Source organism: Microtus pennsylvanicus, chromosome 1 (assembly GCF_037038515.1).
Source record: "Microtus pennsylvanicus isolate mMicPen1 chromosome 1, mMicPen1.hap1, whole genome shotgun sequence".
Lineage (NCBI taxonomy): Eukaryota > Metazoa > Chordata > Mammalia > Rodentia > Cricetidae > Microtus > Microtus pennsylvanicus.
Window position 1 is genome coordinate 211,938,727 of NC_134579.1, and position 144,179 is coordinate 212,082,905.

The following is a 144,179-nucleotide window of genomic DNA, read 5'->3' on the forward strand; positions in this document are numbered from 1 at the left end:
CCGCAGGATGCAGGAGGCCCTGTTCAAGCTGCTGTCTGCCTGCTGACCTATTTCACCCCACAAATGCCCTATGTGGAAGATAGTCCTTTCCAAAGTGGGGAGCACAGGCAGCCAGAGGCCGGAAACTGGACTAGCAACAATGACTCAGGTGGCAGAGCTGGCTTGGCACAACCTGGGTGACAGCTCCTACTGTCTGGCTGCCTTTCTGGGCAGACACTGGCACAGTCCTCAGTGTGAGGGTCACATAAAACTCTGTTTTCAAAACATACAGCAATTCTGCACCACAAAAGATGCAGGGTAGTTGGACACTAATCACTCTTTACATTCATGCAGTGATCTTGCCTCTCAGAATGTGCTCACTGATCCATGCTACACCCTGAATGTTTATTGTGGGCCCAGCCCTATGCTAGACCTGGCAGTACCTTGATGTCCTGGCTAGTTTCATGTCAATTTGACACAAGTTAGAGTCATCTAAAAGGAGGGAGCCTCAAATGAAAAAAAATGCCTCCATAAGATCTGGCTGTAGAGCATTTTCTTAATCAGTGATTGATGGGGGCTCAGACCATTGTGGGTGAGGCCATCCCTGGGCTGGTGGCTCTGGGTTCTGTAAGAATGGGATAAGAAAGGGGATTGAACAAAGCAGGAAGCAGTTCCCCTCCATAACCTCTGCATCAGCTCCTGCCTCCAGGTTCCTGCTCTGTTTGAGTTTCTGTCCTGACTTCCTTCTGTGAGGAACAGTGATGTGGAAGTAAAAACCAAACATGCCCTTCCCTCCCCAAGCTTTGGTCGTGGTGTTTGATCACAGCAATGGTAACCCTGACTAAGACACTTGCTATTCATATAGTGATGTAGAATGTCCTTCTGTATATCTGATGCTCTTATTGGTTAATGAATAAAGCTGCTTTGGCCTATGGCAGGGCAGAATATAGCCAGGCTGGAAGAAATATAAAGAATAGACAGAGTCAAGGAGACACCATGTAACCGCCAAAGGAGAAAGATGCCAGCTGCCAGCCAGAATATTACCCATAGGCTTCACGGTCATACACAGATTAATAGAAATGGGTTAATTTAAGATGTACGAGTTATCTAGAAGTATGCCTGAGCTATTGACCAAACAGTGTTGTACTTAGTATGGTTTCTGTGTTATTATTTGGGTATGGGTGTCCGGGAAACAAACGAGCAGTCTCCTCCTACAAAATATGTAGAAATATGAAGCGGCGGGCTGCGTTCCCGCCACCCAGCTAGCTTTATACCTGAAATAATTACACGGAAACTGTATTCTTTTAAACACTGCTTGGCCCATTAGTTTCAGCCTCTTCTTGGCTAACTCCCACATCTTGATTAACCCATTTCTATTGATGAATGTAGCACCACGAGGTGGTGTTTTTCTGGGAAGATTCTAGCCTACATCCGTCTCGGAGAGGAGAGCCATGGCGTCTGCTTGAATCTGCGTCTTTCTCCCAGCATTCTGTTCTGTCTACTCCACCTATCTAAGCTGCTGTCCTATCAAAGGCCAAGCAGTTTCTTTATTAACCAATGAGAGTAACAAATAGACAGATGACCCTCCTCCATCAAATATAGGCACATGGATAATGCAGGGCTTACTCACAACAGACCACGTTCTCTGTCTCAGTACCAGGCACTTGGAAGCTGCTTTGGATAAAAAGCACGGAGTCCTCATTTGGACCCACAAGATCACTAGAAGCAGGATGCAAGCATGGCCTCACTGCCTGTATTATATGTGTGTCTGCTTTACCTGACTCCTGCTTGACTCTGCACAGGCATGCTGGTCACAAGACGGGTCTGTTTCCTTAACTAATGATCTTGTCCTCCTTGAAGGCTGAAGACACAGAGTTAAATTGTCTCCCTAAACCTGCAGTCACCCTGGGGTCCAGGAGCAGCAAGGCCTCACAGGCAGGCAGAAGGACAACTTATGATGGCTCTGGTGCAATCCCGAGCAAACATCTTGTAGGATCAGGTTGGTCTCTACTGCTATGGGCAATGGCTAATAGATCAGCGTTTTTGGAGGCAGCCCAGGCTGGCCTTGAACTCACTCTGAACTTGGGGACTTTGACTCCTGCTCCTAAGTTCTGAAATTGCAGGCATGTGCCAAGATGCTGGACTGGTCATCAGTTTCTTATCTAATCACTTTCCTGAGCTGGAGCTGAGGCAACCACGTGAGGTGCCATGCCTCCAGGAAGGCTTAATTGGACACACTTTTTGCTCCCGTCCTAATTCTTCTATTTAAACACATCCATGTGTACAGCACACACAGGAAAATGGAAAAAGGAAAGAAAAGAAAAAAAGAGGTCAAGAGTTTTGGGGCCTTACCAGAGTAGCTGTGACATAGAAGCTGCACTGTGGTCCCTCAGCCAAACTCCCCTAGGTCCCTTTCATTTGTGTCTAGCAGTCTTTTATTCTTGAGTCTCAATTAGCCCATACTGTGTTTCTGATATGTTCTTGATTTTAGGTCCAGAAACCATCCATCCATCATGCACCCATGCAGTCATGCATGCATGCATCCATCCATCCATCCATGCATCCGTCCATCCATCCATCCATGCATCCATCCATCCATCCATCCATGCATCCATCCATCCATCCATCCATCCATCCATCCATCCATGTATCCATCCATCCATGCATCCGTCCATCCATCCATCCATCCATCCATCCATGCATCCATGCATCCATCCATCCATCTATTCCATCCATCCATCCATCCATCCATCCATCCATCCATCCATCCATCCATGTATCCATCCATCCATCCATGCATGCATGCATGCATGCATGCATCCATCCATCCATGCATCCATGCATCCATCCATCCATGCATCCGTCCGTCCATCCATCCATCCATCCATCCATCCATCCATCCATCCATCCATCCCAGAGCATCTTCAGCCGCTCATTAAACAGCCTTCTGGTTGTTGAGTCCTCCATGGCAGTAGACACTGCACAGGCTACAGGGCACACAGAGGAAGCCAACACCTCCAGATATGGGCAGCTCCTGAAGCACCACATAAATTTGATGCTGTGTTCTTTACACGGGTTAAAGGTTGAAAATTGAACAAGTGTCACCTTTAGAGGGACCATCCTTGCAGAGTCCACTCTTATGTAGGGTAGCAGAATACTAGAATACTAGATCAGGAAGGGAACTTATGAGGTTGCCCAGAAGTTCCATGGGAGAAACCTGATGGTCTTCAGTGAGAACGTTCTCCTTAACTGTTTCAGATGCTGCACAGGGGCTGATGTATGGTCTTAATCTCGCTAGCACGGATAGCTTCTAAGCAGTTCTCCAGCCGACCCTACCACTTTAGATGTAGACAGAGTGATCAAAACTTCAGCTCTTAAAATTAAATTCTCCTCCTCCTCTTCCCCCTCTTCCTCTCTTCCTCCTCCTCCTTTTTCTCCTTCTTCTTCTACAGGGTCTCTCTATTATATAGCTCTTCCTATCCTGGAACTCTATGTAGGTCAGGATAGCCTGAAACTCACAGAAATCTACCTGCCTCTGCTGGGATTGAAGGTGTGTGCCACCACACTGGGCCTAAATTAAATTCTTGACCCAAAGAAACAGATAGGGGAGGAGCAGTTTGAAACCTTTTCTACTCTCCCCTTCTATTCTTTTGTCTCTTCCATTCCTTCTTTCTTTCCTCCTCCTCCTCATCCCTTCTTTCTCCCTCATCTCCATTTCTATTCTTGTCTAGAGAGCAGAGGCTTCTGTGGCTTTGCTCATTGAAGCCTTGTTAAGAAAGTCCATATTACTTACATCACAAGGTCCTGTGCTCAACTATGTTCATAACAGCATTATTTGTAATAACCAGAACCTGGAAGCCACCTAGATGTCCCTTAACTGAAGAACAGATAAAGAAAAGTGGTACATTTACACACTACTCAGTGGTAAAATCAATGACATCTTTAAATTTGCAGGTAAATGAACAGAACTAGAAAGGACCATCCTAAGTAAGGTAACCCAGACCCAGAAAGACAAATATAGTATGTACTTACTCATCAGTGGATACTAGACATAACGCAAAGGATAACCAGCTTACAGTCCACAACCCCAGAAAAGCTAGAACCTTATTCCTGAAACAGACAGAAGCAGATGCAGCGATCCACAACTAACCCCTGGGCCGAGCTCCCGCAGTACAAACAGAGTGGAGGAGGAGTGATAATACAAACAAAGGGTTCAAGACCATGATGGGGAAACCCACAGAATCACTGACCCGAGCTACTGGGACATCACTGACTCTGGCCTGACAAATGGGGAAACTGCATAGGACCAAACTGCATAGGACCTGAATACAGGCGACAGTGGTGTGGCTTGGGCAGTATATGGGGCCACTGGTGGTGGGGTCAGGATCTAACTCTAATGCATGAACTGTGGAGCCCGTTCTCTATGGAGACATACCTTGCTCAGCCTATGCACGGGAGGGAAGGCAGTGGTCCTGCCTCAACGAAGTGATGGGACAGACTTAGTAGATTTCCCAGGGGAGGCCTTACCTCTCTGAGGAGTGAATGGGGGGTGGGGAAGCTGGAGGAGAGGAGGGAGGGGAAATTGGGATTGATATGTAAAATATAAATAAATTAATTAATTAGAGAAAAAGAAAGTCCGTCTTAGATCAGAAGTAAATGGGGAATTTGCCGGCTTTTGCTTGAGGATCATGTAGGCGTGGCTGGCTCTGGCTGCTAGCATATGGAGCAGTCTTAGAGACAGAAATAGTTTCTGATGACTCCTTTATTATAGAAGACCATTCAGTTACCCATTGCTCTGTGGACTGCAGTACGGAGCCTGACCCTGGGCTAGTTATGCGGGCTGAGTGGTTAGTGCAGGACAATCATTCAAACTTGCCAAGGGCATTTTCATGTGAACTTTGTCAGCAATTTCTTGATAAGAATCTCATAAAGCAAGATCTTCCCACTGCCCCGCCCCATATGCATGTCCACGTAGACTTGGCCTTCCCTCCGTGTGGCTTCTCTGGTGGTAGATTCCACCAGGCAAGGAGAGAAACTGTTTTTAAGGCTTGCATCGGCACGGAACTTTCACAGCTTTTGTACTTTTCGTTATTCCCTAAACGGTGCGGTGGAACTGTTGATTTATTGTTTGTAAATAGTTTGGCGTTACAGGCTGTCTAGAGTTGACTTAGTGTAGATGGCAGGATGTGAGAAGGTCATACGAAAACACTAGACCGACCATGTTACTTAAGGATTTGAGTGTAATGGGGTTTTAATATTTTCATAGGGTCCTGGAACCAGTTCTTCATGGATACCAAGAGATGCTTGTGTAATCTCTATGTACATATGTATAAGAATGTATCTTTTATTTGAAGCAAGGCCTCTTATAGCTCATATGGTCCTCAAAGCTACTGTGTAGCCAAAGATGACCTTGAATTCCTGATCCTCTACCTATACCATCCAAGGACTGGGTTAGAGGCATGAGCACAATGCCCAGCTCTATGTGTCTGTCTGTCTGTCTGCCTGCCTGTCTCTGTATGTATGTATGTATGTATGTATGTATGTATGTATGTATCTATCTATCTGTCTATCTATCTATCATCTGTCTGTCTGTCTGTCTGTCTGTCTGTCTGTCTACCTACCTACCTTCCTATCTGTGCTGGCCAGTCTTATGTCAACTTGACACACAAGCTAGTTATCTGAAAGGAGGGACCCTCAATTGAGAAAATGCCTCCATAAGATCGAGCTGTAGGTAAGTCTATAGAGCATTTTCTTAATTAGTGTTTGATAGGAGGGGGCCCAGTCCATTATGGGTGGGGCCATCCCTGGGCTGGTGGCCCTTGGTTCTGTAAGAAAGCAAGCTGAGCAAGCCATGAGAGCAAACCAGTAAACAGCACCCTCCATGGCCTCTGCATCAGCTCCTGCCTCCAGGTTCCTGCCCTGTTTGAGTTCTCAATGCTGAGATGATGAACTGTTAAATGGAACTGTGAGTAAAATAAACCCTTTCCTTCCCAAATGCTTTGGTCATGGTGTTTCATCACACCAATAGAAACCCTATCTATTTGTCTTCCTGTCTTTCTTCTTTATTTCTTTCCTTTCTTCCTTTCTTTTTATCTATCTATCTATCTATCTATCTATCTATCTATCTATCTATCTATTATCTATCTATCTATCTATCTATCTATCTATCTATCTATCACCCATCGGCTATCACTTGCTTTCCCCTTTAGGAACTATAATGCTTTAAAAGAAACAATAATTCACAGGAATTCACACCATAGCTAGGTGAGGCTTTGTGATCCACAAGATGGTTGATTTCTTCCCAGGGACTTCTTACGGATGCGGGAGCCTCCTGCCAGTGTTCTGGTATGAAGCACTTCTAGGATTGCTGTGCCATCCTTGATGCCGGCCCAAGGTTCAGATGTGAGAGGAAATGAATCATCATCCCTGTTTTACTAACTTGATTAATAGGATTAAGAAGCTCATATATGTTTCTAGTAAGGACTGGGTCATAAGACCAGATGATCTTAGTCTGTTCAGGTAGCTATAGCAGCATCCTTAGACTGGATAGTGTATATGGGACAGGTATGAATTGCTCATATTTCTCGAGACTGAGGAATCCAAGGTGATTATGTTGTCTAGTTTTTGTTTGTTGGCTGGTAAGGGATTGCTTTTTGCTCAGCAAATGACAGCTTATTACTTCCCCCCAAACACGGCAGAAAGGGACAGGGAGCTTGTTTAAGACTTTTTATGAAGGTGAAGATCTCATTCATGAGTGCAGGAACTCTTGTGACAGTCGTTGTCCATAGAGTTCTCTTTCTTCATACTATCACACTGAGTACTAGGTTCCAAGTTTGCCTTTTGGGGGAACACAAAAGTTCAGGCTATAGCAATAGTGTCCCTCAGCTGCTGAGTCAAGTTCATCAGTGGAATGGAATTCTGTCTAGCAATGAGCAGAATGAGTTATTGTGCCTGGGAAAATGGGAGTGAAACTCTCACTTTTCTGAGTGGAAGAGGCCAGCTGAAAACTGTAATATGGCGTGATGGCTAATTTTTACCGTCAGCCTCATGAGGGTTAGGATAACCTGGAATGTAAACGTCTGGGCATGTCTGTGAGAGCATCTCCAGAGATGCTGAACTGAGGTGGGGAGACCCACACTGAATGTGGGGGGGCATCACATGATTTAGTCCCAGAAAGTGAGTGATCAACATTCGTCTCTTGCTGACTGCAGATGCTGCCACCATTTCCTTGCTGCGATGAACTCTACCTTCAGATTGGGAGGCAAGATAAACTGTTCCCTTTTTACATCTTCAGTGTTTTGTGGTGGGTAAAGAAGTAGAGCAACCATGTATGTGATCCAGCTATTCTGTTCCTGTGGACACACCCAAAGGACTTCGGGCCCTCTGTATCCCTAGGGATGCTTGGCCATTCATGTTTATCATTTCTTTGGTCATGGTAGTGAAGAAATGGAACCAGCCTAGATGTCCATCAGCAAATTAATTCAATTGTAGTCTACATGATCTATACAATGTGAAAACATTTGCCATAAAGAAAAATAAATTTATGAAATTATAAGAAAGTGGATGGATCTTGAAAATATTATTTTAAGTGAGGTGACTCAGATTTAAAAAGACAAGTCACATGTACTCTCCCAAATGCAAACCTTAGTTTTGAGAATGAGTGTGTGTGCGTGAGTGTGTGTGTATGTTTGTGTGCATGTAAGTATGTAGTGAGGAGCAGCGGGCCGCTTCCTGCCACCCAGCTCCTGGCTGCCTGGCTAGCTTATGCCCCGAAATAACAACACACAAACTGTATTCATTTAAACACTGCTTGGCCCATTAGCTCTAGTCTCTTACTGGCTAACTCTCATATCTTGCTTTAACCCATATCTAATAATCTGTGTAGCACCACAAGGTGGTGTCTTACCAGGAAGATTCTAGTGTACGTCCATCTTGTGCCGGAGCTTCATCGCATCTGCCTCAGAGAGGAGAGGCATGGCGATTGCCTCACTTCCTCCCAGCATTCTGTTCTGTCTACTCCACCCACCTAAGGGCTGGCCTATCAAATGGGCCAAAGAAGTTTATTAACCAATGAAAGTAACTCCTCCATCATAAGTGTGTATGTGTGCATGTGTGTATGAGTGTGTGTGTGTGTGATAGAATCAGAGAGTTGGGTAATAAAGCATCTGTGACATAAAAATGGATAAGAGGATGTGATGGGTGGAAGAACAAGGGGTGGCAGGAGGTTAAAGAAGAAAAGGCAGAAGGGTCAACAGAAAGAAATTATGTTTTAAAATTCCACCATGACACCTAATACTTTATATGCTAAATTAAAATAAAAAATGGCATTTACTTACAAATTTTTTAAAAGTTAATGATGTATCCTAACTTGAGTTCTGGAAATTGCACTTGGGTCCTCTGGAAGAGCAACAAATGCTCTTGACCATTGCACCATCCCTTCAGCCCACCTTCTTATGACGGAATAGATAGAGAGAGCTGGTACAAACCTGATTTAGTGGTGTAGAGAAATATTATAATCATTGGACCATAATTGTGAAAATCCAGGATTCTAAAAATCAACAGTTCGTTTTAAACAGATGTTTGCTATGTTGTCCAGGCTAGCCTTGAACTCATGGAGATCCTCCTGCCTCAACAACCCTTGTAATACTGAAATTAAGGTGTATTCCACCATGCCCAGCTAAAATCTATATATTTTAGATGGAATGTTCAAATCCACCATTTTAGCCGGTAAATATGAGCAAATTTGAATAGTGGGAAGTCATCTGCCCTTTGCCTGCAGTGGGAAAAGGACACAGCATCATGGTTTTGTGACCATCGGCACAGCACACCAAAGGACCAATCTTCCTATGTCTGTGTACGTGACTGCAGAAACCAGAGAATTATCACCATAGCTGAGGATGACCTTGAGCTCCCAGTCTCCCACACTGTACTTCCCAAGTGTTGGAATGCATGAACCACCGGGTTTGGTTTATGCATCACTGGGGATTGAACCCAGGCTTCACTCCTTCTAGACATGAACCTTCCCAACTGAGCTACATCTCCAGAATAGACACCTTACTAAGAAAGAATCCCTTTGACATACGGTCAGGCTGTGTTAGTACATAAGCCATGAAAGTACAACCAGCCCGAGAGAGTATATTTGAGCTAAGGATGGACTAGTCAGAGGGGATCACTAATCTTTCTGCCTGGGAAGACAGGGAGAAAGGACCACTAATCGGCTGTCAGCATCCAGTATGACATCACCCTCCCGGAAGATTTCTTCATTCCCTGCACTTCTTTCCCTCCCACATCCATTCTAGCTTTGGGGTGATCCACTGGTGATTTGCTAAGATGGTGTGGTTTCAAGTTCCAGAAACCAAATCTGCAAGTATTGTGAACGGAAAGGGGATTTACTGGAAGGAAGCCCCGTGGTTTCAGGGCGTGACTCTGAAAAGGGCGGGGCCATTGGCAATCGTAGACCCTTTCTTCAGCATGAAGTCCTTAGTGCCACTAGGGTGTTGCACAAGGCCAGCTTCCTGTGCAGCGTGCTTGGGTCACTCGTGTGCCTATGTGCTGGCGGTCAAGGCAGGGGGCACAGTGGTGGGGAGGATGAAGGAGACAGCGAGTACTAGGCTTTACTCTTTCTCCGGGACCCTTGGCGTGCTCTTGCTGACAGCTTGGCTCTCCTTTTATTTAGCCAACTTTCAAATCACCCTGCCTCTTCTGGCTTTGAATGCCCCACTCAGTATCCCTTGTCTTTGCCTGTGGACACCCAGTTCACAGGGATGTGCCCCCTTCCTCCTTGAGTACCTCCTGTCTATACCTGTGGACGCCCACTTCACAGGGATGAGCCCCTCCCGCCTTGAGTACCCTTGTCTATACCTGTGGACGCCCACTTCACAGGGATGTGCCCCCTTCCTCCTTGAGTACCCCTTGTCTATACCTGTGGACGCCCACTTCACAGGGATGTGCCCCCTTCCTCCTTGAGTACCCCTTGTCTATACCTGTGGACACCCACTTCACAAGGATGAGTCCCTCCCGCCTTGAGTACCCCTTGTCTATACCTGTGGACGCCCACTTCACAGGGATGTGCCCCCTTCCTCCTTGAGTACCCCATGTCTATACCTGTGGACACCCACTTCACAGGGTCAGCTTTTCCTTCATTGCTTCTGCTTTGGCCACAGAGTGCATCTCCTCCGGTGTGACTGAGGATATGAGGGAGGTCAAATGCCCCACTACTCAGGGAACTGCCAAGCTTGAGGGAACTGCCAAACTGGTTCTGGCTGGAACCTTTGTTTTGAACCTGAAGAAGGATAGGAGGAAAGGCCTCCTGGGTAGCTAAGCCTTCCAGAGGCGCAGGTCGGGCGCAGGCAGCTAGTAGGTCAAGACAGTGGAGTAACCAGAGATTGTTATGGGGGCTGAGCAGTTCTCCAGTCCCCAGGGGTTTCTCTGTCTTCCTGGGCAATGGGGCTCCCCTAAAATTGTCAGTGGGTGAGAAGTGGGCAGGACCATGTGGCCCAGCTGCAGGCAGATGTTGGTGTCTCTGTGGCTCCCCTTGCCCGATCTGTACTTGAAACAAACCCCAGCGTTTCCCAGCCATGCTGTCTGTCCTGAGGGGCTTCTTCTCATACCCTTCCTGACTCTGGCTCCTTGGAAAATATCCAGAATACTGTTATTGTTTATTTACTTACTTATTTATCCAAGATGGGCTTTCTTCTCTGTTGTCCAGGACTGGCCTTGACTCTCTCAGCTCAAGTGATCCTCCTGCCTCATCTTCCCAAGTAGCTGAAACTACAGACATAGAGATGCATTAGACCAAGTTGATTTTAGAGCGTTCTCTTCCCTCCCTCCCTTAACATAATTTGCAATCACTGTAGAAAGTCTGAGTACGAAGGAACCCCAGCTAAGTCGTTCAACGTCACACTTAGATACCACGGTCAGGTGCTGTTGTCTCTCACTACCTAATGATTCTGCAACCTCTTTCCAGCCACTGTGACTGCACCTAATGCATGACTTTGCGTCCCATCCCCTAAGGACTTGATCCCTGGATCACAATACATGTCCTTCTGCAGCCTTAGGACGGGTCCCACCATGGCATCTAGTTACCTCACTATTTTGTCCACCCGGAAGTCCTCTTTCCTACCACTGCCTTACTGCTACCCTTCCTGAACCACTGGGCTCCTCTCTCATGCTGGATCTGGCCTCACACCCAGCTCTGCTTACCTTATGGTTTTGCTTGTGCTCACTACGAGCAGAACTTCTTCTCAGAGGCTCTGGCCTGGTGTGGAGTGCATGCTGCTGTCTGCCCCGAGGCCCTCATGGGGCTCGCTGTCTGAGGCCCTTCTTGTGAACGCCCGTCTTCTCATGGATGTATTCACTGGTGGCAGAGTCTCTCACAGCCCCTCCGTTAGGTCACTTCCAGTGACTCTGCACAGGGCTGTCAGGCCTCCTCATGCCATGGTCAGCTGACTGCCCTTCTGAACCTTTCCCATCAGGCCCAGCTGCAGCCTGTCAGTCCATCTTATAGATTCTTATACCTGCAAGCGTGTACTCTAACCCTTTCTGGAACCAAAGCCCTGACGCTGGGTCCTCCCAGGGAACACAGGGTGGGATATCCCCATTGGCACAGGCCCTGGTAAGCCAGCCTCTGACCCCCACCCCGTACAGGTTCTGACTGTGCCCATACCCAATGGATTCTTTCTCTGCTGAGTTCTTCATTCCCAGGCCAGTTAGTGATGATCACCCTTGGGCTCAAAAGCTCATTCCTTCCCCTACTGTGAGGTCCATAGTGCATGTTACGTCAACTTTCCCACACAAGTTCTGCTCTGGTTCCCCATGTCCTCCCTGCCATCACTGTCAGGGTCTCACTCCAGCCTTGGCAGTCACCTCCCTGCCTCGCTGTGGGGACCTCACTTACTTCAGTACCCTGCACTTCCCTCCATACAGGTGGTTCCCTCAGCTTGAGGGTCCTCTCTCTCTTTGGTACTCCCATTTAGCATCCTGCCTACCAGGGTGAATTGTGGGTGTCACCCTGACATTAATTCTCCCCAGAAATGCCCTTCTAAGTCCTGTGCCTGTTTTCTGTGATGAAACAGGTCACTATATGTGATGATTTTGTTAACTCTTCTCCACAGAAGACAGCGAATTTAGTTGAATCAACTGTTATCCGTGCCTTTCCCAGAATCTCAGATGGGGAGGTCCAGGAGGCAGGAGTTTGAGACAGCTGGTCACATTGTGTCCCCAGTAGGGAAGCAGACGGAGATGAATACCAAGCTAGTGCCCAGCTAGCTTCCTCCGTTTTGTGTGGTACATGATGCCCACCCCTCGTCACGGATGAACTGTACCCATGAACTGCCAGCCAGAGCAAAGCCTGCATATTTTAAAGTCCCTTCTGTCAGAGACTTTTATCCCAGCAGGAAAACTCACTGAGGTAGCCACAAGTGAGACATGTCTGGCATTTGCCCCCAAAGGGCTTGGGCTCTCCCGTACTCGTAACTGAGATCCTTCTGCAGCAAACGACCGAGGAAGGGGTGGACAGCCAAGCCACGCCCCCGGAGGGCCCCGCATGATTACTTTATTAGCTCCCATCTCCGATCTTTGGCGGTTATAGAGCAGGCAGAGGTGGCTAGCGTCTGGTCACGTCACAACTCCTTAGTTCCACTTCCACTTTTCGCTAACATCTGAGAATTATACTCTAGGCACAGTGAAAACAAGAGGCTGGTGTTGAGAGAAGAGCCGTGTGCAGAGGTCTTTCTCTGTTGTCTGTGACTGCACAGCCCACTCAATGAAGAAGATTAAAAACCAATGTTCAGACCCTGCCCAGACTGGCTGAATTATAACTTGTATGATCACTGGGGAGAAAAAAGAACTGCTTTAAAAAGTCCTTTCAGTGGGGCTTGAGAGATGGCTCAGTGGTTGAGAGCACTGACTGCTCTTCAGAGGACTGGGGTTCAATTCCCAACACCCACATACTAGTTTATAAGCACCTGTAACTTCAGTCCTGGGGAATCTTCCAGCCTCCACAGGTACAGGCACATAAGCATGCACAGATATACACATAAAAGTAAATACAAGAAACTACTTTTGGGGTGGCCTTTTTTTAAAAAATGTGACCTTGGATGTGTTATCTTTAACACCCTAGTCAACCAACCAACCAACCATGAGCTCCTTTAGGAGCCTCTCACCTCAGTCATAATGAGGCTTAAGAAGTTTGCCTAGGGAGGGAGGCAGGACTGTTAACACTGCTCAGGAGCCGTAGCAAGGGTGGCAACCTCAGGTATCTGCTCACTGTTGTGTCCTAAGTCACCATGAAGGGTCCCGACACACAGCACACACTACACAAGTGTTTGTTGACTAAGTCAGTGGCAAAGTGTACAGATCTGCTGTGCTCTCTCCCATGATGCAGACACACTCCCTACACTCTTCCCTGTGTGTGCAGCTTCCCCCATTACACAGCGGGATAGCATCACAATTCCTAGGCTATGCTTTTGTATGGGTGTTTCTTCATTTTGAAAATGCTTCATTTTGATGATGTGTTATAGCTTTTTTAAACAATTGAAAACAATGATGTCTTAAAAAATATTTTTAATGAATAATCCACAATAGGTAAATAAAATAACCACAAAAGAAAAAAACAAACCCTTCACATTTTCATTTTTCCCTCGCCCTGCCATCAAAAATGAGCCAATGGTTCCTAAGGCTGCTGTGAAAGTTATCTTGATATCCAGGGTGAAGGTTGTTCTTGGAAAGATTCGTACCCCTGTAAGACACAGATACACAATATATGAATTAATGAAGAACAGTCATGTGTTGAAGAAAGCTAAGACAGGAGCCAGGTAATGTGATTTCCCATGAATCCCACTTCTCAGATACTGGCGTCCAGCCAAGAGTTCAATACAAGTAGACACGGGGATACACTCCAGCAGAAAGAAACACACAATGCTTCCTTTGTCTAAAGGTTGAAGGGATGTTAGCACAGCAGACTCAGCCTGCTGTGGTGACATACACCTGTAAAGCCAGGCTCTGAGAGACTGAGGCGTGAGGATGATGAGGTCTAGGCCAACTGGGCTATATAACAAGACCCCTCTTGAAAAGCCAAATCTGGAAACAAAAAGGTAACTTATATATTATGAATGACTAATATCGAAGCAGTTCTGATGAGGTAATGAGTGGACCTTCTAAAGTTATTGTACACTTTATGATATTTTGTATTAACATTCCATGCATTACGGCCTTGTTAGCGATAATATTACAGCAGGGACACACAAGAAGTGAAAAATGCTAGAAATAAGTTTACATATTGATGAGTCCTTTGCATGATGTATTAATCTATCATACTTAATTTGCAAATTCTACGTTTTTCTCCTTAGAGGAAATAAGGTTGGTTTGTCTGTCTGTCTGCCTGCCTGCCTTATTTATACAGTGACTGGAAGTAAGTGAGTCATTTCAGGTAAACTCGGTTGCCTTTATTGATTGAAAATTGGACAGCGAGACTCCAGGAGGTTTTAAGTGTAAAGGGGGGCAACTGGATGGAGAAAGAGACTATGTGCCAATGTGCGGACTTAGTCTGGATCTCTGGCTTTCACCTAGAAACCAAGTGAACCTTGCAACTTGCCTACAATTCCAGTGCTGAGGAGGCAGAGACCCGGGGCCTCAGGGTAAGTGATGAGCTAGAGTAGCTGCTATGTCTGGGTTCAGTGAGAGACCCTGCCTCAGTAAATGAAGTGGAGATCAATCAAGGAAAATTCTCAATGTCTACTTCTGGTCTCCACAGGCACACACATAGACGCACGCACACACATGCATATATGAACATCCACATGTTTAAAATGATAAATGTTCATTAGAGCCAGGGATATTTTATTTAAAAATACTACACAAACAAACAAGAGCCACATTTCTTTTCTTTTTCTTTTGAGACAGGTCTCACTATATAGCTCTGGCTGTCCTGGAACTCACCATGTAGACCAGGCTGCCCTCGAACTCTTGTCCCACCAATAGCCACACTTCGGGACAAGCTGCTCTCTTGACATCCTGGAAGTCTATGGGTGTAAGCTCCTGCTCCATTTCTTCACTAACATGGAGACAATAAGTCCCATGTGAAACACGAGAACATAGTCGCTTCTAAATGTCAAACGTGGTCCACCTGACATTCTGTTCTGTCTGCATATGGTCCACAAAGTAGCACTGTGGGGAATCTGGAAACCCATGGCTCAGATGTCACTTGTAATCATGAGCAAAACTAACATTAACATAATTTCTTTAGACAAATTTCCTGTCTCCCTAATTCACATAGATAGTTGCTGTGAGTTGATCACTGCTGCTCAGCTCTGTAGGGAAGGTGGGCACTCTGGCTTTACCTCCGAGTAGTTAGTTCTCTGAGCTTGGGCCAATGATAGCCTCAGTTTCCCTTGTGTATAGAGGGGGATGATGGGATATCCCTCTATCCTCATGAATGCACTATCCGTGGCACTCACCATGTATGGGCACTTGGAGGCCGCAGTGAGAACTGAGCAGACTTTCTGCCCACACTTGGCAGCCTTCCATATTTCTGTGCACACACAAATGCTTGATTGTTACTGCTGGTGGCCCACTGCCTTCGGATGCAGTGTGACCGGGGGGCTTCCTCTCCTGCCACCACGCCTTCCCCACTATAATGGAATGTATCTCTTAAACTGTAACCCAGATTAATCCCTTCCCTTTTAAAATTGCTTCTTTAGATATCCTGACATAGAAATGAGGAAAAGCCAACACGGAGTCTGTCTGGACAATCTAGGGTCCCCTTTCTGTTCCAAAGCTGTAACAATATCTCTTCACAAAGTCTCCTCTGCCATGAGCGCTCACAGTCACAGATTCCAGGGATCACAGTAGACAGCTTTGAGGGACAAAATAGAGGTAAAATAAAGTGCACAAAGATGGAAAATACACAGAGATGTATATTATGCTATTAAATAATGTATGCTATTATGCTCTGTTTGAATTGTTTGAATGCTGAGAAAAGAACAACAGCTGCTAAAAGATATTTGTTTATAAATGCTGCTGAACTAATCCAACATAGATATTTTGAAAATGCCTTGACTTTGAAATTTGGATCTAAGGACATGATGCTTTGGAAAGGAGTTTCTTATTTTGTTTTCACAGAGGGTGAGAGTCTGTGGATTGCTTCTGTCCCAATATGGTATGATGGACCACGCCCTCCTGAAGGGTTGCTGTGAACACCTTCAGAAAATTGCTTCACTCAACTGCCAACTGAGATGAAACTAGCACACAGGTTATACCATGAAAGACCTAATTAACGATGCTCCCATTCAGCAGGAAGCAGTTTGGAGAGAAAAAACTGCGCCCATGTTCCCAAATAAGGTTTATAAATGTTCTTTTACATTTAAAGGGGGATATGATATAGATATGAATAATTTGCATTAGTATAGATTTTGCTTTATTGATAGAGATTTAAGGTCAATTTTGTTATATGTATACATATTTCTGATATTTATTAAGGTATTGTGATTGTGTGGTTCACTTAAAAATGTAATATATATATAGGTTATCAATGGATAATCAATAATAGTCAAGCTTGTAGTCATGTTAGTTAAGATTTTCTAGATGTACATAGATATATTTTAGATAGGCATTCTTCATATTTTTCAAAGATTATATAATATGGCATTTTAAATGTTTTAATAACTTAGGGCTCTTCATGACAATGAGACACGTCTGCTCCTGGCAGCACCAATCTACTTCAGGAAGAAGATGGGCACCGAAGAGGATCCTTATGGAGTTTGATAGCCATTTGGGCAAGAAACTGCTCTTGCCTGGACTATTGCATAAACTGGACACAGAGAACCCGCAGAGAGAGGACTACTGAACTTGCCTAAAGGTGAGATGATCTTTCAGGGTTCCTGATCCATGAGAGTCTGCGAGACATTCTGCAGGACACAGCAGAAAGTGACTGAACTGTCTTTGAAATTTCCTGCTTCATGGAAATGTCTGCTGGATACTATGGGCCTGAAGGCTGAAGATGGATGCCCCAATGATACAGAGGAACTTTGGGTGACTGTCCAGGCAGTGAGATGTATCTGTCATTTCTAGAGTTTTGGATTTCTTGTTTGCTTAGGTAAAATTATATCCTTCTAGAGTCTTTGATGGAGTTGAAGAATGGTTAGTTATAGTTATAGTTTTCCTTAGTTATGATAAAAGATAAAATAGATATAAATATTGTAACTGTAATTCTTACTTGATAACTGTTTTGTTATATGTAATTTTACTATGTTAAAGTTAAAGCCTTTCTTTTTTGTTTAAACAGAAAAAGGGGAAATGGTGTGGGAGTGATTTCTTATTAATAAAGAAACTGCCTAGGCCCATTTGATAGGCCAACCCTTAGGTGGGTGGAGTAAACAGAACAGAATGCTCGGGGAAAGAAGCTGAGTCAGGAGTCGCCATGATTCTCCCTCCCGACACAGCCGCAGGTTAAGATCTTCCCTGGTAAGCCACCTCGTGGGCTACACAGATTATTAGAAATGGGTTAGGTCAATATGTAAGAGCTAGCCAATAAGAGGCTGGAACTAATGGGCCAAGCAGTGTTTAAAAGAATACAGCTTCCGTGTAATTATTTCAGGTATAAAGCTAGCCATGTGGGGGGCTGGGCGCCAGGAACATAGCCCGCTGCTCCAATTACAACACCATCATTTTACCAACTACAGGCATTTCTTCTTTGGGGGAGTTGTGGGCATAAAAACAAAGTGACAGCTCTACCCTAAATGACAAACTAAATAGAGTGTGTGCTAAATAAACCAAAACCCAGCCACTACGGACTTCTCGATGAAACTGACATGCATTCACGAAAACTATAACTCTCCTTCTATATATGTCAGAATATCATTTTGGATCTCAAAATGTGACATGATACAGATGATTTCTTCCATGAAATATTTATATGTATGGGACATATATGTCTATATAATTTTTCATATTTATAAATTTTGTTTTTATTCATAAACCACATGTCTCATGTGATTTCTAAACATAAATATTTATATAACTCCTTTATAAAATCTGACTTTTATGTGCTTGTTTTACAATTTATCATAAAACATGGCCTAAAAGAACTCTGACAGATTCCTTAAGAGCAATGTCCTACCTGCCAGTCCACCTCCTTGGTCCCTATTTGTTGTGGAATATTCCTTTACACTGTGTGAAGATATTTCACTGTGATTGGTTTAATAAAAAGCTAAATGACCAATAGCTAGGCAGGATTTGCAGTGCAGAGAGATGCTGGGAAGAAGGTGGAGTCACCAGTCAGATGCAGAGGAAGTAAGACATGTAGGAGATGAGGTAACAAGCCATGAGTCATGTGGTCACACATAAATTAATAGGAACGGGTCAATTTAAGTTGTAAGAGCTAGTTAGAAACAAGCCTAAGGTATCAGCTGAGCTTTCATAATTAATAAGTCTCCGTGTGGTGATTTGGGAACTGGCTGGTGGGACAGAGAAAGATCCGTCCGCTACACCCACTCCTCCTGTTCTTCTGATTAAGCCCTCTGTGGATTAGGTCATCCGCTCCTTCCCTGGCTCCTCTTCTCATCCTGCACGGCATCCTTTCACTGTCTTCTACGGCTGTCTCCTGCGGATGTCTCCACTCTTCCAGCCTCTGAGGCTTCATTTCCTTCCCTTCTCTCCTTCATGGCTCAATGTCCCTGAACCAATCCAGTATCTCTTGCCCAGACATTTGTCACTGAGTAGTTTACGTCCTCATCTATGGAGTGTTTCTGCAAAACTCTTTGGGAAGAGGAAAGCTTGATCCACAGTTATGACCCAGCCACAGAAGAAGTAAGATGTGACTGCCTCGCTGAATAAGGTTCTGAGCCATGTGGCTATCATAGACAAGAATAATGGGCTAATCTAAGTTATAAGAGTTGATAAGAAGCTTGAGCTAATGGGCCAATCAGTTTATAACTAATGAAGACCTCTGTGTGATTTCTTTGGGGCTAAATGGCCGTGGAAACCGGGCAGGACAGAAACCCCAACAACACAACTCAAACCCTCCTGACTCCAAGATGGCAGCTGCTGTCTTCCCTGCCCTGAAAGCTATTGCCGTTGTTACTGCCAGGAGTGCCCTATTCTTTAATCTTCTACTGTCTCTACTCACAGTAGGGGGTTCCCAATGGCTGGCCCAAGTGTCAGAGTCTAGGTATGCATACCACTGAGGGTGGAGATCAGGTCCATTTTGATTACACCATCATCTCTGAAACCAGAGGGGTAGTGCCCAGTTGAGACAAACACACAAAACCACATCTATGACACCAAGGACAGCCAGCTGCATTTGCACACAATGCGCCTTTGTTCTGGCACAGAGGTTTTTATGGGAAAAAATCTTTAAAGTAGAAAATAACCAGTGTTTGCTTTCTGTCCCTGGAACTGAAACATTTGAGTGGCACCTGTTTCACTGCCCAGGATGCCTAGTAAGTCAGAAGCCACACTGTCAAATGCCACTCCAGGAATGGCCTGGTAAGTCAGAAGCCACACTGTCAAATGCCACTCCAGGAATGGCCTGGTAAGTCAGAAGCCACACTGTCAAATGCCACTCCAGGAATGGCCTGGTAAGTCAGAAGCCACACTGTCAAATTCCACTCAGGAACATAAAATCAGACTGAGTTTGGAGCCCAGTTTCTTCACCAGAACTTAGCTTCTCCTCCCGGTCCTGTCTCACAGACAGACATCCCCATCCCTCCCAGCTGTGTCTCTGGCCCTGGCATTCAGTACCATCCTCGTAAAGCCTTCCTCCTTTGTCTTAACAATAGAATATTAGCACTTAACCTTCTTATTTCTATTCTTCTCCAAATTTTACAGATTTGCTAAAGTTATCTTTAAAAAATATAAGCATGACACCATTTCCTGGTGAAGGTCTGCCCTACTTGTCACCAGAAAATGTCAGTCTACACAAGACGGAACAAAACAATCTTTCCTACAGCTCAGGATGAGGGCTGAGGTAAAAGTAATTTTAGTCCGCATACATTTCTAATTAGTCTCCATGAAGTAGAAAATCCTTTGAAAGAACTGGTAGTTCTCCACCTAATCATTTGACAAGTGCAAGCCATCAAATGGACTCCTGTAGGTGTGTAGCAGACTAACCAAGCAATCCTTAAATTGCTTAGGCCTACTGGTAACTAGGCAGTAATTCCTATGATTAAAATCAGCATTTTTTTCTTTTTTGTTTTTTGAGACAGTGTTTCTCTATATAATAACCCTAGCTGTCTTGGAACTAGCTCTTGAAGATCCAGCTGACCTTGAACTCACAGAGACCCGCCTATTTCTGCCTCCTGAGTGTTGGGATTAAAGGCCTGGGGTGTGCCACCCAAAATTAGCATTTTCTAACCATACACAATGTACTAGAATGGTCTGAATAACCCATCAGAGACAATACTGGCGTATTCCTAGACCTTTTACAGACAGATAAAACCATAGTGTTTTATGACTTCATTGTCTGGATAATGCAGGCTGCGCTATGACCCTGGTGGATGCCATGTTTGCACACCGGTATTGGATTTTTATGATGTGACTGCCAATCGCAGCACGGTGGTTGCCTGTCCTGCATCTCTGGGCTCATGACTGTTTTAATATAATTCTCTTATGCTTAGCTGTCAGATCTTAAATCTTAAAGTATCATTTGTTCTTGGAGAGCCTCAGTTACCTTCATTTCTGGCTATGAAACCTCAGGCTATGAATGTTCCATACAATTTTCAAAAACAACATAACCAGATGTAGTTCTACAAAAACAAATAATACACTCTCACAGCTACCATAAGTGAACTCAGTTCAGCATTGTACAGGATGCTCCAAGTTCCTGTCCCACAGGGAAGTGTCTAAGCGTCTATGGAACCTTCCTAAAGGCGTCAGTGCAAAGGAGAAGAAGCCACACTTTGTTCCTCCCGTGGGTCACAATGGCTTCTGTTATAAATTTAAAGGACCTGTTGGGATGCTGTTGGATGCCAAGTGCTAAAATTGGCCGTGGTAAAGTGGCAGCTTGGTGGCCTTGTCTGTTTAAAAACTCAATGCTCTATGAGCATCTGTTTGCCCTCCCTTCATGTTATGTTTAGAGAAGATAAATGATTAGAAACAAAGAACCCAACAACAGATGGCAGTGCAAGAATTTGGCTTTGGTCGCTGGCTAACAGCACACTCAGCTCTACACATGCGGTCACTTTACCCGACAGGCTGGACTGGAGAAGGGGGCTGGCAGCAATGAAAAACCTGGAGAGCTGCTCCCTTTTTCCTCTTAGATGAAGTCCTGGGCAGAGCCCACAACTTTTCTGGGTGTTTAAAAATTACATAAAATAGCTGGGTGGTGGTGGCGCTCAGGAGGCAGAGGCAGGCGGATCATTGTGAGCTCAAGGCCAGCCTGGTCTACAGAGAGTTCCAGAAGAGGCTCCAAAGCTATAGAGAAACCCTGATTCAAAAAAACAAAAACAAAAACAAAAAACTATAATGTAAAATAAATAAATTGGACCCCCCACCTCTTCTGTGGCTGGAACCCCCCACTTCTCCATCAGCTAGCTGCAGGCAGGTGCTCGCTGCTTTTTCTCTTTCCACCTTATTGTAGATGCCTGTTGCTTCTGATGTCTCAGAAGCCAGAGGGCCAGAGTGGTGACCGCACAACCTTGCTGCTTCCTCTCAAAGGGAACTGTTGGAAGTTCCTGCCTTGTACTGCCCCCTCCTGTGGGGAGGCGCTGTCAGCCTGCAGCGGCAGAAGGCAGGGCAGGGTGAGGCTTGTTCGGCTCTTGCCAGTGTTCTGTGCAGTGTCCAAGCACAGCTCTGTGTCTTTTGGCATCCCGAGCCTTGGCTCCTGGTGGGGGCTGGCTGAGGTTCTTTCGATGCCATACACCAATGGGAAGAACACTGCTCTGTCCCTTTGGCTACCAGTGCTGCTGAACTAACTGGGTGCTGCAGCACGGCTGACCACTTGGCACAGCAGCCTGCTCCGCCGTAGTGCCCAAGCTGGTTTCTGAGAGGTGCCCAGGCCAGCAGGGACTGTGGGAAATAGGAGGTAGCTGTGCAGTGGCTGCTGGACCACGGCGGCTAGTACTCCTTACCTAGTATCTAAACACCTTGTTTACTATTGGCCAGCAAGCACTGTGTGCTTTGCAATAAACCTGCTCAAGGGCAATTAGCTCCAACTGTGGGAGCTTAGGTCGGACTCTGGAGCACTGCCCTCGCAGCCTCTGCTGCCTGAACATGGTGCAACACACAGCACCTCCCGTACAGGCTGCACCCTGCTCTTCCGTCTCCTCCCCTGCTGCCTCGGGAAGCCAATGCCTTCTTGTAGGTCAGGCAGCACGAAGCACATGGCCACATGCTGCTTGGCCTCTGGAACCCTGCTTCTTTCGAGAAGGAAGTCCCACCTAAACACCTGGAGCATACCGCACCGGACTGAGAACCCAGCAGCGGTACGCAGGCTCCTTTACAGCATGGAGCAACTTGGCTCATCCCAGCAAGGTGACTAAAAAGGAAGGCACATGATAACCGAAAATTATCTTTGAAGAATTTTAAGATGTGAGTAATCTCTAAAATAAATTGTTAGTAGTCATAGTTTTAGTATTGAGGTGAGGTCTCATATAGCTCATTAGAGGAGGATGACCTTGGACTTCTGATCCTCTACTCCGCCCATTTTATCCAGTGTGTGTGGGGGGTGGGGGGGATGAAACCCAGGGCTAAGGCCTGCTATGCAAGGACTCTGCTGACTGAGCCGCATCCCCAGTCCCTGAAATAATGTGTTAGTGACCCATCCCAGAAAGAAGCAGAAAACAGATTTGGGGAGAATCGGTCATTGGAAAGACTTGAAAACCAGGCTGACATGACAGAATTACGCATTCTATGAAACAGTAAGTGAACGGAAAGGTCATTTGAGCAGCTAAACATGAGACTTGTGAAATGAAGTAAGCCAGGCGCCCATGTGATCTGCAAATCAAGGGACTAGAAAAACACAGGAAACAAATGAACTGGGCTTGATAGGATTGAAGTCTGGCCACACTAAGGTCAGCATCACCTGGCTAACCCTCCTTTCATTTATTCAGTCAACAAATACTGTAGATCCCTGTGGATGCTGAGAATTCACACACAATGTACCTCAAGGGCCTCACAGATTAGTGAAACTGGTGAACACTGGCTGTAAATGTCCATATCATTGTGGAACATGACAGACTGTCTGCCTGCTGGGCGTGGACTGCAGGCCCTGAAACTGAGCAGGCCACACTCATCCTGTCAAGATGCTATCCAAGAATGCTCTGCGGCAGCCCATTCTCAGGGTCTCTGAGAAGCCAGCTGTGTTCAGCTTCAGTGACACGGTAGTGTCCACTAACGGGAGAATGGCTACCGACTGCTTCTTGTGATTATACATGGTCATTCCGCGGGCCCACTATGACCAAGCAACCTCCATTGTGATGACAGAATGTTCTGGTGGAATATAGAAGGCCCCTCCATTCTACAAGTGGTTTCATTCTTGGTTCTGTATAACTGAGTTGACCATAATGAAGCCATTCTCAGCTACGCTTAGCCAATGGTTTGTAAGACTCCCAAGTCACTGATGTCAAATGGACTGGACTAGCCGTGGCAGTTCTTGATGACAAGGCCACTTCACACGCAGGGCCAGTCATGGGTGTGTCTACCCTGCCATGTTGAATAGGATCAACATCAGTGATGAGGGGGAAAAAATCCAGGAACACGGAAGAAGGCTGGACAGGCCTGAATACACCATTTGAGGTGCTCTTTGCCAAATGAGAACAGAGCCCTTGCTTAAAGATGAAGAACTTTAAGACTATGACACAGAAAATCAAGTCTTGTTGGGAACCTTGTGAGTACTGGTTTCTGTGTGGCTCTGAAGGTCACATAACTTGAGGCTAGCTCTCTGAGCTGTGTGACAAAAAGTAAAGGAAGTGGCCACTGTGGGCGACCATCAATAGGAAAGCAAATGTGAAACAGGACACCCGCAAGTCACAGAGTTGGACCCACAGGTAACAATTAGAGTCAATTGATGGAACAGGCCCTGTGGCCCATGGTCTGCCTGGTGGTGCTGCTTTAGATCTATGAAGGCCTAGATGATGGGACGTCTAGGAATGAGGCACGCTTTGGATGTGGGACTGGACGTAGGTCAGAGTGGACTTATCCCGAACTTGTCTCCTGCAGATCGGCCTTCCAGAGATGGGGCTGGCCTCGTGGCCTGTGATCACAAGGGTCCAGCCTCTGTAGCCAAGGGCTTAAGACAGTGAAGCAAATCCTGGTAGAATTCGCTGGAAACCTTGACCCACCTATGTTATACAGCTATAGCAATAAGCTTCGTTGTCCCAAGACCTGACTATGCTAAAGAAGGCATGGTACTTCTATCTGCGGTAGGTCATGTCCACTGAAGGCTGCAGGACCAGTGTCCCTCTCCTGGAATCACTAAGGCCAGCTCTGCTCAGCCACAGTCAGTCACTGACTGTGCACAGAGGGGAACTGTCCTTGCATCTACTCTTTTCTTCATGAGTTTTCCTCCTTCCCGTGAGCAACGTGTGGGGTGCTGGATGCTGGAGCCCGGAGAAGGCTTCGCGGAGTAGCGACCCTTGAGCTCAGTTTGTTTAGCGCACAAATGTGTCTCAGCTCCAGAATACCCATTGGTAATTCAATGCTGAGATATTTTATTCTTGACTTCATTTTTGCTTTACTTCATCAGAGACATTTCACAGACATGTTTAAAAGCTGCCATTGCTAGTTCCAGGAGCTGGTACATCTTGGCCTAGGATGCAGTTTTCTCTTTAGAATATGTTCTCTTTTTTTCTATGACAGGTAAGTTGAGTTTTATTGACATATTTAATTACATATTTATGGGAGGTGGTGTGATAACTGATATATGTATGTGATCTGTAATGATCAAATTAATAATTAGCATTTCTATATCCTCACATTTGTCACACATTTCTGTTGGAAGCCTTTAACTTCCTTTCACTTATTTTTTTAAATAAATATTTTATTATTTGCATGCTCCTTTATTTACAAATGTCTAATGATCTGTTACAATCTATAATCTCCCAACTGTGCTCTGCTTGGAACACTAAATACAGCTGTAGCTTTGTGCTCAATAGCTAACTTTTTTCTTCTGCCCCTTTATCCTTCCCACCCTCCAGTAACCACTCTGAGGGTTTCTATATTTAGATTAAAAATTCAGCTTCTAGATGATGAAGACGTGTATGCATCTTTCTGTGCCTGGTTTCATGTAACGTGGTGTTTCCATACCACCCACGTTGCTACAAATGACAGAATCTGTTTGGCTGCATACTACAGCATTATATACATCTATATCCTATTTTAAAAGTCCATCCGTCCGTCAGTGGACCCCTAGGCTGGCTTGGCATCTTGTCTCCTGTGAGCAGCGCCATGAATACTGAGTGTCTGATTGCTGGCTTATCAGTAGTCCCATTTGTTCTAAGGATCCACATACTCTTTCCATGGTGTCTGCTGCAGTTTACCATCTCAGCAACAGTGCGCAAGGGCTCCCCTCCCTCCTTTGCCGGCATTTATCTTTGTCTTGCATCTTCAATACGGTCCGGGAAACGCTGCACATGCTCTGTGGTTGAGGGGTGTGCTCGATGATATCGAAGGTTAATAGTCCATAAAGGAGTTCACACCAGACACTTTCTTGATCTTCCGCTAAGTTATATTGTCCACTATTCAGAGTAGGGGTAAAAATAAACATCCGAAAATAGTGAAAGATTAAAAAAACTTCAATGACAAAAAGAAAGGTGTTTGACATTTCTCATTCTTGGATTTGAGAGTTTAATTCTCACACACTCATAGGTGCAAACACATTTTAAGTGTTGTGCTTTCCTCATGGAAGAATTAGCATCCTCAGATGGTTTCTTTCTCGTTACTCTTAGTCTTCAAGTCAATGCTGTGCCTGACCATTCAGTTCGGCACAGGCCATGCAGAAGGCCTGCTCTTCAGGAGCTGGAAGTGCTCTTTAAGGAGGTGCTAGAAACTTTCGGAGGGGCCCTTCATTGGAAGGAGTACATCACCGGGAAGGCATGCCTTGGAGGGCCGTGGTCTGGTTCTAAGATCCTTCCTCCTCTTCTCTCTGGTTTTCCTGGCAGCCATGAGGTGAGAAGCCTGTGTTCTCTGCTATTTACCACATCTCACTTCAGGTCCACACAATGGACTCACGTGACTGTAGACTAAAACCTCTAAAACTGTAACCCAAATAAGCATGTGCTCCAACTAACTGCCGCCCGTGCCTGTCCCAGCAGCGGGGTCCGAGTGTGGTCTATGTCTCGCCGGCAAGAGCCTCTCCAGCTCTGGTGTGGCCTCAGTTTTCGTCTTGATTTCCAGACTTTTACTTTCGGCTTATTTGTGTCGTTGAATCCCGGGCTTTCCTAGGCGCACCTTAAACAGAGACTCCCCAACTGTGTTAAGTTGTAGCTCTTGCAGACAGTAGACGGTTGGACCATTTTAGTTTATACTCTGCTAGCTGTTGCCTCCTGACCGCTGGGTGTTTAAACCATTTAATGTAATTGCTTATAAGACATCCTCTGCCTTTTTGTCCTTTTTCTCACAGGTCTTAAGTATTTTTGTGCTTCTATTCCTCCATTATTACCCCATTTTTTCTTTAAATGCATGTCTTCAACTACACAATATAATACTTTTGTTCCTTTTTATTATTCTCTTTAAAAGTTATTTTCTTAGTGGCTGCTTTGGGGATTACAGTTCACTTTTTAATTGAATGTAATCTACTTCAAATTAATACAGGCTTAATTTTAATAGTATAAGAACACTTCCCTCTAGTATCATCCCGTTTCTCTGCCTTTGTATCGCTAATCTGAAAATTACATCTTGATACAGTAGGAGCCGGCTGGTAGTTTTATAATGACCACTATGATGCAGTTTCTTCTCTCTCTCTCTTTTGTTTTTTGGAGACAGGGTTTCTTTGTCTAACAACTTTGAAGCCTGTCCTGGAACTAGCTATTGTAGACCAGGCTGGCCTCAAACTCACAGAGATCTTCCTGCCTCTACCTCCCGAGTGCTGGGATTAAAGGTGTGCGCCACCACTGCCTGACCTTTTTTTTTTCAATTTTTATAATATATATGTTTTTGTTGATGCTCTTTATTTGTGTGATCTGAGTTATCTTTCCCTTCAGCATTTAGTAGTTCCTGTATGATAGAGTTACTCGGCATAGCTCTTTTGTGTACAATGAGTCTATGAGGTGTGTTAAGACTGATTAGTTTTTTTACTCTCTGGCAATGTCTTAGTTTTTGATCATTTTGAAGTGTCTCACTGCCTTCTGACCCCCATAGTGTCCGTATGTTGTAAAGTTAGTTGCTAATCTGAGAACACATGCACATGATGGATCATGTTTGTCCTGCTACCGCCGTGAGTTCCTTCTTCTCTTGGAAGGCTTCGGCACATCCCGTGTAGATGTCTTTATTCTCTGGAGAGTTCACTGAGTCTCTTGGATGTGGAAACCCAGTATCTTCCATCATGTGTTATTTTTTAGTCATGCGTCTTCAAATCCTCTTCTGGACTCTTTCTCTTCTTTCCATCTGGTATTCCCTGTGCACATCCTGGTACACCTGACAGCTTTGCACAGGTCTCCAGGGCTCTGTGCACACCCTGGTACACCTGACAGCTCTGCACAGGTCTCCAGGGCTCTGTGCACACCCTGGTACACCTGACAGCTCTGCACAGGTCTCCAGGGCTCTGTGCACACCCTGCTATGCCTGACAGCTCTGCACAGGTCTTCAAGGCTTTGTGCACACTCTGGTATGCCTGAGATGGCTTTTCACAGGTTTCTGGGGCTCTGTGCACACCCTGGTATGTCTGACAACTTTGTACAAATCTTCAAAGCTCGTTTTGTTTTCCTTCACTCATCTTTGCCCCTGTTCCTCAGAGTGGATTTATTTTATGTGACTTAATTTCAGTTTCCGGGATTCTTTCTTCTGCAGAGTAAACCTGCTTTGGAAGTCCTGGAAAGAGGTTTTCATTTCAGTAACTGTACTGTACTTTTTGAACATCAGAATTCCCACTTGGTTCTTCTTGGTTTTGACTCCTATTTTTTTCTTAAGATTTCAGTTTTACTTTCTGCATATGGGTGTTTTGCTTAGATTTCTGTCTGTGCACCACATATGTGCCTGGTGTCTGAAGAGGCCAGAAGACAGTGTCAGATCCCCTGGGATTGATGCTGCAGACTACTGTGAGCCACCATGCGATGACTAGGTTCTGAACAGTGTTCCTCTAAAGAGCAGCAAGTGTTCTTACCTCTGAGCCATCTCTCCAGCACCACTGCTTCTGACTGCCCACTGATTTTGCTATTTGATAAGACCGCAGGCTCAAACTTCAGTTCTGGACATTTTTGTTTCAGCTCTTTGAACATGTAGATGACTCAAGTATTTTTTTTCTGGTAATCTGAAAATCTGGACTTTCTCACACAGCTTCTGCAGACTGCCCAATATACTTTCTGATTTTTGTATGTTTTGTGATTTTTTTGGGGGTAAGTACTGGACATTTTGAGTAAATAGAAGATAGATTCTTGTTCTACTTCTACTTTGAGTTTTTGTTGTGGTTTTTATATTATATTTTATTTATATTATAATAACCTTCCAGCAAAAATACTGTTAAATTCTCTTCTCTGTCATTTCCGACCACTAGTCTGTTGAGTAAAGTTAGTGGGTCAGCAATTAGAATACATATTAACAATGTTTCTTTAAGAAAACATTTTGTGTGGGGGCAGGGTACATGCTACTGTGCCTAAGGAAGGCCAGAAGACAACATTCTGGAGTCAGTATTCTCCCTCCTCTATGTGGGTCTTGGTGCAAGTGGCTTTGCCCACCACGCTGTCTGGCTGATCCTAGAGACTTGAGTGAATCACTGTCTTCCACCCTTTGCTGAGAGGCTCTGTATGGGTTGGGGTCTGCCTTCAATTCCTACTTGTATCAAGGTCAGTCAGAGATGAGTGATCCATGCCATCTCAAGTCTTCCCTGGACATGCACACTGTCACCCTACAAACAGATTACCAGGAATTTACGGGGTTTCAAAGCTCCCCATGGCCTTCACATCCACCTATTCTTTATCCTCCTCTTCCTCTCCTGCTGCTGTCTCCATCTTAGGTAAATGTCACACTCACTCCTGGTCTAAACTATTGAACAACAATGTCCCGGTGTTAGGACCTTTGTTAATAAGCAAACTCTGAGTCAAATCAAATAAAGTCAGGCCCTAACAATGGGCTCTTCCAAGGAGCTGACCCGAAGTCAAATAGTGACAAGTGTCTTTGGAATGTGGCTTTCAGGGACACTGAGTCTATTTTGCACCCTTCAGTGGCTGCTAGGCTACTTCTTGTGTTAGCGGCTATGGTATGTATGAGTCCACTGGTCTCCATGGCCATGGAGCTGAAACAAGACTGAGACAGGACAAACGCCATGGAGTTTGCTGTTCTGAGAGCTGCTGCTTCCAATAACAAGCAGGTTTTGTTGCTGCAAGTCTTTGTTTAAAGTCCAGACTTTCAAACATGCTGATCTGGGTAATTTTTGCCTGCTGCCCCTACTGCGTTTGTGGAGGAGCAGTTTTGAGAAGTCTTTATTTTACCATTTGAGGTGGTGGTGTGTTCCCTTCTATATAAGCTAATTCCTGCACTGTTCCCTTAATATAATGGTATGTTTAGGATGAACCGAAGAATGTTTTTTTTCTAGATTTATTTATTTATTATGTATACACTATTCTGCTTAGATGCTTACAGTCAGGAAGAGGGCACCAGATCTCATTACAGATGGTTGTGAGCCACCATGTGGTTGCTGGGAATTGAACTCAGGACCTCTGGAAGAGCAGCCAGTGCTCTTAACCTCTGAGCCATCTCCCCAGCCCCGGAAGAATGTTTTATTTTAGCCTAGACTGCTATACTTTAGGAGACATCTTTCTATGCCTTTTCTCTTATGACTATTAGCTCTATGGGTATTCTCATAGCAATAAGGTAACCTTATATGTCACCTTTGAGGAAGAGACCTGGTCAGTTTCTCTCATCAACTTAGACCATGAAACCTAACATAGACAAGTTCAACAGAACCACCATATATGGGTTGCCCATGCATGCTTAAGCATTGCCAAGGACATTAATTTTTTTCATTTTCATATGTCACCTTTAACTTGCTGTGGAGTTATTTACCAAAATTAAAATGGTTAGTATATGTTAAGAGTAGACATCAGGGTTCAAGGCACTCTGTGGTGTGTGGACTCTGTGGTGCTGCAGTTACTCAGAATCATTCGGACCATCTCCCTGTGCTCTAAAACAGTGCTCCCAGCCTTTCTAGTGCTGTGCCCCTTAATACAGTTCCTCATGTTGTGATGACCCCAGCCATAAAATTAGTTTTGTTGGTACTTCATAATTGCAATTTTGCTTCTGTTATCAATTGTAAAATAAATATCTGTGTTTTCCATTGGTCTTAGGAGATCCCCGTGAAAGGGCTGTTTGACCTCACAGGTTGAGAAGCACTGTTCTAGAAGATGTGTGTGTGTGTACTGGAGATAGACGGTGTTCACTGTTCTAGACGTGTGTGTATGTACTGGAGATAGACAGTATTCACTGTTCTAGAAGATGTGTTTGTATGTACTGGAGAAAGACAGTGTTCACTGTTCTAGAAGATGTGTGTTTGTATGTACTGGAGATAGACGGTGTTCACTGTTCTAGAAGATGTGTTTGTATGTACTGGAGATAGAGGATGTTCACTGTTCTAGAAGATGTGTTTGTATGTACTGGAGATAGACGGTGTTCACTGTTCTAGAAGATGTGTTTGTATGTACTGGAGATAGAGGGTGTTCACTGTTCTAGAAGATGTGTGTGTATGTACTGGAGGTAGACGGTGTTCACTGTTCTAGAAGATGTGTTTGTATGTACTGGAGGTAGACGGTGTTCACTGTTCTAGAAGATGTGTTTGTATGTACTGGAGATAGAGGGTGTTCACTGTTCTAGAAGATGTGTGTGTATGTACTGGAGATAGACGGTGTTCACTGTTCTAGAAGATGTGTTTGTATGTACTGGAGATAGATGGTGTTCACTGTTCTAGAAGACGTGTTTGTATGTACTGGAGATAGACGGTGTTCACTGTTCTAGAAGATGTGTTTGTATGTACTGGAGATAGATGGTGTTCACTGTTCTAGAAGATGTGTGTGTATGTACTGGAGATAGAGGATGTTCACTGTTCTAGAAGATGTGTTTGTATGTACTGGAGATAGACGGTGTTCACTGTTCTAGAAGATGTGTTTGTATGTACTGGAGATAGACGGTGTTCACTGTTCTAGAAGATGTGTGTGTATGTACTGGAGATAGACGGTGTTCACTGTTCTAGAAGATGTGTTTGTATGTACTGGAGATAGACGGTGTTCACTGTTCTAGAAGATGTGTTTGTATGTACTGGAGATAGACGGTGTTTACTGGTGCTATCTAAATCATGGGGTTAAGAGTCCTATGTGCTCCTTAGCATGTTCGGTCACAGCTGCAACAGCAGATGAGCAAGGACGCAGGAGGAACCTGAGTCAACGGAAGCTCACAGTAGCAGCTGCAGAGCAGGGGATGAGAGGTTGGAAAGCGGTGCCTATGAGGACAACCTAGAATGGCAGTTCACCCAGGGAATGCTTAGGGAAAAGAGAGACACTTCCTGGGGTGTACGACTGTGCTTGGTGATAAGAAAGTTCTGTCCCCTGCCCTAGTCATGCTCCGTGACAACCAAAGTTAGCAATGCAACAGAACCTATGTAGAGGTCAGGTGACAACTCCCGGGAGTCATCCCTGTGCTCCTACTCTGTGGGTCCCCAAGCTTGAACTTGAGTGTCAGGCTTGGTGGCAGTTGCCGTTACCTCGCTCTGGGATAGCTTTAGTTTTGGTAAACAAACAGTCCCAAAGACAAATGTCGAGAGCAAGTCATTGACAAGGCATTTACACTGCCTGGGCTGGGGAGACAGACTGTTCCTAGCTCATGGAGTAAAGCTCCCGCATATTTACAGTGGATAAAGCAAGGTTAGGGCCATGAGGTCACTTAGCATGTGACGGTGCTGACACTCTACATTCGATCCCTAGGATGCTCATGGTGAAAGGGGACAACTGACTCCTAGAGTGACCCTCTGACCTCACAGGCGGAGCTGGTAATTAAAAAGAGTAGCTAGCTGGATGTTGGTGGTGCACGCCTTGAATCCCAGCACTCGGGAGGCAGAGACAGGTGGATCTCTGTGAGTTTGAGGCCAGCCTGGTCTACAGAGCAAGTTCCAGGACAGGCTCCAAAACTACACAGAGAAACCCTGTTTTGGAGGGGGAAAAAAGTAGCAGATAAGACGTATCTCTTATGTATCCAGACTGAGGTGAAGACTGAAGGTAGTGAGTACAGACGCCCAATCTAAAATAACCATTTTAAGGGTCTGGCACCCCAACAAAGTAGGCAGACAATGTTGAAGCAAGATAACTACTCAGAGGGAGTCTGGACCTCCAAGGACTGCAATACATTTTTACATGCTTTCCCACAAGTTATTGAATCAGCACACAAAACATTGACATTTCTAACATCTATGTCATTATACATGGTTCTTACTCACACTCCCCTTCCCACACTCTCCTCCCAGTCCCTCTCTCCCCTTCTCTCTTCTCCTTTCACCTCACATCAATCGCTCTTTCTTCACCCCCACCTTCCTTACACCACGTCCCCACCCCTCAGTTCTTTCCTACCTTACACACACAGCCACACACACAGATACACACACAGATACACACACAGCCACACACACAGATACACACACAGCCACACACACAGATACACACACAGCCACACACACAGATACACACACAGATACACACACAGATACACACACAGCCACACACACAGATACATACACAGCCACACACAGATACACAGATACACACAGATACACACAGATACACACACAGATACACACAGCCACATACAGATACACACACAGCCACACACAGATACACACACAGCCACACACACAGATACACACACAGCCACACACAGATACACACACAGCCACACACACAGATACACACACAGATACACACACAGATACACACAGCCACATACAGATACACACACAGCCACACACACAGATACACACACAGCCACACACACAGATACACACACAGCCACACACACAGATACACACACAGATACACACACAGATACACACACAGCCACACACACAGATACATACACAGCCACACACAGATACACAGATACACACAGATACACACAGATACACACACAGATACACACAGCCACATACAGATACACACACAGCCACACACACAGATACACACACAGCCACACACAGATACACACACAGCCACACACACAGATACACACACAGCCACACACAGACACACACACAGCCACACACACAGATACACACACAGATACACACACAGATACACACAGCCACATACAGATACACACACAGCCACACACACAGATACACACACAGCCACACACACAGATACACACACAGCCACACACACAGATACACACAGCCACACACACAGATACACACACAGCCACACACACAGCCACACACACAGCCACACACACAGCCACACACACAGCCACACACACAGATACACACACAGCCACATACAGATACACACAGCCACACACACAGATACACACACAGCCACACACACAGATACACACACAGATACACACAGCCACACACACAGATACACACACAGCCACACACACAGATACACACACAGATACACACACAGCCACACACAGATACACACACAGATACACACACAGATACACACAGCCACATACAGATACACACACAGCCACACACACAGATACACACACAGCCACACACACAGATACACACACAGCCACACACACAGATACACACAGCCACACACACAGATACACACACAGCCACACACACAGATACACACACAGCCACACACACAGATACACACACAGCCACACACACAGCCACACACACAGCCACACACACAGATACACACACAGCCACACACACAGCCACACACACAGCCACACACACAGATACACACACAGCCACATACAGATACACACAGCCACACACACAGATACACACACAGCCACACACACAGATACACACACAGATACACACAGCCACACACACAGATACACACACAGCCACACACACAGATACACACACAGCCACACACACAGATACACACACAGCCACACACACAGATACACACACAGATACACACACAGCCACACACACAGATACACACACAGCCACACACATAGCCACACACAGAGATACACACACAGCCACACACAGATACACACACAGATACACACAGCCACACACACAGCCACACACACAGCCACACACACAGATACACACACAGCCACACACACAGCCACACACACAGATACACACACAGCCACACACACAGCCACACACACAGATACACACACAGATACACACACAGCCACACACACAGATACACACACAGATACACACACAGATACACACAGCCACACACACAGCCACACACACAGCCACACACACAGATACACACAGATACACACACAGATACACACACAGATACACTCACAGATACACACACAGCCACACACACAGATACACACACAGCCACACACACAGATACACACACAGCCACACACACAGATACACACATCCACACACACAGATACACACACAGCCACACACACAGCCACACACAAGCCACACACACAGATACACACACAGATACACACACAGATACACACAGATACACACACAGATACACACACAGATACACACACAGATACACACACAGCCACACACACAGATACACACACAGATACACACACAGCCACACACAGATACACACACAGATACACACAGATACACACAGATACACACACAGATACACATAGCCACACACACAGATACACACACAGCCACACACACAGATACACACAGATACACACAGCCACACACACAGATACACACACAGATACACACAGATACATACAGCCACACACAGATACACACACAGATACACACAGCCACACACACAGATACACACACAGATACACACAGATACACACACAGATACACACAGCCACACACAGATACACACACAGATACACACAGCCACACACACAGATACACACACAGCCACACACACAGATACACACACAGCCACACACACAGATACACACATCCACACACACAGATACACACAGCCACACACACAGATACACACACAGATACACACACAGCCACACACAGATACACACAGCCACACACACAGATACACACAGCCACACACACAGATACACACACAGATACACACACAGATACACACACAGCCACACACACAGATACACACAGCCACACACACAGATACACACAGCCACACACACAGATACACACACAGCCACACACACAGATACACACACAGATACACACACAGCCACACACACAGCCACACACACAGATACACACACAGCCACATACAGATACACACAGCCACACACACAGATACACACACAGATACACACACAGCCACATACAGCCACACAAACACATCTATACACACACAAATTTAAAGCTAAAGTCTACATGTAAGAGAAAAATTTGGCACCTGTCTTTCTGAGTCTGTCTTATTTTGCTCAACATAACTATAATAACAGCTGTGTCCCTTTTCCTACCGGTGCGAAGATTCCATTCCTCTCTAGGGCTGAATAATGTGGCACAAATACACAATGAAATTTATGTGCATACCAAGCTTTCTGATGGCCATTAAATTACACATGAAGTTGAGCTCAAGTTCACTTTGACACAGGGCTTTACTGACCCCTAGTGGCAAATATGATTATTAATATACTCTAAAGTTTATTTTCTAAACCATGCATCACTATACTGACAAATACTTGTTTTGAACTCGACTTTCAGCAATGAGTTAAAATTGCCAGACTCTGGTTAGATCTGGGCAGTACTGTTTAGAAAGGACATGTTGGCTTTGGTTCCATCAATGGCAGATGAAGCCAGCTCAGGCCATCGCAGAGTGCCTTCACATTAGATATGGTAAGGAAAAAGGCCAAGGCTACTTAGCTATAAATACATACAAACAAAAGAGTAAAGAATAATATGTCACACTTTGTTTAGGGGACAGAACATATGGAATCAAAATTAGATAAAACTGGCTGATGTGTTTGATGTTATTGCCAGCATAAGAAAATGAACCTTTGCTGGGGTAGAAGACATAGGTCCCATTAACATTTTGATCTAGTATAAAAAGACCCCTTTCCCAACTGACCCCTCATTGTGACTTTAAAAGAAATCACATGCTTCAAATGCTCTTTTTCTACATAATTTAAAAATTTAATAACCGCCAATAAATGAGTTCTTTTCCCAGTTTTACAAAGGAAAGTCCTCCTCGGAGGTGAGGGTTGGTTCCTTGCAGGTGCAGGTTCCAGCCCAGAAGGTCTGGCTTGAGCCAGTTTGCACCCTGCAAGTTTTTGGAGGGACTTGCAGGCCACGTTAGTCCCCCTCACATGGCTCAAACCTAATAGCTGAATAGAAGAAAATGGCATTCTAGCTTTGGTCTGTTTAGTAATATGGGAATCAATGCCAAGATTGTAATCTCTGCATGCTGGTCACACGTCCATCACTTCCCTGTCATCTCAGTGCTAGCTGAGACAGCAGGAAGGACAGATTCAGGGAAGAAGTATTACCAAATGGTGGTGAACAGGTGGAGATGAAGGTGTCTGCACATCCAGCCATCTGTGCAGCTGCTTGTGGTTGTGGTGAGTCTTCAGACACACATTTTCACAATGACCTGTATGTGCCTGAAGGAACGCTGCATAAACTTGATGAAAATGCAAACTTTTCACTTAAAACTCTTGTTACCAGGGGTTGGAGAGATGGCTCAGAGGTTAAGAGCACTAACTGCTCTTCCAGAGGTCCTGAGTTCAACTCCCAGCATCTACATGGTGGCTCACAACCACTGCAATGAGAGTTGGTGCCCTCTTCTGGTCTGCAGGGACATATGCAGGTAGAACACTGTATATACATAATAAATAAATAAAAATGAAAAAAATTCTTGCTTCCAGATAATAATATTGGTTTCTTTTTCTCTCCGGTACAATACCTGACTTCTCACTTACCTTTGTCTCTTTAGGGTGGAGCAGTCTGGGACAAGGCTAAACCCATCTCAGTGTGGGGTCTCTGGATTTACATGTATTTCAATAAGTCATGGAATTATACAACATACATTGTATGTCTAGCACATATCTGAAAAATGGTCAAAGCACATGGCTGAGGAAGTCCTAAGCCCTAGCAGGGACTGATTACTGTTTAGTTAAATTGGCACAGCTTAATCCGTCTTCTAAAGCCCTTTGTTTATACCTGCAGACAAGATAAAGGGTAGTCTTAGCTTTATCAGAGAAGTCTCTCTTGGCAGTGAATAAAGAAACCCATGGCATTTCATTTGCATTTTAATAGTAAAGCTTGCCTGAAGATCAGAAAAGTAAAACAGCCACACTGGCCAGTCTTAGAGACCAGGCAGCAGTGACACACACCTTTAATCCCAGCAGCCACACTAGCTTATCATAGAAACCAGGCGATAGTGGTGCATGCCATTAATCCCAGAATGAGAGGAATATAAAACGGGAGGAGACAGCCCTCAATCTCAGGCTCTTGCTGAGATTCCTGGAGAGAGGATCTCCATTGACCTTGACCTTACCTGAGGTTGAGGTAAGAGCCAGTGGCTGGCTGTTTTGCCTCTCTGACCTTCAGGTTGAACCCCAATTTCTGTCTCTGAGTTTTTATTAACCATGCTTCAATGGTTACTCAAGCTGCTGAGAATAGCTGATGGTCGGGAGGTCAGCCCTACACAGGTATTTTATGCCTCCCCTGAAGAGCCACTATAGAAGAGAGGGCAGAAAGACTGTGAGAGCCAGAAGACAGACAGGGGCTATGAAAAGCATCTTCTGACTACAGCACAGCTACTGTAATCCTGAACTTACAGCTGCACACTAGCCCTGTCAACAGTCGGGCTCTGGTGGCAGGCAGCCCTGTAGCTCCCTACACTTGTCGCCTGTGGCAATGGCGAATCACTCCACAGTCGTAGCTCTGGGTCCTCACTTTTATCATGTGTTAGACTGTCACCTCTATGGTCTGTATCTCCTGCTTGGGGCCTAACACACAGCAGACGCTCGATCATGTCCGCGGCTGACTAAACTAAAGGAAGATGGAAATATAAACATGATCACACGATTCTGGAAGTTTCCATGAGGCTTAGACGGTATTGTGAAAATACACAGGCAACTGGGGACACTCATTTCATATTTGTAATCACATACACTTCCTTGCACTGGTCTACAGAAATTACAGTGCAAATGTAAATAAGTCACACCGTTTCAAAGAACTGCAGATTCTATCTACTCCAGCATTTTAAGGTTTGACCAATGCCTGACTGCCTGATGACTTACAAGGCTTCAGCCATTGCCAGTAGTAGTTAAGACTATGATGAAGTAATTGTGCTTTTCACTACTGCAGGGAGTGGTGCTCATGAGCTAAGAGCTGAGTGTGACTTCCCTATGTGCACTACAGCAATCTACAGTCTCCAATACCTTGCCACATTTTAAAGAGACAGGCAATTTATGTAAACTAGTATGAAAAGAAGACATAGTATTCAGCAAAGACTAAAATGCAAACAACACATTTATTAGTTACAGAGCAAAAGCCTGGACTCTCTAATGTTGAAACATGAAGAGACCTAAACAATCCATACAATGAAGGCCTGGGCACTTCCAGCCAGCTGACAGCAGAGACTGTGTGTGGAGGGAGAGATGGGCTTTGATTTTACTGGTGCTGCCGGGACATTTTCTACAGACGAAATGCGAGGGGAAAGCAAGAATGAAACCAGTCGAGAGCAGTCAGTAAGCCTTGGTTAAATACTGAAGGTGGAGGGGGTGGTGGTTAATTTTACATAAACTAGGATTGGATTTCTGCTCCTCACAGGGAGGATGCACCTCAGCCTTGAGGAATACTCAGGGATTCTTCACAAAGTGTGTGGGGTAGTTTCCTGCTTAATGACTGACAGCAGCATTAACTAACATGAGATATTAGACTTACCAAGAAGGAATTAATTCACAAAATGAGGAGGATTAAGAAAAGATACACTTACTAGTTATACAGGACAGTAATGGAAACTAGTGATTAGAAGAGTCTTATGAGTATGACATATGGTCTTTGGATATTCTGTTAAATAAATGAAAAAGGGTCTCTTTTATTAGTTTTATTTTTATCGTAATTGATTTGTTCAGCCAGTTAGACAAGATGACGTGGTGGACACATGTCACATAGTCTCTAAAGTCTGGGATTACACGCACCTGTACCTGACCAAATCACTACTGACCAGCAGCTGACTGGCTTCCTGACTCCCATGATTCTTCTGGTTGTGACAGATCCTCCCCTAAAGACTCCTTTACTTCTGTTTGGTCATTCTGCCAAAAGAGCGCCCCTTCTTCCACAGGCTTCCTTTCTTGGGATGATATTTTCTGTAAGGAGTCTCTTTCTAAAGGTGGCTTCTGGGTGGGGGATAAGGTTGACTCCTGTAATTCTAAACTCACCGAGGGATCTGTCATTGTGTCAGGACCACTATACACATCATCCGACCTCATAGAGGGCTGTGTGTCTTCCTTTTTCTCGTAATTATTTAGCCTTCTTTCAACCACTTCACGGATCAACACTGAAAGGTTCAGAGGTCATTATGAGTTTCCATACTTTCCTTCTAGATAAGTAGAAGCTATGTTTTTTTGTTTTGTTTTATTTTTGTTTGTTGTTTTGTTTTTGGTTTTTTCAAGACAGGATTTCTCTGTGTAGCCTTGGTTGTCCTGATCCACTTTGTAGATCAGGCTGGCCTCGAACTCACAGAGATCCACCTGCCTCTGCCTCCTGACTACGGCATTAAATGTGTGTGCTACCACCGCCCATAAATGAGTAGAAAGTACCACTTAGGCCTTTCCCCCTTCCCATTAGCCTTTATAAATTTTGCATATACAACAACTACCAATTAATACATTGAACAAGTTATGTCCTTTCGTCTTTAAATACCAAGTACAAAGCAACAACAAAATATTCCGTGATGAAATTAGAGAGGGTGGAAACTGCACCCTTGTTTCAGTACAACTGATTAACCAAGTTTAAGAAGCACCACCAACACTAATGTTCCTTCCTCACTTATTCTTCCCCACTGAGAAGTTTAGGAACAACTCTTATATAAAATAACTTACTGTCAAGCACGGCTCTTCCCACCATGCTGTGCTCCATGGTTTTTTCAACTTCATTCATTAGCCATGGAAGGAATCCTATTTCAATGTCTGCAATAAAGAATTTCATTAAGCATTTCTGCAAATCATTAGTATGTCTTCCCCAATGTAATGATCAGCAGCACCACCTTCTCAACATAAAACATTAAATTGACTCACACAGCATCACGTTTGCCGTATTCTCTACATATGCTCTGCTCAACTTCCCTTCTACTGCAGTAGAAATGGTATTTTACAAATCATGAGGTTTTCCAGAGTCAAAATACAGTTGGGCCCACAAGCACAATCTGAGACAGGTGAAGGAGGGAGGGCAGAGAGAAGATGCTGATCTGGGAAACCTTTGCTGAAGTGGGACAAAGCCTGAGCATGAGCATTGCTGGGAAAGAGACTTCGTCCCTTGAGGTCGGAGCCAATGGAGCCTGACCAGCTTTCAGCTTTTCAGCTTTGGGAAGGGGCTGTCTAGGAAACACTGCTGCTGCGGTGGAGACTAAGCACTTCTATTTGTAGGAACTTTGCTCCAGTTTCAGTGGGAAGTTCACTGTGTTAAGCATTTTAACAAGACTGCCCATTAAATCTACATCAAAGTTTCAAGTTGGTTTTTAGGCATCTATTTAATAGGATGATAATAGAGATGATAGAATACAGTATTTGTTATTATATATGACATATCTCAGGCAAGATTTTTATTTTCAAGCTTTAAACTATGTAACAGACAAAAACAAAACAAAACAATATCAAGTACTACTGTTCTCTGTGACCAATAGGAAGAAGTCTGCTCTACAGCTTGGATCTTAACTATTTCCCCACAGCTCACAGTTCTCACTGATGGTGTGCTGGGAGGTAGGGCCTACCTGAGGAAGTGTGTGCTCTTGAAGGGCATGCTGGGACCACACCCCTTTTGTTTACTGTTTTTTTTTTGTTGTTGTTTTTTGGTTGTTATTTGTTGTTTGGGGTTTTTTTTTTGTTGTTTTTTTTTTTTTGAGACAGGGTTTCTCTGTGTTGCTTTGGAGTCTGTCCTGGAACTAGATCTTGTAGACCAGGCTGGCCTCGAACTCACAGAGATCTACCTGCCTATGCCTCCCAGGCGCTAGGGTTAAAGGCGAGCGCCACCACCACCAGGCCAGTTTTGTTTACTGGAACAGCTTTGATTTCCCACAGAGGCCCAGAAACAATGGAGTCAAACAACTCTGTGTGGATCTGTACTGTACTGAAATTCCTGAGGCCATGCATAGTGGCACACACCTGTGCTTCCAGCACTCAGGAGGAAAAGGAGGATCATGAGTTTGAGGCTGGCCTGTTAGGGCAGTGATCATACATATAAAATAAATTTGAAGCAATAAGAATATTCCTGGTGTAACAGTCAATATAACAGAAATCTCCACAGACCTCTTTCAATTGGATCATAAAAGTAGCCACTGTTCCTGAGACTGTCAAAGACAGATGGGAGGAGGTCAGCCAGGTACTGCTGTGCAAACGCACGAGCTGAGATCTTCTGTGACGTCTCCTGGTGCTTATGTATGATTTCCCACTGCTGTCTCTTACGGCGTTCCTGTGAAGAGAAAGATGTCATTGCATGTGGCTATCTGACTATTTCATCCTCCCAAGCGCTGGAGCCAGTATGGCCAGGTATGTAGAAGAATCTACAGCTGTCAAAAGTGCTCAGCAAGATGTCTGCAAGGACTCACTGTGTTGCAGAATGTTTGAGCATCCGGTGGGCATTGAGCTTATGGAGACATAAAGGAACCTAAGGAAAAACGCATCTCCTGACCCATGTTCAAGTAAATTAACTTCTACACTTAACTGTATGCATGCTATTAAAAAGATAATGGCAGCTGGACGTAGTGGCACATGCCTTTAATCCCTGTACTTGGGAGACTGAGGCAGGACAGAATGGCGAGTTAAATGCTCTCCTGGGTTATACAGGAAGACCTTGTCTAAAATAACTATGATAGATAATGACATGCACTTTTATTAGTAACATCATAAAGTAGTACAAATAAGAAATTTTATCCTTATGAGTCTTCCATCAAAGAACACCAGCCAATTGTTTGACTTGTGTTTAGTACCAGGAGTGAGGCTATGTCTCCTGCTAAGGGCACAGAGACTTCCTCAGGTGAGATAATCGCCTTTTACCCAGTAAATGCCTAGTACCTCTTTGAATTAATAAAGCTGAAATGACTTGGAAGGTCATGAAGCTTGTTGTGCTGTGTGTGGCTGTCTCCTTTAGGTCATATCACATCTACAAAGCTAAAGAATGCTTTTCAATGTGCCTATATAAAAGTGGGAGCATTAACATATTTTTAAGTACTCTATTTTCAAGTTTTAAAAACATATACAAATCTAGATGACATGTTCTAGAGTTTTCCCATATATATATATATATATATATATATATATATATATATATATATATATATATATATACATACATACATACATACATATATATATTGATAATTTTGTTATTTCAATGTAGTTTCTGCAGAAAGTGTCTATTTTATATATGCAAGCAAAGATTTGCACAGGAACATGTCTTACTATGAGTCCTATGTTCTTCATATAAATAATTAGTAATTTTGGAAGAAGATACAAAATCCAGTTGATTAAGTATTGAGTATAATTTCCCAGCAAACGTACTTTTCTTGACAGTAATTTGGGCTCTTTGGGAAATCATTCTCATTGGTTTAAGTACTCTGGCACTATGCCTTGTTTCAGTGCATAAGAAAGGGTAACAGCCACTGTTAATACCAGAAAGACCTTTAAATATGATTAAATATAGATTTTTCTGTTAAATATTAAAATGAGTTATACAACTTTTCTTACTGAAGATTCATAAAAGATACTTTGGAAACCAGAGCCTGGTCACCGGGAGACAGACTTAGCGCTCTCTGCAGATCTCTACTGATTACCCCCACAAACCTCTTTCCTTCCTTTCATCTCTCTGCTGCTGGATGATGGCAAATCAAGGTATTCCTTTCTAGCACTCCTCTGAAGCTCTTGATATTTAAGAGCGCCATCCAGCTTGGACACATGTAATATAGGACCTGCACTTCATTGGAAGCTTTTGGAAGCTGACTAAGGTAGATTAATAGAAGGTGGAATTTACAATGTAAGTCAACAATGAGAGATTTATGATCTACAAGAGAGATCTGAGCAACAAATATTGTAGATCTTCTTCACATGTATTTAAAAAGACCACCAGCTTTATGTAAGCTTGAATGTAATGTATTAAGTAGCCAAAAGACTAACAATCAGCTTCGGGTACCATATATAAAAGATGGAAGGCCTTGGGTCCATTCCCAAAGAAATGAGAGAGGAAGTAAGAGAGCCAGCCAGCCAGACAGGCAGACAGGCAGGCAGGCAGACAGGCAGGCAGGCAGCTCTACCTTCTCTTCTCGGTGCCGTCTCTCTTGCTCTTCCAATCGCTGAACTTCAGCCAGCTCCACATTGCGTATTTCTTCGTATGCATACTGATTGGCTCGCAGATTGGCCAGCTCCTCCTCTTCCATGACTTCCAGGAGGGCCTGTTCAATCGTCTTCCCCACCAGAACTTGTAACATTGGTTTGACTTCAAGGTCAAAGTCAAAGAGCTTAAACAGAGAAGAAAGCAAACACAATTTGAATCCTGAAGTGAATGTGTAAGAGAATGCAAAGAGAATGCCAGCAGGAGTTGGCTGTGAGGTCTGGGTGTCGGCTCTGCACAGCCTCTGTGTCTGCACTCTCAAAGCAGCCCTACAAGGCACACAGCAGCGTCTTCTGATTATAGGCAAAAATCTACTAATTTAAAATAATAAAAAAATCTACATTTATCAATATGAACTCCAACTCTCAATGATTTTAAGACAGAACTCTGAAACTAAAGGGAAACGTCCCCGTCTTTCATGGTTTGTTTTTTTTCTGCTAAACATTTACTGACTCAGGACCAAGAATAGCACACATCTGAAGTGATTCATGTCGAACATCAGAGCTTTCTATGCAGTGACTGAAAGCTAACTTTGTCTTCTAATTTTAATGACAAACTCCTTGCACTTCTCTACTCCATTATTCATGTAGTCATTACTTTTTTTTCCATTAACTGACCTATTCATGCATTCTACGTGGAGATGAAAATGCCATTCAGAATTTTTAAACATGTAATCCCTTCATAAAAGTTATTCATTCCACAAGTGACTTATGTCCTAACTGTATGTCCTCTTTGAAGAAAGAGGGAAGCCAGAAGGATGTACTGTACCTCTCCTTCTAGTATCTGGGTGGCCACATCTTTGCCAGTTTTGGCAGGAATGAAGAGCGGTGTTGGTGGTCTGTCCAGAAACGCATCCGTCTGGCATTCCATGTCGACTTCAACTATGCGGTCAGCAATCTCTTCAAGGTATAATTCTAGGAAGAACATTATGTACTGTGGGTTCACAATTAACTATGGTTTATTTAAGGCATTCCCATGTTTGTGAAATGTCAACAAATAGAAGTTATCAGGCACAGGGGCACATAACTGCTACCCCAGCACTTAGGAGGCTGAAGCAGGAGGAGCTACATTTTAGGCCAACCCAGGATCCACAGTAAGAGACGGCATCTCTAGTAAATACAAGATTTGCTATAATCGTGTGTCATGTGCTTGGGGTTTGAAGAATCATGCATCAAATCAAACTGCTCTTTGGAATTCTCTCTATGCACAGTTTAGAAATAGACACTTTAATAAATAAATGCCACGTTTATAACTTGATGAGGCAGGGCAATGTGGTACCACAGGAAGACTTGAACACTGAACACAGGATCCAACCAAAATAGAGCTCTCTGTCCTAAGTGTCTTAAGTGTAAAAAGATCAAAGTTACTTGCCACATAGACTCTTTTTTTAACATAAGAAACTCATAGGGAAAGAGCCAGAGGCAACAGTAAATAAGAAGTAGGGGCTGGATCACTTATATTCAGATCACATGTCCAGTCTTCTGTGGCGTCTACAAAGTGAATGCTTGAGACAGCACAATCGAGGTACAAAAAAAAATTAGTAAAACCTTTCATGTTTTGAGTTTACAGTTTTGTGCTGGTCACATTTATAGTTTTTGACACATCAAGGACCAAGACTAAGCCTTAGTTGTTAGAATCACAAAGATGGCTAATCATTGGCACTCACTCATTCTAGGCCTGGCTCAAGGGCAGGGGGAAGTTTATTCTTTTTGCTTTTACTCCAGGAAGAACCTTGGTGAATCTGCTCATGGTCTTCACTAGGTAGAAGAATCTCAAGTCACATTAGTCTATGGAAAACACCAAGTACTGTCAGCTTACCAAGGTCTGTCAACAGGAAATGCTTTGTCCAGCAGAGTGCACAAAGCTGTAAACCCTGGAGCCTGCTTTAGGGCACCTAATGTGCAAAGCCATGGAGAGCAAGGGAGAGAGAGGCGGTGTGACAGGCAGATGACTACATACGAGTGGGGTCACCTTTCGGACAGTCAAATGTCTACACAGAGCTGCGAAGCTCTCATCAGTCTTGATGAAAAGTGACTTAAGTTGGGTTGTGAATAATAATGCTACTCTGAAATTGTGCTGGCTAATTTTGTCAACTTGACACAGTCACCTGAGAGGAAGGGACCTCGATTAACAAAATGCCTCCATAAGATCCGCTGTAGGTGAGCCTGTAGGGCATTTTCTTAATTAGTGATTGATAGGGGAGGGCCCAGCCCATTGTGGGCTGGTGGAAAGCAGGTTGAACAAGCCACTGGGAGCAAGCCAGTAGGCAGCACCCCTCCATGGCCTCTGCATCAGCTCCTGCCTACAGGTTCCAACCCTGTTTGAGTTCCTGTCCTGACTTCTTTCAGTGGTGAACTGACACGTGGAAGTATAAATCAAATAAATCCTTTTCTCCCAACTTGCTTTTGTCATGGTGTTTCATCACAACAGGGGTAACCTTAACTAAGACAGCCATAAAATATGAGGGAAGGGCTGAGAGAATTAGTAGTTAGGAAACTCTTATCAAGTCCAAATCCCTACTTCTAGCTCTCTCAACATTATAACATGTGTTCTGTGTAGCTGCTTCCTGAACAGACTTCCCTACCATATTTCTCGGAAGAGACAGATACACACCGGAGATCCATAAATAATAGAAAGGAAAGAAAAGTAAGTTCCAGTGGACTGACAGGAACCGCTCGTGAGCCATGATGCCAGCGGCATGGTCAGGTACCTGTCTGCACATCCACGTGCTTTCTGCCCTCCACGGGCTCAGGTGTTCGCGGTCTGAGCTGCTCTTGGGCTCGCTTTCTGGCAAGAGCCCTCCTCCTGGCCTGCTGTTGTCGCTGAAGCTCTAGAGGATCAGGCTGTCCGGGCTGAGAGGGACAGATAAGGCTTAGAAACACCAGACATCAGTTCTCAGAGCAGGCAGCCGCTGCCATTGACAAAGCACTCCCCGGCTAGCACCAAAGCATATGTCAGCTGATGCCTCCTGGTTACTGGGGGTGTGGTCAGGTGATGCCAAGCTAACAGCAAATCCACACTGGGACACATAGGTGTAGAGTTCTAGCTAATCACCTGGTTTTCCTCAAGCAACCTCTGGTGCCTAGTAAAACGGATGCATTTATTCTGTAACAGTAAACTTTGGTAGATAGTTAAGAAATGAAAAACTAGTAGGACTTTTTAAAATCTGAATTCAATTGAATAGATTTCCCTTAAAAATTTTTATCAGTTCAAAAAGAAAACATCCTGGGTCCAAAGAAAGCTTCTTCAAGTCAACAAAAAAGCTGACTAGAGGCTGAAAATACTGTCTGTTTTAAGTCAAGACAATTATGAAAAGAAAACCTGTCTGAACATCTTCTGACCCCCATGTTTTTATTTTTAGTCAACATAAAGCAATTGTATTTATTTACAGGTCACAGTGTGACATTTCAACATACATATACAATGTGCAGTGATCAGATTATCACAACAAGCATGTGTGTCATTTTTTTGAGTTGGAAATACAGAAAATCCTATTAGTTATATAAAAATGTTTTTAAATGTTATACATAAGGAATTCTACAGCAGATAACTTCTTGAGCGTGACTTGCTTTTACTAAGCACTTCCCTGAGAGTCATGTGGGCTGTACCATGTCCCAATAATCTAACTACTTACCCCTTTTTGTTTAAAGATATTTTTATTTTTAATTATGCGCATATGTGGGTCCATAGACTAGGAGTTTATAAGAGGGCCCTGGATCCCCTGGAGCTGGAGTTACAAGTAGTTATGAGTCACCCGACATCGGCACTAGGAACCAAAGTCAGGTCCCTTAACTCCTGGGCCTCTCCAATATCCCACCCCCAACTCTGCCTTCACTGAGTAGTACAAGTTGGCTGAATGAACACACCAGTTTGATTTTAAAGATTTACCTAATGGGAAAGAAAACCATTTAGAATACACTTTCGGCTTCTTTACACTACACATGAAGTAGCTCTGAATATTCCTACACAGGCTTATGTCAAAGTTTCCATGTCTATTTCATACACACAGACGCAACTGTAGGTTTGAATATTTCTTTCCATTTGCTATGTATCCTTGAAGCCCTTATTGCCAATTTCTAAATGTTAGTGTTGGAATAAGTGTATATTAAGTATATCACAATAGCTTAAAATTTCATTTCCCCATGGCTAATGCTGAACATCTTTTGATGGGCTTGTCATCAGTATCTTCCTTTGCTCTCAACTTTTGACAGGTTCTATTTGGTTTGCATAGCTTTTAGCTTTCAAGCTCTGAGAATTACATATTTTCAGTATAAGACACTGGTCAGATGTGCAGCTTGTCTGTTGAAATATGATGTTGTCTGTTTTGTAGTTTGCCCTTATACATCCGTATGAGGCTTTTCATCAGTCCAGCTTCGTTTCTGTGTGTGCTACCCTCTCAGGTCATGCAATCCCTGCACTCTTCCCAAGGTTATTGAGGTTTTTTCCTACAAGTTTTATATTTCACATTTAAATCTATGATCCATTTGATTTCTTCCCCTCAGTTTCTTTGAGACAAGATCTCCCTATGTAGCTCAGGTTAGCCTCAGCCTCCCCAAGTGCTCTGCCCTTTGTGTATAGAATTGCTTTGGTATTTTGGGGTCTATGGTGATTCCACAGAAATTTCAGTACTGTTAAGAATGTAATTGGTTAGCTCTTTCTTCAAGGTTTGATACAATTTGGCAGTGACTCCATTTAGTCCTTACTTTTTTTTTTTTTTGGTTTTTCTTTGTAGCTTTGGAGCCTGTCCTGTCTTGGAACTTGCTCTATAGCTCAGGCTAGTCTCAAACTCACAGAGATCTCCCTGCCTCTGCCTACTGAATGATGGGATTAAAGGTGTATGCCACTACTGCCCGGCTTAGTCCTTTCTTTGCAACCTAGAAAGTGGTCTCTTTTAGAGACGGTTCTAGGAGATGCTGAGGGGGTGTGTGCTCCTTTGTTAGATGGAATATTCTGTCAACATTAGGCCCATTTGATTCATGGCACAGTTAACCCTGAAGTCTGTTGACTTCTAGTTTGGAGAGAGTGGGGCACCGAGGCCCCCTTCTATTACTGCAGCAGGTCTTCTCCGTGTTAGTGTTGCTTTTGTTTGGAGCACACACATTTGCATTTACGACTGTTATGTCTTGGTGTACTGTCCCCTTTACTAATGCGCAGTGGTCTTCATCTCTTCTAGCTCATTCTGAAGTCTACTTTATCACCTGCCAGAAAAACTACCTATGCCAACTGATTTTTGGCTTCTATCTAAATTGACTTCCATCCTTTGGTTCGTGGTCTATGACCCGTGAGCTGACTCTTGGAAGTAACAGATAGCTGGAACTTGTTTTTTTTTTTTTTTTCCAATCTAATCAGCCAATACTCTTTACTGGTGAGTTGAGTCCATTTACATATGAGGTTATTGAGGGATGTTTGCTAGTATTTGTGACTTTATTGGCTGCTGTGTTGGTTTTAGGTTTTTATAAATTACTATAGGTTTTCTTGTTTACTGTGCTGGACTTGATGGACTCCTTCCTAGCTCTCTGTCATCAGTCTGACACGAGAGTCACAATGTGCTCTGGGAACTGAGACATTCTTCCTCCACTGAGGACAGTGCTCTAGGTATCTTCTGACGTGCTGGAGTGTCCTCACATGGCTCATTTCCTCATCACTCTAGTGATGGGTTTCCTGGGGACAGTGGCCTTGGCTGTAGTTATTTTCTTTCAGGGTTTAAACTCTACCCTTCATGCTTCCTGGCCGTTAGGGCTGTGATGTTTTTCTGATATGTCTGCTTTTGTAGGGGAGTTGTTTCCCTTTCATAGTTTTTAATACTATTTTTTTGTTTTGTATTTTTGATATCTTGAGTAAAACTGTCCAATCAAATGGTGTATCTGTGCATCTCTCTCAGGCGGCTCACAAGCACCTTTACCCTAGCACCTGATGCCTCTGACCTTCTAGGGCACCTGCACCCATGTACACACTCGCACACATACACATAACTAAAAATAGAAGTCTTTATATAGAATTAATGTTTGCATACTGTATCTTCTTCCATAATTTTACTTTGGACCTAATTGCAATTAAAGGGATTTTCCTTACACATAGAATGTAGTTGGATTATATTTATAATCTCTGCTAACTTCTAACTACTTCATTCAGACCATTTATGTTTAACAAAATCATTGATAAGATCATATCACATGATAAGGTGTAGGCTGTCATTTTTGTTTTCTATTTGTTTATTGTTTTGAAATTCTCTGCATTCTTTTTCTTGAATTTCTATGGGCATAATACTTACATAATAAGTTACAACATAGCAACTTACAATGTTGACTTGGCATCTATTTTTGTTTTTCAGACCTAGGAATCAAATCCACAGCCCATGCATGTTAGTCAAATACTCTATTGCTGAGGTGCATCCCCCCTGGCATCTAGTTTTAAAATGTCTAACGTTCGGGGCTCAGTTACTCTTACATGTTTTCAATAATATATCCCATCTAAAATTGCTCCTTCCAGTGGCCACTGGTCAACTAAGACATAGCTCCTCCTAGTCAGCCAAGCATCTGCCTTCCTGCTGCCTTTATAAGGGAGATTCAAATGTTCGCTTTGAATGCAGAGTGATCACCTCTGACCATAGCATGACCTCCTGGAACGAATGTCTTGAGCCCGAATGAATGGCTTGACATGGGCCAATGAAAGCTCCCGGTGGGAACCTGCTAGCAGAACAGCAGTGATGTTGTCCCAATCATTTCTCTCCTTCCAACTCAGTTTTCCTAAGTTAGATTTTGATGAGGCTTGGCATGGACTTTACTTCTCCTTGGGGTTTACCGTGCCCTGGATCTCTCGACTCTTAAGTCTGTCATTAAGTTTGTAGACTTTTCACGCACTATTTATTCAAATAGCTTTCCCCCATGTGATTTACTTTCTTCTGAGTCACTAATTCCTTCCCGTGTCGTCTCCGATGCACTACTGACAGTCCAGTGAGTGTTTTACTCTGCTTTAGTTTTCAGTTCTACAGTTCCCATTTGGTCCATTTTTATATTCTCTATTTCTCTGCCAAGTTGCTTATTTGTTTGTATAAAATATTCATAATTTTTCACTTCTGGTCAAGATAATTTTGACTGCTTTACATTTCCTACATTTTATAATTTCTACATCTGAGTCTCATGTATTGTCATCTTGATCGCTTTATCTCATAAGAGACTACCCTGGTTTTTATAATGAGCAACTTTTTTTTCTAGACAGGGTTTTTCTGTGTAGCGTTGGAGCCTGTCCTAGAACTCACTCTGTAGACCAGGCTGGCCTCGACTCAGAGATCTGCGTGTCTCTGCCTCCTGAGTGCTGGAATTAAAGATGTGCACTGCCCCTGCCTGGCGATGAGTAACTTTTTTTTGTTGGAGACTTGGAACTCTATGTTGTGGGACTTCAGGTACTACTTAATCTTTTCAGTAGAAGGTCATTCATTTTGCAGTAGGTACATGTTTGGAGGGAATGGGAGTCTAACTCCCTGCTAGGCTCTATTTAAAGGTACTGGGTGGGGCATAGCTCTGCTGATGTAGGTGTTTGGATGTGGCAGGGCAGAAAGGGCCACAGCACCTATTGTTACCATATTGTTTCTCCTTATTACTATTAGATAATACATTTAGCTCCACACTGGTTTTGTTACCAGCACTCAGAAAAAGCAGGGCACCAGCCTGTGTTGTCTTCTACTACCTACCTCATACCTCACTGTGGCTGTATGAGGGTGGAAATTCAGCTTTCTGCTCTACTTTTGTGGACAGTGTTTCAAAATGTGGAGTAGGGTATGGCTTTGCACTCTTGCTGGGTATGTGGGAAGTGGGTTGTCTTGCTCTGTATGTGGAATGAGAGTGCTCCCTACTCTGCCCAGACTCACTGGTACTGTGAGAGTGTCTGGTTGAGGTATGGATCCCCCTGGTGTTGTGCCTGCGGGCTGGTGGTACGCTTCTCCAGCATCGTGAGCATGTTATGGAGAGGTAGAGAGGAAATCTGGGAACACAGGCTGTGCTGCTTTTCAGCTGGGTCTCAAAGTCCCCAGCCAGGCTGCAGCCGTCCCTCCTCAAGTCTTTTAGGGTTTCTGGAGTGTGTCTTAGGGAGTTTAGTCCTAACAAGGAGGAACAGGAAGTTTTAGGGCAGATTTTTATAGTAAGGTGCTGATTATTTGACTAAAGAAGTCACTGTAGTGCTAAACAAAGTGACACAAGATGTCTAGACCCCATGTGTGGATCTTCCTGGCTGGACCTAAGTGTCTAGAGAAGCTTGTTAAAAAACACACAGTCCTGATAGTGAGTCTGTCTGGGGAAAACAAAACATAGTTCGGTGTTCAAGCCCTAGAGGTCCTGATGCAGGAGACTGGGGTAAGGGGGAAGGCTCCAGATGATGCTGATGCAGACCCAGGCATGGGAGCTGTTGCTCTGACTGTAACATTCACAGATGGCCATTGCAGGGCTTACAGAGTTACTGCATGTGACATCTATGCCAAGAAATAGCCACTTACTACTACGGCATGTCTCGCTCAACTCTGTATCCTAGCTATTTAGACTAGCTAGACCCTGAAACTCAGTAAGTATTTCTGATTGGGTAAAGAAAAGACATGCAATTCAGACTTCTGATTAATATCAGCAGTAGAGGATAAGACAATCTAAACAAAAGGAATGTGTCAGACACCAGCCAGAGCATGGCTTCACACTAGTGGTGTCTGTGAACTGTTGTTTAAAGGAGCGGCGGGGCTGTGGCCCTGGCACCCGGCCGCCCACATGGCTAGCTTATGCCCTGAAATAATTACATGGAAACTGTATTCTTTTTAACACTGCTTGGCCCATTAGGTCCAGCCTCTTATTGGCTAGCTCTTACATATTGATCTAACCCATTTCTAATATTCTGTGTAGCACCACGAGCTGGCTTACCAGGAAAGATCTTAACCTGCGTCTGTTTGGAGTGGGAGAATCATGGTGACTGCCTGACTCGGCTTCTTTCTCCCAGCATTCTGTCTGTTTACTCCACCCACCTAAGGGTGGCGGGAAGCGGCCCACAGCTCCTACTACAGATAACTGCTTAAATTGATCTGCAGCGACTTAGTACAAAATCCAGAGTCAAAGTTTAGAAGCTTTCAGAGGGTTCACTAGAATTCTGTTCAGTAAAATATTAGGACTTATTCTAGTAATTATTTACTGTGGAAAATACATGAAATGTAAAAGCTACCACTTCTTCTTTTCTTAGGGTGGGGAATATACAGGCTGGTTCATCCTGTAGAGCAGACTGAAGAAAACAGATTTCTTTAGTACTGCGAGTGCAGCAGACAGGGTGGAAACAACGCTGCATACCACATCCATCGTCCTGATGTACAACTCCATGGTACTGAGCACAGCCGCCCTGCTGTGACCAGCACCACTACTCACTCTGGGAACTGCTTGCCCTTCTGGAACTCCAACTCTAGACCCCAAACAGTAACTCCTTTCCCCTCTAGCTCCTGCACGTACCACTAGACCCACATATCTATGCACATACATACACACACACATACTATATGCATATGCATGCATACATACTTCTGGGTAGTGTTGGAGACTGAACTGAGGGCCTTGCACATGATGAACAATTACTCTATCATGACCCACACCTCCAGCTTCTATGTATTTAAAAAAAATTTACTCTTCAAGTTATTTTTAATTTCGTTTTATAAATATTTTAGGTAACAGATCAAAATTTGACACAAACATACAACTGATCCTTGAGCACAGATAACATGGAAGCTGTGTTAGACAACTGTCCTTATTAGTGTTTATTGCCAACCTGACAAGAATCAGAGTCAGCTGGGAAGAGAGAAGCTCAACTGAGAACCACATTGGATTTGCCTGGGGCCTGTCTGTGCAAGGCTGTTTTGACGAATGAGCTAATGACTGATGTGGGGGCCAATCCCACTGTGGGAGGCACCAACCCTAGGCTGTGTAAGATTGAGCTCCTGTTCTGACTGTCCTGAATGCTGGGTTGCTACCCAAAGTGTAGGTCATATAAGAAAGTGTAAACCTTCCTTCTCTAACTACGTCTGCTCTCCGTGTTTGTTACAACAGTGGAAGTGATGAGGACACCGCTCAGACTGCTTACCACCTGTCCCGTGGGGAGTGCATAGGTGTTACCTCGGATCACCCTTCTGTCATACATTATGTTTCCATAATTCAAAGGTTCATCAGCTCTGTAAAACAGAAAATTCTAAGTGAATGCTATAATATTTGAATCCATTAAGTGAACCTATTTCAATAGAATTAAGATTAAACATATCTTGTAGAATCTGGAGAGATGGAAGATAAGAGCACTTGCTCTTCCAGACGACTTGGATTTGGTTCCCAGCACTCACATGGCATCTGACAACCATCTGTAATTCCAGTTTCAAGGGACTCTGTGTCTCTAGTATCTGACACACACATATGCATGCAGATAAAAACATGTGTACATATAAAATAAAAATATTTAAGATGTATAAAAGAAACTGTAGTACAGTCATAACATAGACAGACAGCTATCATTTATATAACAGTTACTATATGGCTGGACCTTACAAATTTTATTTATTGCTAACAATAATTTCATGTTGGGAACTAATACTCCTAATTAACAGGAGAAAAATGGAAAAGAACCTGCCCACATTCCCCTCCTAGTAAGACACAGAGCTGGGCTCAGTCTGTAAACACTGAAGACTGTTCAGCAAATGTGAAAGTCCCACTCAGGGGCTGAAATGCGCATTTAGTAACAGACCAGGTTTAGAAGGAAAGTCAGACTTCACACTGTTCTTCCAAGCTAAAGGTGCTGCTGAAATGTCAGCCAATTTGAATATCAGGAGCCGAATGAGCATGAAGAGCAAAGCCCCACGGCTGGCCCTCGAGGCTGTCAGTGACGGCTGTCCATAGCTGTGAGGCCCACCCTCAGCCTACACCCCAACACGCTATCAGAGCTGAACGTGTGGGCTAAGCTGCTGCAGACTGAAGCCTCTCCTGAACACACGGGCATGTTTTCCTGTCCGCATTACTTGGTCTCAGGTTGTGTCAGCTCCTGCAAGGGACGGCTCTCTCTTCTAGCCCTGTGCACTGCTTCCAGAGCTGTTTCCCGGCTACTTAGCTAGACTTCCTAAGGGCTCAGCTTTCTGTCCACCAGCAAAACTTCACTCATAACCCACATGGCAGTTTTATTTTCTTTTTAGTTCAGTACTCTCAACTCCAGGCATATCCAGCTGCCTAGAGATACCTTACTAAGATGTCTAGAAGGCAGTTCCAACACTGAGCTAGTCTTCTCCTCTGCCAGCTTATTACTTCAAGTGTTTTCTATTTGACTAAATGGTTCCAATGACTACAGCTGTGACTTACTCGAGAACGCTGGGAATCATGCATGACCACATTCTCTTCTCCATCCCTACAGCTAGCAGGAATTTCTGACTCCATGCCCCAGTCTTTCTTACACATCTGTTGCTCAATTGACATCCCTGTCTTTTACCTGGACAGCCAAAAGTCCTCTTTTAGCTGAACAGAACAAAATTTCTTCTCAATTTATTCTATGTCCACTGAGACCAGAGGCATTTTAGAAGAGCAGCGGTTCCGAACTGGCTAAGGCCTCCTACCACTAATCACAATAAGGGAAGATACTGGGTTGACACTGTCGAAACAACGAGCTCCATGACCCCGACGGTTGATATGGATGCAATGTACAGGTTTAAATATTCTTGGAGGACAGGTTCATTGTATTCATTCACATTAAGTAAATGTATGCCTTAACAATCACATTCCTGCGGGGCGGTGGTGGCGCACGCCTTTAATCCCAGCACTCGGGAGGCAGAGGCAGGCGGATCTCTGTGAGTTCGAGGCCAGCCTGGTCTACAAGAGCTAGTTCCAGGACAGGAACCAAAAGCTATGGAGAAACCCTGTCTCAAAAATCAAAAACAAACAAACAAACAAACAAACAAAAAAACAAAAAACAATCACATTCCTAAGAACCTACCTCCCGGAAGTAAAAGGCCTAGCACACACAGTTGTTTGTCAAACCTCATTCTTTGTAGCAAAATCTGGAAGCAAACCAAGTATCTATCAATAGTGCAAAGTTTTAGCAGTGACGGTTACACCACACTCGGCATTATCACAGAGCCATGGAAGACAACTGAGCACTCCAATTACTAAGAGGGCAGAGGTGGTTCAGACCTGTGTATGTTACTGTTGCCATGAAATAGACTGTAATGGTTCATCTTGATTGACTGGCTTGACAGATACCTAGGAGACCAGTAAAACAAAGTTGTAGGTGTCTGTGAGGATGTCCCAGGGTGATTAGATCAGGAGCTCTCTGACTCAATAATTTAGGCTATTGGTGGATTCATCCTTGCAGACTATGGAGATGTGGACTTACAGACAGCTGGGTTTAACTGGATGAAGTGACGTCACTTAGGAGTATGACACTGAAGAGGGAATCTTGGCTCGGGATCTTCCCTGTCATTTTCTCCTCTGCTTTCTGGTTGCCATGACGTGAGCTTCTCTCACACCCTTCCCACCATGATTCTCTGCCTCACCTCCAAAAACATGGAGCCAAATGACCATGTACCAAAACCTCTGCAAGTGGGAGCTGAAATAAGTCCTCTCCCTCCTCTGATAGTGTTCCTGGTCCCTGGTCAATGAAAGTTCACTAGCGTGCGTGTGCGCGCGCACACACACACACACACACACACACACACACACACACAGAGAGAGAGAGAGAGAGAGAGAGAGAGAGAGAGAGAGAGAGAGAGAACGTGCTATTGCTGCTTATCCACAAATAAGAAGCCACGAATTTGAATATAAATATGTGAGCCTGGAAAGAAGTAGAGAAAAATGCATACGAAACTGGTAATATGGTCTGCCCCTTGGGAAATGAAAGCAATGGCACCTACTTCCTGGAGCTGTTGCGAGGGCTACCTGGTACCACCGCTGCATTTAATAAACGGGAACAATTCTCATGCAGGGATGTCTTTAAATCTGAATTAAAAAGTTACATAAATCCGCCGGTGTTGTAGGCTATTTGATCACACTGTGAACCCCAAGTTTGTGTTAATTAAATAAAACCTTAGGTCAAGAGGCAGCGCCAGCAACTAGTTGACAGGAAGCAGCATTGAGAGTAAGAGGGAGTCTGGGGAAATGGATAGAGAAATGAGCAGGCAATAATGAGGAGGGACTTGAGTTTGGCAGCTTTTTTGGTTTGGGGCATGGGAAGAGAAGCTCTCTTGCTGGGTCACTGGCTAAGGAGAAAGGTCAGACATGTCTCATGGGTTTTAGTCAGCACACATTTCTTCTCTGAGAACTCTGGAGGCCAGAGGCCCACAGCGGGTCTTATAGGATAAGACTCATCTGGAGACAACAGGGAGAGTGTTCTGCTGCCTTTTCCAGCCTCTAGAGGGCGCCCCAGTCCCCAGGCGTTCGCCTCTATGATGGTTAATACTGTCAGTGTGACAGGATCTAAAATCATCTGGGAGACAAACTTCAGGGTATGCCTACGAGAGAGTTTCTAGACTGGGTTAACTGAGGAGAGAAGACCCGTCCTGTGTATGGCATCGCTCCACGTCTGGGGTCTCACAATGAATAGAAAGGAGAAAGCAAGCTGAACACCAGCCCTCATCTCTCTCTGCAACGTCACCACCATGCCACTTTCCCTGCTACGATGAACCACAAGTCAAAATGAACTTTTCCTCCGTCTGATGTTTGATTGCTTCTGTCGGGTACTTCTGATGAAAGCCACCAGAGAGGGGTGACTAAGAGGCCTCCTCCAGCCTCTGCGTCCCTTTCCCCTTTCATTTGTTTGGGCTCCCAGAGACGACACTGGCCCCACCCAGACTTTCAGGACAGCCTCCCCATCCTAACAGCTGAATAGACTGAAAAGGGCTCCTGGCAGGACACCGGCCCGGCCCAGACATTCAGGACCACCTACCTTCTTAACATCTGAATAGACAAGGTTGTGAGCTCACAGGTACTGGGGATTCAGGAGAGGCCATCCCTAGGGAACCAACAACTTTCTGGCTACCAGGATAATGTTAAGCTTCATTTGATCAGCGTCAAACAAAAGGTAGAGAGCAAGTTTTTTATTTATTTGTATTAAAAATACCTTTATATAATATTTGTTATATATTATATAAAGTATATTATATAAAGGTTTATATAATCTTGACTAACCGATTTGTAAGAGAAGAATGTCATATTTTGGTTTGGGCACAAGCCTACAGGTCAATGTTACTGCATTTATGTATTTGTGATTGCTTAACTACCAACAAATACATAATTATAATACATATTATATGCAACTCTTATCTGAAATATTTGGAACTATATGTATTTCAGATTTTTTTCCTCACAGTTTGGAATATTTGCTCATATATGACTCAAATGTAAACATGTTTCATATATGCCTTACATACACAGCCTGGAGGTAATTATATATAATATTTTTAGTGTATCTGTATTCTATGACCAGTCACACAATGTCCTATGTGGAACTTTCTAGTGCGGCATCATGACACTCAAAGAGCTTCAGAAGGTGTGGGGACTAGAGCGAAGGCTCAAGGGCTAAATGCTCCTACTGCTTCTTCAGCAGACCAGAGTTTGGTTCCCAGCGTTCATGTGAGGCAGCTCACAACCCTCTGCATCCAGCTCCAGGGGATCTGCCTTCCTCTGGGCTCCACTAACACTTGTGCTGCACACACACACTCACGCACGCACACACACATTTAAAAAGGTTTCACATGCTTGGAAAGATGGCTCAGCAATTAAGAACACTGGCTGCTCTTCCAGAGGTCCTAAGTTCAATTCCCATGATGGCTCACGACCATCTATAGTGGTTGCCCTCTTCTGGCATAAAGGCACACATGCAGAAAGCGCACTCATCCATAAATAAAAAAAGTTTCACATTTCCAGATTAGGGATGCACAAACTACTAAAACTTCTGGTTTGAAAATGAGAAAACTTATACTCTAATGGTTTCTTGCAGTTCTACAATTTATTGTGCTACAAAAAGGCAGGTGCCCTTGAACCACATCAGGGTTGGCTTAATCTGAAAGTTTTAAGTTACTCTGAGAGTAAAATGAGATTTTCTCATAGCTAATTATAAAACTGGGATTCAGCCCAGTTATATACCCATCAAGAAAATTTGTAATCTTGACTCCATTTGACACACTGTTAACCAGTCTAGACATGTGTTGTCTGGAGTTACTTACTAGGGTCAACAGAGAAACTGCTGAACAAGATTAGACTAAGAACCTTGTAGAACAGAGGCAGACTGACCTAAAGGCATTCATTCTTTGGACATGGTTACATAATTTAGCTAATGGCAGTCACCTCAATATATTCTTTATAAGGGTATCATGGAAGGTAACCATTCCTGTGGTACGGGTCTCTATGTTCTGGTTTGTTAACTACTTTCATGAAACACTTTACTTTGCATTTCTGCATTACTTTGATACACTGATCTATTAGTAAACACACTATTTCAACATAAAAATCAACTAACTATAAGAAACAACTCAGCCATCCTACTGATCTATTTCTGAGTGAGCTAGGATAACAGGTTTGTGCCAGGCCTGGCCCAGAATTAAAATTCAGCTTACACTGAGAACTTCCTGTGTGGCAGGCAAGGTCCAAGGTGAACAAAAGGTACAGAGATGCCTGCTTCCATAAATCTCTCGCTCTTAAATCCTGCTATTCCAAAACTTGAAGCTTACGGAAAGAACTCCAAGAGAACTATAAACTCCGTGGTCTTTATTACATATACAGGCCTGAATTCAGCAAATATTCACTAGAGTAGCAATATGTTTTGTGGTCCTGCATGGAAGGCTAATCCACCCAGACTGGGGTGGAAAGAGCTGTATGTGGTTGGCTCTTTCATTTGGTACATGCTATCCATGTACTTCTCTATGCTTCACTTTCCCAGTCTGCATGATGGAGTGATGAAACCAACTTGGCAGAACTGTGGATTAATACGCCCCGTGTGGTGTTTGGTGGTGGCTGTCTATAACCATTCGTGTTCACGTCATGACTCTGGCCAGCTGTGCTTCAGTTTAACCACATAGTTGTGTTATTTTAGGGCAGGGGGTTTTGACTGCGTGTAGTCAAGGGAAAACAGATGGGATGCAAAGCGGAGACCAGACAGGAGCTACTTTGGTCACTCACGGCTGCAACAGGCTGTCCCGGTAGCGGTGGCGCTGGCAAGGCACGGCCCGGGGCCTGCTGGTGTAGGTGTAGGTGCCGGAGGCCTCGGCCGCCCGAGGATTGCGGTCTGTCATCGCCGACGCCATGTCGGGGGTCGAACCACCTCCCCTTCGGTGGAGGTGGGCTCTGTGGCAGATGGGGGTTAAGGAGTCGTGGGAGCCGGAGACGTGTAAATAGTGCCAAGGGCAGGGATGCCGCGACGCGCGGGGACGCGGCTCTTGAGGAAGCGGGCGCCACGCAGGCGGGCCCGCGCAACAGGGAGCCGCTACTCTAAGCTTGCTCCGGGTAGCGTGGAGCGAGTCTGCGGCACCCGCACGGGTTGCCGAGCAACGCGAGGTTCCGCCTGGAGGCAGAAACTCCAGGCAGTTCCGGCCGGCCGGGTTTCCGGAGGGGCCCGTAGTAAAGGCCACTTCCGGCTTGTGACCCCGCCCACCTGCTGGTCCGCGGGTGCGCCTGCGCATTGACCGCTTCTTGACCGGCCAAGGCGGCATGGTGGTGTTGGCGGTGGCCACTGGGGCGGTGGTAACGTCGTCTGGCTCGGCTGCGGGGCGCCGCCTGGCGGGGCTGCTGTCCGCGCCATCCTCGCAGGCCCACGTGCTCTTGCTCTTTGAGGGGCGTCCTCCGTTGATTCTCGCCCTGCCACGCCGCAGCGCTTCCCGCTCCCCAGCGGTGACACGCCCTGGGCAGTTGGGCTCGCAGCTCTGTTACGCGCTGGGGCCGGGCGGAGGCGGGCTGTCTCCGGTTTCCCAGCTCCTCCTCCGCTCCCTAGCGTGAATTCCGTACCTGCCTTCTCCACTCAGCGCGTTGGGCCAGCACGTTAGAGGACCCCTGGGCTCCCGGGGCGACTTGGACCCCCCGTTAGCCACCTAACTTTGGGAAAGGGCTGGGCAGGTTACTGATGAAACAGGGTTCTCCTTACGCTTTCACCTTTCCGGCCCCAGGCGCCCAAGAGCGGAGCGTTTTAGGAGTCGTTTCAGAGCTAGAGAGGTTAAGAATTTTGTTTGTGAAGTGCATGTATCCCTTGTGGTTAATTACTTGGGTTTGCAGCAACACGTTCAACGCAACGCGTCGCTGATCAGGCTCTAATCGAGCTTCTGCAGTGGACTATCCCAGCAACACGCGGGCAAGTTGTAAATTTTGTCCGTGCATACTCTACTTTTCTAATCCACAAAATGGGAGTAATAGAATTTATCCCTTTGGATTTGTAAGGATTAAAAGGATGAATGAAGCTTTGGTAGTTAGAACTGTACCTGGTAAATGTAGTCTACAGTTTAAAGTAGACGGTCACCATTGTGTACCATTAAAGGCTGTAGTAAATGCTATAGACACACCGCTGTAGACCTTCAGTCTGACTGACTTTGGGGAAACTTGAGAAAATGGCGCTGAAGTAAGCGAATATCATGCTGAGGTTTTAGCCTCTGGTAAAAGGAACTTTAGAATGGCTCAGATGGGGCTAAAAGCAAGCTTGTTGACCTGAGTTTGAGCCCCTGAACCCACAGGAGAGAACCAGTTCCTGACAGTTGTCCGAGCTTCACACACACACACCCCATACACTCGCACACTAGTAAATTAAAAAGTGGCTGTGATCAAAGGCCCAAAGGTCTGAGATGTAGAAATCCAGAAGGGTTTGTGTCGATCATTTGTAGAAACAACTAAAGAAAAGTTGGCATTATTTCATACAAATGTTGGACAGCTTATCAGATGCTTTTGCCCCCTTGGAGCAGGAAGCCAATTGCAAACAGAAACAGTAAAGAATCGTTTCACTTAAGTTCAGAGAGAATGAAAACTTGGGGTTTCAGCATTCTGTCTTCCAGGAGGAAGGAGGAACAGGTTAGTTGCTTACATAGGGAGGATTGCACGCTGAGTGAGTTACCAATGGTTCTTATTCTTAAAAAATATCCCTGGGGTCCCCCCGCCCGGCAGCAACCTCCGGCGGGTCCCAGCAGTCTACAGTAGGCGGCGGTGGTGGCGGGTCAGACATAAAACACAGGAAATAGCCATATAAGAATTTATTAACACGGAGAGAAAGAAATAAAGGGAAAGAGAGAGAGGGGAGAGAGAGAGAGAGAGAGAGAGAGAGAGAGAGAGAGAGAGAGAGAGAGAGAGAGAGAAGAGAAGGGGAGAGAGAGAGAGGAGGAGAGAGGCAAAGCCCCGTGTGAGAGGAAAAGCAGGAAGAGAGCGATGGTGGGGCGGAGATCAGGAGTTAAAAGGAGTAGGCGTGGCTAGGGCAGGGACCAAAAGAACAACAATGGTGCCATCCCAGGCATGGCTGGGATTTATTGATAATATGATAGCTACCGAAAGTTCTGTAAGTTTGTATCCTCAGTCTGGTTCTCTTTGTATGACGCCCAGTGCAATCTGGTTTACTTTTTTGGTTATTGTTCTTCTTGTTCTTCTTCATCTTCTTGGACGCGAAAGGAGGACGCAAGACACAACAAAACCCACGTGGAGCGCGAGGTTTATTGCAGCATGTGGGAGAGAAGGGGAAAAGAGGATGAACAGACAGCGTTCCAGCTTTTTAAAGGGTCCCCCACGCACGTGTGTCAAACGCCATGTGTCAAAAGCCACGTTCTGCACTTGCGCAGCCTTTTCGTGGAATGCTAGGGGCTCCTGGGAAATGTAGTTCCCCAGGCAAGCTACGCTCAGGGGCCTTCTGGGGAATAACATTTCCACCCTTTTTAATTTATTAAAAATCTGGGGGGTTGAGAGTCTTAATGGGTAGGGAATAGGGGCGTAGCCAGGTCTCTCATAACTGCTTCCTGCTGACTTTGGGCGTCAAGGGATCCAGGGAGTATCGATTGTCCTGGTGATGTCCTGTTGATCATGTCCTGTCCGCTGACGTTCTGAGGTGGCTGATTGAAGAAATCGCATCTGTCTGGCTTTTGGGTAGCTGGGTCATCGTTAAGGTGCTGGAAAACAAAAGTCGCATTAGTAGAGAAGAAAATTAGTAGAGAAGAAAAGAGGAGGTTTGGGAAATTAAAGAGGAGATTTTGGGAAATTAAAGGGGAGATTTGGGTTGGGGGGGCTTTAGGAGGTTTGGGGTTAAGAATGATAAAAAATTGAATGGTACTTATTTCGTTAATTGAATGGTACTTATTCCGTTAATAATCTGTTTGGGCCTGCTTCGTTCAGATGGGTCAGGCTGGCTTCTTGGAGCTTAAAGGAAATGTCTTAAAAGAAATAAATTCTTAACCATGTATGATATTTTGGGCATTACCTTAACATCCGGGAGACACTGCTGTAGTCAGTGGCAAACCTGTTGTGTCAAGGAACTTTGTTAAGAATTTGCTTACCAACTGAACCTTTGGCTCTGTGTCTGATGATGATTCCTGTAATGACAGCTGAGTGGTTATTCAGAAATTTAGAAAAAGAGGAGAAAGGAAAATATGTTGGCATAAGAGGGTTGAGTGAAGGACAGGACCTTATTTTCCTTGGACTGGAGTCCTCTGGAACTTAAGAGAACAAGGTCCTGTCTGAGTTACCATGTATGAGGGATTGTCTTGAGCTGGAGGAGTAAACGGTTTAAGATGTGACAGGTGAATCCAGTGAGGAATTCCCTCGAGCTTAGCAGCTGTGGGAGTCAAAAGAATTACTCTGAGGGGACCCTGCCATTTAGGGGAAAAGGGTGAGGACGTTGACCTGGCGGGGGAAATAATACCTGATCTCCTATTTTAATTGGCGGTGGACATGGATTAGCACATGGTTGAGGTAATGAGTGGTCGGTAAAATCCCACAGTAGCGAGCATAGATGGGTTAGTAGTGGCATGAGCAGGTGATCAGGAAGGGGGGAGGTTTTAGGTAGGAGGCCGGGGGTTAGAATGGGCTGCCCATACATGAGTTCGAAAGGTGAGATAGGCAGAAGAAGGGTGTTTAAGTGAGACTCTTTTAGATCTGGAATAGGATTTGGGTGGGGTCTCTGGGGACCTAGAAGGAGAAAGGTTAGGTGAGGTTCTCTTATGCCTGGACCTGGAAGATTTACGTTGGACTTCCGGAGACCTAGAACTGGGAGGTTTATGTGAGGTGTCATAGTGAGAAAGCTCAGATGAGGGCTTTGTATGCCTGAAAGAAACTTTGGAAGAAGAAGGCTTAGGTGAGGTGTTGCTTGACTGGGCAGAGCGGGAGGAGACGGCTCTCAGAGGCTGGGAAGGTGGAGGTTCGTTGGCTGGGTCCATAGCAGGAGTGGAGGGTTCCAGAGTAGCAGATGGTATAGCTAAAAACATGTGAGCAGGTGAACAGTGGGTAAGAACAGAGGGGTCAGTCTTAAGAGCCACATAAAAGAAAGCCAAGACGTAGAGGAGTTCCTTCCATTTGCCTGAATGGTGACAGTAGTTAGTTAACTCCCGTAAAATGTTGGGGTCAAAGGAGCCGTTAGGCGGCCATTTGAAATTATCCTCTAAGGAATATTTTGGTTACTTCTTTGAGCAGAGACGGATGAGTGTAGATAACAGAGGGAATTAAGGCGTGAGGCTGAAGAGCATCCAATAGTCGGCCTAGGGAGGAGGAGGGGGGAATAGCTTTCGATGACTTGGCACCCATGGCTAAAACCATGGAGACACCCACAAAAAAATGTGGCACCTCAAGCCGTAAGGCGAGATGCAGATGAACGAACACTTGGGCCCTGTAAGCAGGCGTTCGAGCTTTCAGGGGGAGTGCTATAGCCTGGCTGAATCAACTCCAGCCTCCAATGGGAGATAAATTCCCGGGCAGGAGGGAACCAGCCAAGGCCAGGCCGCCCGTTGCAGCTGGCTTGCACCGTAGGGAGCTGTACAGAGAGAAGATAGGAAAGAACAAAAAAGGAGAGAAGGAAAGAGAGCTGAGGACTCCAAGTCCTCAGGGGCGGGTGGGTGAGGGGCTGGCTAAGGCCAAGCCCTTTGAGACAGGTTTAGCCAAGGATGGAAGCCAGGAGTGAATGCTAGCTAAGGGAACAACCGACCAGGAAGTTCCTCCTGACCCCAGAAAGCAGCCGAGATTGCTCCGGGCTAAAAGGGGCAGTTCAGCTAGCTGAAAGGGAAAACTCATGATTGAGCCGGTTGTGGTCGCATGTTCAGGCAGATGGGATATGTGGGTCTCGTTGTGGAGCGGTCCTTGGTCCTGACCGTGCCCTGGAGCGAGGAGGGAGCTCCGGGCAAAGCCGAAGCTCCAGCCCCGAGTGGAGATCCGGGGTAGGCTGGTCTCCCTAGTCGTTCGGCACCAAATGTTCTTCTTGTTCTTCTTCATCTTCTTGGTCTTCTTGGACGCGAAAGGAGGACGCAAGACACAACAAAACCCACGTGGAGCGCGAGGTTTATTGCAGCATGCGGGAGAGAAGGGGAAAAGAGGACAAACAGACGGAGCTTTTTAAAGGGTCCCCCATGCACGTGTGTCAAAAACCACCTTCTGCCCCTGCACAGCCTTTGCATGGAACGCTAGGGGCTCCTGGGAAATGTAGTTCCCCAGGCGAGCTACGCTCAGGGGCCTTCTGGGGAATAACAGTTATAGAAGCATTTATTTGTGGTAATAAAATCTTTTGTGTAATCTTTCTCAGTTGACAGTACTAGATGTTTGCGTTCTGTGATTGCCTTGGATGGTCTGGAATGCAATGATTTGGTTGAAGGATTTTGAGTATCCGCTGTATGCCATGCACCTGTCATTGGAAATGAGAGGTATAGAAGTGAAAAACAACGACAAAAGTTAACATTCTTACCTTTGTGGAATCTGTATTTTAGCAGATAATCATAAAACTAAGACAAGGAAGTAAAATTTGTATAAGAACTAAGCATAAAAAAGAACCACGGAAGGCTAGGTCTAGGGAGACAGGGATGTAGGCTGGTTAGAGAAGGCTTTGGAAGGAGGCAGAGGCAGTGGCATTCCAACAAAGATGAGAAGAGAGTGAAACAGGGAAACAAGACCAGCAGAACATTCCAGATAACGGAAGCAACGAGAACAGAGTTCTGCCATCAGGCTTGTTCAAAGACAAGGCTAAGGACTAAGAGTGGGTGGAGGAGGAAAGCAGAGGGGAGACGAAGTCAGTAACCAGATTGGTGTCTCACTGGCCGTCGGTGTGAAAGCCTGGGCATTTACTCCAGGCTTAAAAGCCCTGAAGAGTTTTGAGCAGAAATTTGACCATGTGATTAAAGAGAACCACAGCACTCCAGTTCCTTCACTGGGAGAAGACTGCCGTGAAGCATGGGCAGGGAGACCTAGCAGAAGATACCCACACCTCAAGAGATTTACGACTCTGAAGGGGTGTGGGGAAACACTGTACAATGTGCAGAGAAACTTGCCCAAATGCCTTGGCTGGCATGATCTTTCTCCAGAGGGGATTAAACTGATTACTTATTTTGATGCTGAGGACCACAGCATGCTACCTGGGAAAGCAAGCACTCTAGCAACTGAAGCACTCCCCCAGCTTAAGCATTGATTTTACTGTAGTTGACAGCGCAAGAGAGGATGCAAAGATCTGCATTTTGTTGTTCTGTTGTGTTTTCCTAGCGGCTGTTACACTAAAGCATAGATCTTTCTGCCCTTAAGAAAGCCAAGGATGTTCAGCAGGTCCCTACCTCTGGATGAACTTGAACTAAATATATATTTCTTTTCCAGCTTCATGAGATTGTTGAGAGGTCTATGAAGCTCTCTAGCCATCGAGTAGCTTCTGTGTCTCTGGCTTGCTAGTGCCTCTCTAGTGTAGAGTTGAGTAGATAACTCCACTAAAAGCCAAGCGAATTGTCAGGCTTTCCTCACCACACTCTCTGCATCTCTGTGCCTAGTCCCTTCAAGTCTTGGCCATTGTTCTCAACTGTAGTTTTTCTCTCCCCATACTGGAAAGACTCCTGAAGCCTCTAGGTCATGGCCTTGTTCTTTACTTAAATGCTCTGAGGAGGGAAAACAACAGTGTGTACTATTTTCTGTATTCCCATCCTACCTGGGACCATGTCCTTTTCATCCTGACCACACCAACCACTCTCCAGCACCTTTAAGCCACTTGTACAGTTTCTGTGAAGTTGGATTGATAAAATTTTATGCATTTTTTTTAAAAAAACTTTTATAATTATTCCTGAAGAATGATTATTCTGTTTGGGAGTCACAGGTAAAGGCCACTCAGGCTGTGGACCAGAGTGACTGGAAAAAAAGAGTTGACATTTACAGGAAGCTCGAGAGCAGAGCAGGTTTAGGGGTGGTCGTTGGAAACTCCTCAAAACAGAGGTACGCATGTGTCATCTGGGTGGGACTGACTAAGCAGATGGTGGCAGGGAGCATAGAGTTCCTGTGGACTGGGCTAGGGCGGAGAGAAGGATTTCTGACACAATGCAGACAGCTGGTATTTAGAGTTGTAAACCTTGATAAGGTTATTAAAGGAGTATAGAGAAAGAACAGGCCCCTGGCCTCTTCCCAATACAAGTCAGGATGCCGAGGAAAAACCTGCAAAGGAGACTGAAAAGGAGTGGCCAGAAAGATCAAAGAATGCAGAAAGTCTGGTTACCTAGGAGACAAGGGAGGAAAGTGAAGGAGAGAGAGGGACCACAATTTCTAATGTCCACAGGTCAACCAAAGTAAGGACACCGGCAAGAGGGAAGGAGTTGGTCTGTGCAGTCATGGACAAGAAAGCTCAGCTAATAGAGGGTTCAGAGGGAGCGGGAGGAGTCAGCCTGGGACTAGTCAGGGTTGCTTGCGGTGAAGGAAGGGAAATGGTCCAGTAGACAGATGAATTGGACCAAGAGAAAGTTTCAATTTTTAACGATAAAATCGATGTTGTATGTGCCTATAGGGATGACTCTGAGGGTATGGAGGATGTAGAACAGGAGGGAAGAATTGGCGGGATAATAGAGGTAAGAGATGGCCCCCTTTGCACCAGCAGGGTGGATAACTCCTCCATAGTCAGAGGAGAAAGGGAAGCTATCTAAGCATGGCTCTGTAACCAAGCCAGCAAGCAGCATTCCTCCAAGGTTTCTGATTCAAGTTCCTGCTTGGTTTCCTGCCCCAACTCCCCCGATGATGGACCAACCTGTAAGATGAAATAAACCCTTTCGTACCTTAAGATCTTTTGGTCATTTTTTTTTTGGTTAGTTTGTCATTGCAACAGAATGGAATTAGAACCCTTAGTAAAGGATCAGATGTGGGAATGGGGAGTAGATGGATATAGAATGCTCACCATGGTTTCAGCTAACGTGAAGTAACACAGTGATCACACGATTCAGTGAGCTACAGTCATCTGCTGGAGGGAATGGGAGCCCAGAGTTCTGGCTTTGGTCTGCTAATTCTGAAGTTCATGGGCACACGTCGTGTAGGTGGCTCGCAGCTGTGAGTGAGCAGGGTGTTTACAGGGTGCCAAAGACGCGAAAGGCAGACAGGCAGCAGACTGATCTGTGGAGGGCTTTCCTAGATTTTCTAGCTCCCATATGAAAAACATGTGAGAGATTTTTCTACATTGGTGGTCCTAAACATCTCCGTGTTATTACCAACTTGAAAAGCTAAAGCAAATAAATTTCCTCTGCACTTGTCATGTTGAAAGGAGCCCTGACTTAGTACCAAGCTGCAAGAAAAAGCTGTGTTAGGAAGAAGGGACTTAAAGCACCCTTTAGTTAGAGCTCACAGAAAAGGGGCATTAGAGAAGCCTGTCGGGCAGCTGATGAAGATGTCCCCTGTGCGGGGGGATTTGTGTGCATTTGCCAGTCTCTTAAGTTCATAACTCACAATTTGAGTTTTCATCCTAGATAAGCATCTGTGTTTGTGCTTTAATTTGTATTTGCAAGCTTTTCTTTTTCCCATAGAGAAACTCCAGAATCATGTAAACATCGGGGCCTTAGCACCTCATTCTGGCCTGAAGGAGCCCGGCTTTCAGGTTGACAGTGCTCTGTATGGTGGTGGTTCTTTGAATCTGGCGGTAATACCCAGAACTGGAGACACACTGCTTTTCGGTTTCCTATAGACCTGAGAAGCAGAGATGATGTTCCGATCATTTCCCTTTGATCTAACGGTTTCAGAAATTCTCTCTAGTAAGAGCCTGAGGGAGCACAGACTCCCAGTCAGAGCAAAACCGTGACTCAGAGTGTGTAGAATAGCTCCCTTCTTGGGAAGTTTTCAGTAACAAAACATGTTGTGTTTTTGAATGAAAAGTAAAATTTACATCCAGTGGATGGAAATTTCTTATAAGAAGATATAAAACCCCCTGACACTTTCTATTCTTGAAAATGAGAGTTATTTTTGTCAAATGTCAGATCTGAGACCTGAATGTATTTTTTAATTGACCAGTTATGATAGGGTCTATAATTCTGTGATTTCACTCTTCTTCCCCTACATGCCACCTCGAGACAGCCCTAAACTGTGTGCCACCATTTAAGAACACAGGAAATGTGGGCAAGAGAAATGAAAGTAGTTTAAGATTTGTGAAATTTTTATTTAAGGGCATGGGTTTCTTTGTCTTAATACCTGATCAAATGTAAGCTTCACTGGTGGGATTATTCTGTGACTTGAAAAACATTTCAGTTTGTAAACTAGAACAGGCTTATTACCGAAGGCAATGGATCAGAGTCCAGCCTAGAATGTTGCCGGCTTCTCTTCAGAAACACACACAGCGAGGGCTCTACCGTTAGGCGATAGGGCATCTATCTGATCGTTTCACCAATGATTCCAGTTATTTTTGTTTGAGTATTTGTAGCAAAATGTTACAGGATTTTCCTAGAGATTGGAAATGATATATAATATAGTATGGCACGTGCATCCTATTGGTCCTAAGTATAACTTCGTTATACTCAGTGTCTCAGTCTTTAGCAGACAGACAGCATCCCCATAACTCAGGGCTCACTGAGATGTATATAGCTGAGTTCTCTTCCTTTGGGGACTTGTACTAAGAAAGGTTGTTCAAGAACTCTATTAAAGATAGGGATTGTTTGTCTAGTCAGCAAAATTTAGAGCAGATCCTAGTAGCAAAAAGAAAAGTTGTAAAATTGTGCATCTTGCTCTGGAGAGATCCTTTTTTAAACTTCTGGGCTGCTCTTTCTAGATCTAGCTGTTCTTACCGAAGAATTGTCACAGGTGCTAATTTGCATCTATGAGATCCCTTCTGTTACTTGGAATTTTAGACAAATAGTTTCTAGAATGGTTTCAGGTCTGGTTAGTGGAGACCGATGTCTGACTGTTCATACCCACAGTGTCTGACTGTTCATATCCACAGCGTCCGACTGTTCATACCCATAGCGTCTGACTGTTTGTACCCACAGCGTCTGACTGTTCATACCTGCAGAAGAGGTTATTCTTTTCCAAAATGTCTTGTCACTCCTGGAGATTAGAGAGATTTATGTGTAAATGTTTGCTGGATATGGAAAACCACAGAAAATTGCTGAGTGAAATCCTAAAATGGCTAAATGAGAGCTCTGGTATAGTTCATTGTTAGATCAATTGCCTCACATGCAAGAGGACTTAGGTTCAGTTCCCAAAACCATTTATTTTTTTAAAGGACCTAAGTGAGTGGGAAGATACATTATTTTCATGGAGTGGAAGACTCAACAATTTTGAGGTACCAGCTCTCCCAATTGATATATGAACTTGATTAAACTCCAAAGTTTCTAGATATTATACTGAGGGTTGTAGCTCAGTTGGCAGAGTGCTGGCCTTGTAGGTAAAGCCCTGGGTTTGATCCCAGCATCCCATAATACTGGCTGTGGTGACATAGGACTGTGTGATTCGTACTTTGGAGATAGAGACAGGACCAGAAGTTCAAAGTCATCCTTGGCTGTGTCATGACTTCTGAAGCAGCCTGGGCTACAGGATACCTTGTCTGAGACAAAACAGTAGAACCTTCCTAGATAGTGGCAAACAACTGAACATACAGAAGGATAAAAGGACTTAGACTAGTCAAAGAGGAGGAGAAGGCAGTGGCGCGGTTTCAGGAATTCCTGTAAAGTTCCAGTGTTGACACAGTGTAGTATCAGCAAGATGGTTATGCGGACCAAAGAAAGAGAAGACAGTCCCTAGGAGACCTGTAGCTCTAAAGCCAGTTGTTTACTTTTGATGTGAAGGCTGCTGGGGATTGAACCCTAGGGCCTTGCTCCTGCTGTGCCTTGTTTCATCACTGAATACATCCACAGCCCTCAGTTTTGGGCAAAGACACTGAAGCAAAACACAAGGAATGTTTTATTTACATTTTTTTTTATCTGTGCTAAGACGACCTGGCCAAGGCAATGTAGAAACATTTATTTTGGGGCTCACAGTTCCAGAGGATGAGAGTTCATGACTCACGACCAGCATGGCAGGCAGCAGGCATGGCACTGGAGCAGTATCTGAGAGCTTAAATCCGATCCACAAGGCAGAGAGAGCGAGAGAGAGAGCGAGAGAGAGAGAGAGAGAGAGAGCGAGAGAGAGAGAGAGAGAGAGAGAGAGAGCTAAGTGGGAATGATAGGGGCTTTTGAAACCTCAAAGATCACCCCCACAGTGACATGATAAATAAATAAACTACTTATTGGGACAAAATCTTAAGAACCAAAGAATTTGTAGAATACATAAAGTTCCAGAATATGTGAAGTACCCGCTGCAGTTTATTACTTGTAGAAAAAGTTTGTATAATTCCTAAATAGCCAACACACATGCAAGAATTAGATTTAGGTCTTACTCCAGACTGTTTTCCTTCAAATTAGACGACAGTGGTGTGCATAGCAGGTGGAAACAAAGGAGCGGAAGTAACGAGGAGGAAAGGAAATGTCCTGAGAATTGACCTTTGCTATCCAGATCCCCAGGCTCGCCCCAAACACTGACGTCAGAATACCACCCCAGAATGCTTAAGTCTTTATGAATGGTTTCAACATTTTAAAACAGCTTCCTCATCTCCCCTTTCCTTCCCTAACTGAAGACCATCAGTTTGAATGATGTACGGGAGCTATGTGTTAAAAGAGAAAGGTAAATGATATGTATCATTTTGAAATGTGAACCAAGCTCTTTGAATGCATCACTTCCTAACAACTTTTGCAAAATAAAAAAAAAAGCAAAATTTTTGTTTCGTTTGTTTTTGGATCTTTTAAAATTATGTAACTAGACTAAAATTAAGAATTAGGAGAATCTAACAATGCCCAGAACTATGGAGTTACCATTTTTCTTTCTTTCTTTCTTTTTTTTAAATTAGTGTATGGATCTGTTAGCATTTCTTTTGACTAGTTACTTTTTTTTTCTCAAGACAGTGTTTCTCTGTGTAACAGCTCTGGCTGTCTTGGAACTTATTCTGTAGACTAGGCTTCCTTCAACTCACAGAGATCCCCCTGCCTCTGCCTCCCGAGTGCTGGGAATACAGGTGTGCACCGCCACCATCCAGTTCTTGACTAATTACTTTTAATATGTTTGTTTTCTATATATTTTGCCTAGTTCTTTGGAGGTTTAAAAATTAGATTAATGGAAGTTTGATGATTTTAGGGCTGGAGAGGGTTCAGCAGTTAAGAGCATGGGCTGTATTTACAGAGGAGCTGAGTTCCGGGTTGGGAGGTCACAAGGGTTCAGACATGTTCTTCTGACCTCCATGAGAGGCATATGCTCACACACATATACAGAAACAGTATTAACAGCAGTTCTTTTAGTAATTGCTATTTAATTAAACAATCTTATAAAATGATATTTTTCTCTAAAGGAAAATTTTATCATTTTGAAATTATTTACATGCTAAATTGTTAAAATATTATATTTGATATTTGTTTTGCTTTCTTTTAAGACAGGGTATTTCTCTGCAGGCCTTGCTGGCCTGGGATGCACTGTGTAGACTAGGATGGCCTTGAACTCACGGAGATCTATCTGCCTGTCTCTACTTCAGTGCTGGAATTAGAAGTGTTCACCACCACATGAGGCTATCTTTGATATTTGTGTTGCGGTTACTGTTCTGGTTTTCGTCTCTTTAAGAGACAAGCCACGCTCACTCCCGGCAACCCCTGCCCTCCTCTTGCCATCTTAGATTCTCACTGTCCCCTCTTGGCATGCTCTCTCTCTCTCTCTCTCTGTTCCTTCTCTGTCTCTCTCTTCTTCTCTTCCTCTCCCCTCTAATAAATATCCAATCCTATTCTGTACGATGTGTCTGCCGATGTGCCTTCTATCCGCCGCCTACTCACACCCACCCACCTCACTGGGACCAGACTGTCAGGGATTTTGCAACTGCTCCGGGGTCCGGCCGCCATCTCTGCCTGGGACTGGCTGCTCTGCGGCCCACTGGGGATCTTGCAGCAATCATAAAAGAAAAGAATGGAATCTAATTCAAGGTCAGATGGCAAGCACAGATTTCAGATGTGGTCTCAGGCAACCTGTCTCGAGCTGTCCCTGTCCCTGGGCCCTGGGTCTTTGCTGTCATATGCATACATGCCATGCTCAATCTTATCCCAGCATCAGTTTCTAACAGAAGTGGAGAACAAATTTCTAGATTTGTACCTATTAATGAAAGAATGATCATTTCCCCCTAATTCTACTTTTTAAGGTCAGAAAGGGCTTAAGGGATGGAGGTGTGGCTCAGTGCTAGAGCACAGACTTGCTTGTCATTTCCCTTATCATGGGATAAGACTGTATATTATGGACGCTTCCTTATTCTGCTAAGACAAGGTATAAACCCTTCATCAGTTTTTATTTGACTTATAGTATTTTACTGATATTTTTTGTTTTTAGGTTTTAGCTTGTTATGTGCTGTGTCTTTAGATTTTAAATCATGTTGTAAAGGCCCACTCTGTTCTGAGGTTATCTAAGAAGTTTTTCTTACTTATTCTAGAACTCCGACTTTTTTCTCACTTCCCATGCTTAAATCTTCTGCCCTTCTAGAATTAAGTCTGGCTTGCACAGTGAGATAGATACTGTTCCAGTGTTTGGATTGTTCATCTCAAGCCATTCATGAAATGCCTTGTGTTTCCCACTGTTTGAACTGTCAGCACCGTGTGCTGGATGCCTTGCCTCTGCTCCGTCCTGTGGGCTGGAGTCTGTCTGAGCAGCTGTCTTACCTCTGCTCCGTCCTGTGGGCTGGGGTCTGTCTGAGCAGCTGTCTTACCTCTGCTCCGTCCTGTGGGCTGGGGTCTGTCTGAGCAGCTGTCTTACCTGTTTCCTCCAACAGGGCCTAAAATAAGTCAAGGTCACTTTCCTTCCATTTGCCTTTTCCTCAGTTCTCTTGATTTGTGCTGACTGAGATTCTAAAAGACGATATTTAGATCAATTTACTGTGTTCTAGTGAGCAGCAAAACCCAGAGAACAAACCGAATAACCCCCATGTCCTCCTGTCTCTGCTCCCTGCAGATCTAGGGTCACAGGCATATGTAGCCGCAGCCAGCTTTTGGTGTGTGTGCTAGATCTGAACTCAGCTCCTCATGCTTGTGCCACAAGCACCTTTACTTCCTAGACCATCTCTCTGGTTCCCATACCAAATGTATCAGTTTACATTTAAGATTTTGCTAAAAGTGATTCATTTTCATCTCTAGTAAACCATACACACTTTGGCCTCCTTAGGATTTCTCCTTTTGCAAATGAAGAGTTAAAAACCACATAATTCAATTAATAAAGACTCTTCAACTATTTGAGATCCTGTCTGATGTGGCTTCCTGCATGGTTGACAGTTCAGGGAGGAAGCATACATTGGCAGGTCTCTCAGTGAGATTACATTAGCCATGGCTTAGTGTATTAGTGTTGCAGGTGAACTGCTGTGGGGCCTGCCATTGTGCTGTGTCCAGTGGGTTTACGTTTTAAGTAATTGTTTTTGCCTCTAGCAAAATGCCCAAATTTGATAAATTTTCCTAAGGCAACAGATCTAGGGAAGATTCAATCTGTTTAAGTCCCAGAACAGAATGTGTCTTTGGAAATGATTACAGTACATATTGTCTGTCACCTTTCCTCCCGTCCCCTCTTCATAGGAGGAGAGAAAATTTCTCATGAAGAAACACAAGGATGGCCATCTTTGTCAAAGAGGAGCATGGAATGGATCTTGCCAACACCTTGGTCTCCAAATTCCAGTCTCCAGGACCAGAGACAGTGCATTTCTGCTCTTTCAGCATCCCTGCCTCCACAATGAACATACTTGGAAAGAGAATTAGGAAATCCAATTTGGAAGCGTTAGGGCCTGTGTGGAAACAAGTGGGTGTCATGAAGTGTAATATCTGAAATGGTCATGTGCCTTCTTAGTCGTTACTTTTTAGAATATGGACAGTTAGCCAGGCATGATGGTCCTTGACTTTGATACCAGCATTTAGGAAGCAGAAGTAGGGGGTTTCTGTGAGCTTGGGGTCTGCTCTGTGTACACAGTTCCAGGCCACATGGAGAAATCCTGTCTTAAATAAATGAATCAAAGGATATTTGAGGAGGATAGGGTATTCAGGAAGGGTCACACGGAGGCTGAGTCACTAGTAAAGTGTGAATATGTTTAAAACTTGCTGATTTGTCATCTTGGTTAGCTACTGGAGGCAGTGCTCTGATTCTTATGAGCAAGTCACTGAGAGCCATTGTGACTGTAATCCCAGGGCTTAGCAGGCTAAGGCAATAAGGTTTCACATTCCGGTACTGCTTGATACACACACACACACACACACACACACACACACACACACACACACACTCCTATCTATCTATCTATCTATCTATCTATCTATCTATCTATCTATCTATCATCTATCTATCTATCTATCTATCTATCTATCTATCTATCTATCATCTATCCATCCTATCTATCTACGTACCTATGTATCCACTAAGAACCTGGTGGAAGATAATTTTATCCTAATACTGAAAGACTCGGCCTAGTGCCTGGCATGTGGTAGGTACTAACGTCATACCTCTGTTAGTTTTCAGCTCTGAGAAAAGGTTACTTTCATTTACTTACCAGTCAGAGGTGGACGACCTGCCCTTTGATATTGATTTATTATTTGTGCTTAATAGAGCATTAAAAAGGATTTTATTTTTTATTTTATATATTATGTTTTATCTACATGTTCACCACATGCTTGCCTGGAAGTCAGGAGAGGGATCGGATCTCCTGGCGCTGGAGTGACAGATGGTTGTGAGGAGTCAGATGGGTGCTGGGAACTGAACCCAGGTCCTCTGCAGAGCAACAGCTAGGATTTGTCTGTGTATCTCTAGCTGTCCTGGAACTCATTCTGTGGACCAGCTTGGCCTCCAACTCAGAGGTCTACCTGCCTCTGCCTCCCAAATTCTGGAAATAAAGGTGTGTGCCATCACTGCCGAGCTTTTAATAGAGCATTTTAAAGGTTAATGTTGCTTGAACAGCCCAGTTTATAACATGGCTAACCAAAGTCTCAGCAAGTCATCTCTGAGGAAGAGCTAGAGATGGGTTAGCTAGACAACCAAAACCAGGAGTGCACACAGAGTCATAAAAATGGGCAACATTAGGAAGATTGGAGCCCAGGACTCCAAAAAAGTTTGGGTAAATAACTTTGTCATTGAGTAGTAAAATTCTAACATCACAAACATTTATTCTCATGATTGCTGATAATAAAGGAAGTTGAGCATCACAAGCATGAGCTGTGTAAGGACACTGGAAAGTCTCATTTGCTACAAATGGGAAGCATTACATTCCAGACTATCCTGTGCTTATAGTTTTTCTTGTCCCCTGAGTAACTATTTGCTGAAAAAAGGTGTCTCAAATCTCCAGAGGACAGAGACACAAGCTCCCCAAGGTGTGCGGCGACCTGGAACAATGAGAATATGGTGAAGAGATGCTGGCTGAATGCACCAGAGTGTGGATAACGTTCTAGATGGATTGGGGGAAAAGAGACAACAGCAGCAAAGAATGAACAGGAGGAAGGCGGTTTATTGCAGTGACACTGCCCTGAAGTTTCATGCGTGACCCCCAGTGCACACAACACCACGTTCCTCCACATTGCTGCACTCAGAGTGCTCTGCCCGCGCTGATACCGACGCAATGCGTTTCCACCACTCTACCCGCATTCCATTAGGTCACTGAAATATCTTCCCGGCTGCTGACAGCTCCCACACAGAGCGCAGTCTCTTCCTGGCTGCTTCCTTCTACTGTGCTGGATAGTTGTCAAGAGCCTGTCTAGAAAACAAACCTACCCGAGGTTCAGACATTTCCATCCCCATGCAGCTCCTGGAAAATGTGAACATTGGCAAGACATCTGAGGTAACCAAGAAAAGTAAAGATTTTTCTAATCAATAGAAACACGCACCTGGGGGCAAAAACAGCAGTATATAGAAAGTGCGCAGATACATGCATGCAGGATGTGTGTACACACCCTTTTCATCGAATACCGTGTCTATAGTACATTTTATACATTTACTATGTATTGCACAAACCCAGATACACACAGTTTGGTGTGTCGCTGTGTGAGCCAGCCTCACAGAGGAAAGCTCTACAAGACATTCTGAATGAGCTTATTCGTGACTTTGGGAAGTAGAACTGACCAGCAGTTCTACATACAGTCTATATTCACACACACCACCAGTTAGCCATGCAAGGTCTCCTTTCCTAAATGTAGGATTCTTTAGCACATTGGAGTTGGTCGAACTCAAAGACCATGTGGCTGTGTCGTCGCCTGAGACAGTCCAACGTAGCCTTCTGCGTGGATTCAGACACAGTCCTCAACCGGTGCAGCTCAGATCTCCCCTGAGTTTCCACAGAGACACAGACAGTCTGACTCTGTTTCCAGTGCTCAGTCATGGGAGAGGGTCTGTGTCCATCAGGTGTCCCTTCACTGTGGTCACCTCCAAGGTGAGAAGGCAGAGGAGGCGGAGCTGCGTTCCCTTTGAGCATTCTCGCTCTCATACTGCCCACGGTCTGGCCGCTGCAGGCTGTGAGTCCGGATGTCTGGTGATGAATGGCTTCTTCGTATGATGGTGGGCTTCCTGGCTTCCTCACATCCACTAGCTGGAAGACGTTATCCACTGAGAGCGCCCAGGTTCTAGACAAGCTGAAGCCCAGAGCTGTTTGCCTTTGGATTTCTGACTCATTTTCCTGGATGATTCTGCCAGCAAGCTGGCTTTCTTTCCTCAAACCCTTCTTGATTTGGTCTCTAGAAAAGTCTTTGGGTTTCTCAGAGCCAGTGCTGGAGGTCCGGGGTGGCACTTTCTTCTGAGAGGCAAAGGAAAATGACATGGAATGCTTTCTCATTTCTCTCTGGGGTTTGACCTTGTCTGTTTTTGTGGTGAAACTCTGGTGTCTGGTGAAGAAGCTTCTTTTGGGACAGGAAGGAGAAGGCACGGGTGAGCTGTCCAAGGATTTACCTGGGGAGACTCTGGAGAAAACTTTGGGTCCCAGTCCCTGTGGTGATGCTAAACCTTGGGCCAAGTTCTTTATCTTTAAATCCACTGGTCTCTTGGGCTTGCCTTCAACTGCTGGGAAGACTTCCTCTGTAAATGGATCTTCAGCTTCATCATCCTCAAAACAAGAGGCTTCCTGGGGCATGGTGCAGTTGTCCTCACTCTTGGTGAGCTTTTGTTTTGTCGTTTGACTCATGAGAGACTCTTGTGAGAGTGACATGTTGGGTTCAGAGAATCGCCTGTCTTGCTGGCCAATGGAGCCTTTCAACCTGGCTACCATGCTAACAATGGGCGCTGAGCCTGACTCACAGGGGTCCTGTGGGCCCCGGTTATCCAGGCCAGTGGGCCCCTCCAGCTGCCTGCTGGGAGAGGGGATGGCATTCATGGGCTCCACATCTGGGTCATTGCTGTCATAAGCTGAGTCATTCTGCAGAGTCGACACATCTGGGAAAAGTTAAGGCAGAGGTGAACATTTTGTCCAGGGTCTTTTAGCAACAGTATTTATTATAGGCTACTCTAGAGATTATCCCCATGGCGATTTGGTGGAGTACACTGGAGCTTGACTGTCAATACATTGATTACATTGAAACTTTGTCTCTATCTAAAATGATCTTTAAATGATAAAGAAATAGAAAATGAAATGGAGGGAGGAGGAAGGGAAAGAGTTATCAGGAAAGGAAGATGGCAATGACAATATTCTTTAAGGCTTATTGATCTGAATTCATAAGCTTGATCCTTTGGGTAGCTCTTGTATTGGACCAATTTTCATTTTAGTGGACTCACATTCCATTGTAGAGCTGGAACGTCCTTACTCCCACTCCATAACTAAAGTTTATTAAGTAGAATCAAGAGTTATTCGTGCCTTAGGATAGGAAGGAGAAAGTTCCAGACTGATGAGAAAGAGTTCGGCGTGAGGAGGTGAATTTAAGAGCAAGGCCCCCACGGTTAACGACTTTCTTACAGACTTCTGATTTGTGAAGGCAAATCCTGCTTCTAATACCAGGGATGCTTTTCATCCCTGCATGGGCTTCTCCCCAGAAGCACAATCAGTGAGAATGTTCTGTACCTGAACTGTCTGTGTGCTCCAGAGAGTCATCAGAAGTGATGCGGGAATGGGTCGGAATGTTCTCCCCAAATATTTCAAAGCAGTTGTCAATGAGGAATTCCACCAATGTCTTAACCTGCGAGAAAACAAAAGCAGTTTGTCAGCTTAAATACGTTCATAAAAGAGAAGGTAGAAAAGAATGAGGGTGTATCGGGGTCAACTACTAGGGAAGTGACAGAAATAGAACTAGGTACATGTATGTGCCCGAAAAGCACATTGGGTTGGTGGCAATAACACCCTTTATTATTCTATGTTTTTTTTCAGGTATACATTTTTTTAAATTTTTAAAAATTACTTTGAATTAACAGAAGTTTTCATTTAAGGAAGTAGTTGTTCGGATTTCTAGTTGAACAGGCAGAATGTGAAACCCAGGAGAAAAAGAACAAAGTGTTTTTTCTAGCCAGGGAGTTAGTGCTGTGAAGTGAGTGCTCTGGCCCGTCTCCCAGTACAACAGGGGATACACGTATTTCACTCCGGGAAATGCTATCTAAGAGAGTGGGTCCATGAGAAACATCTGTAGTTGGGACGTCCACTGTGGGCCCTGAGTCACTTTGAGAAACTCCAATCTGAAGCATTTCAGTGCTCAGCTTTTGTAGAGGGCAGACTTATGGCCGAGGACTTCCTCATACAGAGGCAGGACGCACCTTATTGTTCAGGTCCTTCTGGGCCTGGAAGGACAGGGTTTGGTCATTCTTCAGAGCGAGCATGTTGGGCCCGATGCAGATGGCTAGGTTGCTAGAGTCCATCTTGTTGACCTCAGCGTTCTTGCTGATCAGGTGCAGCACGGAGACCAAGTGTCTGAGCAGGAGAAGGTTGGGCCGGGGGAGGCGATCTGCAACCCTGGAAGAGGTTGAGGGATGAAAGGGTCAGCTTTAGCCTGACCTCTCAGGAGGTTCTACCCAAACCGGACTTCCTTTAAAATGAGAAAGGTGCATTTCCCAAAGGGACATTGTGAAATGCTCATTCACCCCCTCGCAGCAGCAGCTGACATTGATGGGGCCAGTAAACCGCAAGGTTGTGGTAACTGGGACTCCGCTAGGAGCTTTCTCTCTTATCCATAGAGATGATGGAGATGCTGCTCGGGAAGTAATGCCCGTATAACCGCCACAATCCGCTTTGCATTTGAAAGTTTTGTCAAATTACTGTGTCAGAATTCTTCCTGTTTTGAGCCCCACGAGACTGATTTTCTCATACTTCTTTGGACTGTAATTTTTAGAGCAAGACCACCCTTTTTTATATTGTTCTGAGAAATCTTTAGATAGAATCAACCAGTCTATAAAAGCGTGTTTTTAAAATTAGAGTCAGGCAGTACTGAAATACAAACATTGTTCTAGTGATAAAAAAAATAGATTGTTTCATTACATTTCAGTATTTCAAAAAATGAAGTGAGTCCAACACATGGATCTTTTCATTTCTTAGTGTTAGTTTCTTGAAAGAGTTTTATACCCAAGTAGAAATTTATTATGAAAATGTTAGAATTCTGGGGTAAGAGTGGACAGGAACTGTCTTCCTCTTGGTAAATATTCATGGCAAATATTTGTGTGTAGGGGACAGCGCTTTCTCAGGATGTGGTTAAGGTTCTGACACCGACAGAAGGCATTTGGGACTCCAGTTATGCAGAGGTCACACTTTCGTTTTTAAATGTGATTTCTGCCAACTATTGGAATTCTTCCCCCCCCCCTTTTTTTTTCTTTTTTGTTAGCCATAAACAACCCCTTCCAAGTTGCCCTGCTGGGCCATAAGGGTATCTGAGAGAAAGGTGGCTGCGTAGCCTGAGTTTTTTCTGTGCCTTTAAAACTACTCCTGCTTTTAGGTTCCCTCCTATCTTGGGATCTATGAGTACTGAACTTTCCTTTCTTCTTTTTAAGAAGGTCTTTCTCTTGTTTGGGTAGAATTACATCCTGTAAATGCCCAGGGCTCCTTCTGGCGTCTGTGATGGGCGCACATGGGCACTCAGATTCCCTGGACCTCATGGTCTCTATGAGACAAGAATCCCAAAGCGCTTGCACAGGCTACGAAGGAGGAAGGATGGAGACAGAGGACTTACTGCTTTAGGGCCTCGATTCTGTCCTCCTCGCTTGGCTTCTCCAGGGCGCCCATCCACTCCTCAAAGAGGTCACAAGATAGCAGTTTCAGGGGGATTCCTCGGAGGAAGTCCTGGAGGAAGAAAGAGGGTGTGTTTTCCTGTCTGTGCTGTGCAGTGAGTCTTTTGTCTCCTTGTGTCCCACTTCCGCCAGGCACCCTTGTTCGCCAGTCACATCCCTGTATTTGCTTTCTTTAAGGTCCCCTTCCAATCTCACACTGTACTCAAGAACCTCCCAGTAACCAGCATAATAAGATGCACTGTCCAGAGGTAGGTGAACTCTCCAGATTTATCAATGGACGTGGCTGTGGGGCAATCCAATAATGTTTTGAGAGAACTACATGCCACCCTTTCTATTGAAACCTGGGACCACTGAAATAGGGATGCTTATGTGAATAATTAAAAAGTTTAACTGAGGAAAGACTAAACTCTCAGATCAGCTGACTTTGCCTGCAGGGTGCTGGTTTCCTGATGGGTTTGTCGGCTCCTTTCCCCTCCCTCCCCCAAAGGGCATCTGATACAAAAGCAGCAGGCTCACCTTAAAGACCACAGCCAGGAGGTGCACGGGCAGCTGCTTCAGATTCACCACGCCCCCGCAGTTAAGCTCCTCCTTCAGCTCCTTGCGGGCTTTCTCGCTGGCAGCTTTCCTGAATATTCCTTCCGTTGAAGGGCCTTTAAGGCAGAGGACGGCGAGGATGTCCTGCGGGAGCAGACACAACAGCAGAAAACGGTCACTTGGAGACACACATTGGCGCTGTTAAAGCACGGACACCGATCCGTAGGCTCTTGTTACAGGAGAGCCTTCACAAGCTACCGAGGCCAGCGCTGCCAAGGATGCCCCTTTACTCATTTTTCTCCGAGGCGGTAAATTGTCAAACCACTAATTTTGCACATTTGAAAAGTACTGTGGGCCCCCTTTCCCCTCTCAGATGTTCTCATAGAGACACTAGCTTTCCCACAAGCACCTTCTCTCCCTCTCAGCAGAGCTTTTAGAAGTTACAAACGTTCCGCAGTCTCCACCCCACAAGCCACTCTGTGGGGTAACACTGCACACTGGTGGGTAACGGCAGACAGCCGGCTCCCCTGCTGCACTGGGAAGCAGGGGGAGGCCTCAAAAGACGAGTTCCACCATGTCCAGAGTTCCCAAAGCCTTTTTAGGTCCCACAAAAAAGGGAAGCAGGTTTATCCTACCTGGATGGGTCTGGGGAGTGTGTCATTTTCCCCACAGATGACTGACAAGGGTTGGTCAAACAGTGGCACTTTTAGCTCTGGTTCCAATGATCCAGAGAAGTCGGATGAAGGAGAGAGCTTTCTCATGAGAGAGGGCCAGGACAACACTTTCTTTCTCTTCTTAACTTCTGTAGCCAAGGCAGAGAGGAGGTAAAGAGAAGAAACAGTGTTAATAATAAGCCAAGACATAGGTGGTGTTGGCCTTGTTATTCTATCTATAGCATGTTACACACACACACACACACACACACACACACACACACACACACACACACAAAACAAATTCAAAACAAAACTGTTGAAAACTTGAGAAGGCCAAGGGCATAACCCTCAATCTAGAAAAATTAACCCCAAACAACTACCCTGTTTCCAGGGCAACCAGTCCCTAAACATCAGCAGTCAGAGTTCCTCAAAGCCCCACCTTTCCTGTTTCTAGCTTCGCAGCTCTCAGCTACAGAAAACCAGCAAAATTTAACCGTGTACATCAAAGCCGCCCATTTTAATGTATTGTTCCTAATAACTACAGAGAATATTTTGATTAATGGGTATTATTTTAACTTATTTCTTCGAATGTGAAATGTACAAAAAGAGCAAGTGTCTTGCTCAAGATCCTTTTGAAGGTTCTGAGCAGGGCTGCCCGGTCACCTCCGTCTTGTCACTTAGCCACCACTAGAGGGGGCTACATCACCCAGGCAATCTTGCAGTCCCCCAGTCTGCATGTTTCAGAAGCTAATATACGGTTCTCCAGAGAGGCGGCCACCCAGACTTGATGCTTTGCCAAACATTTGACCCTTCTAATAGACATAAAACTTATGTGCAATGGGTATTGGAACTCAAAAGTCCCCACTTCCTTCCCTTTTCCCCACTTCTAATTTTAAAGCTGTATTTCCTAAACAACGGGCATTTATTTTCACATATTTTGTACTGGCAAGTATAAGACAGACAAGAAGAATGAGGCCCATACTGATACTTTGGGGGGGGGGGTGATCAGATCCGATGCGCATCGTATAAAATACACTATAAAAGACAAAAACAGTGGGTGCCTGATGCTTTGGGGTTTGAGATCAACAACAATTGACTCTTAGATGCCGTCCCCACTAAAGAGGGAAGCAAGTGGCAGGAAGAGCAGTGTGTGTTTCTCCAATATGTGCACGCTTCCATCCTCGAGGTTTACAAGGCCCGAGGCTCGCCAGCCTGCTTGGAAATCCCCTGTGGAGCTGGACACCAGCTGCAGACCAGCTCCCTCCTGCAGCACCCGCTGCTGGAGTCAAGGGTTAATGTTCTGCGGTCTCTCGGAACTCTTAGAAAACAAATTCCTAGTAAAGTAAAAGCCCTGTGGTTTTGCAAACCGAGAGCGCGCTAGCTAGGCCCACAGAAGAGAGCGGTATGTTTTCAAAACTCACCAATTAGCTGGCAAATGCTGTCTTCACTCTCACATGATGTCAGCAGCGGGTGAGCCTTGATATCGCCCTGGAAATGTGTTCAAATTAAAATAGCGACCTGGGACACACAGCCCCTCTCCACAGACACACAGCCCCTATCCACGGACACACAGCCCCTCTCCACGGACACACAGCCCCTATCCACGGACACACAGCCCCTATCCACGGGCACACAGCCCCTATCCACAGACACACACAGCCCCTCTCCATGGACACACAGCCCCTATCCACAGACACACACTCCCTCTCCATGGACACACAGCCCCTCTCCACGGACACACAGACCCTCTCCACGGACACACAGCCCCTCTCCACGGACACACACTCCCTCTCCACAGACACACAGCCTCTCTCCACAGACACACAGGCAGCCTTTTAGTCATCTTAAAAATTAAGTCAGTTGCATTGATTCTGCCTTCATTCTCTCGGGCCAACGTTATTGTAGAAGAGCTCAATACATGTGTTTAATTTATAATCTGATGTTCACTTTACACTGACAAACAGCCCAAACATTCAACAAACACAGTGCAAATAAAACGTTAAAGACATTCCTTTCTTACCTCTGACTGACATTCAATTAAGGTCTCCATGTCATTGGCGTTAAGTGGTTTTGACTGAAAGAGAGGAAAGCAGCATGAGAGAGGCCTCCTGTATCAGAACCTACCATCAGTGTCTTTGCTTTAACAGCTCTCGTGTGTGGACAAGCTGGATAAACGAGCGTGGGGGACTCACACACCTCGAGACTGCTTGTCAACTTCATTGGAGTTGGGGCTGACAGTCCAAGGGGGAATTTCACCAGCGTGAGGCTCCGATTCTGTCTACAATATATCATAAAGGAAAAGAGTTACAAAATACAACAACCAGTCAAATTTCAGAGTCAGATTGCAGAACACAAGAACAAAAACCAAAAACAAAAAGTCGTGAGCTTAAAACTACTGCCTAGAGAAGGTTCCATTTGAAGCCAGACTCCCACTAAGAGACAGCGTGAGAATCCCATCCAATTTTTCATTTGCACTTTTTATCCAAATGAAATAAAATTTCCTATGTTTCCATGAAACAAGATAAAAATCACTCTTTCTATTACATGTCACCTATTATTAAGAACAGCATCTGAGAAACATATTTCTAAATTCCTTAAGCCAGCTGTCTCTACTACTCTGAAACTTTGTTGTCTGTTGTTATATTCCTATCAGGAGTGTCTGAATACAACTATAACCACACTTTTTTTTGAGTGCTCCTACGTCCTATATTAAACGCTCTGCACTCCAATCTAACCCAAGTTAGAAAGAAATTTATTTCTAAGATGCTAGTTACAGTATACAGAAACTAAATCCAACATTGAGAGAATTCCTGAAGCCCCAGATTGCAGCTGTCACAGGACAGCCGAGCATTCTGCATCCAGAGCCCTGCTAAGACAACACATGTTCCTCGGCAGAGCTTTCCCGGTGACTATAACCTTCGGGACCCAAGACCCAGGACCCTCAAGGCGGTTTGTGTACTGGCCTGTCGCTCTACAGTACTTACCCTGGGAGGGTCTGTAGCCAGAAATTCTTCTACCCGCAGAGAACTGTGGACCGCAGGAGGCACAGCATGACACCCCGACCCTTGGAATCCACCCACAGAGACAAGACACTGGAGCCCTCGGGCTCATGTGCCGCGCGTTATATGTGGCGGGGGCGGGCAGGTGGAAACTTAGAATATGACGGGGGCCGGAAGGAGCATCACGGGCTGTCACACCGACAGAGCCAGCCAGACACTGCACAGCTCTCACTTCCTCATTCCTTTTAGGGAGGCGAGGGTTCTTTCCGCACCCCCCCCTCCCCATTTCAAAGTAAAAATTTCTACAAACTCCTAGGGGGTGGAAAACATGACATAGTGAACAGAAGAGAGAGGCTTTGATTAGTGTCAAAGGTGGTGTGCGTGTGTGAGAAATTTTGTTATTCTCCGGGTAAACATCTTATTTTTAAAAGCGGTTATCTCGCCCCCCTCCCTGCTTTGTCTATCCCGTTTGTCTCCCTTTCACCCACCACCCTCTCCGTCCTCGGACGCTAATGACACATCTAGATGCAGAACAGAGACCAAGGAATGGCTTTCCCTCTTTGAAAAATCATCACCCTCAAAAGCTACTTCAGTTTCTTTGGAATTAGGGGAAATGCTCACTGAGAGTTATTTCTCATGTAGAGAACTACAGCTCTATGTTTACTGCGAAATACAACCAGAGGTAGCTATCCTGGCACAGCTGCATTCATTTGGATCAGTCATTTTGAAAAGTGGAGTAAAGGGTCACGTGTCCTTCAATATCGTGGCCCCTCTGGCAAGTTTAACAGAAAGAAATGGTGGAGAAGCAAATGCTGTAAGTTACATTGCACGTAAAAGTGGCCGGGCAAGCCGCCATCCTTGGTTACATCACTCCTCTGCTTTGAGACCACGTCACGTCCCGTGTGGACATCGGCCGGCATTGCACCTCGGGACTATGGCTTTGATGTTTGGCTCTGCAGGTTCCAATTGTCCAGGTTGGTTGTCACGTTTCGGTGCTGGAGATTGAAACCTGCCCCTCAGAACATGTTCTGCCCCCGAGCTGCACCCCTGGTCAGGATTGCTCTTGGTGTTCTTCCGCGTCAAGGGCTCTGCTACTCTGACCAAAGCCGGCTCTCCTCACCAGACAGAGGCCTATTGGCGATGTGAAGTTGGAACCTACTTCCCAAGGCAATTCGTCTTAATTCCGCGTCTGTGTTATCACCCAAAGGGATATATTTCAACTCTTCTTGAGAGGAAAGACTTCAGCGCCTTTGTGCAAAACACTGTCCTCGAGGTCTCCAGCTCTCATTCTCGGCATTACCATGAATTCTCGGCGCGCGGTTCTGAGGTAAAGATGTGAGTTTGCTAAATGATACTTCTCACCTTTACGAGTGCCACATACTTTTTTGGGTATCTTCAAGTTCCTCGCTGCCCGTAGTAGATATCAGCACACTGTGCTGGAATGTGCCTTCTGATCCGGAGCCCCAAATGTGCCGACGCTTTCTCTCAGGGTAACTCTTCAAGCGGTTCAATTGTGAGCGAAGGCAAGTTGCCTGTGTCCGGCTTATTAATTTCTACAGACAAATCAGGGGTCCTCGTGAGGAACACTTACCTAGCAGGGAGTCAGATTTAGAACAGGCACAACCCTGAAACTTCAGAGCTCCCATTTGTCATTTTCTCTGATAATAACTAAAATGCAAGCCATACCGTCAGTGGTTTGGTGAGCTGCAGAAATAGTTACATCTGTAGGTTTGTGTGGGCATGCATGTGTTGTACATATGACATGTATGTGTTGTGCATATGACATGTATGTGTGCTCGGGTGTGCTTACGGAGGCTACAGTTAGGTTTCTTCCTCTCTTATCTTACTTTTGGGACAGAGCCCCATGCCCATCCTCTGCCCGTCACTAGGGTTATAGGAGCATGCTGCCATTCTGGCCTTTCCATAGGTGTTGGGAATCTAAACTCAGTTATCCATATCTGTGCAGCAGGCCATTACCAACTGAGTCATCTTCCAGACCTCCACACTGACAAATTTGTCAAATATCCATAACTTTCCATAGACCAACAATGTCCAACTTGTAGTAACTAAAGGAGATGTTGACAATTAGGGCTAAAATACAGCAGGAGCCACGGCAATATAAAAGAGTAAGCTGGGACCTCATGCTTCTAAAGCAGAAACATGTTGATTTTATAGGACCCAGCTGTTGGTAATGGAACCCAGAGGTAAGGCATGCGTCAATACTGGCGCCCTGGAAACTCCAACAGTCAGAGTCTAATTAATAGACACATTTATGGGACTGTTAGAGAGGCACCGATGGCAGATGGTCTGCTGTGGCACTGTAGAAATATTCTGTTCTCGGTGTGGTGCTACCCAGATGCCATGCAGTGGGAGCGGAGTTGGAAACAGAGCTGTCCGTGGAAGACAAGGCTTCCCCCTGATTTGGAAACTCTTAAGATAACATCGGCGGCAGCTTTCTTAGCAGTAGAACTATCTGTACAGACAGTATGAGATGTAGAAGTATTCTTGTCTTTATTTTTTTTAAGATCAACAGATTTATTCTTATCTTATGTGTATATGTGTTTTGCCTTCATTTATGTATTGCACCATGTATGTGTGTGCCTGGTGCCTACAGAGAGGGGGCCAGAGTCCCTGCAACTAGAGTTACAGATTTTTGTAAGCCTCCATGCAGATGTGGGAAACTGAACCCATGTCCTCTGCAAGAGCAGCCAGGGCTCTTAACCACTGAGCCATCTCTCCAGCTCTATCTTTTCAAGGATGAAATGATCTGTTTTAGGGTGATGATTATTATTTAATACATCTTCTTTCTCCAGCCCATTTCTTTGAAGAGCAAACTCATACCCTCCTGCATGACAAACTTTTGTCTTCAGTTGATGAGAAGGAACCCAGATGGCTTCTGCAGGGTCAGGCTGAAGAAAACCACAATGAGAACCATGCTTGTAATCAAGCTTCTAATTCCTGGACTCTCATCACCTGCTTCCTGGTTCCAGTCAGCTCCGGAGCCCCAGCTCTGCTCTCACTGCGGCCAGTCTGTAAGGACCGAAGGCTCTGCTGTAGGGCCCGTGCCTCACACACTGCGGCGTGTGTGTGTGTGTGTGTGTGTGTGTGTGTGTGTGTGTGTGTGTGTGTGAGTTTGGGGGAAGTCCTTTCGTTCCTTTTCCAGCTTCCAGTCTCGGTGACCACTTCTGTCTTGCCTGTGGTGTGCAAGACTTTGTGAATCACTTACCGCGGAACTGTTTGCCCTGCCTTCCTGGGAAGCACCAACTTACTGCTTAGTCTTCTTGTTCTGTGCAGAGATCTTTTTCTCCCTTAGGACCACCTAGGGCAGTGGTTCTCAACATGTGGGTTGTGACCCCTTTGTGGGGGGTGGAGGGTGAGAACGACCCTTTCATAGGGGTCTCATATAAGAGATCCTGCATATTAGATGGCTACATTATGATTCATAGCAGTAGCAAAATTACAGTTACAAAGTAGCAACAAACATAATTTTATGGTTGGGATCACTACACCGTGTGGAGCTGTATTAAAGGGTCCTAGCATGAGGAAGGTGCAGAACCACTGCCTTAGGGGCTCAGGTCCCTGTCTTCTTATTCCTTCTTCTCATCAACAGCTCTCTGCACAAATTCCTGCTTTCTCAAAGAGTTCAGTTTCCTTCAAGCCTCCAGCACCATGCCCCTGCCCAGCTACCTACAAACTGACCGGTAGGTTCATCGTCTCGAAAGTTCAAACCCACCGTGGCCCAGAACCTAGCTGAAGTTCCATCTCCTCCACAGAGGGACCCTTCCCTCCTTATCCCCCTTGGACAGCCTCTAGGAAGCAGACAATGGTGGTCACTTTATCCCTGGACACATCCAGAATACTCTTTTCCATTCTGCAGTCACACCGCACGTCACTATTTTCCTACTAAGACTTTGGAGAAATGAGCGCATTGTGAGCTCACCGTGAATTTTCCAAGATTAAAAATTGTCTGGCTGGGGAGATGGCTCAGTTGGTAAAGTGCTTGTGTAAACACGAATATCCCAGAACCCATATAAAAAAGCCAGGTGAGATGGCACGTGCTTATAATCCTAGCCCGGAAGGGGGAGATGGGCAATTCTTGGGGCTTACCATCAGCTGGTTTAGCTGAATAGTCACGTTCCAAGTCAGCAATAGACCTTGTCTCAAAAGCAAGGTGGGGTGTAACCCGAGGAATGACCTCCAGGTTGACCTCTCCTCTCCACATCCATGTGACCATATGTCCACACCAGTGAATATGCACACATGTATAAACACACACACACACACACACACACACACACACACACACACACACACACAATTCCCTCACTATCTTTGTTTCATGGAGAAAGCTATTTACACAATAAAGCAAAGGCTGCTGGAGTGGCATCTGGTCAAGGTGAAGGCCAGTCTTTGCCCCTTGTCCTTACCATTAGCAATTGTCTGTGAACAGCCATGGTTAAGATCTGAGCCTTAACCTATAAATGGTGAGCAAGGGGTGCTGCTTGTCACGTGTGGGTTTCAGACACCAGAGTAAGTGGCAGGAATTGCAGATATTCTGTCCCCATGGGCTCTATTTGGACTCTTTAGTACTAAGTTCCTGACACGGTAAGTTCAGACACCCCACAGTTCTGGGGACATCCTTATTACATGAGAAGGAAGAGGCCTGGGAATCAAGACTTAGGATTAAGGTCTGAGGTTGCTAGGAAGCAACACAGCCTGATCATCCTCATGGGTCCTGAGCCAGGCTGGGGCTTGGTTCTCAGCTTTTATTTTTTTCTACAGGATTTTTTTCTTTCAGGGTTTGTTTTTTACTTTTGCATTTATTTATTTGTTTGTTTATTGTTTTTATTGAACTATACGTTTTTCTCCGCTCCTGTCCCTTTCTTCCCCCTTTCCTTCTACCCTTCCTGTGACTGACTCTCATGCTCCCAGTTTACTCAGGAGATCTTGTCTTTTTCTACTTCCTATGTAGTTCGATCCATGTATGTCTCTCTTAGGGTCCTTTTTGTTGTCTAGGTTCTCTGGGATTGTAAATTGTAGGCTGGTTTTTCTTTGTTTTGTGTCTAAAAGCCACTCATGAGTGAGTACATATGATAATTGTCTTTCTGGATCTGGGTTACCTCACTCAATATGATGTTTTCTAGATCCATTCATTTGCCAGCAGACTTCAAGATGTTATTGTTTTTATCTTCTGTGAAGGACTCCATTGTGTAAATGTACCACATTTTCCTTATCCATTCTTCGGTTGAGAGGCATTTAGGTTGTTTCCAGGTCCTGGTTATGACAAACAATGCTACTATGAATATAGTTGAGCATATGTCCTTGTGGTACGATTGAACCCAAAAGTGGTATTACTGGGTCTTGAGTAAGGTTGTTTCCTAATTTTCTGAGAAATTGCCATACTGATGTCCAAAGTGGCTGTACCAGTTTGCACTCCTACCAGCAATGCAGGAGTGTTCCCTTTACCCCCCATCCAGCACAAGCTGTCATCAGTATTTTTTATATGGACCATTCATACAGGTGTAAGATGGAATCTCAGAGTTGTTTTGATTTGCATTTCTCTGGTGGCTAAGGATGTTGAGCATTTCCTTACGTGTCTTTCAGCCATTTTAGATTCTTCTGTTGAGAATTCTCTGTTTAGTTCCATACCCATTTTTTTATTGGATTATTCATTCTTTTGATGACCAATTTCTTGAGTTCTTTGTATATTTTGGAGATCAGTCCTCTGTCCCATGTGGGGTTTGGTTCTCAGCTTTAAGTGAGAACTTGGGATTCAGGAGGCTGCCCAATATCCTGGCCTCCCTGAGTTTCCTTATATGGTGAATTCTTATCTGCATGTCCCCTAAGAACCTTCTAGGACAGTTGATGAGCAGGCAGGGTACAGCACCCCAGTCTGGGCCAGAATAAACTAAGTTTACAACTCCTTTCTCTCTCTCTCTCTCTCTCTCTCTCTCTCTCTCTCTCTCTCTCTCTCTCTCTCTCCTGTCTCTCCCCATCCTGTCTCCTTCCTCCCTCTCTTGTCCTTGGTAGGAAAAAGGCTGCCCCAGGCAGATTTTATCAAACAAGGATTCCCTAAACTTCTCTGAGGTTTGCTGGGACCCCAGAGTCCCTTAAGGAATGCACACATTGCCGCACCTTGCAGAACCATGCCCTGCACCCACAACCGCCTGTGTTTCTGCAGTGCCGGGGCAGGTGATTTAAATTTTCACCTCAGATTTTGCGATAATTAATTTATCTTTGTGTCAGAATATAAAATGGCCTCACTATAAAATAATATTTGAGGAACTCTGTGTATTCAGAAAGCCGGCTTGAAATCCAAGAAAGGTTAGGACAAAATGATTCTTGCAAATTGCCTTTCTTGGTTATTGGGATCCCGACGAAGAATTAGAAATAAAACATCCTGCAAGGAGGTGATTAGGATCTGCATTGTACGTCTCAGACTTCCACGGTGCCACTGGCGCAGCTTCAATTCACAGCATTTATCACTGGAGGAGCCAAAGGATCACCCCCCCACCTTGAAAAGATTTCTGAGCCCATTTGGACCTGAAAAATATGTGAGCAAAGATAGCACAGTGGCAGAAAGGTTACCACAGCAACCCGGAGCTCCAGCTCTTAGGGTGTAACTGAGTAAGTTTTTGAAGAAAAACAAGACCAAAGCACTAGCAAAACTGGCAAGTGAGATTTTTTGTTAGTAGCTAAATTCAGATGTGGCCTTTGTAAAAGTCTGGATGAAAGATGTAGAAACTGAGGAAACAAGTTTGATTTGTCGGTCCTTATCTTTTGGAGATATTTACTGTAGTCTAGTTTGAGGTTTTTGCTTTGTTTTTCTTAACACTTAATTCTTTTGTCCTGGTGTGGGGGTGCGTGGGGGCAGGGGAGGGCTCACCCAGTGGTCTTATCTTACTATTTAAACTATTTAAAAGTTTATTTATTTTCTTTCCTTTCTTTCTTTTTGTTGGGGGGGGGCAGAGTTTCAATACAAAGTCCTGGCTATCCTGGAACTCACTATGTAGTCCAGGCTGACCTCGAACTCACAGAGCTCCAACTGCTTCTGCCTCCAAGAGCTGGGATTAAAGGGGTGTACCATCATGCCCGGGCCCCTACTTAAAATTTTGAAGCATTTTATTCTGAATGTATGGTTCCTTTCTTAAGGTCTGACTCTTACTTGGGAAACCCTTAGCAATGGGCTCTGGTGGCAGAGCCAGGGATTAGGTGGTGTAGGCAGTCACTAAGTGGTTACTTTGCAGGAGTTGGGGCTGGTGAGTGTCTCCCACAAGCAGACAGCAGGCAATAGCCTCACACAGTGGCCCACGGAGGGATGATCCCAGGGCGAGGGCACCTGGAGACTGTCTGTGGGAGTGACCCACACATTTAAATGTTCAGCACGCTCCTGCCAGGATTCTCCTGGAATGGCAGAAAGGAGGCCCCAGTTGCGATCTTTGGGACCCACTACTCCTGGTCTCTCTACAGAAACAGAATTCAAGAAGAAGAAACAAGACTCCTCCTGACTTTGGGGCATAAAATTGTCTTGAAATTGTTAGACATAGCTGTGTGATCTCACATCTCTCTTTGTCAGATGTTGACTGGAAACCACGAGCAAATGTAGCTGGACTTCCTTTTCTACCCCTAGCCCCAAATAACAACACAGAGACTTATTATTAATCATGAAAGCTTGGTCTTAACTTAGGCTTTTCTCCAAGTAGCTCTTACAGTTTAAGTTGACTTGCTTCTATTAATCTGTGCTTTGTCCCTCGGTTCAATTGTCTCTGCTCTGTACTGTGTCCCCTCTTCAGTGTCTCCCTGGCGTTCTTGTACTGCCTGCCCTGCTTTCTCTGTGTATGACTGGTGACCCTGCCTTTCTTCTCAGAGTCCTCACTGTCCCCAGGAGTCCCGCCTAACTTCTTACTACCTAGCAATCAACTGTTTGGCTCTTTAAACCAGTCAGACCGTGCCTTGGCAAAGACACATCTTCACAGTGCAAACAGATATTCTACAATGTAACAAGCTTTCTTGTTGGTCTATCTTTGGACAACCAGCCGCAAATGATGACTTGGAGACTTATTATTAATTATGAAAGCTTGGCCTTAGCATAGACTTCCCCCCAACCATCTCTTATAACTTAATTAAACCATATTTTCTTAGTCTATGTTTTATCATGTGGCTCGGTTACCTCTTTTTAGCATGACACATCTGATTTGCTCTGAGTCTGCTGGTGAAATCCACACCTAGGTTCCTCCTTCTAATTTATCTCTGCCTCTAAGTCCCGCCTATTCTTTCCTGCCTAGCTATTGGCTGTTCAGCTTTTTATTACACCAATCACAGCAATACATTTTCACACAGTGTGCAGATATCCTACAAGTACATGCCTTTTCTTTAAAAATTGTGTGAGCGTATGTGTGTGTACGTGTGCATGTGTGCATGTATGTGTATGTGTGCGTGCATGCATGCATGTGTGTGTGTTCCTGCAGGAACATGGAGGCGAGAGGTCATCATTATCTGTATTCAATTATTCCCCACCTTATTTTTTGAGACATGCTCCCTCTCTCTGAATCTTGTATGTATGAATTTGTCTAGAATGACTGGCCAACAAGCCCCTGAGGTCCTCAGTGGTGGATAACATGTGCATGTACTTCACTGATGGTTTTTGTTTTGTTTTGTTAAGGATTTTTTTTAAGACTAAGAAATTTTCTTTTTTTTTTCTCTTTTTTCCTTTTGTTTTCTTTTCTTCTATTTAGCTTTTAATGTAAATGCTAGGGGTCCAAACTCAAGCCCTCACACTTGTAAAGCAAGAACTTTACCCACTGAGCCATCTCTCTAGCCCCACAGACACCATTTCTCTAAGCCGTGCCCTGTGTGAAGGCTTCAAATCTGTCATGCAGGGCTGTTCAAATGCTGTGTGTGTGTGGCAACTTCCCGGGTGGGTGAGGGGGCTCCATGAAACACCAACAGAGGCCTTACTCCACAGCTTTCATTTCGGCAGGCTCGGGGTGGGCCTGGGAATGTGCCTGTCTGGGGAGGCTGCTGCGGCTAGCTGTTAGAGCCTCACTTGAAGGACTACTCCGGTGTGTTTTGCTAGTGTTTTGGGGAGTCGAGTAGTTTGCTTGCTTGGTTATTCCCCTGTTCATTGCTGGTTTCATACTTATGTCCTGTTTCCAAAATTAGACTGCAGGCCCTTGAAATGGAGGAACTCATTCTGACTCTGGAACTTGGGTCCCAGGAGTCCTGCCAGGAGTTCACAAATGCTCAGTTTGAGAATGAGCAAAGACACAGGTTCCCTGGCAGAAGACGGACTTCTGCTTTTATGGAGCATTTGAACTCATTTCTGTTCCCCAGTGTCGTGCTCAACCCTGTTTTCCCAGGTGACCACATGGAAGTTATTCCCCAGGGACCCTGCAAGCTTCTACGAACAAGCACCCGGGCATTTGCTTGGTGACCGAACACAGATATCTTCTGCCTGGCTCACTTGGAGTCCAAGATCTGCTTAAGTGGACTTGGTTAGCTTCATCTTTTCTTCCCTAAAATAAATATGGTATTCTCCTGCTAATGACTCACTCCTGGTCGCCCTGGGTTAAGGAAACCAAATGAGCTCAAGTTGTGCCAGTGTGTTCCGAGCCTGAGTCACCTATGACCAAGGTGCTACCCCTCATTCAGCTCTCGGCTCACCACAAATGTCATTCAGCGTTCCCCGGACACCGGAAGGCGAGCTTCCTTAATATTACCCACAAGGACACTGTGCGTGTCATTTTGGGTTTTCACCACAGGTACTGAGTGCATCCAGATGACCAGATGGCCCCGTACATAAGGCATTAGTTGTTACTCAGCTCTCTCGTGCCGAACAAGCAAAGGCGATTTAGACATCATTCCTTCATTCTTGAGCTTCCTTGCTGGGTTTTAGAGCTTTGGGGAAAAGCAAAACAAACAAAAACCGGTGCCCTTGCTGTATCTCACAGGATGTAAAGTCAGAATTTATAAAGATGGGTCCAGACATCAGGATCTCTTGTGGTGTCAGGGATGGAACATGGTCTTGCCTATCCTAGGCAAGCCATCTACCACCAGGCTACAACACAACCCGCATTCTGCAAAGAAACCCAGTAGGCAGCCAAGGCTTGGTGAACAGTGACTTGGAAACAGTTTCTGGGTAAGCTGACCTGGCAGTTTTGTGCCTGGATTCTTTCCTGCTGTAGCCGTGGGCACTGAGCAAGCTAAGGACCAGTTGGTCATTTCTTACTGGAAAAGATAAAGGTTTCAGTTTCTCTCCACCAAAGAGCACAGCAGCTCAGAGGGAGGCACCACTTCCCCAGCTCACCCCAGCCCTTTCTTGGCTCATAAAATGAGAACACAGAAGGGCCGATTCTGCTGCAATCCTGTGGTTGATTGGATGTGGTCACTATTTTTGCAGCTGCTCCTATCAAGAGACAGGGTCTACTTCCCTAACCCTTGAAGCTACTTGGTCTCATGACTTGTAGGATGTAACAGACGGAGCTTCGCGCAGGCCTGCAGCCCAGGCCTCCAGTAGCCCTCACAGTTCCTACTTTTGTTGTCTTTGAGACAGCCCCAAGACAACACGTGAGAACCCCAATCTCTCTTTCTGAGGGTTGGGGAGTCAGGCAGCCTTGCATGAAGCCGGCTCCAGCTCTTAGATGCTTGTCAGGCCATCCTGGAGTCACATCTCAAAGACTCATCTGTGTAAGCCCACGTGAAACCCACAGAGCCTGCCATGATGACTCAGGAGTCCAGACCAAACAGACGCTTGGCATTGTCTGCGCAGACCCAATCTCCAGGTGGTTGTGATTCATTGGCAGAGGCCCGCAACACAGAGGGACTCTGTACATCATTGTCACGCTTGTGCACTGACCACCAAACTAGTGTTGAAAAGCATTGCAAACGAGTTGAAATTACCGTTTCTCCCCCACCTCAGCCACACAGCTTTATTTTAAAATAGCTTATTGAGTCACTGATAGTCTTTCTCATAGAGCACCATGTACACGTGGATTTATTTATTTATTTTAGTTTTTCGAGACCGGGTTTCTCTGTAGCTTTGGAGCCTGTCCTGGAACTAGCTCTTGTAGACTAGGCTGGCCTTGAACTCACAAAGGTCCGTCTGCCTCTGTCTCCCAAGTGCTGGGATTAAAGGCGTGCGCCACCACCTCCCAGCATTTTTTTTGGGGGGTGGGGGGGAATTTATTTATTATTAACGTGTATGCGCATATAAAGGTCAGAGGACAACTTACAGGAGCTGATTCCCTCCTTCTGCCATACAGGTTCCCAGGACCCAGCTCAAGTTGTCAGGCTTGGTGGCGAGTACCCTTCCCTAGGGAGCCATCTTTCCAGTCTCCCTCCCTTGTGCGTTTTAAAGTGTTTTCAAGATGGTGAACTCTGGGTACACAGGAGCAAGACTGCAGCTCAGCACTTTCAAAGCGGAGGCAGTTGGACTGTAAATTTGAGGCCAACCTGAGCTACAAAGTGAGACTCTGCCTCCTCACAGCATCCCCGACCCCCATGCAGTAAGGAAAGGATAATAAACCCTAGAATAGATGGTAGAGACGTTATATAAAACTCTACTGTTGATGGGTGTGAAAAGAATTGATGGGTACAAGCAACACGGAAGGGGGTTTTCGGGATACAAAAGCCCACTGGAGTCAGAGATCTGCATAGGACGTCACAAACTCCAGAAAGAGTGACTTCCTGTGGCGGCAAGGGCTGATCTGGGATGCCTGGGAGTTCAGTAAATACTTCTTGAGTCTTCACAGTGTGTGAGGTGCCCGAGGAGGCTGGAGAACATGGCTCCCACACCAGGAATACCAGCCATGTCCCAGTCATGTTCCAGTCCTAGTTCCCAAACTGTTGGCTGCTGTTGACAGGCACATCTGCATCTGAGCCAGGGGACTTCAGCTCAGCTTCTGAAATGTCCAGTGCCCTTTACCATAGGGAGAATGGCTGCATTCCTGTGAGCTCTGTGGGGTGAAGAGGCTCCCCGTGTTATCACCATACCCCTGAGAGTGGAGGAGTGGAGGGTGAGACTCCACACATTATAGACAAGGGGCTTCCATCGGGCTCCAGAACCATGCATTGTTCTAGGACAGATTTGGAAAGAAGGCTTTGCCTTACGACCACTTACTCCAGTTCTCTCTCTCTCTCTCTCTCTCTCTCTCTCTCTCTCTCTCTCTCTCTCTCTCTCTCTCTCACACACACACACACACACACACACACACACAGGGTCAGGGGTAGAATTTTCTAGGTCCCATCATAACAAATAATCACGAAGAAAAAAAATCAATGGAAACAAACGGTTAAAATAACAGAAATTTGACCCCACAGTTCTAGACCATAGACATGATCAAGATGTTGACAGATTTGATTTTTTAATACTCTGTCCTCTGGTGCCTTCTTTCTGTGACCTCTCTGTGTGCCTACATTTCCAGTGTCTTTTTCTCCATATGTCCTTTCATATGGGCATCAGCTTCTCTAACTCTTCTAAAGGTCTTGTCTCTCAGTGCCGCTTTCTGAGGTGCTGAAGGACTGGATTTCTGGAGGAGAGCACCATTCAGCCCCTGAACACACAAGTCTCTGGTTGACTGGAAGTACGTCAGGTCTCTGCCCTCTGGGCGACCCTATGTTTTAACAGATGGAACGAAAAGGCAAGTATGTGTCTTTTGAGAGAGACAGTAGCTTTTGAACCTAGTCCTTGAAGACAGAGGTTTGGGAAAGCTGCTGGGAGCTGTGGGTGTGTGTGTGTGGGGGGGGGGAAGGCATGTGGTGAGTGGTGTTAACTAAACGTGTTTAAGCAAAGTGGTGTTTAGGCAAAGCAAAGGAGAGGCACTGAGCTCAGCTTTTCTGAGTAAATAGCTGGGACGGAATTCCCACTTTCTCTAGTATGATTGCTCAGGCCCGTGTTTGGAAATAACCGTCAAAAGGGAAATTACATTTTTTTTGGCGGCTCTTTTCTCCTCATTTAAAAAATTTTCTCCCTGATGTGATAGGCCAACAGGACTTCTCCTTTATGAAATGAAAGTCACTAGGTTCCTTTTTTCTCTTATTGGAAGCATTTCAAATAAAAAGTCAAGCGACTAGACGGACCAAAAAACACAACCCACTTCCTAACTCAAGGGGGATTCTGTAGATAAGTTGGCTATTCAAGGGCAGAAGTTCGAGACATTTGCCCAAGTTCAAGGAGTTTACAAACTCAAACAAGAGTGGTGCAGCCTATTCCAGAGAGGAGTCAGAGACAGTGCTCCCGTCCTCAGTGCGAGCTCTGCTCAGCTTCCACAGTGGAAGAAGCCTCAGAAGCCAGATGAGGGGGACTTCCCATAGCTACCCCAAGAAGGGCTGGGGCTACTGGAGCAAAAGATGATGCTCCTCAGAGAAAAGAAGTAGGATTTAAAAAATGTAAAAACTCTGACCAGGAAAAAGCAGTGAAACAATGCTAACACAACAATTTTGAAGTGGAACTGTCAAAAGAAACCACCAGGCAGATGAAGCAAATCCTATTAACCTCGAGCTGCATCTCTCATCCCTCATAACCTCGAGCTGCATCTCTCATCCCTCATCCCAAATCCCCCACCCCTGCCATGGAAGCCAGCACAAGATGAGTTAAATATTAAATATTTCTATTCCTCATAAGAGTCCCCCATGGGAGACCTTCCTCCCTCAGGTTTAACTTCCTGTTAGTTCACCTTCTTTCACACGGTTGATTTGATTGGCTGTGGTGAGTTTGGAAAAGAGCAAAGAAGGAAGAGCCCTAGATCTTGTTGGTGCCTCTGCAGTGACCCCTGGGCATAAAGATTTGCACATTTTAGCTTTCATATTCCCTCATAGGAATCCCCTTCCCCCTACAGAGGAGTTGTATCTGGGATACCGCATCTCACTGGAGCCCAGGGCTTTTCTGAGGCAATGAAGAAATCTGTGTAGCTCAAGGGGCAGAGAGCACCTTCGAATCTCTCCTAAGAAGCCTAACATAGTTTTCTACACTGGTCTCTGGAAGTCTTTTTTTTTTTATTCATAGCCAAATTCAATGGAGAGATGAAACTAACTTGTCCCCCCCCCCATATTTATTACAGGTATGATAATCTACTCTGTAGGAATTGGTACAAGACTATGTAAGAATTTCACAGCTAACACACTAAACTTTTATGGTGAACAAAACATTTCACTCTGAGTTTTAGACACTCCGACCTGGAAACGAGGCTAGGAATGAAGCCCCAAAGGTGGCTCACACTGAGGTTTGCCTATCTGCATCTCATTAAAACCAACACAACCACCCCGTCCCCATGGCCCCCAGCATCCACTGGCATTCAGCAGAGCCTTGCTGAGCACATGGGTTCCTGCAGGGGACATGTGCGAATACAAGACACACCTGGCATCCCTCTGCAGCTCTCGGTGAGGACACGTCATCAGATGGGCTCATTCCAATAGGCGGAGTCAATCAGGAAGAGGAACAGAATCCTCTTCTGGTTTCTGGTATACATCATAATTCAGGCCATCAAGTCCTGCCCAGAAGGGAAGGGAGAGTCTCTCTCCTGTGTGGTCATGAGTCTGGTTTCTCTGTGGCCTATCTTGGAAGCCACACTTCTCTGTGTGACTAGAGGGTAGAGTGTTTCCCTGGCTGTCTCAGGAGAGGGACAGCTTAGAAAAGTTTCATGGGAGAAGTAGAGACTCTAAATGAAGGAAAAAGGTGGCCACAGAACCAAGGAAGTGGCTACTTTCCTGATGTTTCTCCTGTTTACTGATAGCCAGAAGAAGGAAGAGATGTTTCTTATCTAATGCTGGGCAGGAACACCCCTTGCTGTTATAGGAGCGGACAGCCAGTCTCTCCCTGAGGAGCAGCAAGTGAAGGAACCATAGTTACTGGGGACACTGGATTGAGTGGTATGGACTAAAAGTCTGAGTTAAATCTCCTTCACATTGCTCTCTGCACCCTTCCCTCCCTCTTTCTTCCTCCTCATCCTCTTGCCTCTCCTCTCCCTCCCTCTTCTTGCCTCTCCCCTTCCCCTTCCCCTTTCCCTCTCCTCTCTCTCTTCCTCTCTCCCTCCCCTCCCTCTCCACTCCCTGTCTCCTTTCCTCTCTTCTCCTACCTTTCTCTCTCTCCCCTACCTCTCACTCCTCCCTCCCCTCTCTCCTTCCTGACTCCTCCTCCCCACTCCCTGTCTCCCTCTCCACTTCCTCTCTTCCTCTCCACTCCTCTTCCCTCCCCTCTCCCCTCCCTCTTCCTTTCCCCCTCCTCCTCTTCTTCATTCCCATCATTCTGATACTCAGGATGGAATGCAGGATATCACACAGGATAGACAAATGTTCTATTACTGAGCCACACCCTTGGCTGTTGCAGGAGGAGGGCTTGTTTGTTCCAGTTGCCCAGAACAGAAATAATCACACAGAAACTGTATTATTTAAATCACTGCTTGGCCCATTAGCTCTTGCTTCTTTTTGGCTAACTCTTACATATTAATTTAACCCATTTCTATTACTCTGTGTATCACCACATAGCTGTGGCTTACCAGGTAAAGTTCTGTGTTCAGCAGGGCTACATAGCTTCTCCCTGACTCCTCTTCCTTTCTCCCAGCATTCAGTTTAGTTTTCCCCACCTAGCTCTGTTCCGCTATAGCTCTGCTAAAGGCCCAAAGCATTTCCTTTATTAACCAATGATATTCACAGCATACAGAGGGAAATCCCACATCACTTGGCTTCTTTAAAAAACTGTCTTTGAACTTAGTCTGTAGCCCTAGCCTCCTGGGTAGCTGGGTTTTCCAGCTTGTGCCTCTAGACCCATAGAGCTGTGGACTCAGATTCTAACAAGCTGGACTCCTCTCTTAGTAGGAAGAAAATGATCGCTATCACTGGTAAGAATTTGTTTTCCTTCTGCAAGCTCCAGACCATGGTAGTCTTTTTTGAATTTGAACACTGGAATGGTTGTATCGTAGGACACCTCTGAGTGATGCTTGAACTTTAGAATCAACCAAAAAGGGTTTTAACCACCTAGGAGCCAAGGAAACCCAAGCCAATCTCTTAGGAATATCTATGTTTTTAAAAGAACTTGGTGAATATCTTAAAAATGCCTTCCATTGATATACCTGTAAGGGAGTTACAGCAGTGAGAGTCAGTGCTTAAGAGATCTACGCCAGCGTCCTCAAAAGTAATGACTACAAAAGTAATAAGACCAAATACTTCATAGTTTTAAAAAATTCACACTCAGAAGTTATCAATGGGATTTCCCGTGCTCTTACCCCTTTCTAGCAATAAACAAAGTAAGCTATGCCGAAAACAATTTAGAGAAAATTCAACCAAAATAGAATTTTCAGAAAGTTATGGGCAAGTGAAAAAAAAAAAGCAGAATATTATTGAAAACAAAATACCTTTACAGGAATTTCACTTGTCATGCAAGTCTCATGTCAAAGAAGGATAAACAGCATTAAGCAAAAAGTCCCGTCTTCGGCTGTTGCTAAGGAGCTCAGTGCCTAGTGATGGAAATGCCCGCGACAGAGTTAACTCATGCTGACTCAATGTGAGATTTAAAGAAGAAACTAACAAACCGTAACAGCAAGAGCACAAATGGGTGACAAGACAACCGGGCACAGAATTTCTAGCCACGCAATATTATCTGGTCAGCAAGGACGGGTAAGGGCAAGTGGCTCGGTCTTGCGAGCCTCTAGGGACGGTGTGAGCCTTCTTCATGTGGTAAAGGAAGTGTATTTCTCATTTGCTAAGATAACACTGTTCCTTACACCCGTGTGAACAGGCATATGGAGATCAGAGACCAGTTTTGTTGGTGGTGTTGCTTTGGTGTTGGCCACTTTGTGGGTTTATTTTTTTGAAGACAGGGTCTCTCACTGGTTTAGAAGTCACCAAGCAGGCCAAGTTGGCAGGCTGGTGAGATTCAGGGGTCTACCTGTTGCCAAAAATTGCTCTACCATATCCATTTTTTTGTATTGTTATTTTTATTTGTTTGGTTTAGTTTTTTTGGGGGGGGGTGGGGGTGGGACAGGGTTTCTCTATGTAGTCCCGGCTGTCTTTGGAACTCTGAAGATCAAACTGGTCTTGAACTCAGCGATCCACCTACCTCTGCATCCTGAGTGCTGGATTAAAGGTGTGCACCACCACCACGGGGTTTTACGTCTCCCTTTTTAAATGTGGTCTCTGCAGATAGAATCTAGGTCCCCATGCTTTCACCGTAAGCACGGATGGTATGGTCCTATGGTCGGACTGAGCTATTCCCATCCCCAGTATTCCCGAAGGCACCGAGTAATTGTTGATCTTTGGCTCTTCTTTAGTGCCCTTGCTGACTTTCAGGGCATCAGGGGTGAATATGTCATAGTAGCTTTAGGATAAAGTAGAACTTGCTGAGGCTGACATCCCAGCTCTTCTAAGGTGACATCACAGTGTGCATTTGGGTCCTTGTAGCTATGCTATACCTTTTGGAAGGGTGGGGATGGGGGGCAGTGCTTTAGAAAAGAATAACTACTTAGTGAAAGATGCACTCACTGTCAGGAGTCCACAAGAGACTCCTCAGTCCCTGGGCTGTTCTCTTTCTGCCATTGCTGGTGCCTCCCTATAGGTGGGCTTCCCTGATCAGGGCTTTATAGACTGGCTTGCATTTGCTCCTCAGCATAAGCCTGGGATGAGGCATGAAGGGAAGCCCATGCTGCTCATCCTGGCCAGCCATCAGAAACAGATCCCAGGTGAACCAAAAAGGCTCCGAAATGGTTCTGTTATAACCGTCTGGGCATGGCCATCCTCTGCCAATGTGAAGGGATATTCCAGGAAATCTCTCGGTCCCCTAGTGGGCTCCCCACAGTGATACGAGAAACCAGATGTCGCAACCCAAAGGAAACATTTCTGGAAACAGAAGATACATCAGTGCCACCTGCTTTGAAAGACATACCTCACGTAATGCCAGGGCATCTGTGCCAGTGAGGAAGGAGGTGACTTGTGTCTCATGTGCTCACAGCAGTGTGGGGGGACACAGTGCCGAGGGGCTGCAGCTATTAGCATCACAGTATATGGACTTGTTCTGAGTCCTTTCTGCCAGGAGGATGTGTCACAGGTAATTTATTCTAGCTCTTACCTGCACCACGGGCTGATTCTATGAGGTTGTTTTAAGATCACAGCCACCTACGTTAAGGACAAAACACAAAACATCTTCTTGACCCCTGTAGCAAGTGAGGAGACGTCACCTAAAACCACCCACGTCTCCTTCCAGCTCTGGATCTGTGGCTGCAGGGTCCTTAGGAGCCAGCTCTGTGACCCTGGGCTCCTAGACATCTCAGTCACACTTTGGACATATTTAAGGGCTGCAAAGTCCACCCTCCTCCTGCCCCTACTTTGTAGGTGTGTGTGTGTCTGCTATGCCACGTCGAGTGAGACCTTCCCCATTCTTTGCCATTAAATGCTTTGCCAGAACAATTTGAAGCAATCGGGGGAGATGAGAAAATTCCCTAGGTCATCCTCCGAGATCAGAAACTTTGTTGGGAGTTCTATCAATAATCCTATTGCTGATCTTGATCCCCCCCGCACCCCACTCCTGAACAAAATTAGTTGGCAGCTAGTGACTTTGCAGGCATGCTGAGGGCTAGAAGTTTTGGGCCAACATCTTCTCTGAAACTATCTCATTTCTCAGTCTTCGACAATATGTAATAGCCACTCCATTAATGCCCCCAACATTTTATATGGCAGATAAAGTTAATTTAAAATATTTATTTTTATTTTGTGTGTATATGCATGTGTCAGAATGCACATATGTGTACCATGTTTGTGCAGGAGCCCTCAGAGTTCATAAGAGGGTACCAGTTGCCCCCAAACTGACAGATAGCTATGAGCCACCAAGTGGGTCCTGGGAACCTTCTGCATGAACAGGGAGTGTGTAAACTGCCGAACAATCTTGCCAGTCCCCTAAAGTCACCTTTTTATGGGTAGGAAAGCAAAAAATTTGCCCAGGGAGAATGGAAAAAGAGAGGACCAGGTTGTTTGTCTGTCTGAGTCTTTGTGATTGTTAGTAATTTCTAAATCTTCATGAAGGCATTGGATCTAAGTGATGGGGATGACTGTCCGGACCAGAAGTGACAGGGCTGATGAAATATACTGAAAAGTTTTCATAAATAAGAGATCTCTGGAGGCATCTGTAGTTCCTAGTATCTGTTTGGGAATGCAGCATCTTTACAAAGACTGACTAGTGTCGGGAGACCTGCTCCCATGAGGCTCCTCACTGAATGGCTCGTGACTTCTAGCTAAGGGCACAGGTGAGGTTGGATGGTGAGAAGAAGAAGGTTTCCGAGAAATGGGTGGGGAAGATCAGGAAGATTCACTTCAATACACAATATTTTATTTGTTCCCATGTTCCAGGCTGGGGTCCAGCAGGGGGCTGTGTGGGCTGAAGGTTCTAGTTTCCCATGGCTGAAGATAGAGCTTGCTAGAGTGAAGCAGAGAGTGGGTTATGAGTGAGGCACAGCAAGAAGACAAGGAATAGTGGAGATGAACTTGAACCATAGTGACATAATCTTCAGGTTCCACGTGGAAGAAAAAAGAAACATGAAGCTTTAGGTTTTTTGTTCTTTTGACCCAGTGGATGTGGATGACCAGTGCCAAGGAAAGCACCGTTGGGAGGCTGTGTGCAGATCATTATCCCACACACATGCACTCGGGGAAGGACTCTGAAATCTCAGGAGGAGTCTAGGATCATGACATGGAAATTAAGGGACACCCCATTTCATGTCTGTTCTTGATGGGGCCCTGAGATGAAATCTGTATCTCCTCAGAGACCAGGATGGGAAAAGCTTTCATTCCTGTACCTATCTTTCTAAGTGATAGAGTCACTCACTGGCTACATGGTCACAAGTATGCGTAAAGGGAAAGTTGTACCTTATTCATACACGAAACCCTTCTCAGGGATATCAAACTGTTATTGTTTGGGTTCCGGAACTCGCAGTGAATTACATTCAGATTTACTTTATCTCAATGTCGTAACCCCCATCTCCAACCATTTGCTGCAAAGGACAAGACTTCATTCTATCTTCTTTTCCTTCCACATCACATAGAACAAGAATGTCAAGTCTAGAGTCTTGCTTGACTGCTGGAGTTTTCAGTTTGGGTATAGCAGTGGAATTCCAAGTTGAGCCAATAACCTTGTAAGGCACCCTGTAGGTGGAGTTTTTCTGTCCCTGGGATCCACTCCCAAATAACCACTCAAAGACTTAATATTAACTACAAATGCTCAGCCAATAACTTAGGCTTATTATTAACTAGCTCTTACAAGTTAAATTAACCCATTTCTATTAATCTATGTATTACCATGAAACCTGTGGCTTTAGCTGTCCTCCAGCATGTCTTGCTTCCTCTGTGACTTCTGATGACTCCTCTGACTCTGTCCTTCTTCCCAGCATTCTCTCTGCCCCCCAAATCCTGCCTAGCCATTGGAAATCAGCTTTTTATTAACAATGAGAGCAATACATATTTATGGTGTACAAAGACTGTTTCACAGCAATGCCTGACAAGTTCCAATTTAGGAGCTTGGCCCCTACATCTCTTTTATTTCCTCAGTTCTGCCACATGACACATGGTCTATTCAGTTTTCAGAGAGCAGGAAGTAGCAGCTTCTGCAAGTGTGAGGCCCCTGGTGACAGTGGCTTTGACTTTAACACGGCCACAGATGACCCATTTGTATCAGGCTCCCAGTTCCAGGTGGAGGAGGACCCTGGCTGAGACTGGACATAGCTTCAATGACAGAGCATCTATCATAGAGTTGAAAGAGAACAGCACCCACCCCTGACCCTATCCCAGTGAGGACTTGCGGCCAAGTGTTTTTATTACGAAAGCAACAATAATAAACAAGGGTTGTTATTTTCTCCATTACTTTCCCTCTGAAAGCATCAAAAGTCAGTGAAAGGACACCTCCTTTTACTGAGGAACTCACTGGCTTTGTTGTGGCTCTAAACAAAAACCGTAATTTAACAGATCAAAAGAGGAGCATTAGTACCAGGCCCGCAGTGGCACTTAATAACAGGTAGTTTAGAGCCATGAGGATTTATCAGGAGCTTTGAAGGAAGAATAAGGACTTGAGAGTACAAAGAAGGTTTGAAACATTCCTTAGTGACAGGACAAACTTGAAAGTTTCCCTGTGAACCCCGCGACCACTACCAGTCGCCATAATAGGATCTCCACTTGAAAGCACAGGAGTCCTCCCGCCCAGCAGCAGGGTGCTTTTGGCTCTCCCCAAGCTCTTCTTTTCCATAAGGTGCCTCGTTTCAACTCAGCTTGAGAACTTCGACCTGAAAACAACTGTAGCTTTGACTAGTGGTGGAGACGCGGTGGTGAGCCAGAGTGGGGGATGGCCTCCATCATCCCTGGATTTAGGAGGGGAGGACCGCCTTATCTGTCTGACTAGATCGGGGCTGAGCAAGAGAAATGAAATAGGCAGGGAGTACAAAACACGGGATCATAAATCCCATTGAGCCTCGGCATGTTTTCAAAACATCTCGGCACCCGGAGGCATTTGGCCACGGTACCAAGCAGCAAACACAGGCCTGGGAGGACTCTGGTGGGTTTGGGAGCTGTGGGGGCTGAGGGAGAAGGCAGGGTGGGGCGGGTCATTCTAACACTTCTCCTAAGGACTAACTAAAGAGATTCCATCACAGCCTAGCAAAAGTCCACTTACGTTTTAGGGCAGGCTGACCTGTCAGTCCTAAGTCTATGTATTTATAACAGCAATTTTCTCCTGAAACAATAAACAAGAAATATGGCTGCATTCCATTCCCCCTTCTCACGCCGACACCAGGGAAATTGGATTATTTAGACTGCTGAGATTCAAGGCAGCTCATCACTTACGCGCAGATGAGGTCTCCACCTGTTTCCCCGAAGCCCATGCCATTGTGGCAATTTAGTTCCATAAAGGGCACCCATACCGTGCTATCGCAGACGGTTACTTGAAAGGAAATAGAAAGCCAAGTCCCTCCTCCAAATTTTATCTTTGTGAGGGTTGGTTGGAGTACAGCAAGGACCCAGAGACTGCTGGAAGGGCAGTGTTCTTTCAGGCACATTTTTTGTCTCTATGGCTGACATGCCTGGTGTGGCACACCCTCCACAAATAACACAGCTCCTCCCTTCCCCCGCCCCACCCCACACTCCTCCTCCTTGACTGCAGGACCTAGATGCCATCTCTCTACCCAGGATGCTCAGAGAGGCCAGGGCTGGCGTCTTGCATGTGGTCTGTCAAGAGCAAAAGGGCAGGCGCGGTGTTTTTACTCAAAACTCTGGTGCCACTGAAAGCCCCCTCCTACGTTCTGAAAATTTAAATAATGTTTTCAATGTTCAGAATGTCCCCGCCCCCTTCAGTCACCTCGGACACCATCCCATTGTGCCTTTGGATGTCTTCACGGAGGGTTTTTACACACCTCCTACTGAAGGGAAACTGCAGCGTGGGTATTTCAGATTTGCTGGTGGTAGTGTGTGATGGGGAACACCTGTGCAGTTTATTTTGGGGAGCTCTGTAGACTACAAGGCAGGTGTGTGTTTTCCTCCTTTTCTAGCAGCTCAGTAGCAAGCAGGACAAAGGTCACTTCTGCCCAGTAAGATGCCATGGTGTTTTGGTTCACTCAAAGAAAAATGAAAATCAAGGGATGACTAATGTTTTCTCTTCAGGGATATAGGCTCACCCCCCCCCCAATCCATTTTAAACTGCTTTTTTTAGTCTTTGTTTTTATCTTTGCAAAAGCAGAATATGAACACATGAGCTGTGAAATACGATCATAAAATAAAGGCAGGAGCTCCAGGAACCGCATGAAAAACCACGTCCTTGTTTTGCAGCCACCGTCTGTACATGTTCTTTAAAACATGGAATCAAGAAGGAGGAGAGTGACGGACCAGGGTATGGGGATGGAGCACAGCCCTGTTCCGGAGAGGGCTCTGCACAGTATATGCAGTGGTACAGCGCTTGCCCTCCCTGGTGTCACAGACTCCTTGCCCCCACACAGATGGTTACGAAATCACGCAGCCTTGACTCAGGGTGCTGTACTGCAGCTTCAACTGCCCCACCCCCTCCCAGTTCACAATACCAGGATGACAGTTCTCACATGCTCCTGGAAAGTACAATATTGCTCTTCTGGAAAGACACCCTTTTATAGCCATGGGCAGAGGATAGTGCAACCTGGACGTCTCCTCTACACCCATGATGCTCAGAGAGGCCAATGTTGTTCCTCAGGCGATGGAGCCACTATTCACAGTGTGGCTAGTATTACTGGGTCATCAATCTGAATGTTGGTCCTAACAGCACCTTGAAAAACGTCTGTTTCTTCTTGTCTTGAACCCAAATTCCTTCAAAAAAACCTTCCTTTGAAGGGAGAGATGTCTCACGAGGGACTCCAGTGTCCCCATTGACTGGGAGAGGGGAAGTTCACCCTGTGGGATCACTTATATCCATGGAAGAAGGGGATTGCCTCCTGCATGGGGCAGGTCATGTGATCAGTCACAAGAGGAAGTTGAGCTATTGCCACATATTGAGAGCAAAAGATGCCCACCTGGACCCCGGGGGAGTCTATGGGCTGTCCCTCCTAACTTCCTATCTTATGAACGTGAAAGCAAAAACCATTGCGAGGAGAGAGGCAGGGCCATAGAGGATCTAGATCCCAGAGGAGCTGAAGAAGGAGTCGCTGCGTGGAGAAAGCTGAGGACACACTGAGGGCAGAGGACACAGAACGCCCGTGGAGGAAGTTACTAGTGTCAACCACACAACAGCCTCATGGCTGGTCTCAGAAGGAAGACTATTGAGTACGTCTCACACGTTCACAGCATGTGTGGACACAAGCGCAAAGCCCGTCTGTAACACGTTTCTTCTTTTCTCTTCATTTCTTGGAACAAATACTGCCAGAGATGATTTTGGGGTTTAGTTGTAAGGTGGTATCGTATTCAAACGAGACTGCCTAAATCTGAGGAACAGTGACTCCATAATGGCGGACTATGTCCTAGGAAATTACAACGGTAACTGTTGAACTGTTGGGATGTTGTTTTTCCACAACCTGAGGAATGTTTTCTTCATCCAATGGCAGTATGCAGTTTTGTTCAAAGTTCTCAAAATCACTCTGGTCACACCGTCTCGGCCATCCTCAGCTCCTCCCATCTGGCATCTTCTGACTGCCAGGCTTTCGGCCAAGGGAGCTGCTTCCCATATGCAGAGAATCCCTGCAAGGTTCTCATCCCAGCTGTTAAGAAGGGCAGTTTCTTCTTTTTGTCCTCCAAGGCCAGGTGAGCTGGCTGCTTCCTGATACCTCACTTGGTTCCTTTCTTCAACTGTAACTGCAGAGATCATGTTCTCACCATATATCAGCCCGTGTGATTTCTGCAGAGATCGTGTTCTCCCGTGGATCAACCTGTGTGATCACTGTAGAGATTATGTTCTCCCTGTGGATCAGTCCGTGTGATCTCTGCAGAGATCGCGTGCTCCCTGTGGGTCAGTCCGTGTGATCTCTGCAGAGATTATGTTCTCCCTGTGGATCAGCCTGTGTGATCTCTGCAGAGATCGCGTGCTCCCTGAGGACCAGTCTGTGTGATCTCTGCAGAGATCGTGTTCTCCCTGAGGACCAGTCTGTGTGATCTCTGCAGAGATCGTGTTCTCCCTGAGGACCAGTCTGTGTGATCTCTGCAGAGATCGCGTGCTCCCTGAGGACCAGTCCGTCTGATCTCTGCAGAGATTGTGTGCTCCCTGTGGATCAGTCCGTGTGATCTCTGCAGAGATTATGTTCTCCCTGTGGATCAGCCTGTGTGATCTCTGCAGAGATTATGTTCTCCCTGTGGATCAGCCTGTGTGATCTCTGCAGAGATCGCATGCTCCCTGAGGACCAGTCTGTGTGATCTCTGCAGAGATTATGTTCTCCCTGTGGATCAGCCTGTGTGATCTCTGCAGAGATTATGTTCTCCCTGTGGATCAGCCTGTGTGATCTCTGCAGAGATCGCGTGCTCCCTGAGGACCAGTCCGTGTGATCTCTGCAGATATCGTGTGTTCCCTCAGCAGCACATCTTCGCGTGGATTCTTTTCATTTCCTTTTCTGACTCATGTGGCACTGATCATTTTTATGTCATTTCAACTACGTCTTTGACCTCTTATTAGAACGTGGGAACACACATTATTTTGTATTTTCTTACTCGACCTTTTTTTTTCTGAGAAATCCTAAAGGCGGTTAACATTGCTATGTTTTTCCTTCCACAAGTTGAATGCTTTAACTTCCTTCTGGACTCTTCTATGTTTAAGATTTATTTCTAAGTGTGCATGTGTGCTATAGGGGACTATGAGCTGCTGGAAACTGAGCTCCAGTCCTTGGCCAGAACAGTATACATTTTTTAATTTTTAATAAATTTTTAAAATAATCTTTTTTATTTTATATACCAATAAACATATGGAATGCTTCATGAATTTGCATGTAATCCTGGCACAGGGACATGCTATTTTTTTCTGTATCATTTCAGTTTTAGTGTATGTGCTGCCGAAGCAAGCACCAGTACCCACATTTCTTTTTAAAAAATTCTTTTTATGTGTATGGGTGTTTTGCCTACATGTATGGTTGTGCAAGCCTGGTATCAGTAGAAGCCAGAAGAGGATGTTAGATCGCTTGGAGCTGAAGTTACAGATGGGTGTGAGCCAACTTTTGGGTGTTGGGAATTGGACCCAGTACTCATTCTTAGCCACCCAGCCACCTCTCCGGTTCCTGGAGAGGTTTTTTTTTTTTTATATGATTGTCTATTACGTCATTCTATTAAATCCTGATTTTAAGCAATCTTCTTTGTTCTATGTATGCCAGTTAACCAACACTTAGAGAAATCTATGCACTTTATTGGTTTTTAAGCAATTCTTATTTAGCTTTCATTCATAGTCTTAAATTTAACTGTCGTTTAATCTGACTTGCGGGGGCAGGGGAGAAAAGGAAGAATTTAAAACCCGAAGGGGTGTAGTGAAGGGGGAGTGGTGGTGAGCAAATCAGGATGGACCTGAGCCACAGAAGCAATGGCCTGGTAGTCAAGAAGCACATAAGTAAAAAATGCCAGAGCTTTTTACAGTTGTGAGTGAGTCTTTCTGCTGGTTGTGTGGCTTCTGGGTCCCAAATGGCACATGGCTCCCATGATGCTCATGCCATCTTCCGCTTTCCTGGAGACCATACACTTGCCACCCAGCCATTCAGTTTTGGCAGGGAGGCGAAAATGTGGGGAGCCTTCGTGTTTGCTGAAGCGTTTGACACTGCACAATGCTGAGACTGTAAGAATCATGATGAAGCTCTCAGCTACAGCTTCCTGTAGATGAGCCTTCTGCCAGTGGAGTAACCTTGGGAAGCCATTCATGCTGTTTCTTATGGGACTATTCCCACAGAGAGATTTGGTAGTCCCAAAACACTGAGAATCCCTTTCTGGGAGCTGGAGAGAGGGCTCAACAATTAAGAGCACTTGCTGCTGCTTTTCCAGAGGACCTAACTTCTGCTCCCAGCATCCACATGGGGCAGTTCACAACTGCCTGAACTCCACTTCCTGGAGATCCAGCATCCTGGATATGCGGGCATGCACACACACAGATTTAAAAGAGACCTTTCCTGGCATATCACTGGTCAGAATGGAGTCACATGTCTGTTTCTGACTCAGTTACAGTGTGTGTGTATGTGTGTGTGCACGCGTGCGTGTGATCTTTAGATGAACCACGCTCAACCTAAATCAAGCGGAAGGTGACTTGGATTTTCCTGAAGCGCATAGGCTAAGGAGCAGGAGTGAAGCCTGAACAGGAGCCAGGCTCCGTAGCAAGGACTGGGTAGATCTACACAACTGACCACTGGTGAGTGCGAGACTCCTAGGTGTCTCTGCAGACTCGCTGCAAGGGTCAGCAACAGCAGAGGTATTCCAAGGGATGTAAAGAGAGATGATAGAGCAGCAAACAACACAGCAAATAAACAAATAGCCCACGGTGAGGTGTTTCTAATGAGATGTGCTTTGGTAGTGTGCCATCCCTGTGTTCTCCGGAAATGCCTCACCACTTAGAGAAGAGCAATTTTGCTTTTCAGTTTTAGGTGTGGAGTAGCACGATCCATACCGATGTGTGTGATGGTTTTGTTTTACTTTTCTTTTTTTTTTTCAAGTAGGGTTTCTCTATGCAGCCCTGGCTGTCTTGGAACTCGCTCTATAGACCAGGCTGGCCTCAAACTCAAAGATCCACCTGCCTCTGCTTCCCGAGTGCTGGGATTAAAGGCGTGTGTCACCACCATCTGGCTGAGTTTTGTTTTTTGGTCTCTTTCTTTCTCCCCCCCCACCTCCTTTTAATTTTAATCAAGAAATAGGTGGATCCAATGAAGAACATGTAAATAAAAAGCTTCCCACATCTCAGGTCTGACTAAACGAAAGTTCATATTAACAACAGCTGGAATTAATCTGTGAGTGTACTACAACCCTTTGAAGGGCTCAAGCTATTGTGAAGACAGGAGGATCTCTATTCACAGTATTGAACAGAACTGTGGGCCAGGCTATGCTACACAGTAGTTAAGCACACACAGTGTAGGGGACAAGGGTGTCCAGCTCCTGGTCTTTTTCTAGCCACAGACTTTTGGCAATATTACTTCTGGGATTCGGCCAGCAAAACTCCAATAGCAGTAGCGACTCCTCCAGGCAGCCCCTAAAGTTCTGCAAAATTTTGCTGAGATTGGCCCACCTTCCTTTGTTCAGCCAACACCGATGAACACCTGCTGTGTGTCCCCAGGGTGTTGTGCAAGGTGGCAGCACATGATGGGTCATTACAAAGTGTCTGCTAATATTCAAGCTTCCTAGGCAGCTCTCCCCAAGATAGGAAGACCTTGATTCTGACTATGTACATTTAAGTCTATGGATGTTTCAATTCTGCATCACAAACCCACAAATGCGTTTGTGAATAAAAAACAGAAACAGCCCTGGCCTGGGCAGCACCGGTGTGGGGATGCCAAGGGGCCACTAGCTCATGCAGCCTCTTCCTGTCACCCACCCACGGGTTAGTCAAGAGATGTTAGATTAGGTGGCCATGAAGACCTCCCTGCAAAGGCGTTCTGAAGACCCCGCAGCAAGAACAGTGGATTGGTTGGGTGAGGTTGGCTGGGGTGGGAGGAAAGTCCAGAGGAAGAAAGTAACACGTACCGCGAGACACGTGATGGGGCGGAGCCGCCGTTCTGCTCCCTCCGCAGTCCCATCTGGGAACACTGGCATTTTCCCTTTGCCCAGGTCTGGCTCCCTTTTTATAATCTTGGTGTCCTTCTTGCACCGCTCTCACCGCCCCCTCCACTTCTCTCATCATTTCAGCCTTGAACTTTAAGTCCCTTTGACATTCGGTTGTTTTTTTGTGAACACCATGCCGCTGTTTTAAGTTCTGAAATGTGTTGATTTATGAGCGCGCACAGACTCCTCCCCGGCTTTCCTGTAAGCCCCATTTGAAATCCCACAACATGAATCTGAAATTTCACATCACCCCTCCCCAACCCCACGAGAAACCAACATCTGTTCATCATGTCAGAGTTTGCAAAGTGGCTTTGCCGGGACCAAACTGAATCCCAGCCTTACTCAGCTGGTAAAAGTCTGCTCTAGGAGATCACTACTCCCTAAACCAGTGGTTCTCAACCTATGGACTGCAACTCCTTTGGGGATCGAAAGACCCCTTCACATGGTCCCATATCAGATATTTATATTATGATTTGTAACAGTAACAAAATTAAAGTTGTCAAGTAGCCATGAAAACAGTTTTAGGGTTGGGGATCCCCACACTAGAGGAACTGTATTATAGGGTCGCAGCATCAAAAAGGGTGAGAACCGCTGAAGCTGGGACCTCCTGTCTACAGATGAGATGGCTTTCCCAAACTAGGTCTTTGCCTTTTTCGTAGTTAAATCTGTTGCTTTGAATAAAGACTACAACTAATTACAGACCAGCTCACATAAAGCTTATACAGAGTAGAGTTTGGAGGCTCACTGGATTTGGGGGGCACCAAAACCTTTTAGATTGATTACCCTTCAGGTTGGCATGGGCAGACCGATTCCGGACTCACTTCTATCTCCCTGCACCCACACCTCTCTACAGAAGTGGGATCGTTACTGTTGGCTCAGACTGGCTTTGATCTAGTCTGTTTTCTGGAGTTTTCTAAGATTAGGAGCCAACAACTCTGTGTAAAAGACCACACAGTGAATATTTTTGGCTTAATGATGCCACACCACTCAACCACAGGCTGAGTGTCAAGAAACCAGATGTGATTGTGTTTCAGTAAAACTTTATTTACCAAAACCAGACAGCAGCTGCCAACCTGAGGTGGGTGTAACTTGCTGCTGTGGCATCTTGCAGTTTTGGAGGATTTTAGATTTTGAAGTGTTTGAATGTGTTGTACTGATTTCTCCAGTCTCAGTACCCAGACTCATAACTGGACCATTTGTTGGGATTTGGAAAGATGTTCCAAATAACTCATCATTATAGGCCAGAGAATGGGAAAAAATCTTTACTGATACCCTGCAGATGAGGGGCAGATATTCAGAATTTGCAAAGAATTGTGGAAATTGAATACCAAAGCAGTAAAACTGCCAACCAACAAATAGGAAAATAAATTGAATAAATGACTCTCAAAAAAGAAAAAAAGAGAGAATTGAAAAGAAAGAATAAAAGAAAAAACACAGATGGCCAATAACTAGTTTTTAGAAGTGTTTGCTATCCCTAGCTAGCAGGAAACATAAATTAAAATTTGTGTGAGCTGGCACTGCACCCCAGTCAGAACGGCTACCATCAGGAAATCTGACAACAGACACTGGAGAGGATGTGGAGAGAGAAGAATTCTGATGGCAGAGGGGAGATTAATATAGTCACTGTGGACTCAGTTTGCAGAGTTCTAAAAACAATGCCATATGATCCAGCCATCCGACCTCCAGGCACATATCCAGAAAACCCCACGCCCCCACAGAGATATCTGTATGCCCTATTTGCTGGTGCTTTATTCTCTGTAGCAAAGGGTTGGGGTCACCCTAGTTGCCCACCAACAGATAAATGGATAATGAAAATTTGTTATGCATATATTTTATATATTTGTATATTTTTATTTTATAAAATATAAAATGTATGTAATACACACACACATGAATACTACTCAGCTTTAAAGAAGCGCACAGTTAAAAAATATGGAGAAAAATGATGGACTTAGAATGTACAGCATCAGACAAGGTCATGTATTCTTGTCATTGATTTCGATGGTGAATAAGTGCATAAAATAAATCTGAAACTGAAAGTGTAAAATTTAAAATGAAGCAATGTAGATTCCATTCTAAATGCCTATTCTAATTTTATAGAAGTTCACTAGTTTATGTAGACTGGGTCTGGCTACCTCTGGTGTGTAATTTTTTAAATTTATTGGTAAGTTTTAAAAATAAATTTTATTAAAAATTTCAAAACTTTCTTTGTTTTTTTAAAAAAGGCTTCCTTTGGTCCACAGCTACTAGAGGACGGTGAACTTCTTTAAGACAGGACAGAGAGCAGCAGTAGCTTCTTAAAGGAAGTGGCTGCTGGGGACAATGGACCTGCTTCAGGGTCTTTTGCTCTCAGAAACAATTCCCGTGCTTAGATGAGAAGTGAGCTTCATTGCCGGGAATATCTCAGCCTCGGGTATAATGCTCATCGGGGACTCAGTCAGAAGGTACCAAGGCCTGTAGTTCCCCTGCCCTCCACGACCCTGGCCCTTGAGTAATTGTGGCACAGCCCACTCATTGAGTGGGAGGAAGGTGAAGTCAAACCATAGAGTGGGCTTCCAGCAGCACCTGGCCTCTGTGCTTCCACCCTGAGGGGCTTGGGGGGGCCTAAGGGAGAAAGGGGGAGGTTGGGTGGGCTGGGTGTCAACAAGAAGTCTGTCACGATTTCCGTGGTAAATCATGGGTTTTCCAGGCCTTTGATTGCAGGGCTCACGCATCCTTAGCTGTCCACCTCCTAACGGAGCACAGACTGCCCTCTTGTCCTGGGAAGTAGACAATGGGGTCCTCCGCTGAAACAAGAAAACACTTATGAAATTGGATTTTGATTTGTAAGAGATCAATGGAAGAAAAAAGGAAATAATAAAACCACCTTTCAGTGGATCTAGGCCCTTTGGGTTTTTAAACACTTGGTTGTTTGGAGGCATTTCCACTGCCTGGACTGTCATGTGTATTTTCTAGTGTTGACTTGTTCAGCCTTCTGACCACTGTGACGCAAGGGTCCTGTTGTCACCAGAGTATTTTAGAGGAGGAAGCTGGCGTCTAGGCAGCTGGGATGGGATCCAGGCTTGGCTGAGTCACCAGTCTGTTCTCATGGTGGTGCTGTGTACACATCTGGAAATCTCGGCTGAAGTGACCATTTCATTGGCATGGACCATCACTGTTGGCTAGCGTGGGTTCATCTACTTCAGCGAAGCTTAGTAGGGCTCCTGCTTGTGGGAATCCCAGAGAGCTTGAGTTTGCCCTGTTCTGGAGACACCTGTGGGTTAATGTAGTTATAAAGAGTGAGGTTGAGGCCATGGGGACTTGGAGAGGACCACCACTGTGCCCACAACAGCTGGTGCAGATCTTAGTGCAATGACACACTCGAATGAACCCTCAAAGAGCAAACAGAGTCTCACGAGAAGGAGTAAGGGAGCCATGTGACTCCTGGCATGGGCAGGGCTTGGAACTGACCCTCAGTGAGTCCTGCTGCTGTGTACAACAAGAAAAGCACAGGGAAACGGCAGTAGTACCCTCAGCCCAATACACAGTTGCTGGGCTTTGTGGAGAAGATGTGGCATCTTGGTGTTTAAGTGAACTGATGCATGATGAAGGCTCAGAGGGATGCAGTGAGATGAGGAGAGGAGCAGACTTAGGGTAACGGGTCTTTGTGGTAATATAGGAGTGAGCTGGCTTGGGCATGAGTCCCCACAGATGCTAACTGTGCCTAGGAGTGGATGGCCTGGCAGGGATACAATGATGCGATCTTGGTCATCATGTAGATTGGGGGGAAAAAAGGTCAGGTGAGTTTTCTCCATGGCCATTGTGCAAGGAGAGGGGATGGAGGGGAGTTTTAGTTCCTATATTTTACTTCTACTTTTCATTTATCTTCTCTCACCATAAATCCGCAGGTAGAGCGAGTCCACGTACAAGCCATAGTGGGGAAAGCTGGAAGTTGCGCCAGAGACCCCCGGGCTCAGGGGTCCAGATGGCGTCTCCTTTTCCTTCTGTATTTTAGCTCTTCTCATCCATGGGCTGAGCAACTCCCCTTGTTGCAGGATGCAGTGATCTGGGGCTCAGAGTTTGGCCAAAGATAAATGCATTCGGCATTTAATAAAAACAGACAGACCCAAACTGAAGAAATATTACTCTGGTCAACTGAAGGATGAAATCTCTACTGGTACTTTTGAACTGTCAAGAATTTAATGATGACTTGTGTACACACGTGCTACAAAACGTGGGGAAGGAAGAGACACAAATGCTTTTCTTAATTTGATAATACTTTGGTAAGATTGAGTTACGGCTTCTTGGTACCAACTGTTTTGTGATTTCTTTTACCTTAATTTTTTTTTGCAGCTTTATTTTCATTAGTTCCATCAAGAGAACCTAGTCCAGTGCAAACATACATTTTCCCATCCTCAAATTGAGGCGTAAACCAAAAGTCAGGCTGTTATGGGAACCCAACGATTTAAATAATGAAAAACAACAGAGATGTGCCTGGGACAGAGTCAACACAGGCTAGTAAGTCTACTCTGCTGTGTCACCAATCCACAATGCAAAGTCACACAGAAGGACTTGGGGAGCTCTGGGGAGCACATGGTAGTCCTGGGAAGCTGTCCACTGGGTTCCTCTCCAGAGACGAATCTGCACTCTGGAGAGAGACTGCACCAAGCACCCACTAAGAACAGTATTCCAACAAGACCTGGTAGGGGTTTATTTTAGGGACATCTCTAACAGTGAGACACAGCCTTCAGGAACCTTAACCCTAAACCCTCCCCACATCCTCCGCCCACTCCGAGCTCTGGACCTCTTTGGCCTTTGTGCGCACATTGGAGGCGGTCCTTTGCTGATAAGGGGCTAATGTAGCTGCCACATCCACCAAACGGAGAAAGTGAGTGGCCAGAAGCTGTGTCCCAGGGGCTTTCCCTGCTACAGAAAAGACAGCAAAACCTTAGCCCAGGTCTAGAGAAACAAATGGTCCCTCTCTGTTGGCTCTTTGGTTCAGTCTGATACCATCCACCCAAAGGCAAGAAAGAGTCTAAAGGAGTTTTTTCTCTTGTTTGTTTTACTGCAACTGATTCCTATTGTTCCGACAGTGACCTCAGCGGCACAAACAGCACAAACCGAAGCAGAGAGAACTAAAGAGGAGCCCTTGGGCAGACCCAACATCGGGTCCCTCCTGTTACCAGGGCCTGAACTGTTCCAGGAGACTGCATCGTCTTTACCATTGGTGTCACCGTGGAAAGCAGCCCAGGGGCCGGGAAATATGTGGAGGAGGAAGGTGTGCAGGGATTTGGAAGCACACCCTTTACTCTTCTGAAGTCCTCTTCGTTCCAGTTTTAAATTTTATATTTTATTTTACTGAGACACGGTCTCATGTAAAGCTTGCTGTGCACCCAGAGCAGAAAGCCTTGGCCTCCGGCTGCCCCTCCTTCACCTCTCGGTGCGGTGATTACAACATGTGCTTGCTACCAAGCCTGGATGTATTTCAGTCTTTAAACCAACAGTTAAGTTCCTTGCTCGTGACCGCGAGGGGTACACCCACACACTGAGACAATGGGGATGTTCTATTGGGAATTCACCAAGACCAGCTGGCCTGGATCTGAAAAAGCATGGGATAAAACCGGACTTGCTGAACATAGCGGACAATGAGGACTACTGAGAACTCAAGAACAATGGCAATGGGTTTTTGATCCTACTGCACATACTGGCTTTGGGGGAGCCTAGGCAGTTTGGATGCTCACCTTACTAAACCCGGATGGAGGTGGGCGGTCCTTGGACTTCCCACAGGTCAGGGAACCCTGATTGCTCTTCAAGCTGATGAGGGAGAGGAACTTGATCGGGGGAGGGGGAGGGAAATGGGAGGCGGTGGCGGGGAGGAGGCAGAAATCCGTAATAAATAAATAAATTTAAAATAAAAAAATACATAAAAATAAAAAAGGCAAACCAAAACAAAAAATAAATAAACCAACAGTTAAGGAAAATAAAGCAGCTTGACACATTGCCATTAAATACTTACTGGTTCCTTGTAAGGGAGATCAGGTAACCTCATGTCTTAGAGGAGAAGTGTTCGAGCTCACCGAGCTCCCGGAAGCCTTGGAAACCGTCCCTGAAGGTCATACTCACCCCAAACCCTGCCACACCATCACTAGTGGACACTGTCCAGCACCTCAGGCCAGAAGTCTCCTCTCCCATGGAAAAGAGGATACAATGGAGGGTTTTTAGTAATGGACCTGTTGATTCCGAGAACAGGGCTGGAAAACAGAATCTCCCATCTGTGCTTAACTGAAAAAATACTTTAAAAACAGGGTTTTGGTGCTGGAGTAGCCCAGTGGTGGGGTACTTACCTGACGTGCAGGGAGCTTAGGACTCTATCCACAGTACTGTGAAAATAAACAACCCCTATGAAAGATTTCTGACATTAAAACAACATTGAATGTGAAGGGTAAGCAAGCCTCATTTGGACTTGTAATTCAGCTATGGCAATGTTTTACTTCAGTGAAAATGTTAAAACTGAAATCTATATTTATATGTGTATCTCTGTGTGAAATCTATTGATACTATAGATATCCATATCTGTATATGTATCTCTGTGTGTGTGGAAATACAGGCTGAAGTGATGCAGAACATGACCAGATAGTCTGCGGGAAGTTCACTTTATGACTGGTCATAGAGTCACACGGTGTCCTAGTGAGGGTCTCCTGTTGTTACACTGTAACTCTTGGAGTCAGTGGTTCTCAACCTTCCTAATGCTGCAACCCTTTGATACAGTTCCTTATGTTGTGGTGACCCCCAAATAAAAAAATTACTTTTACTGCAATTTTGCTACTGTTATAAATTGTAATGTAAATTTTTTTGGAGACAAAAGTTTGCTGAAGGGATGGAGACCCACAGGTTGAGAACCACTGGCTAAGTGATTAAAAACACGGATCTCCCTTTAGTTTTTTTCTCCCGCCACGTCTCATTTTACCAGTAACTGCATCTATTTATGTGTTCCCCTTTTCAGACTTAAGAAAGCAAAACTGTAAGAAAATCAGCCATCACCCATAACGCTAGGACTGGAAGACGTCTGTTGTAAGATTTCTGTGTTTTGCATTTTGTTGTGGCCGGTGGAGGTGGCAGGCCTGTCTTGCTCTGTTTATCTTCAGAGGCTACCCTTGGGTATTTTAGCACATCGAAGAACTTAATAACCGGCTTGATTAAAAAGCCACCGGAGGGTTCTGATCTCCACAGAACTGCAGTGCCCTGTAAGGGACAGCTTGGCAATCAAGCCTCCTTAACCATGGACGTGGTCCGGTTCTCTCCTAGTCAAGCCTCCTTGACCATGGATGTGGTCCGGTTCTCTCCTAGTCAAGCCTCCTTGACCATGGACGTGGTCCGGTTCTCTCCTAGTCAGGCCCTTGTTTCACATTTAATCAAGGCTCCTTTTTGAAAAAAAATATTTTTTATTGCACATTTTATTTATTGTATGAGGTTACATGTACCATGGCACCGTGTGGAGGTCAGAGACAGCTCTGTGGAGTTGGGCCTCTCCTTCCACTTCCTTTATGTGGGTTCAGGGGGTCAAACCCAGCTCACCAGGGTTTTTATTAAGCTCTCGAATTTTTTTCTTGAATATATTACTATTTCAAAAGTGATTCCGAATTAAATCACTGTATTTTTATTTTTTAAAAACATATGTGTTTATTTAATCATTCTTGGTGTGTTTGTGTACATGAGTGTGTATGGGTATGAGCATGCGTGCCATGGAACATATGTGGAGGTCAGAGGACAGTTGGTTCCCTCCTCCTATGTGTGTCCTGAGGTTCAAACTTTGATTGACATGTTTAGTGGCAATTGCCTTTCCCTGCTGAGCCATTATTGTGGCCCCTTAATCACTGCACCAAAAAAAACATGTGGTACTATATAACACAGCCACTTTTTTGTTTAGTAGCAAAGCTTCTATTTTTAAACAGTATATTCACTGTTAATATGCTTGGAATTTTTGCCACAACCATACTTAATATTCTATTTGTTATTTAATTTAAAACTGTGTGTGTGTGTGTGTGTGTGTGTGTGTCTGTCTGTGTATGAGAGAGAGTGACACCATATTGGGGTCAGAAGATAACTTTCGGGAGTCCACTCTTTCCCTCTATTTGGGTTGCAGGGATGAAACAAAGGCCTTTGGTCTCAACCCTTTTACCTACCGAGCTACCGAGCAGTCACAATTATATTTAAAGGTTTTTATAGGTAATAAATAAATTCTTACTTCAGTTATCTGCGGCTGAATAAAAACGGAGCGGAAGTTGTGCCGTGCGTCAGGATGAGTGACAGCAGGGACGTGGGACATGCCAGCCCTTGGTGTTTCTGCGAAAGGCAGGGTACTGTGTCATCTTTGCAAAGGCTGAAACTCCATCTATTCGTGGGCTCAAATGTGACTGCCGCCTCTCCTTTCACAGGCTCGTGTTTGAGTTACTGTTTTGCGACCCTTCTGTCTATTTTGGATTTGATTTGGTCAGGATAAGAAACAGATTGATAGAAAATGGTTGCTTGGATTTCTCTGACATTTTCAGAAATGTTGCTCAAACCACTATGGGTTTGAAATTTAATTTTAAAACCTGGAGGTCAAAAACCTTAAATATGAATCACTTTTTTCATTTACCCTAATCAGACGCATCATCTCACCGTTGGTTATGAGCAATTGCATCATTTTTCAAAATATGAAAACCAATTATACTGAGTTTACTATTATCCATTGAATGCAAAATTGACTACTATCTGGAATAATTAAAACTAATTCCTGTCTTAGATATGGAAATGGTATAGATTTTTAGCTTTGGACAAAATAAAATCTCAAAATCAAGCAAAGTATTTGTAAAATAAAAAAAAAACTTTACAGTTCCATAAATTTGAAAAATCTACTTCAAAATATATTTAAACAAGCTCAATATATTATAGAAAATCTTCTAACAAAGAACTCTCAATGTAAAATAATACAGTATATTTAAAACATATTTGTATGTATAAAGGCTATAATTTTTGCATCCTTTGGGGCAAACCATTTGAAAACACAGACATTTATTATTATAAAGAAAAAGGCAAAAAATTGATAACCTATGAAATTTTGGAAAAGATTTGGGAGAGGAATAACGTCTCCACTTGGGGATAAGATGTCTGTTATGACTCAATTCTTGAGAAGAGCTAGCATGCACTACGGTTTGCAGCTACGGATCTACAGAGACAGAGCAAGATAGAACTTGGGTAGGATTTGTCTAAGGCTGGCGCCAGCCGCTTCTGTCTCTGGCCTTTTCTTGATCCGTTTCTAGCCTGTCATGTTTTTCCTCTGGATCACATGGGCTCTTGTCTAGACCCCGTCTATAACTCTGTGTAAGAACCCGGATTCTGAGGCCTGTTTGTTTGGCTTTGAATCTCTCAGTCTCTCCACTTGACATGGGTAAATACCAGACAAGCTGACCTTCTTCTAGGGTCCTCAATAAAAGCAATAACTGTAATGGCGCTTGTGCTCAATTTAACTGCTGGTGTCAGGTCTCAGTCCTCTGTGGTCGGACCACACAGCCACACTCTTGGTTCTGGTGGTCATGGTGTCCTTCTCAGACTCTTGACTTTGAGCCAGCTGACACACGAGAAATACAGTGTAATTGGCTTTAGGGGGAAGATCTTAGGGACTTGGCACTTGGGTTTTTCTTCTTGCGCATATGACACTCCTAGAACCACAGGGTGGGGGTGGCTCAGTGATAAAACACCTTTAGTGTGTACAAGGTCCAGGGTGTGTTTGTGGAAGACCAGAGTCAACAAAAATACCTCTTACCAGAGGAGGGGCATGGGGATTAGAAAAGCTAGTAAAGGCACGAAACATGCATGAAAATAATAAAACAGAAGCATAGGATAGTACCAGAAGGGAGTTCCAGTGAGCACTGAAATCCCCCTGCTTTTAACTTTCCATACACTTTTATACACCAATACACAGGGGGAAGAAGACAAAAGACTGCTTTAACAGGACACAAAGGACAGCTGGAAGAGTTATTTGCTTCAATACTTTGAGACATCAAGTCATTAGCACTCTGTTGTTTAGGCAGTGAACCCACCCTAGATCAAGTATCCAAAGGCAACCACTCCCAAGGTCAAACCTCCTATTTCAAAAGAAGCAGAAGTATGCTTGAATTTCCTGACCATTGGTCAGGGTGGAGTGGATCTACCTGTCTGGGCCGTCTTAATGTCAAAGAGACCAAGTATCCACACCTAAGGTCAGGATATACAGCCACACTTGTCAACAGCTTTGAACAAGCTAAAACTCTCTGACCTTCACACAAGGTGGAAATAGGCTCACATTTTTGGGCCTCCACCTGTGTTCCATCCTCATGGCATAAAACCAAAACCAAAAATTTAGAAACAGTTCCCAAACAAAAGGCTAAATCCTACAACATATTCCTTAGATGTCCTACTGACCCTGGAGAATGAGAGTCACTGTTGAGCTGTGAGTGGCTATCATTTCCCGAGGTGGACACCTAGAAAAACACAAGGTTCAGGGCTTATTCCTGAAAGTTACTGTGCTCTGGGATGGTTTGTTCTAGGTCATTCTGTGACTTGAGCTGACTGCCCTAGTATGGAGCACAGGATCACACTATAGGGATTCCATGTGCAGGCCTCATAAGCAGGGCACTAGACTGCCTCACAAACATAGGCTTTTGTCCCTAGTCTCCATCCCTCTGAGCCCTGCCTTGCTTCCTTAACTGACTTCTCATTTTTCAGGCTTGGGACTCGCCAGTGGATGGAGTTCTACAGAATAACAGTGGGGATGGCTTCTGGCTGATTCCTGGGACTGGCACCTCCCTGCTCAGCACCCCCAAGTCATGAGCAGATCCCCACAGCTGACAGTCTCTGTGGATAGACTCAGCCCATGCTTTCAGATAGCAACTGCAGGACACCGCTCCGATGAGAAGCGCTATGATCGTATGAGCAATCTTAAACCCATCGCTCCTCTCTTATCAGCATTCATCAGCACGGACACGAGAATCTTCTTCTGTGGACGGAGATTCCCCTTTCCATTAAGATAGCAACATCAAGAAAATTTTCTTAAGACTGAATAATTCTACTTAATGCCAATTTTTTACTTCCTGTGATAGCCCAAGATGAACCCGAGTTCATTCTTTGACAAGGCTGCTGATGGGCCTAATCTTTCCCTTGCCACAGGACAGCACATACTGAGGTATTTCTCTAAGAAGCCTGACATCATCACCAGACAACCCATTCAAAGCCGGGCTGCAGATCTCAGAGTTCCAGAGTCCTTAACCTCTGTCTTTCTCATCCTCCCTGATGTCCCCTTCTCTCCAGAAGCCCACTCTATTTCAGCTGGTGGTCATCCCCTCCAGATGTTGTTCCTCAGAATCCAGGTCACCACCTCCAGCAGCAACTTCCCAGGCTGCTTTCCTGAATTTCTCATCCCACAATCCTCCTCTCTGCCCTTGGCATCTCCATGAGCCCTGGACTGTGGGTAGCCATGCAAACCAGAACAACTTGTCTCTCTACCCTTTTTGGTGACTTCCTAGCTCACTCAACAAAATCGACAGGCCAGAGGAGGCCGGGTTTGGTCTGACATCTGGTCCCTGCTGACCTCAGCTCCCATCTTCTTGCTCTTATTTTCTCTCTTTCTGCCCACTTGTTGTTTGCTGCTCCCACAACATTCCAGGCACACCCCATACTTTGGGCCTCTGCCCTTGGTGTAGGTTTTGCTTAATATTGCGGCAGCTGCCAGTTCTTACCCAACTTCCTTCCCTGCCGCTCAGCATATAGCAGCTTCTGGTATGCTAAATGATTTATTGTGCTTATTGTTTTTCCATGCTACAAGGTAAGCGCTATATGCACAGGATTCTTTGTCTCATCACGAGTGCTAAGAACAGTGCCTGGTAGACAAATGCCCACGGAATACCTCTAGAGCAGATGAATCGGCAGTCGCTTGCGTGACCAGCACCATCATCTAATGCGAGGGACCCAGAGAGTTCATGAAGGAATCGAAGCCTTCCTGGGTCCTTCACACCAGAACATGTGCAGATACAAGTTCCTGAACCTGCACTTTCCCAGGAGTTTGCCAAACTCAGGCCACCAACTCAGTGACACTGGGGAAGTGAGTGTTGAGCATCCTGGGTTGTAACCGCCCAGCGGGTCAGTTAGTCTAGGGTTGTAATCCGCCTGGCAGGTCCAGTTATTCCAGGGTCCCGAAGAGGCGCTATCTGAAAAGACATGGGCAGGAGAGAGGAAGGAGGCCAAGCAAGATGTTGTCAAAGCCTCCATTTATTAGCGTCATGATTGCAGCTTATATAGCCCTTGGATGAGGAATTTGGGTTGGGATGGGGGCATGGGGCAGGGGCATGGGCAATGGTCACAAGTCGGTCACGAGGTCACGAGTCGTAGGTCAGGAGGTCACGATTGGTCAGGAGGTCACGATTCCTCCATCAGGAGGTCACGAGTTGACACACCTAGTGTTCTCTATGCAAGCAGAATTGTTCATTTTGTGATTCCAACCACAAACAGTTTTCTAGATAGTTGGAATATGGGGCAGGTTCTGCTAACAGATAGCTCTCAAGATAGTTGGGTGTGGGGTGGGCTCTGCCAACAAACAGTTCTTAATACCGTTGGGGTGTGGGGCTCTCTGCAAACTCCCCAGGACAATGGTCCCTGCAATACTTTTTGGGGGAAATGGCTCCTGACACTGAGTCTCAGCTCTGCTCTCCTCTCCTCTCCTCTCCTCTCCTCTCCTCTCCTCTCCTCTCCTCTCCTCTCTTTTCCTCTCTCATTCTGCTGGTTTCTCTTGAAAGTTAAATCTTAGTTTTTCTCCCTTTAGTGTGGATGAAGCTGGCCGACTTGCTTCTAAGATTGGATTGCGGCAGATGATGAACCAACTTGCCTCCATCTTAGGTAAAGACATCATAAACTAGGCTCATTCCTGTTTGTGATTAAATCTATTTCTCAAAGAGTGGGCTATGCCCCACATATAACCTTAACTACTAATGGTTCTGTTCTGCCTGATCCAGGAAATGGCAACCATGCCTTTGTTTCCATAGGTTTTATGATCGCCTTGCAACCATGTCTTTGTTTCAGGAGGTTGTTGTGACCAACTTGCTATGTTTGTGTTCTGCTCCTGTAACCCTGCCTGTTTGCCTGCCAAACCCCCCATTCTGAAACCCAATACTCCTGACCTATAAAACCATTCTCTCCCTACCCTCATCAGATGTTAATCTCTTAAACCCCACATTTAGGGAGAGACAGTTAGTGTATACAAATAAAAAGCTTGCTCTAATGAATCTGACCATAGTGTTTCTTTCTCCTCCCTTCTGTGGGATCAGCAGCAGAGGGATTGTATCTCACTTCTGACCCAGTTTCACCGGAAGTGAAGGAAGTAAAAGGATGTGTACAGGGGTCTCACACAAAGCAGAAACATTTTAAGTTGTGATGCTCCTTCAGGCTACTTCCTGGGAAGTCCTGGGATTTCTTCTGGAACACTTAGAATAAGTCTGCAATTAGGGTTGGTCACCTAAAGTGGGGAGTAAACAGGCATCTGGTGTTCTAGCCAACAGCAGCAAGTGAGGCTAATGTTCATATCCTTGCTGTTTGAGCTGACAACAGCCTTTGTAAAAGGAGAAAGGTCAACTGGAGAAAGATGCCTGGCTCCATCTGCACCCAATTCACACCGGCCTGGACATGTCCGTTTACATTCACAGAAAGTGTGAGCAATGCACTCCTATGGTTTGAATTTTAAAGAACTATGCTGACATCGTGACCGCTTTATTCTAAAACGTGAATTTTGGCCTTTTTTTTCCAGAGCAAAATTAATGTCATTAAATGAAGGCCTTAAGGTTGGAAGTTCCTTCAATGGGTTTGGTGATTAAAATACAGTAAATTCACAACAGGCTTAGCTGGGGTCAGCATCAGAGCTGGGTGCACAGGTGCCCACGACCTGTGCTCAGACACCTTTGTGCCAGGGTTAATATTGTTCTCGTGCTGTCTGGGAATCTCTCTTGGCTTCTGAAACACAGGCACCTAACTTCAGCTCACCAGGGCCCTCAGTTCTCAGGACAGGTATCATCAGTGTGACTGGTTATTGCCTCAGGGGTTAGAGGATATTTCAAAACCGCTGGGGAAAGTTACAACATGCGTCTTTGTATCTCATATCATTTGTAGTAAAAAGCAACTGAAACAGTTCCTTTGGCCACGGAGGCAAAGGGTGTGACAGTCCTGTCAAGGAATTTTAGGGCTGTTTTAGATTTTTTTCATACAGGTCTAAAAATAGCTTCATGTGTCTTTTTCCATATCCTTAAAACAATTGCACCTGTGAGCTTGTAATGACGCAATAAAGCTTCTCACCTGTGAGCTGAGGTCACTCAGTGAAGCTTCTCACCTGTGAGCTGAGGTCACTCAGTGAAGCTTCTCACCTGTGAGCTGAGGTCACAGTGAAGCTTCTCACCTGTGAGCTGTGGTTAAAGCTTCTCACCTGTGAGCTGCGGTCACAGTGATGCTTGAGAATAGTTCTTTCTCACTGGATAGCAAATCTGAATGTTTCCATGTATAGCTTAAAAACATATGATAGAAAATTCAACTTAAAATTAGATAAAGTGGTTATATTTCCAAATATGTAACAGTTTAGCCAGACACATACTTTCTGTCTGTCTGTCTGTCTTTCTGAAGCCAGACTCATGGCTCCTGTTGTCTGTCAAGGATGGTAGACTTTAAAATTTCTATTATTTTATAGACCCACCCGAGCTTGGTCCCTGACTCAGCCAGGGTGGAGCAGACAGAACCCTAACTCACACCAGTTGTGACCAGCTAATAATTTTAAATTCAGGCTAGCAGAGGAGACTGAGGCTTCTCTACCCTGGCCTTTTTGTGTTATGACATACAGGGCCCCGCGGCTTCCTGGAAAGCACAACAGAACTTGTCTCCATTCCGTACAAAAGCCCTACACCAGCTAATAATTTTAAATTCAGGCTAGCAGAGGAGACTGAGGCTTCTCTACCCTGGCCTTTTTGTGTTATGACATACAGGGCCCCGCGGCTTCCTGGAAAGCACAACAGAACTTGTCTCCATTCCTACACAAAAGCCACTCCAAGCACTGTGTGTAATGATTCTGTCAATCCTTGCTCCAATCCTTTAGGAAGCCCGTGTTATCCAGGTCACAGGTGAGTAGCTGGAGAACCTTGGAGCACCATTGACAGCATATGGAGCACCACTGATAGCATATGGAGCACCACTGACGGTATATGGAGCACCACTGATAGCATATGGAGCACCACTGACGGTATATGGAGCACCACTGATAGCATATGGAGCACCACTGACGGTATATGGAGCACCACTGATAGCATATGGAGCACCACTGACGGTATATGGAGCACCACTGATGGTATATGGAGCATCACTGATAGCATATGGAGCATCACTGATGGCATATGGAGCACCACTGATGATATATGGAGCACCACTGATGGCATATGGAGCACCACTGACGGTATATGGAGCACCACTGACGGTATATGGAGCACCACTGACGGCATATGGAGCATCACTGACGGTATATGGAGCACCACTGACGGTATATGGAGCATCACTGATGGTATATGGAGCACCACTGACAGTATATGGAGCACCACTGACGGTATATGGAGCACCACTGATGATATATGGAGCACCACTGATGGTATATGGAGCACCACTGATGATATATGGAGCACCACTGACGGCATATGGAGCACCACTGACGGTATATGGAGCACCACTGATGGTAAATGGAGTACCACTGACGGTATATGGAGCACCACTGATGGTATATGGAGCACCACTGATGGTAAATGGAGTACCACTGACGGTATATGGAGCACCACTGATGGTAAATGGAGCACCACTGATGGTAAATGGAGCACTACTGACGGTATATGGAGCACCACTGACGGTAAATGGAGCACCACTGACGGTATATGGAGCACCACCAACAGTATATGGAGCTTTGACTCACTGTTCTGTTACTTACTCATCCTGTAGGGAAGATCTGGTCACAGAGGGAGAAGTTTCTACATCCCAGGCAGCCCCAGTAGCAAGAAGAAACAGTATAACATTCTACTTTACCTTAAGATTGGATGAACTAGATAAATTTCCTAAATACACAGTAGTTTAATACACAGTAGTTTGACACACATGCACACATACACATATACATGCATACATACACATGCACACACATATACAAGCATACATACACATGCACACACATATACATGCATACACATACACACATATACATGCATACACACACGCACACACGCTTTGAATAAGGAGTCTGTGGGGGATGGCTCTGTGGGTAAGGCACTCCTATGGGGAGACATGGTAAGCAGTCTGAGAAACTTTGGAAGCTCTCAGGCCAGAGACCATGCCTCAAACAACGTAGAAAGTGTGGACTGGTACTGGTTATGCTCTGACCTCCACATACATAGTCTACATACATACACACATGAACCCAGCACACACACACTGACACAGTACACACTGCCTCGCAAGGCTGCGTGCCTCGGTCTGGGGAAGTCTCCTTGGTTCACTACTGACAGCCGGCTGCCCAGTTCCACACTGAGCCTTTCTCCCCAGCACCCTGCTCTCCCTCCCTCCTCTCCCTTTGACTTCAGGTGCACATACAATTGTTCACGAGTGCTCCCATGTTCGGGTGGTGAGCACTCGGCCAAGTACACTTCAGCCGCAAGCTGCCCTGTGCTCTGGGGAACTATGACAAGCAGCCTAGGGGCCCTGTCACTTTCACAGGGGCAGGATTTCCCCAGCAGCCGCTTGTCTCCCCGGGGCTTTCTCAGCACACTGAAAACAACACATCCTGGCTGGGATACAGAGGAGGGGGCCAGAGAGGTTCTGAATTCTTTGAAATCTCTAAGTATCTTCAAAAAAGAATCCTGGTGGGTAGGTGTGAGAAGTCTCTAAACAGTGGCACATTTCCCACTGAGCTTAAATTAGAACTTTTCAAGGGAAACTGAATGAAAGTATTAAAAATATGTAAATACTCTTCTTTCTATAAAACTCAGGTTTTATAGCTCCAGGCCCCCCTCCCCTCAGTCACATCATCTGTACACAACGGTTCTTCTCCCCAGCTCTGGGCTGCATTTCACATTGATTGTCACCTAAATCCCAGTTCCCATGCATCTCTGTTGAATTCCATGGCCCCTGGCTGCATTTATAGCCCCATGTCCATCCCCCCCGCCCCCCCGCCCCCCGCTGCCCTTCTCATGTTGAAACACATCCTATAAGGCCACGCTTCTATCTGAAAGGTTGACGGAATCCTAGGAGAGGTGGCTCGGGGTATGAGACCGATGTTCGTTTCCTTCAGGTCTTTAGGTCCTCAGGGAAGACGAGAGGAGAGGAGAGTAGGCAAGGAGGTGGCGTGGGCAGGTATTACCTGCTGCATGGTTTTATCTGCTGTCCCAGAGGCTGAACCATACACTGTGTTCTCCCAGTGCAGACTTCAAAGCAGAGCAAAGCAAGCGTTGCTGAACCAGCCTTGAACAGGTGAAAAATGCTCAAGTCCATGCTAAGAGTTTCTTGGAGTGGGGCTTGCACACATACTTTTTAGTGGAATAGAGACGCTTTCGTGTGTGTGTGTGTGTGTGTGTGTGTGTGTGTGTGTGTGTGGTGTTTGTGTATGTTTAATGGAATTGAAGCTTTCTAGTGTGCTTTCCAGGAAGGGCTTTGGGGTTCTGAATGCCATAACATGAGACTTAACTAAAGTCAATACTTTCCTAATACTTCTGCGTACCATCCACATATGACTGCTCACATCACACTCTGAGGTAAACAGAGGCAACAGGGAGCTGACCTAAGCCTTCCCCAGACAGGCTCTCAATCGGGAAGATGAAGGCTGAGACACGCTTATCCATTTAATTAATAAAAGTTTCCCTGAAAGATTAAAAAGGCCAGCGTTAGCCTGCTGTGAAATCTGAATGAATGACTCTCTCAGTGGCTTTCTTCCACGGTTGCTTCCTCAGTGGCCACACAGAGCTAATGCTATCTGCCACGTTCTAGTGGCTGTCATTCATGAGCCGACTCCAGGTTCAGTCCTCGTGGGCCAGGATTTCTTAGCTTCTGCTGTACGCAGACCAGATTCAATCACAGATTTTATACTCATATCTGGTAGAGGCAGGCCATGCCAGCAGGTAGGATGTCTGTGAGCTTGCACGCTTATGAGCGCATGCCTCTGTGTCCATAATCATGTGTGCACATGGGCATGTGTGTGAGAGTTTGTGTGTGCGTGTGTAGTTGTGCGCACGCGTGTTTAAGGAGGGGAAGTGGGGATGGCTACCCATTCTCTTGTTACTCCAGAAGCTCTTCTGTCCTAAAGATAACAAAACTGAGGCAAATCTTTCACAAACAAAAGCTTCATAGATGGGTGTGTTGGGTCTTAAGGACACATTCCTATTTTCTAAAAAGCAAACACTGATAATTGCATCCATTGCGAGTCTTTGCACTGGCCCCTGGCGACAGCTTTACCGCTCTCTCCAAAACTCTGTCCTCTGTCCTTTCCACCCACCAGACACCTCCCACTCCCTCAGCACCCAGCGCTGTCCATAAATGACACAAGCCAGAGGAAAGCCTGGGCGGCTGTGGCTGAGGCTGTCAGCACTTGCTGAAGGTTACTGAGCCACCAACGGGGGAGATGGGGAGATGTAGCGGGGGACAGCGGTGAGTGTAAAGTCCAAATAAGCTCAGCCCGAGCCTGAAGTGTGTGTGTGGGGGGGATTTATTTCACGCAGCAGGCAAGAGCAGGACACCCGCCAAAGCAGGCACTTTGACATCCTCTCATTGGGGTTGGTCCGTTCCTGAGCCTGCTTACTTAAGGAGCACATTCTTGAGCAAGCCCAGTGTAGGGTCGTTAAGAAGACAGTGGACACATTTTTGGGCGTGCTTAACCCGGGGTCACGGAGCACATTTTAAGAGATTAAACTGATGGGCAGGAATGCATTCTAGCACGCTCGGCTTGCATCGTAAAGCTGTAGCGGAAAGCAGAGGGATGGGTGCTGACGGCATTCATATAGGAGCTTGCCCTTATTGGCTAAATTTGGAGTCAAAGCATGGAGCACGGGGACTAGAACCCCCTGCTCTGACTGCAGTGGCCTTCTGCTTTTTCAGATTCATCTGGGGAAATAACTGGTTATTTGTTTTTTATTTGTTTGTATCTGAGGGTTAAATAACTCCCCACTAGGGAGGGATAATTGGCCTTTTCATTGCACTCCTCAGAGCCCGCCATGACACCTAACCTACAGATGGCCGGTTCCTGATGGGGCCACTGAGGAAGTACCATGGGAGCTGCTAGAAGTTTCCCTACATCCAAAAGCACAAGGAGGAATTTGGGCCCAGTGTTCTCATCAATTGTTTACAAAGCCAGTAAGCCAAAACTCCATCCAGTGCCAATGGTGTCACCTTAAGTACCCACTTAAACACAAAGTTAGTGATGGGGCAAACTTCAACCTCCCCGTCCAGCTCATCCCAGACTCCTGTGATGATAAAGAATACAGAAAAAAAAAAAACCCAAAAAAACAAAAACCAGCAGACATGGGGCTGCTGGCGATTCTGGTCAAATAGCTGAGTGCTTCTATGGGGGGTTATGAACCAAACAGAGGGTGACAGATAGAGGTACACTTGCCAGATTTGTATCCACCGCAGTGGGGGAGAGTATGTATACCCAGAAAGCTCCACCCAGGAGAGCGGAAGGGAAAGGAAAAGGGGAGAGGAGGACTTCCTCCCTTGGGCGCTTTGCTCTCTCCCTGGTGCTTGCTGAACAGCCGGGAGGGCGCTACCCTTCCTCTCTTCTAGCCCCTCTCGTTTCTTCCCCGTCCCCCAAGCCCTCCTCTACCCTTTTCTCTTCATTCCTCTGAGATGCCGGCAGAGCTGGGTACTCACAGGGGATTTACTTTTCTGTCACACACAGGGACCTAAAGTGAGTGATGTCACCAAAAGAAAAACGAAAAGAAAAAAAGAAAACCCAAACCCAGCACCCTGTGTTAAACGTGGTTCACAACAAAGGCCCCGGTGCTGTCAACGGAGGGGAAATTTTAAAAGTCATTGAAGTAGGGAACGTGTGACGTAGCAAACACCTGCTGTGCGGAAACAACTCCGCCCGTGGTCTCTCCACCATTACTGAGTTTCCAGCGGCAGTGGGGCAGCCGGGTCGTTCTCCCAAAACATGGGAAACGATTCGGTGTGTGGCCAGCGCCCGGACTGTGTGGACTTTGGGAAGGCGCGGGAGAGGGAGAGGCAGGTGCTAGAGGTGCCCGCGGCAGGGGTGCAGGGCTACAGGGGAGCAGAGGTCTTCGGGGAGGTACCCAGGACATCCGGACTCCCCTCGTCCCACTGCGGGTCTGGCATAAAGGAAGTAACAGTGATTCAGTGTGCCAGGTTCTGAGGACCAGGTGTCTTGGCTAAAAGAAAAAAAGCAATTTAGAACTGACTTCGGTTATCTGGAGACCGAGTGGAAAGCTCCTCCTCCTTGGTGACTAGGGCTGGAGGTCACACAAGTATAGCTCTAGTGTTCTGCAAGGTTTGGGGTTCCCTGCACTGGAGACCCTCTGTGGAAAGCATGGTGCCCTCAGCTCTCCAAAGTTCTCTTTAAGGTTTCAGAGCCTCCGTACGAAATAGGTCCGGAGGCTCTGAACTGGGCTGGATCTTTCTCTCTTACTATCCATTTTCAAACGATGTATCTCTCTCTCTCTCTCTCTCTCTCTCTCTCTCTCTCTCTCTCTCTCTCTCTCTCTCTCTCTCTCTCTCTCTGTGTGTGTGTGTGTGTGTGTGTGTGTGTGTGTACGTGTGTGATTACACACTCATTTTTTGAACCTCACACGCTAGACAAGAGTTCTACCAGGGAGCTACACTCCAGCCCTGTGATATTTTTTTTGATCCCTCTCAGAGCTCAGGCTGGTCTTGAACTCATTCTAGTCAGGCCATGGGTTTCTGATCCTCCAGCATCAGCCTCTTCTGTAACTGGAGGTGTAGGCATGATCAATCAAACCTGGATCATTTTCAAGCTCTACCTCAACCTAAGGGTCAACTTCGCTCTGCCTTCAGAGGGCTAAATTTCCTGTAAGCTGCTGGGCATGCGCCAAGCTAACCCCTTCACTCTCTTTCCTTTTCACTCTTATAGTATTAGGCCCGCTCATGGATGGATGGATGAAGTAACAAGAGACTAAGTGATGTTAAGCAGCCTGCTGACCCCACAGCTATCAAGGGGAAGGAAGGTCTGGAGCCAGAATCTGTCTGCTGGGGCTTTCCCTTCTCCACATGTCCCACTTCCATCTCCAGACCGTTTGCAAACCTATTTACCTCATTGCCCTGCTTGCCTGTCTTCTCTGTCACACATGAAAACAGTGTCATTCATTTCCAGGGCCATTCCTCTCTTCCCATTGTGGTCAGCTTGAAGCCAAGCAAGTAAACTGTGTAAGGATGGGGAGACCCACTGGCGGGGGAAACCAAGAGAATGGCAGGAATCCACCCAGGTCCTGGCCTAGTGACCCTAGAGCAACCCAGTGAGCAGCTGTGCCGTGTGACCTGTCTGGGTTCGCTTTTCTTGTCACAGCCTTTCCAATATCGGAACGCTCTTGGACAGATGAACACCTGCCGTGTGCCAGTCAGAGAACCAGATTCATCTGTACTTTCACCCCACAGTATATGGAAGGTGGAAAGCCCTACTCTCTCTGTTCTGAAATTCTATAATGCATGCCGTAGCTTCAATATAAAGTGTCCCCCAAAGGCTCAGGTGCCGAGGGCTTGGTTTCTAGCTGGTGGAGGCAGTCACTATGCTACTCTGACCTCCTCAGTGGACTTCTAACTTCATGACATTATTGAGAGGCAGTGGATGGCTAGGCCTTGAGAAGGATTGTCATTGGGGGGGTGTCTTTGAGGAGCATCTTTTCCCTGTCCCTTGTCCTTCTCCCCTTACTAACTACCCCTTGGCCGTGATGCTCTTGACTCACAGGCCTGAGAGCAATAGATCCAGCTGACCGCAGACTGAACCCTCTGAGACTGGGAGCCAAAACAAATCTTTGATTCTTTTCAGTGGTTTCCCTTGGGTATTTGTCTGGCGACCACAAAGGCGAACGCATTCACGTTACCATAAATGATGATGGACACTCTCAGCTGGGTCTGGCTTGGAAATTTGTTACTGCTCATATTTTGATCTTGTATTGAAATTGCCCCAAGAAGCTACCTATTCTGTCATATGATTTCCTGTAATAAGAATGATGCATGGGATTTTAGAAGATTCAGAGTTCAAAGCACTCCTGCCCTCATGCCTTACCTGATTTTAGTTTTCATCCTTCTCTTGAATGAGACAGAAATCTTTGAACTTTGTTTAGAGACAGCAAAGAAGCCCAGAGAAGCGGGCGGCAGAAGGGATAAAGTGCACTGCACACCGAATCTAACATGTCTGTAATACCCAGTTGTTGAGCTGTGCACATTGACCCCCAGCAAGCCTCCCACTTGTGTTAAGGCCAGATGGAATGTTCTATTTGCAGACCCTAATCGCTAGGGGGTGAGTTGGCTCAGGGAAAATACCTCTGGGCTAGAAGACACCCACACACTCGTGAGCAACAGGAAACAAGCCCCAGGCGCCTGCACAGGAGTCGGTAAGGGTCTAGGCTGTGTGGACGCTGGGCATAGGCGGGCTGAGAACTATGACATTTCACTCTTGGGTGGAAAAGATGTGTTGTGCATTGGAAGAGAAGCCAACTGGGGAGGGAGGCAGGGGCAGGCTTCAGTGGAGGCAGCAGACCTTCATCTGGTTTTGAGACACCTGATGTTCGTGGACTGAGATGCCCTGGATAGGATGCTTGCAGGGCAGAAGGGCAGAGAGTGTGTGTTTGTTTTTAACTGACTCTCAAGTATGCCACACTTCATATTTTAAGATTTACCATTTTTATAGGAATATCATGACTAAATAAAATGTTGCATCCAAAGTGGGGATGTCTTCATCCTCCTCAGGAGACTCACCAAGTTAGATGGCCTGTCCTGCTGTTCTTTAAAGTGTCATGGTTTTTAGGACAGGGACCTCTCTACTCGGAGCACCCCCCTCTATAGTGGCCGACTCTGATTGTGGTATCAGAACTCAACTCAATCCACTGCCAGCTGGAGCCTCTCAGACTTCCCAGGGCTCACCTGGCACCTCACTCTTAGCTTTCCCAGCACCCATCCCGTTTCTAACACCCATCTCCTTGTCCTGCGATGACCTGCTCACCTGTCTCTATATGGGAACACGTCTCGATGCGGGCCCTTGTCATATGCGTTTGTACCTCTCTAGTATCAGTTGCTGTGCCCGGCACACAACAGGGTCCCTGAAGTGCATTTTTTGACTGGTGGTGTGGAAGTCGGACCATTAGGTACAACTACAAAGCCAAATCTCAGCTAATTGGGGTCAGGATTCAAAGATAAGGCGAATGTGATTCACACAGACCCATTAAATGGCACTAAAGGTCACCACTGACACTTGGGTGGTGTGGTCCCTGAAGCTGGGGACCTATTGGGTTTGGAGCAATTTTTTAAAAGCATAATGACACCACCCTCTCCTCCAGGAGATGCAGGGATGCTGTTTGGTTTGTGTTTTAGTCAGGGTTTCTATTGCTGCGCAGAAACACTACGGCCAAAAAGCAAGTTGGGGAGGAAGGGTTTATTTAGTTTACACTTCCACATCACAGTCCATCACTGAAGGAGGTCAGGGCAGGAACTCAAACAGGGAAACCTGGAGGCAGGAGCTGATGCAGAGGCCACAGAGGGGTGTGCTAATTGGCTTGCTCACCATGGCTTGCTCAGCCTTCTTTCTTATAGAACCCAGGACCAGCAGCCTAGGGATGGCACCACCCACGATGGACTGGGCCCCTCCGTCACTGATCACTAATGGAGAAAAAGTCTTACAGCTGGATCTCACGGAGGTATTTCCTCAGCTGAGGCTCCTTCTTCTCTGATGAGTCTCGCTTGTGTCACGTTGACACACAAAACCAGCACTACAGTTGGGTTTAAGCCAGAGGACAATTAAGGCCTTCAGCCTCAGTTCCCTGAGTCCAAGGCTGGAGAACTTTGTGCTTGGATGCTGTCTCAGAGCACTGTGTCTGCTCCAAGTGAACCACCAGGCAAGATAGGCTTCTTCTCAGGCATCTTAGGTAAAGGTGAGAGGCTCCTGCCTCTACCGTCGAATTATAGACTGCACCTGATGCTTGGTGGATCCGAGCTTGGCTACGGGGGCCGCACTGAGTCCCACTTCCAGAAGCAACAGCTGGATAGATAATTTAAATGTCACATGACTTCTTGGACTTCACTGGACTTCTCAATTCCTTTCTCCCCTGCTGCGGTGTTAGCTTACCAGCTGTGCAGCTTGAAGACTCCAGGCTTGTTGACTGTTGACATTCCCTCCCAGGAGGGGAGAGTCACTGGCTCTCACCTGAGAGGCTAACCACTCCTCCAAGCAACTGGTATGCAATTCTGCTTTAATCACAAGAGGCACTGTGATCTTGGCAGTTGGTAGACCCTTTAGGCTGGGGGGAGGGGCTCCATCTATGAGAAAGCCATCTCCCCTGCTTGGTGGAGAATTCTCAGTGGCTGCAGTAGGTTCTTCACCCATGCTCTGGGAGGAAGCCCAGCCTACTTCTTAGCAACTAGAGTGGACTTTGGTGGAATCGTACTTTGGAGTGTGGTTAGACCCTTGGGAGGAGGGTGGAGGCGGACGTGGCTGTGGACATAGACATGACTGTTATTAGTGTCTCCCCAGGGAAGGGATCCTCAAAACAGTTTGTGATGCACTTTTATCATTGACAGATACTCTGGATCCTTTGAAGTTTGAACACTAAGATGATTGTTTCACATGTCCAACCTTTTAGCTTCTCTGGCCATGTTGTCATCTACAATGTTCAAGCTCAAGAAACACACAATTCAGTTATCAAGAAAGCTGCAATAAAAAAAACACACCTTACTTACAGCATTTTACATATGTTTATGGTTTTGTGTTGGCCCACATTCATAGCTGTCCTGACCTGAGGTTAGACACCCTGGAACATCATGGTATTTAGGTTCAAGTATTTGGATCATTGTTAGTAAGTTGAAACCGACCTTAATCACGCATCTTTTAAAAACCAATTAGTTTTTCAATTATTTCTTATTTAAATGTACAGCAGATCCCTCGAGTTATAGGTGTTTGTGAGCTTTGGGGATGGGAACCAAACTTGGGTCCTCTTGGAGGATAGTATGCACCCTTAACTGCTGAACCATCCCCTTCTCCCTCCCTCCCCCTCCCGTTCCCCAGTCTGTGGACTTGCCATGCTCCCTGTGAGAGCAGAGAGCTTAGAGAGGTCTTCCCAGGTGACAAACGCTGCTCGGGGGCTCTGTGATCCCAGAGAGACACACTCCTTCTCGGAGGCCTCCCTAACCCACTAGGCCTTACTCAGGTTTGGGCTTGAGTTTGTCTGCTGTGTGTGGAGCGTGGGGACGTGTGTACAGACGCTGGCTGAGGAGAGTGAGTCACTGTCCCAGAGAATCCAGCGCCATCTTTCACATCCTCTTTGCCTTCTGCTGCCCCTGTGCAGTCAGGTCTCCATGATGTGAAGCTTCAAACAGATCCCTAAGGGCCTGAGTCTGTGTTCTCTGCACAATCCCTTCCTCTCCCCTCTTTCCTCTCACCTGTGTCCCGCCATCCCACCATCCTGGCTCAGCTACCAGAAGCCACTTGCCAAGAGACTTCTGCCTGTGTGAGCAACCGAAGCCTTCTTCTTCAAGCCCTGTATAGATGTCACGGTGTTATCCCAGAATTCTGCTGGGATGCGGGGCTTCTGTCAGGGATCAGCCTCAACAAAATTACCCCTTTCCAGGGCAGGGGTGTGGGGATCGGAAAAATAGCAAAGAGGGCAAAGATGCGAATAAAAACACAGAGAAACCCTGTCTCGAAACAAACAAACAAAAAATAAATAAATAAAAATAAAACAGAAAACATAGGATGGTATTGGGAAGGAGTTCCAGTGAATACTGAAATTGCCTGTGTTTAATTTTCCATACACTTTTATACCTTATTACAAAAAGGGGGAAGAAGGCAACAAAAGACTTCTTAACATGTTACAAAGGACAACTCTAACAGCTAATTGATTCAACACTTTGAGACTTAAATTCATTAGCATTCTGTTGTGTAGACAGTGAAGCCATACTAGACCAAGTATCCTGAAAGCTGCCACTCCCCAGGTACTCTTATATTACAGAAGAAGGAGCAGAAGTATGCTTGCATATCCTGACCACCTATCAGGATGGAGTGGATCTTCCTGTAAGGGCCATCTTCATGTCCTTCATGTCAAAAGAACCACGCAACAACATCCCGAGTCAGAATGTGTAGCCCTGATTGTTGTCATCAAATCTGAGCAAGCTCCAAGCTCTCTGACCATCTGACGAGGTGAAAACAGGCTACATTTTGGGGCTTCCACAGACTTCACACCTGCATGAGCTTAATTCCAACAGGAGGAGAAACAGCGGGGGCGGTTGTTTCTGCTCCACACTGTAAGGACTCCCAACAGCTGTGCAAAAACAGAACCTGTCTAGACTGCCAGGCCTCCCAAGGCTGGGAACGAGGTTGTCTCAGAGGGAGAGAGAGAGTCCTCCTGCAACCTCGGAGAGGGAAAGAACAAGGTTGCCCTCTACAGGCAGCAGCAGGTTCTGCTGGACCCTCAGAGCTACCCGTGTCTCTGCTCTGCCTGTGTAGACATGAACTGGTGTCCATGGCAGCCTGGAATGAGGCTTTGAGAGAGGCCCTAGGGTAGACAGGGTTGCGAGGCCCTAGGGTAGGCAGGGTTGCAGTGTAATCCTAGGCACCCCCCCTTTTCGGAAGCCACTCTGAATTTCTCAGAGCTCTCCACTGCCCACAGCAGCATCTGCGTCCTTCTTGGTCCCACAGCCTTGCTATTTTCACTTCATCGTGCTCCACTCTATGCAAATAATTTGGTGGTGTCAAGACCAGGTCCCTGAGTTTCTCACGGTCTGAGTGACCCACTGACCAGGGCCTCATTGGGATAGTAGCCGATGGATCCCTGCTAAGGTGAACTCTGGGGAAATAATGAGTTCCGTGTGGTTGGCTGCATCTGGCCTGCCTGTGCTGAAAGCTGGAAGGTCAGGGCAAACATCTGTGATGCTTGGGACAGGTGAACACTTTTAGGCCGATCTATTGAGAAGAATTTCTCAGGTTGATTCCTTGTTGCTTTTGTGGCATTTTTGCTTATGTTCAATGGTTCCTTTTTGGACGCTGTCCTCACAGTGTCCTAAGTACCCAGGTGACTCAGTGAACAACCCTATCAGATCATCTATGCAAAGTGTGTCCAAACAACACTTAGGAAGCTCTCGGTCCTCCTACACAGCCAGCAGGGAGTTAGCCTAAATCAGAATGTTGATGGATGAGACCCTAGCACTTGGACAGGTCATGGATGTCTGCTTGGGGGTGGATGGAGAAGTGTCACGTGTGTACCAGGTCAGAAGCACCCACAACAACAAATCACAAGCTATGCCAGCTTCCTTGGCTACGATTTGCCAAGATCCTCATTTCCCTTGATCGTTGGCCTTCGCAGGTTCTTCAATTCTGATCGTAAATACTCCTATGGACTCCAATTGCATTCTACACCACATACAGTAATGTGTATGTGTGCAGCACACAGCGTGGTCAGGTGACTTGGTGGTGTCACAGCCTCTGCATTGTTAGCTGTCATTCTTTTCCTGGGGTCTGAGCCAGGGTGTCGCCACCTGCAGTCCTTACTCAGTCCTTGCTTTGGAGCTCCGTTTATGTGTTCCTTCAGACTGATGACTTAATCTTTCCCCCACGAGAGATAAAGGATAGCACACCTCTATCTACCTATCTGCCTGCTATCTATCTATCTGTCTGTCTGTCTGTCTGTCTGCCTGCCTGCCTGCCTATCTGTCTGCCTATCTATCTATCTATCTATCTATCTATCTATCTATCTATCTATCTATCTTGGTTTGTCTAGACAGGGTTTCTCTGTGTGACCTGGCTTTCCTGGAACTCATTCTGTGGACCAGGCTGGCCTTGAACTCAGAGATCAGCCTGCCTCTGCCTCCTGTGCTGGGACTAAAGGTGTGTACTACCATGCCCAGCTGTTGCTTGCTACCTTTATGAAGCGAGTTTGGAAGGTTCACTGAACTCTCGCTGTCCTCACTCTCTGCTCTTTGCTAAGAAGCTGATTTGCCATCTGGGGAGGGGGCAGGCTGAGCTGTGGTTTGGTCCCATTGCCCTAAACAGAGGCTCTGGAGGGAATGGCTTTCCGGTTCACAGGAAGACAGAAGTTGTAACCTCCCAGCGGGTCAGTTATTCCAGGGTTGTAACCCACCTGGCTGGTCAGTTATTCCAGGGTTGTAACCCGCCTGGCGGGTAAGTTATTCCAGGGTCCTGAAGAGGCGCTATCTGAAAAGACATGGGTGGGAAAGAGGAACGAGGCCAAGCAAGATCTGTTGTCAAGGCCTCCGTTTATTAGTGTAATGGCAGCAGCTTATAAAGCCCTTGGATGAGGAATTTGGCTTGGGATGGGGGCAGGGACATGGCAAGGGCAGGAAGGGATCTTGCTGGGGCAGTAATGGTCACTAGTCGGTCACGAGGTCACGAGTCGTAGGTCAGGAGGTCATGATTGGTCAGGAGGTCACGATTCCTCCGTCAGGAGGTCACGAGTTGACACACCTAGTGTTCTCTATTTTTTTTTTTTTTTTTGGTTTTTCGAGACAGGGTTTCTCTGTGGCTTTGGAGCCTGTCCTGGAACTAGCTCTTGTAGACCAGGCTGGTCTCGAACTCACAGAGATCCGCCTGCCTCTGCCTCCTGAGTGCTGGGATTAAAGGCGTGCGCCACCACCGCCCGGCTTGGATAGTATGTCCCACAAGGGCAAGGACTGGGTCCTCTCCTTCAGTCTCCAGAGCCAGCCTGGCACACAGCAGTTTGTTTGTTTGTTGTTTTTAATACACGCAGTTTCTGTCTGTGAACGAGCGGAGTGGGTAAGAGATTAGCTAGACTGACGGCGGCAGAGGCTAGGAATCGCGCGGGCTCTGTGCTCTACGGAGACTGGAGAGGGTAGCTGACTGGAGAGAGGCCGCGGAGAGAGGCTGAGGGCTCTAGAGAGGTCTGGAAGGGCTTCCTGGAGGAGGCCCACTGGGAGAAGACCTAGAGACGGCAGTATGGTGGGGGAGGCTGGGAACAGACCAGGGATGTTTGGGTCCCAGGGGATAAGAGATGAATGCTTTGGCCGAGCGGCAGCACGAGGACCAGATCCCGACCATGTGATGTGGCCTAGAATCATGTGCCTCCCAGCGGCAGACCCTCCCCCTTCCTCCCCTGCCCTTCCACTCCCACCCTTCACCTCCCCACCACAGTGGTTCCTTGCTCTTTCTGAACAGTGGTAGGTAGAGCCCTTGACAAACGCCCTCTTAGAGGGACCTTTACATGGACAAGTTTTCTAGATGTTTCTAAGTGCACCTCTAGTCTCGCGCGCACCACGCGCCTCCTGCTGGCAAAAGTCCGTAATTGCAGCATCGAATGGCCCTTTCCTAGACTTGAGCAGAACTCTGCCTTCAGAAGGAATAATGCTGATATTTACCAAGTGTCAGCTTCTTAGGGACATGCACACGTGCTAACTTATTTTCTTACAGAGCTAAAGTAGGTCAGTATGTTCTTATTCTCATGTTATCCACAGAGAAACCAAAGCACAGAGCGGCTAGGAATGTGCCCAAGACCACACCGCCAGGAATCAAGCTAGGCAAGCCTGCTGGGCACAGTATAGACTCTTTGATAATGGACAGCTGGCTAACACATGTTGGTTATTGTTTGCAGCCTCCTATGAGGTTACCAAAGAAAGAAATACAGCCTTGTAAGCAACAGTTACAACGACTCAGTGTGGTATCGGCGACAAGACATGTGTACAAATAACTATAACACGGGGGTGAATATTCTGGAAGAGTACGATGGGGCTGCAGAGAAGACACAGGAGTTTCAGTCCAAGGTGAGGCTGCCTGGAAGGTGGCCTTTGGGTTGGCGGAGGTGGGGGAGGGGAGGCATATTCTAGAGGAGGATTAGAGAGAGAATGTGGGCATCCAACCCAGGAACTCTGGAGGCACAGACCAGTTCCACACCTCGGCGGGGTTTTCAGGAGATGAAAATCAAATGTGGCCACATGGTGAGCCCTCACCCACAGATCGGAGATGTGTGCACAACTCGGCTGCAGGCAGATGTGGGCACCAGTTCCTTCACAAGCCAAAGAGCGAAGCTCTCAGCAGAAATCAACACAGCCAACACGCTGACTTTGGATGTCTGGATTCAGAGCTGGAAGAAGACAGATTTTGACGTTTTAGCCCCATGGGCCCTGAAGAACTGGCTCAGTGGGGCTCGTGTATTCTGTGCCCGCCTGTTCTGTGCCCGCCGGG

The 144,179-nt window shown here is 45.6% G+C and overlaps 2 protein-coding genes and 1 non-coding gene across 6 annotated transcripts; all 3 read right to left on the bottom strand.

Annotated features, from left to right (window-relative positions):
• Positions 1 to 13,475: 13,475 nt before the first annotated feature.
• Rsph3 (radial spoke head 3) lies at positions 13,476 to 60,829 on the bottom strand. Of its 4 annotated transcripts, none has more exons than XM_075950643.1 (9): positions 59,917 to 60,829; positions 53,858 to 53,945; positions 46,473 to 46,614; positions 44,531 to 44,676; positions 43,686 to 43,889; positions 41,686 to 41,848; positions 40,264 to 40,350; positions 39,601 to 39,719; positions 13,517 to 13,717 (listed from the first exon to the last, which is right to left on the bottom strand). In XM_075950643.1, exons 1-9 carry the CDS (start codon positions 60,444 to 60,446, stop codon positions 13,670 to 13,672), a joined length of 1,527 nt encoding a protein of 508 aa, XP_075806758.1. In that variant the 5' UTR covers positions 60,447 to 60,829; the 3' UTR covers positions 13,517 to 13,669. The 4 variants fall into 4 exon arrangements, with proteins under 4 accessions (XP_075806753.1, XP_075806758.1, XP_075806766.1 ...); XM_075950651.1 differs by lacking the exon at positions 13,517 to 13,717 and adding an exon at positions 38,908 to 39,053; XM_075950638.1 differs by lacking the exon at positions 39,601 to 39,719 and having other exon boundaries at positions 13,476 to 13,717.
• Positions 60,830 to 76,673: 15,844 nt separating this feature from the next.
• On the bottom strand, positions 76,674 to 85,688 carry Tagap (T cell activation RhoGTPase activating protein). The gene is made up of 10 exons (XM_075950619.1): positions 85,544 to 85,688; positions 84,756 to 84,837; positions 84,580 to 84,633; positions 83,981 to 84,047; positions 82,539 to 82,705; positions 81,886 to 82,047; positions 81,312 to 81,421; positions 79,909 to 80,104; positions 79,226 to 79,340; positions 76,674 to 78,603 (listed from the first exon to the last, which is right to left on the bottom strand). The coding sequence occupies exons 2-10, from the start codon at positions 84,777 to 84,779 to the stop codon at positions 77,369 to 77,371; spliced, it is 2,130 nt and encodes a 709-aa protein (XP_075806734.1). The 5' UTR covers positions 84,780 to 84,837; positions 85,544 to 85,688; the 3' UTR covers positions 76,674 to 77,368.
• A 25,231-nt stretch (positions 85,689 to 110,919) lies between these two features.
• Positions 110,920 to 111,025, bottom strand: LOC142842774 (U6 spliceosomal RNA). The gene has a single exon (XR_012909452.1). It is a non-coding gene; the product is annotated as a U6 spliceosomal RNA (small nuclear RNA).
• Positions 111,026 to 144,179: the final 33,154 nt, after the last annotated feature.

Bases quoted from the DNA above. Each gene is read 5' to 3' on its own strand.
- Tagap (XM_075950619.1), bottom strand. From the start codon at position 84,779: ATGAAGTTGACAAGCAGTCTCGAG. The intron at 82,706-83,980 runs GTGAGTTTTGAA...CCTTGGCTACAG, and splicing joins CAGCATTTGCCAGCTAATTG to AAGTTAAGAAGAGAAAGAAA. The intron at 81,422-81,885 runs GTGAGCCTGCTG...TTCTTCCTCCAG, and splicing joins TCCTGGCTGTGGTCTTTAAG to GACTTCCTCCGAGGAATCCC.
- Rsph3 (XM_075950630.1), bottom strand. From the start codon at position 60,446: ATGCCGCCTTGGCCGGTCAAGAAGCGGTCAATGCGCAGGCGCACCCGC. The intron at 53,946-59,916 runs GTGAGTGACCAA...TCTGTTTTACAG, and splicing joins CGGGACAGCCTGTTGCAGCC to AGCTGATGAACCTTTGAATT. The intron at 39,720-40,263 runs GTAAGTTATTTT...TGAACCTTTCAG, and splicing joins GGGAAGAGCCGTGCTTGACA to TGTTGATCCGTGAAGTGGTT.